We start from the raw sequence: 144,179 nt of genomic DNA, 5'->3' as shown, positions 1-144,179 counted from the left end.
TGTGGAATTCTGCTAATAACCGCTAACCTATTTTGGTCATTTCAGCTATTAAATTTTGTAGCGAAACCCAGGCAGCACCAGCCATCGGCACAATATTGGGGATTGATTGGAATTACTGGCCCACAAGTGGCCCAATGGTGCCAATGAGCTACCAATAATGCGCAGCCATGCTATAACATAAGCATTATTGGCCCAGTGAACATCACACATATCCGTTATTGGCATTCAACCGGCTAACAGCGGTCAATGATGCCCACGCATATTGAACCGCTTGCCAATATTGTATACACAATGAAACAACCTGGTCATTATTGGCCAACCAGCTACAATGGTCTGCCAATATCTTCCACACCATGACATAACCTGGTAAATATTGTCCGGTCAATAACAACGGCTTCTCAATATTGAATATATCTAGGTATACAGTGGTCAATGATGTCCATCCAAGTTTGGCGGCTTCCTAACATTGTAATATCTTGTTTCTACTGGTCGATATTGTGTAATGAGCCTTGATGGCTGGCCAGCATTGTACATATCATGGCATAGGTTGGGCAATAATGTTTTGCCAATATGGCTGTCTTGCCAACATTGAATATATATTGGCATGCATTAGTCAATATTGTTCTGATAGTCTTGGTGGCCTGCCAACAATGTATACAGATCGGCTTATAGTGGTCATAATTGTTTGATGGACTGTAATGGCTAACCAGCATTCGACATATCATGGCATCGCTTGGTTAATATTGTCCGGCCATTATGGTTGTCTTGATAACATTGAACATATCTTGGCATGCATGGGTCAATAATGCCCCACCAGCTTTGGTGGCATACCAACATTGCATATATCTTGGTTTATAGTGGTCAATATTGTCTAATGAGCTTTGATGGCTGGCCAGCATTGCACATATAATGGCATAAGTTGGTTAGTATTGTCCGGCCATTATGGTTGTCTTGCCAGCTATAAATATATCTTGGCATATATTGGTCAATACTGACCCGCCTGTCATGGCGGCCTGCCAACAATGTATACATATTGTGAGCCTTCCACGGATCTTTCATCTGTACATACCATATCTTCTTTCTTTTGTAAATACCATCGTCATCGTCGCGCGGCGCCAGCTCCAGCACGCGCCTGGGTTCACCATCAGATTAAAACGCTGACAGGGCGTACCTTGCCTTGCCGTCACGACTTTGGCGTCTCGACCTGGCCTTCTTTCACAAGTGGTGGAGGTGAAATTTGATCCCCTTGCTGCCTTGTGCCCTGCCTCTCGCTGGAGCTCCGTTCCGGTCGCCGTTTGGCAACAACCACCATCGTTATGTCAACCGAGAGCAGTTCCGACCCGGCCGGACCCTCTACATCGGCTACACCGCTGCCTCCCACTGTGCCCACTGTGCCCACACGACAACGCGACCCGCCGCTGTTCGCCGGTCGTCGCGACGAGGACGTGGATGACTGGCTTGACACTTATGAACGCTGCAGTGCCTACAACCGGTGGGATGACGCTTTAAAATTCCTCAACGTTTCCTTCTACCTGATTGAGGTCGCCAGGAATTGCTTTATCAACCGCGAGCCCCACACCACTAACTGGCCCACCTTCAAACAGCAGTTCCGCCAATACTTCGCGACCCGGCATTTCGGTCTGAGATCGCGAGGAACAAGCTCGCTTCCCGTCTTCAAGGTCCAGATGAGTCGTATGCGTCTTACATAGAAGCCATACTTGCACTTTGAAGGCGTATTAGTCCCACAATGCCTGAACCTGAACGCGTGCACCACGTCATGAAAGAAATCAATTCTGTGGCTTATAACACCCTACTTGCCCAGAATCCATTAAGTATTGATTCCATTATTACGACCTGTCAACGCCTCGAACAGCTGCAGTCCTCCCGATTGCAGCCCAGCTTCTCTACTGGCCCCCCTCTACAGACTTCTATCTACGAACCCTAATTCGAGCGATAATCCGCGAAGAGCTCCAAGCCTTGAGCCCTTTCTGCCGGCATGGATGTGATCACTCTTCTTCTAATGACGCCAGCCTCCGCACCATCATTAAAGAAGAACTGGCAACTATCACCCACCCTGTCGCACCTGACCCTCCTGCCCCTCGTACAGTGCCCACTTATGCTCACGTTGCTGCATCCCCTCCTCCTTTTGTTCCCCCCCCCCCACGACAAGCACCGCCCTACAACAACATCAACGCCGTGACGACGGCTCAGCCTACTCCGCCCTATTACGCACCTTGGCGCCCCTCACGGCCATTGTGCTACTACTGTGGAATCAGAGGACATATTTCCCGCTTCTGTCGTCGACGCATTCAGAACGAGCGGCGTGGTTACGACGCCTTCGAAAGTGACGTACCCTCATATTATCAGCGGCGATCTATTCCCAGCCCACCTCGTCGATCCTCTCCACCGCCAGTATCCTCGTCTGAACCAAGTGGCTCCCATGTATCCCGACGCCGGTCCCTTTCCCCATACCGCCACTCTGTTTCTCCACATCGACCAGCAACAACTGTTCCTGTCCGTCATTCGGAAAACTAAGCGATGCAGTTTCCGGAGGTGAAATTGCACTCTGCAAACTTACCAAAAGTCCTCATCGCCCGTAGAACATGATTTCCGTTTTAGCTGAAGGATTACCGGTCGAAGCTTTGATTGACATAGGGGCTGCAATTTCTGTTATTTGCGCTGATTTGTGCCACCGTTTGCGGAAAGTAACGACACCATATGACGGACCTGAACTTCGTGGAGCAAATGACGTCCCTCTACATCCTTCAGCAAAGTGTACAGTTCGAATTGTTATAGACGGCGTCCGCCACTATGTGCAGTTCGCTGTGCTTTCACCGTGTGCGCACCAGATGATTTTTGGTTGGGATTTTTTGTCGACCGCTTCAGCGTTAATTTCTTGTGGCGACCGTGTCATTCATGTCACAGACAGTGATTTTTCATCTGACATGTCTGAAGGACGTCATTCCCTTATTGCCGAAGTTGACACTGCATTGCCTCCACAGTGCGAAAAACTTGTTACCGTTGTTTCGGAACACATTACTGACGGGGATGTGCGTATCGCACCATCTCATCGTCATCTTGCACGTGGAATCGCCTTCCGATAAGTCTTGTACGATTCCGCAGCGGCTCAGCGATAGTAGCTGCCACGAACACATCCCGTGAATCCATCTTGCTGACTGAAGGAACTTCCCTGCCATGCATAGTGGATGCTCACCCTAAGTCCATGGTGGTGCTCACCGCCCCGCTACCTCAGCAACGTGATTCATCGCACGTCTCTCTTCCGATGCCGTCGAAGACAATCAGTCCGGAACTCACGCCGCACCAACGCAAAGAATTGCTGGAATTGCTTCAAGCCCATCAAGCCATTTTTGATGCCACTTCCCCTCCACTGGGACGGACTAGTGTTGCACACCACCGCATCATTACTGAAAGAAACTCGATCGTACGCCGACGACCTTATCGGGTTTCTCTCTCGGAACGAAAAGTAATCGAAGAAAATGTGAATGACATGCTCCGTCGCGATATTATTCGTCCATCAACAAGCCCATGGTCCTCCCCAGTAGTATTAGTTAAAAAAAAGGACGGATCGGTACGATTTTGATTAGATTATCGCGCACTAAACAAAATTACCCGTAAAGATGTCTACCCGATGCCGCGAATAGATGACGCCCTTGATTCTCTCCAAGGCGCCGAATATTTCTCGACCTTGGATCTCCGCTCAGGTTATTGGCAAATACCAATGAATGAGGGCGACAAAGAGAAAACCGCTTTCGCAATTGAGTTTAATGTTATGCCCTTCGGCCTGTGTAACGCACGAGCGACATTTGAAAGAATGATTGATACGGTTCTTCGTGGCCTAAAATGGAGAACATGTTTATGTTACTTGGACGACATTATCTTTTCGGCAACTTTTAACGACCATCTCACGCGCCTGAATGAAGTCCTGACGCGTCTTTCTTCAGCGGGCCTTCAGCTCAACACCAAGAAGTGCCACTTTGCACAGAAGGAAATTAAAATATTGGGACATCTGGTTAGCCGTGACGGCATTCGTCCAGACCCAGATAAAATCAGCGCGGTCTTGAACTTCCCTCGTCCGCAACCGACTGCACATTTGCGCAGTTTCCTTTGCCTGGCGTCATATTTCCGGCGTTTCATAAGGCATTTTGCAACTATTGCTGCGCCACTTTATGACCTACTTAAAGCGCGCAGCTCTTTCGTGTGGACTGAACAGTGCAACACTGCTTTTACCGACCTAAAGCACGCCCTCACATCAGATCCCGTTCTTGGCCACTTCAGCGACAGCGCTCCTACTATCCTGCACACTGATGCCAGCGGTCACGGTCTTGGCGCTGTCCTTCTGCAGCGCGATGCAACTTCGCGTGAGAAAGTCATTGTCTTCGCCAGTCGGACCTTGACTCCAGCTGAGAAAAACTACACCATTACCGAGCAGGAATGTCTTGCCGTCGTCTGGGCTGTTCAAAAGTTTCGTCCCTACCTCTATGGTCGGCACTTCACAGTTGTGACCGATCACCATGCTCTTTGCTGGTTGTCTTCACTGAAAAATTTGACAGGCCGACTTGGCCGCTAGATTCTATGCCTGCAAGAATACAATTTCGACGTCGTTTATAAATCGGGTCGCCAACACCAAGACGCCGACGCTCTTTCTCGCTGCCCACTTACGGAATCAGCCTGCTGTTTTTCTTTGCAACAAATTTCCACCTCTGACCACAGCCGACCATCTCTTCCCCCGACGCATATCTCAACAGTTTTTTTTGACGATTCTGAGCACAAACATGCACTCCGCTCGCAGCAATTAGCTGATGCCTACTGCCGGCCCATCATCGACCGCCTTATCGGCGCTTCGAACCCGCCCAATGCTAGGCTTCGCCGCCAGCTTCACAATTTCAAACTCGAAGATGGCATACTATGCCGCTACGTGTATTGCCCTGATGGAACTCGTTGGCTCCCAGTCGTGCCGCGCGCACTTCGCCCACGTATACTGGCGGCTTTCCACGATGACGCTACTGCAGGTCACCTTGGATTTCACAAAACATATGACCGCGTGAAAAGACGATTCTTTTGGCCTGGCCTATCTTCTACCGTAGCTAAATACGTCGCTTCCTGCCATCTGTGCCAACGTCGCAAGCGGCCGACTTCTTCGCCCGCTGGCCTCCTACAGCCTCTTCCATGCCCCGCCACGCCATTCGAAGTACTCGGCATCGACTTATATGGGGGTAACCAGTGGATTATAACAGCTGTTGACCACCTTACACGCTACGCTGAGACAGCCCCTGTACCGACTGGTTCTGCCGAAGAGGTAGCTAATTTTTTTTGCGATCAATTGTCCTGCGTCATGGCGCTCCTCGGGTGCTTCTAAGTGACCGCGGGACGGCCTTCTTATCGACTGTCGTTGCCGAAGTTCTTCATGCGTCATCCACTCTTCATAAGACAACCTCAAGCTACCATCCCCAGACTAACGGTCTGACTGAGCGATTTCATCGCACTCTATCCGATATGATATCCATGTACATCACACCGGATCACCGAAATTGGGACACTATTCTACCATTCGTCACATTCGCCTATAATACAGCAGTGCAGCGGACTACCGGTTACTCTCCGTTTTCCCTCGTTTTGGCCGTCCTCCCACTACAATGCTCGACACTTCCTTCTTCTCTACGCCCGACTACTCCTCATCAGTACCAGCCCAGTTATTATCCCGTGTGGCCAAATGCCGTCATCTTACCCGCCTCAACACAGAAGCGCGCCAGGAAGACCGCAAGAGTCGCTACGATTCTACGCATCGTGCGGTCTCTTTTCGTCCCGGTGACGACGTCCTGCTTTACATACCACTGCGCGCCCCGGGCCTTAGTGATAAATTTCAGCGTCGCTATCTTGGTCCCTACAAGATCATAAACCAAACTTCCCCCGTGAACTACCAAGTCACACCTGTTGATCCCCCAGACGATCGACGCCACCGTGGAACTGAAATTGTTGATGTCTCCCGTTTGAAGCCGTTTGTGTGCCGCGGTGCATCGGTTGGTTAGGAGCGGCCAGGCTGGCCGCTTCCGACTCCCCAAGAAGATTGTGGGAGCCTTCCACGGATCTTCTTTCACTTGTACGTACCATAATCTTCTTCTTTCTTTTGTACATACCATCGTGATCGCCCCGCGGCGCCGGCTCCAGCACGCGCCTGGGTTCACCATCAGATTAAAACGCTGACACGGCGTACCTTGCCTTGCCGTCACGACTTTGGCGTCTCGACCTGGCCTTCTTTCACAATATTGCATTTTATTGTTCAATATTGTTCGATGGACTGGGATGGCTAGCCAGCATTGCACCCTAATGGCATAGGTTGGGTAATAATGTTCTGCCATCTGGATGGCTTGTCAACATGGAATATATTGTTACGGTGCGCAATATCTAGATGACGACGACGCACTGGTGTGGTGGTTGTGAAGAAGAAGACGCTCAAGCTAAGCTGGGTTTGTGCTGGTGGTGTGAGCTTCTGAGAGTTATCTGGCTTTTACCGCTGTGTAAGTTTTCCTTAACATTTGGTGGAGGATTGCTGGCCGTTGATCCCACCTTGATCGACTTTCTACAGTCCTGGCCGTTTTTCGCCGCGCCGGTCTTCAACTGAACGCCAAAAAATGCAGCTTCGGTAGGCGCCAAATCAAAGTCCTGGGTCATTTGGTTGATGCAAATGGTGTACAGCCCGACCCTGACAAGGTTCGAGCCGTGCGCGAGTTCCCCACCCCACGTAGCTCAAGTGATGTGCGAAGCTTCCTTGGCCTTTGCTCCTATTTCCGCCGCTTCATTCGGAACTTCGCAGACATCGCTCGTCCGCTTACCTCTCTTCTGAAGAAAAACGTACCTTTCACATGGGGCTCTGACCAAACATATGCCTTCACGACGCTTATTTCCGCCCTCACTACACCACCTGCTTTGGCGCACTTCGATCCTTCTGCACCTACCGAACTGCGCACCGGCGCTAGCGGCCATGGTATTGGTGCGGTCCTTGCCCAATCCCAGCATGGGTCCTCCCGCGTCATTGCTTATGCCAGCCGCCTGCTTTCGTCCTCTGAGCGCAATTATTCAATTACAGAGCGGGAATGCCTTGCACTTGTTTGGGCGCTGACCAAATTTCGCCCTTATTTGTTTGGGCGGTCCTTCTGTGTAGTGACAGACCATCATGCTTTGTGTTGGCTGTCCTCACTTAAGGACCCCACTGGCCGTTTAGGTCGCTGGGCCTTGCGAATACAAGAGTACGAGTTTACTGTGGTATACAAGCCCGCCATCCCGTAGATCCTCCCGATTTGTCCGACCATACTGCTGACGACTACATTTTGTCCATCTCGGACTTTATAAATATCGCTTCCGAACAGCGTCGGGATCCTGCCCTGCAACCAATTATAGACCAGCTGCGCGACAACCCTGACTCTTCCGCCAGCATGTTTGTGCTCCATAACGAGACATTATACAGACGCAACATGCGTCCAGATGGCGCGGACCTTTTACTGGTTGTTCCGGCTCATCTGCGCTCTACTGTCCTCGCCCAACTTCACGACGCCCCTACAGCAGGACACTTGGGAGTATCACGCACGTACGACCGTGTGCGACGACGATTTTTCTGGGCTGGTCTCTACCGCTCTGTCCGTCGCTACGTCGCCGCTTGTGAGCTATGTCAGCGCCGTAAGACACCATCGCTTCAACCTAGTGGGCCCCTGCAACCAATCTCAGTGCCGACTGAATCGTTTTCTCGTATGGGCCTCGATCTTCTTGGGCCTTTTCCGACCTCGACGTCTGGAAACAAATGGATTGCTGTGGCGACTGATTATACTACCCGGTATGCTATAACCAGGGCCATCCCCACCAGCTGCGCCTCCGACGTTGCTGACTTTCTTTTGCATGACGTAATCTTGATTCATGGCGCTCCGCGTCAACTGCTCACAGATCGTGGCCGCTGTTTCCTTTCTAAAGTTGTTCATGACCTTCTCCGCTCATGCGCTACTCGTCACCAATTCACCACGGCCTACCATCCGCAAACGAACGGTCTTACTGAGCGCCTTAATCGCACACTGACCGACATGCTATCTATGTATGTGTCCGATCACCATCGTGACTGGGAAATCTCCTTACCTTTCGTCACGTTCGCCTATAACTCCTCACGCCATGATACCGCCGGATACTCTCCCTTTTATCTACTTTTCGGCCGCAACCCTTTACTCCCCTTCGACACCTTGCTGCCTCTTGACAACTCTTCTTGTAGTTACGCTTCGGACTCCATCGCCCGCGCTGATGCCGCCCGCCACATTGCTTGAGACCGGCTTGGCGCGTCTCAGTGCTCACAAAAGCGTCGTTATGACCTACATCACCGAGACGTCCACTACTCTCCTGGTTCCCTCGTGCTTCTTTGGCTCCCGGCCCGTCGTGTGGGGATGTGCGAGAAACTTCTGCCTCGTTACGTAGGTCCTTACTGCGTCCTGCGACAAGTCACCGATGTGACTTATGAGATCGCCCCTCTACAGCCCAAGTATCCTTCCACAACCCCTCATCCAGAAATTGTGCACGTCGCCCGTCTGAAACAGTACTATTCAAGTTCTCCTGTGTAGACAGCACCGGGACGGTGCTTCTCCCGCGCGGGGAATACTGTTACGGTGCGCAATATCTAGATGACGACGACGCACTGGTGTGGTGGTTGTGAAGAAGACGACGCTCAAGCTAAGCTGGGTTTGTGCTGTTGGTGTGAGCTTCTGAGAGTTATCTGGCTTTTACCGCTGTGCAAGTTTCCCTTAACAATATCTTGACATAGATTAGCCAATATTGTCACATCAGAATTGGTGGCATCCCAATATTGTGTATATCGTGGTTTCTAGTAGTCAATATTGTCTAACGAGCTTTGATGGCTGGTCATCATTGCACATTTCAGGCTGCGGCGGCGCTAAAAAAACAGTAGAAGCAGCTCTTCTTGGGATACATGCACATTTTTCAATGTGCATGTATCCCAATATGACAGTGTTCTGGGGCTAATTTCGTCCCAACTAAATTTTTCGCTGGCCTGGACATCAGTTAACGTTCGACTGTAGAAGATATTTATATGCTATACGTAATTTCGACTACCATATATATAATGTTTTTTGGGATTAATGTACAGATTGTCTTAAAATTGTTTGACTGAGCTGACCACACAAAATGCACCGAAGCACCCATCACGGAAAATGTAGGATATATTTTTCTTAATATATTTTCCTTGATTTACTAATTGTTGCGGATGACCTGCGATTATATTTGACGATTTTGGTAGATCACTTTTTTATTTTCGATTTTAGCCACCATTAATTGTTATGTAAAATTCTGCATATAATATCTTCGACACAATTCCTGCAGACTAGAGGGCCGGATGTCGATCACGCGTGGACGTAGCTAACACAGATAGTGTTCCAAACTTTAGCCAAGAGTTGAAAAAATTCTGACAGCGCGTGGAATCTACACTGCAGAAATTTGAGAAGACGAAATTAACGATGCTGCACACGGTGCATCACGTAGCTTTATCGTTATCAACTAAACGCAGCTTCATTACCATTGATACTGTCATCATTGTCATTACCACTAATTGCGGCGTCATTCTCGTCGCTATCATCACGGTAGAAAAGGAGAATTATTTATGCTGCTTGTTTCTCGATCCAGGGTTTAGCGCAGTTGGTTAAAGCACTAGCTAGGCTAGGAGTCCGATTCCCGGTGGAGACGATTTGGTTTTCTGATCTCGCCAAACCAGGATGATTGAAAGTGATAGACACATCAGTGCGCAGATCCTGAACACATCTCGGCAACAACTCTCGCGCATGGAATTTCGTTCCATGGGCCTATATACGCATACGAGTGTACAAGCATACGCACACGCTCGAGCACACATCTGACAAGCAAACCTTTAATAGATGCGTGTCCACGAAAAAAACTCCTGCGCAGTCAAGAAACGCAAGGTATACTCATATGCAAAGAACGCAACAGAACGTGTGGGTTGCTTGAACAAACACCAGTGGCTACGTTTTTATAGTAAACGCAGAAACGATCAAATATATCCAGTGAATCCACATTCTATAAACGTCTATGATTGGAAACACGCACGTGTAGCATCATTATTTCCGCCTTTTTTTACGCGTTACAAAGAAACCCTACATATGTTCAAGCGATAGCAGAGGTGGGAGAGATCGATCGTGGTAGCCAATCGAACACTCACTGCATGATTCGCCATTACGCTAGCTGATTCCGGCATTCAGCATCAGCACCGACTATACCACGCCTCAGTACCAGCTGTTCTTATAGATAGATATGTTGGGCTGCTTTCAAGGCTTTCGAGTTCTAATATCTACTAAACACAAATTTGCATCTTATTCCTGTACTCTTTAGCGCTCTGCTGTGGGCTTCAGCAACAGACAGATAAAGACTGAACGACTTTGGCCATCGTTGTAGCAGCGCATAAAATATTTCAGCTGAAAGAAAAAATACAAGCAACATATATTCTACGCTATGTCTAGCTAATTCACTTGACAGAAAAGAAATCTTAACTGTACTGGAATGGTTCGTATTCTAATGCGATGTAAATCGCACACTGCCGAAACGTTGTGTGCATGTGGAAGATAATAAAAAAATATCTACAGCGCTACATGTGGCAAGGCAAACGAAAAAAAATAAAAATTTAAAACAATTACCTACAGTGCAATGAATGCGCGCTCATGTGTCGCCAGCATATATGGTAACAAAATTGAAATTGCATAATAACGATTTATTTTTATTTTTGTTCAAAAGCTGCAATACATGGCTCATAATGATGCATTTGTCTACAGCTTTTGACAGCGTTCTCCTAAGCACTGATCAGAAACTATTCTTCAGGCATTCTAAGCCTTATTATCCAACCATATAATCACCGCACCGAAGGCGTTTCCCTCCAGAGAACTAAACAATTCTATCCCATCGTGTCAACCAGGTAGCTAATGGCAATTCATATATATTAAAAGTAATGCGAGTGCGTTATTTAGACAGTTTTGGGGCATTTTCAGAGAACACCACTCTCGAAGAATTTAGCACATGATTCAGAATTAGGTTTTCTCTCTGTAATATTCTGCCGCTTTCACAAGCGCAGCTTCCGCAGGCTGAAAGATGATTTTACCGCGCAAGTTTCTGAGGACTACACCTTGTCCCAAGTTCGTAGATATAGTTTAAATGTTGACCCTTGCTTTCTTTCTATTCTTTCTTTACTGCCAATTTAGTTCTTCAGATCTTAGCTCATCAAGTATTTTGTATTTCTTGCTGCTTTATATGCCCACGCTTAGTTCTATGCGAACTTTTTCTTGCTCTACATGTTGACCTGATTTGAAAAAAAAATTAATAACATGGGAACTTTAACCTTGAAGTACCCGTAGTTAAGGTAGTTTTCGCTTTTCTTTTCCTTAATAGGAATACAGCAAGTATACGGGCTTCTGCATCGCTCAGTTGCGCGTGATGACGTTTCAAGAGCACTCCGTCATGAACCTGTGTGCCGTCTTTAGTAAAACAATTATGTCCATTTGTTCGAACCGAGAACGATTCCGTGAAAACTGAAGATTGTTTTACGTATGTGATTATTACTGAAACACATAGGTAACGCATTTTTGCGTTACCTATGTTTGCATTTTGCATTACCGCATTTTGTATTAACAAAAGAAATGTAGCGAAATTATCGTGCCACTGAAAACTTTACCCAGCCAACAGTCGAGGCGACCAAAGAGCTACGAACGCACTTCTCGTTGTTTTAGCGAAGCCGAGGGCAAAACTGTGCGCATTCCTCCCCACAAGCTTGGCGCCAAGAACATATGGTTTCCATTCTCTCGTCCTTTCGTCGCCTCTCCGCCCGAGGGCCTTGACTAAAGCAATTTTCCAAAACGCTTTCAACTTCACATCTTGTAGCCTTTTCTCCCCGTGAAGCACTCATCGCGGAAGGGCAGCGACTTTCACTGCCCTTTCTTTCTTCCCGGCAAGACATGCGTTGCTCACAATGCCCCCCCCCCCCACCCCCACTGTACTCCCCCGCACTCTTCCTTTCCTTCCCGCCAACTTCTTCTTCTAGGATCTGTGGGATATTTTTGAGGATGGGGGGGGGGGGGGCGGTATAACCGAACGCGGGTTATACCGGCCTAATGTCGCGGCGGCACTCTTGGCGTCTGGGGGAAGGGGAGATGGGACGTGGGGAAGGGTGGGGGGAGCCAACTTTCTTGGCCGGCAGCCTTCTGGGCTCGCGCGGTTCTACGGGACCTCTTTCATTTCTCTCACCGCCTTTCGAGCTTTATGCCTCATCTTTCGACAGATCTCAAGCAAAAGAGAGAGAGAGAGAGAAAGAGAGAGAGAGAGTGAAAACACAACGACCCTTCTGCCCCCTTCCAACCGTGCCTCGAAACTCGAGGCTGATTCAGAGGCGTCCGGCCGGCCACAATCCCCACCCGCTCGAGCTGCTCGAGCTCCCGTAGCTTTGGACAGCAGAACCGAAAAACCAAGCATTGTGAAAGTTCCAATTCGTTTTAATGACCATGCCTGAAAGAGGATATCTGTGAGTACCACCAGCATTTTAAGTTGTTTGTTCATAACTGACCTTTCTGAGATTATTTCTTGCTTTGTCTCGTCGTAAGATCGTTACTTTTTCTTATCAGGTTAATAAAGCATCAGATCACTGGGATGTACTTCGCGTGGTAATATTCATTTTGGATTGTTGCAACTGAGATCTGGGAATCTGCGCTAGCCGTACGGTAATATACCTTTTTTTTGCATGATTTGGTGCTGTGTGTTGTCCGCCTGGATCACCATGTCAATAACCGATATGCTTACGAGAACAGAAAGCCATTTATTTCGACCGCACCGCGCCAGTCAATTCTGAACTGTATTTTCAGCGCACCAGAGTTTATGCATACAAAATATTGTATGCATAAACTCTGGTCACAAAGACAAAATTTACGGCGCAGAGGTGGCCAATTTGTATTGCAAAAGAAAAATGTGGCCCTGTAAAACATGATGCGTGTTTTGTGTGATTTTCAGGTTACAACATTATCGCGCGTGTTGTGTGTCTGAAGTGATCAATTTCTTTTACATACTTTATTCAAAACTCATGGTTAAGCTTTCTGGAACATGATTGTTAGTTGCGAGCGAAAATTTAATATTGTAATTTGCCGTTATGAATGCGCGTTTGGAATGGTCTAAACGACGTGTAGCTTATTCACGTGTTTGATCTTTGTCCTGCGCTAATCCCGAGTGGTAGAAGTGTCATAAAATACCCAGCAGGTGCAGTTTTACTATCAATTGTAGAAAACTAAAAGCGTCCGGAAAGAAGATCTGCCGACGCACTTATTCTTACTGCTAAATTTGCTAAATAATGGAAAAAAAAGTTTTCGTTCAAAAATGCTCGTATCCACAATTATAGATTGTTATATCGCGCAGAAAAAAGGGGCTTCCCTGGAACACGACACTTTTCCTTCTACGTGCAAGAGCTTCTACTATCCGCGCGAAGAACTCTATGAAAAAAAATTCTGAAAAGGGGATTCTTATTTACAGTTGCTACCATATTCTTATACTTCACCATACGTACAAACTTGTTCCCACAACAAACGTGATGCTAAGCTATGGATTTCTTTATTTTTGAATTTGAGTATATCATATAAACCCCAAAGCATCTGTGTCGTACGATGTTTTGGCTGCAGCTTTGACAAATTTTAAAATGTTCTGTTTGCAGTAATGATGCGATGTACACTAATTTTAGCAGCCGCGGTCGGAGTGCGACTGCCATTTTTTGCGTCTCTTTTTTCTTTTGTACTTTCTTTTAGTTCTTGCGGCAATCTATGCTAACGAAAACTATTCAAAGGAAAGCTATTGATTTGAAGCATGCTGTTATGACGACGTCTTTCGTCTACAGGTGTTCGATCACAAAGGCACTACAAGCAGAAGGGGGCGAGCACTGACTACTGTGTAACGAATAGATAACAGCAAATACATTTTGTTTTATGTTTCCAGCGTCAACAACACATCCACATGGGAAGCCGTGCACTGCCAGATGTCGCAACCAATATAACCAAGTTAATATGGCCGGCCTCACCGAGTATGCATCTTATTTCAACCTGAGTAAACCAGACAAGAAAGTGGTTTGAAGGCCAACAGGTGGTGCTTTATTTTGCATTTTAATCCACGGTCTAGCTGTACTTCCACTTTCCAAAAGTTTTCTCTCATAATGGGATTTATGAATGTTGCTTTTATTTCCGGGTGCCATCTGCGAAAGGAAATACATTGTTATGCACGCTGCTCACGTCCATATCTTTAAAGGCTGCTGGGAGCTGCTGCCCCTACAACCTACCACAAAAGAAGCTGCGATGAACTCAGCGCCTTCCTCGAACCTGGGACCTGAGAACACCTTGCCAAGGGATGCAAAAACAGGAGGAGCACTGAAGTCTAAGAGTTCTGCCTAAATATTTCCTCGCCCTGTAACCCATGCACACCTAATAAATCACCATGCAATGTACCTTTCAGCTGTATTATTTTCTGTGCATGGATATTCTCAGCATGCTTTATTTAAATAAAAAGCTACATTAAAAATATCAACACTGCATAAGTATGGGATGGCTTTGTAGTTGCCTATTAGCCATAGCACGAAATAGCAACTAGCCATATTACTAATTATTGAAACATTCAGCACTATAATGTGTCGGATTGCCAATTGCTCTGGCTGGATGCCAATAATGCAAAAACACTGGGTAAGATTGGATTGGCAATATTGGGTAACCGATAAATCTGGCTGGATGCCAGTTGTGAATATCCAGTGAATAAGCATAGATACAAGATATTGGATTCCCAGTGAGCTTGGCGGGATAGCCGTGATATAACAACCAGTGAGTGAGCTTGGGTGGAAGATATTGAGTAGTCATTGAGTGCTATTGAATGCCAAGAAACAAGGTAGTATGCCAATACTTGGTTTGATAGGAGAGCCAATCAAATTGGTTGGCATATATCTTGGCTCTTTGTGCGCCCCAATCAGACGCCAATATAGACCAATATTGGGACTAATATCCCATTATTGGACCAGTGGCGGTCCACTGATGGCGTGCTGCTTGGGAAGCTACACTGCGGTAGGTTTTCAAGCCGTCGGCATGGCATCGTGGCACCGTGCAAGGCTAAGACGATGACGAAGAAGAAGAAGAAGGAGATGGAGAAGAAGAAGAGGAAGGATTAGAAAAACAAGAAGAAAAAGAGGAACTAAAAGAAGTAGAAGAAGAATAAAAAAAGAAGTAGAAAAAGAAGGAGCAGAAGAAGGAAAAAAAGAAGAAAACGATTGTGAAGTGAAAGAAGAATACAGATAACCCGGTAGCTGCTAGAGGCGAACGACAACTGCGAGTGTCTAGGACAGAAGGTTCGTTCGAAAGTTATGACAGCGTTGCGTCCCGGAGATGGACGTAGAGACGATGCCATACCACTTCTAAACCCGAATGAGAATGGTCAACGACGAGAGTCAAGGGGTGCCCTATGGCATAAATATAGCTGAAATCATAGTGTAAACTACTATGCACAAAAGCGATGTCTTTATTTTGAAGCATGACCTAAGCGTAGCCATGCAGATTGCTTTCACGTAACTCCAGGTTTAACCACAAGCTAAATGGAAGCTATTTTTTAATTTTTACATATGCGTCATATTTTTGCTTTTCAGCTGTTAATCTTTTATTCGCTTTTTGCTGATTTGTACCGCAGGTTCATTCTCCCGACCACTGGTTTCTCCAAACCTTAGGGCCTCAAGGAGAGGGGCCCGGATGGATGCCATCGCATTCGAGTAGGTATAAGATGTTCAGTTGTTTCTACAGATTTACCGCACCTTGCACTTGTCTACTCCTCCCCACTAAATTTCTTTTTTGCTTTTTAAGGTACCCAGATCTAACTTCAATAAGCAGGGTACTGCCCCCTAAGTTATCAAAGAAATGTTCCTTCCTGATTTGCCTTTTGTAGTCTCGATATATTTGTACACTCTTTTTTTCATAGGATTCATCCAATGGTTACCTTCTGTGCTACTTACCTCCTGTTTACCGCCCTTTAGTTACCCGCCTTTGTGCTCTGCATACTTACGGTTTAGTTCCCCAGTTATTTTCTCCATATGGAGTCAACGCTCTTTAGGTGCAGGTATTTGAATACGCTAGCTGCCCACCTGTTACTGTCCTTTTTCGTCAGGCGTTCCTTATTTTACTCTGAGCCTCCTGCGCTTCGAAAGATGCCCAGCCCATATAACCCTGTGGTCCTGCCGCATACACCTAGTGATAATCGTCCAACACCTGTCTGATTAATTTCTAATCTCGACTGTAAACCTCTGCCTTTAGGCTCAAAACCGCATTTCCGAAAGTAAGGCCTGACACCAAAACTCCTTTCCAAATACTCTGTGTATCTCACGGCTTCGTATATATACGACTTGATTGGTTGAACCATTAAAAATTATCAGACCCGACTTAACTGCGCTAAACCTGAAACCTAGAGCGCCCCTTTCGCCTCCGCAATACTTAACTAGAGTTTGCAATTCTTTCTGACTCTCTGATAGCAGCACAATATCGTGTGCCATACATTAAACATGAGAGGCGCTGCTCTACGACTTTTCCGCCTAGCCTATATGAGAGGTTAAACTCCAGATTACTCACTTGTACCCTCCTTTCCTAATTTATCATATAAAACATTTTCAGTAGCAGTTATAGAGGAAAACTTTATCTTAATTATTTTCATACCTCGAGAGTTTTCGTACTTGTTATCCTTCCCATGTAATTTCTACTCCATTATGCATGCCTCCTGCAGCAAACCTCATCTTCTAGTATTTTCCACAAGAGTTTTCTGTTTACGTTGTCGTTTAGAAAGGCTACGCCCCAGCTACTAAGCACGAACAGGCTATCATCGCCTACCATTTCTAAAGCCGTTCTGAAGTTCTCCGAGTATCTTCTTACTTGCTACTCATGACAGCGTCTTACATTTTACGGCTTGCATTGCCAGCCAGTATAGAGCAGATGTTATCGTAACCTGTCTGTATGATTTAATTTGCAATCTATTTCCTTTCGCTTTACAAAAAAATTCCTTTTACTCTGCCGCCACTTGTCCAGAATTTGCTTATTTTTTATGACAGTTTCCAAATCTTTTAACAGCGCGCTTCCTTGCTTCTTGGAAAAAGTGAATTGATCAGCTTATTTGGAATTTCGTCAGTCCCTGTGGTTTAGGTCTGTTTTCTTCCACCTTTGTCCAGTTCAGATTGGTCAGTTCAAAATAGCTTTCTACCTCGTGGCCCTGCGTTGCTGCTTCATGTGGGGGAAATATCCCAATGTCACTCCTAAATTCCTTAGTTATAACTCCCTCTAAACATTTTACCTCGATATCTGAAATCCGTTACTGCTTTCTCTGATTACGTTTACCTAGCTCTGAAATTTTATTGATTGGTGAACTGCTTTATTTTACTTTGGACGAAGGCTTGTACACCCATTTTTTTTTTGTCGATACGATTCCCATTTTCAGTCTATTTCCTCCTGAGATACCTGTACTTTCTTTGCCTCCCGGTGTTCTCTTTAAGCTACCCGTCGTTGTTCGATGGCTTCTCTAACTTCCTTATTCAACCAGCTCCGTGGCTTCCTCTTTCCATTCCAGCATTTTGCTACTTTAACCTCCTTAATTTTCTTATTCGACCCGCCGTGGTGGTGAAGCGTTTGGGCACTCGACTTCTGTGCACAAAGATGCGGGATCGAATCCCGGCCTAGGCGGCAGCTTTTCGATGGAGGCGAAAAGCAAGGCGCCCGTGTGCTGTGCGATGCCAGTGCACGTTAAAAAACCCCAGGTGGTCGAAATTTCCGGAGTCCTCCACTTCGGCCTCTCTCTAGACTGAGTAACTTCGGGACGTTAAACCTTTTAAACCAAACTTTCCATACTTGTGAGTTTGCTATTAATTATATGAGAAATTAGGCAGTAGTAAAGGGTCGTCTGCGTGTTACGAAATTCCCGCGTGAATTGTCCTTCATATTAGCTTTTGTGTTTTGTGTACAATAATTAGGCTTTGTGTTGCACTGAAGTCTAGCATTAGCTTTTCGTTGCCATCAGTGTATTCATCCAGATCCTCAATGTGGCCATCGAAGTCTCCCATTAGTATAATATTGATACGTGGCAAAGGACAATATTGTCAAGGGACGACGACGACAAAGTGCTGTGCTCGCTTGTAGAACGTGGAGGACGAAAAAGTGTGTGTGATTCGTGCTGGGCGCCGCTGACCTGGAGTTGTTCGTCATGCCAGCTACTCCTTTGTAAATATCTGTAAATACATTCGTGTATCTATGTTACAATATTGAGGGAGGTGCTGAGTAGTCTACAGTAAGCACGAAACTCCACATCGGTCTTCGACTTCCTGGCTCTTTAGCCATGCCCAGCGACGAAGCCGCACCATCGGCGTCCCTCACTCGGGCTTTCATCATTGCCCCCCCGCGTGATCCCGGAAGCTTCAATGGATCGGACGGTGCTGATGTGGAGGACTGGCTCGCTATGTACGAGCGCGTGGGAGTACACAACAGGTGGGAGCTGACTATGAAGTGGGCTAACGTCATTGTTTACCTGACGGACACTGCAAGGGTATGGTTCGAGACCCACGAGGAGGAACTAACCAGTTGGGACCTCTGGAAGCGGAAACTTTCTGACTTATTCGGTAAGCCAATCGGATGTCACCTAGCCGCGCAGAAGGATCTCGCGCGCCTAATCCGATCGTCCACACAATCGTATGTCATACATACAAGACATTTTAGATCTTTGTATAAAAGTAGACCCCGCCATGTCAGAGAGTGGCAAAGTTGGTCATGTAGTAAAAAGAGTAGAATCGCGCCTTCAACTTGCTGGTGTACAAGAACTGCGAAACGGTTGACATGACCTTAAATGAATGCCGCCAGTTTGAAGAAGCGAAAAGCCGCCGTATTTCTTCAGTTCACGCGGCTGCCGAACACGGTTGCGACGTCGTCCTGAATGGAATCGACCCCACCATGCCTAGATGAGTGGCGAACACCTGACAACCGCCTTATCTGCCTTAACTGCTCCCGAGTCAGTCACATCTCTCGTCACTGCCGAACTCGTCCACCATCGACCTACCGCCGCTTTCGGATTATGTTTAGCTCCGCCGCTCTTCATCGCCCTCTGAACAGCAGTTCTCAAGCGCCGACACTCAGACTCTGCCCATCAACCGTCCATCGCCGCCCTACCGCCGTCGCTCTCCGTTGCCCCGATCTCGTCGCCCGTCATCTCCTGACCCGTATGCTCAATGTCGTTGGGAAAACTGAGCGCCGCAGCGTCTGGAGGTAATGCTGCTCTGACGACCCGACCCGAAAACCCCCCAATTCTCCAGGCCCGACGGAACATGCTTAGCGTCGACGTGGACGGGATCACTTTTACAGCTCTGATCGACACGGGAGCGAACGTCTCCGTTATAAATTCCTGTCTCCGCCATCGCCTAAGGAAAGTGCTCACTCCTGGCCCCTCAGCTGTTGTCCGTGTCGCTTATGGTGGCACTTCTGCTGCCGTCGGAGTGTGTACAGCTCGTGTGTCAATCGCCGGCCATCATACTTCTGTTCTCTTAACTGTCCTTGTACACTGCCCTCATGACCCAATCCTCGGCCTTGACTTTCTCTCGGAACATTGTGCCCTCATTATTGCGCCACAAGTGTTGTTCAGCTCGACCTACCTTTTACAGAGGAGTGGCCGGATGCAGTTGTGCACCGCCTATGTACTATCAAATTTCTCCGCCTGGACCCCGAAACCGCAAGCTATGTATCGTTCTTGTCCGTCCCACCAGTCCCCGATGGCAAGTTGTCACGAAATCGGCGCACATATTCATCAAGCCGGCACGGCGCGAGGCCCGCGCGGCATCGCATGGAAAGCTTGAGAAACGCCTCCTTCCCCGCGCGAGAGAGCGCGTAGCTTTGTACGCGTCGCCGCCGCCCTCTTTCCCATCACCCGGCGATCACGCGGACTCATCAGTCTGGAATACGCCAGAAAGTTCCAGAATTTTCTACGGGTCGTGGCCAATGGCGACGCGCGGCTCGACGGGAGGAGAAGGGAGCGCTCTAACCAGCAAAACTAAGTGTGTGCGCGCGCTAGCTTTTGCGCGGGTTAACAGACAGACGCGGCGCGCCCTATTTAAAGAGACCGCACCCCTTGTGTAGTCAGTCAGTCATCAGTCAGTGGTTGCGACGTGTTCGCCAGTGCTTCGACTGGACTCCCGGGGATCACCCGCTGCTGGCGAACCCACGGACCTGCGAGGGAGCGGCGCTCGTCTTGCATGGCGGCCACATCGTGACTCTCGAGGCGTCGGACTGCAACAGTGCCCGGTGAACAATTTGGTGTTTGTTTGTATCTCTCTCGTGTTTCATCTGTGTTGTAAAGCCTCTATGTTATTGAATACCTCTGTAATTGCATGCTTAGCGTTTGTTATTCTGTGAACCTCTCGTCTGTGCATTTCAAGTGATCTTGTGTATTCCTTTGTATCGTCTCTTGGTGTGCATAAATTGTGTTTTGTTTGCTACTTCTCACTCCAATCCTTACTCTGGTGTGAACCGGCGACAGCTGGGCACCAAACGGCCACCCCCTTCTGTCACTACAAGGTAGTTGAATTTCGGCTGAGCTTGCCACGCAGATCGAGGGCATCTCCTTTGCGACCGGAACAGCTACCCCCCCTCACTCTAAGGGTGTCTGGGAGTGTGCGCACCGTTAAGGGCGCATCGTTAATAATACTCCCTAATTATTAACGGATGACAATTATTCTGGAGTTCGCGACAGAACGTTTGGTGCACGCAAGCTCAGAGGACGGAGAACGAGTTTGAAGAGTTTACGAAGAGGTCGTAAACTGTGTAGCAGCAGAGCGATAGAGAGAGGTACCGCGCTGAAGCGGTTCTGAAGGTTCCTTGAGTATTGCTAAGTATTAGCATTAGACAGTTCAGATTGAAGATGAATCTCCAGGAGATTATTGCATTGGGCCTAGAGAAAGGTCTTAAAGGAGCTGAACTGCGAGAATGGGTTTACCGAAAAGAAAGGGAGGTTCTAGAACAGGCTAAGAAGGAAAGAGAAGAGGCTGAGAAAGAAATAGAGAGGCAAAGGGAAGAACGAGAGAGAGAATGGCAAAGGAAAGAAGCAGAGGCTAAGGGACAAGAAGAAGAAAGAGAAAAAGAATGACTCAGGAAGAGAGCCGAAAGAGAAAAAGAATGGCTCAGGAAACAAGCCGAAAAAGAAAGAAAATGGCAGAGGAAACAAGCAGAGGCAAAGAAACAAGAAGAAGAAAGGGAAAAAGAATGGCTCAGGAAGCAGGCAGAAAAAGAACTCTTAAAAGAGAGAGAGAGAGAGAGAAAAAACTTTTAATGAGCATAATCATCAGTAAAAATTCGCAGGAGCTGGGTGGTCGGTGCCCCTAGTCCAGGGCTCCGCTGGCAGCAGCTGACTTGCGGACTAGCTGGATAATCCAGGCTTGCTGGTCCAGGTTGTCGCTGGTCAGGGCCGCCTCCCACTGCTCGTGTGTCGGGCATGGCACTATTAACGTTGGGTCAGGTTTGCCCTGGCATTCCCAAGAGATGTGATAGAGTGTGGGGCTCGCACCGCACCAAGGACAGTAACTCGTGTATTTTGTAGGGCTTAACTTATTTAAGATTTGAAGATTAGAAAATGTGTTTGTATTTTTTTCCAGTCTATAGCGTCCGAGGAAGGAAGTTGTTTGTGTGGTGGTGAGAAAATTCTTCTTTCTAACCGTAGGTGTTCCAGCCTGTCGCCGTAGGGTCCTAGGAGAGGGGTGAGGTAGGGATGGGGATCCGCCCGGTTTGTGAGAGCTCGGGCTAGATCATTCGCTACCTCATTTCCTTCTAGGCCTTCGTGTCCAGGTGTCCATGTAATTGTGTGCGTCTGGGAGATGGAACGTAATATTGCACACGCTCTTTTGTGAGGTTTTCCGACCAGGTAGTCCCTGCAGGCTGGTTGGGAGTCCCTCACTACGTGTGATAACTTCTTTTGGTTGTCTTGTGTTTCTATGGTGACGGCTATTGCCAGTGATTCCGCTTCCGCAGGATCCTTGGCATAGATCGAAGCCTGAATAATTGGCCTCTTCTTGTGGTCAACTGCAGGTATTGTGAACTTGCCAGGTTCGCCGTAAGCCCCTATGTCCACGTAGACAACTTCCGCGTCTTTAGACAATTGTTTTTGCAATGATTTCACTCTGGCTTTCCTTCGACCCTTCTGTAACTCATGGTGCATGTGCTTTATTATCGGGTTCACATAGATGTTATTTCTTGTGGATGTCGGAATTTGAGATTTGATCTCAGAAGTTCTTAGTGCCTGCCATAGCCCTAGTTTTGACAGGATTTCCCTACCCGCCTGCGTTGTTGTTAGGCGTTGTTTCTGACTCTCTAGAACCGCCTCCTTGAGCTTCTCGAAGTTGTTGTGCACTCCCAGTGCCCAAAGACGTTCCGTTGATGTTGTTGGCGGGAGGTTTAGGGCCGTTTTATAGGCTCCTCTTATGATAGTGTCAATGGCCCTTTTATCAGTCAATCTAATTTCGTGATATGGGAGCCCGTAGGTAATCCTGCTAACGACTAGGGCTTGTACAAGGCGGAGGGTGTCCTCCTCTCTCATCCCTTTCCGGTGCCAGGTCACCCTTCTAATCATTCTGGAAATTTGGTTGACTGTGGTTTTGAGTGTTTTGATTGTATAATCCACTCTCAAATTGCTTTGCAACCACAGCCCCAAAACTCTGATCTTTTCCTTTTCTTGAATTGTCTGGTCTCCTAAAAAGAGCTGAATTTCTCCTGGGGACTTGTAATTTCTTCTGTGTAGCCTGATAAGTTGGGATTTTTCTGGGGAGCGTTGAAGACCGCTCTGCCCGGCAAATTCCTCGACTAGGTCTATAGCGGCTTGCAGAGCTTCTTTTTGCGCCAAGGATCCCTGAGTAGCCCAGATGGTGATGTCATCCGCGTATAAAGTGAAGCCAATATCAGTGCGGGTCAACAGTTTTTTTGCTAAATTTATCATTGCTATGTTAAATAGCATTGAAGAGATTATAGAACCCTGCGGTGTACCTTTGTTCGGCATGGGTACTTTTGGTGATCGGATCTCTCCAATTCCTATGGTGGCTGTGCGATCTGAGAGGAAAGCTCTCACGTATTCGAAGATTTTCTCCCCGCAGTTGATATTGTTTAATTCGTGCAATATGGTTTGGTGGCCATTGTTGTCGAATGCTCCTTTGAGATCTAGTGCCAGAATGAAATTTTCGCCTTTTCGGGGTATGGTGTTGATGACTTCTTCCCTAATCCGGAGGAAAGCATCTTGCGTGCAGAGTCCCTTGCGGAAGCCCAGCATGCACGAAGGAAATATGTTGTTTTCGTCGATGTAATTTTGGAGCCTGAGGTGGGCTATTTTTTCATAGAGTTTTCCCAGGCAAGAAGTCAGGGAGATAGGACGGAGACTCTCCACAGCCGGTGGCTTTCCAGCCTTTGGTATGGTGATGATATCCGCGTGTCTCCAAGCTGATGGGACCTGTCCCTTCTCCCACAGTTCTTCGTTGATGTACTTCGTTAGGTCTTTCAGATTTTCGGTGCTTGAGTTCCTAATCATAGCGTAGGTGACTGTCTCCTCCAGGGGCAGTGTTTCTTGTAAATGTACGGGCGGCTGAGTAGACCTCCGCCAGTGTTATGGGGGAGTCAAGGGACGGGTTTGGTTGACCCGCGTATGAAGTTTGGCAAGCCGGAGTAGGGTCTCCTATGTATTTCTTGTGCATGGCGGTGATCAACTCCGCATCTGTGCCCGCGTATTTATGGGCTATGGTGTGGAGGGTTCTTCTTGTGGCCGTTTTGGTTTTTGAGGTGTCTATCATGCTTCTTAATATTGACCATGCTTTAGCCGTGCTTAGGGCACCTTTCAGCGAATTGCAGAAATCTGCCCAGTTTTGCTTGGCGAGCTTTATAGCATACTCTTGTGCTTCAGCCGTAACCTGTGCTATCTTCATTTTAAGTTTTCTATTTAATTTTTGCATTTTGCACCGTTTTAATAGACTTTTTCGGGCTTCTCATAAATGTAGGAGATGTCTGTCTACTTCTGGGGTTTTTGTCGTTGTGTTGACGGTCTTGGTCGTTTTTGCATGAGCATCCTTCAGGCTTTGAACCCAATCTTCAATTGTTGTGATGCCGTCGTGTGGCGGTCTAATTTGTCTGAACTTATCCCAGTCTGTTATTTTAGTAGAGCCAATGTTCCTTTTCATACGGGTTGTCATTAGGGATAAGCTAAGGATTTTGTGATCGCTGCCGAGTGTTTCTTCTAGATTGGTCCAGGTGCAATGTCTTATGTTTTTGGTGAAAGCTAGGTCTGGGCAGGTGTCTCTGCTTACACTGTTTCCTACTCTAGTGGGGGACATGGTGTCCGTCATAAGACAGAGATCCAGCTGCTCAGCCGCTTCCAACAACTTGGTTCCCTTCGGGGTGTCCTTGTGGTAGCCCCATGCCGTATGTACAGCGTTTAGGCCCCCATAATAATAAGGGGGTTCGTTCACGCTATGCGTGTGCATTCCAGTAAAAGTGGCTTGAAATCTTCCTGCGTGTTGCTTGGAGGACTGTAAAGGTTTAGGACAAACACACTCTGCTTTCTTCTTTTTTGAGAGATGACCTCGATGAGAACTTGATTAATTTCACTGAAGGGAAGGTCGTGCGGTATGACTGTTAGTGTGGGGGCCACTAGTGTAGCTATTTTAGGTGCCGTGTCATGGGTGTGAGGTATCCTTTGAGGTATGTTGTGCATCCTGTTTCTTGGAGACAGATGACGTCCGGAGGTATGGGTTGATTTTGAATAAACATCTGCAGGGAGCTGCGTTTCCTCTTGAAGGAGCGACAATTCCACTGCCAGAGCTCTAGATGGTTTGGTTGCCGGTTAGGGGAGGCAGCCATCAGCGTTACTCGCCACTGACTCGCAGTCGCTGAGATCTGTCGTGCCAACGGACCTTCGGTGGGCTTTTAGTCGAGGGTCATCGGGGATTCCCGTGCGTTTTCGCACCCCCTGAGTTATTATTTGGATTTTCGAATTGAATTCTTCTTGAACTGCCGCAAATTGAGTTTGCGTGGCAATTTGTTGGTCTTGGAGTTGTTTGCTTAGTTGTGTCATGGTCTGCTGCATTTGATTAATCATTTGTTGCATTTGAGTAAGAATGCTTGGTGCGTTTTCTTGAGTGTGAAGTCCGAGAGTTTGCGTAAGCGGTTTCTGCCATTGCGTTTGGAGTACACTGACCTGTTGAGGTTCAGATGCGGAGGTGTTTACAGCATTTTGTACCGGTTGTGGCTGTATCGATACTATTGATGAGGGTTGGGGGGCAGTTTGCTTCTGACCCATTTGTAGGAGTTGTAGTTGTTGTTCCACCTTATTAAGGCGTTTCTGTTGTTCTGATAGTTTTATTTTCAGTTGTCTATTTTGCTCTTCGAGCCTAGTGCAATCCTGGCATGGACCATACCCGTTTAGAGCAGTGGGAGAGGCAACCTGAGCCCAGCTTACCCTTTTGCCGTCGTGCTCTAGCTTGTCTGGCGTCGCCCCTAACGCTTCTGGTGGTCCCTGCTGGTTGGGCCTAATCTGTTGTGTATTCTGTTGGGAATAGTAGGCTGTCAAGTCCCGTCCCTTGGATCTCGATCGGGACTGGGGTCTCTGTTTCTCTGCCAGCTGCTGTTCCTCCTCCTCCGATGAAAACCAGCGGCGCTCCATCGGCTTGATCTGCTGATCTCTCCGGCTGACGTGCTGCTTGGGGGGCTTCCGTTGCTGATTGTTATTGCTTTGTTTAGCTTTGTTGTTGTAACGTCCGATATGTGCCCTGAGGCGCTGCTTGCAGGCCTTGTCTCCCGTTGGGTTGTTTCACTGGCAGGCCACGCACTTGGCTTCACAGGTGTGGTTTTCCTCTGGTTAATGAAGGCCGCAGTTCCGACATACGTTGGCGTTGGGTGTTGGGCAGACATCCGCTCTGTGGCCTGCCTTGAGACAGTCTTGGCAGATCTGTTGGGTTGGTCGATATGGGTAACATGCCTTCTCTCCCCCGTAATAGGTGACGTGGCGGGGGAGAATGGGGCCTATGAATGTTAGCACTGCCGTGCGAGACTTTCCCAACATTCGTGCTTGAACGATCTCGACCCCTTGTGTGCGTAGTCGGATGTTTGATAGAAGCTCCCCTGATGGTGTGTTTGGATCCACTCCATGAATAACTCCTCTGATGACGTCCTCAGGCGCCGCCAGGTAGACGTTGACTTCGTAAGCCTTGTTTTCCAAGGTCAGACTCTTGATGTGCCGTATGGCATCCGCAGTCTCGTCGTAAGGAGTGCTGACTATGATGGTGTTCGATCCTGTGCGGGGTCTCACAATGAATTTGGAGAAGTCGCACAATACCGGGTTGTTGCAGGCAGCCACGATGGCTCTTGAGAACTGGGTAGGAGATATCCTTCTCAAAAAGCTGGCTGAAGTTCGGCTTTTGAAAGGTATTACCGAGTCTTCGGAGGTTGCCTTTCCTCATATTAGGAGGTACAGTGAAACAACCGATTCGCTGACAGCCACCGGTGCTGTAGAAACCAGCTCCAGCAGCCAGAATGAGGTTGCGGAACAGCATGTGCCTGCCACAGACATTTCAGAACAAGACTTTACTGGAACCAAAATTTCTCAGGAAAATGAGATTGTGCCCTCCGAGACGACAGGTTGCACAGACGCTGCAACGGCAGTTGTCGAGCCAGAAGGCTCATGCATGTGCTCTTCGCCTCAAGAGGAAGGTCATAATTCTAGCTCCACGTCAGATTGCACCATGCCTGAGTGCCTGAGTGACCTAGAGGAAGAGCTGTCAAATCACAGCGAGCCCGAAAGCTCAGATAGAGCTGAAACTGAAGACAGCATTCTTTCATGAATTCAAGAACAGGATGTAACCAAAAGTGAGGAGAATGAGCTCCAGTTGCAAATGAGCTCTGCTTCAAGAAGGTACGTCTGAAGGTCGTAAAGAAAAGAAAGAAAATGAAAAGGATTGAGGGAGAACAAAGTTCTCAAAAAGACGTTCCTTTCAGACAAAAATGTTCTGATTATGCGGGAAAAACTGGATCAAACGTTCCTCGCCCAATGGTGCGAATAAAAGTGGAAACAAAAAGAAACAAAACCGAACCTGCCAAGTCAGGCAAAGTCGACAGGGAAATGTCCCATAGAAACCGAAGAAAGAAGCGGCTGAACGACTGGACGCGCAAGCGCATGGAGAGCCGCCCCGACCCAGAAAGAATGAGATGGCCTGCTCGAAGCGCCGCTAGGCAAGGTAGAGTTAGTTCTGGCCAAGCTTCCGATCGGGAAGCAGAACTCAAGAGTAGAGGGAGGAGCGAGATAAAATCGCGGATGAGAAACATAATTAAAACCAGAAAAAGAGCCAGGACACGCGTAAGAAAGAAGCACCAGTGCTTCGCAAGAAAGAGAACTGGCGCGCTAGGTAGTTTGAGAAGAGATCACTTGTTCGAAGGAAGAGCCACAAGCCGCTTTTGGAAATACAGGCGAAAGCACGCCCTGGGTTTGTGCGCTTCACATTTGAATAACTGTGTGTTTCTGTGTTGTTGATTCCTATGTGTACCTGACGACAGTGTGGTGCTATGTTTGTGAACATCATGGCATTGATGTGTGAATTTTGTAATGTGTTGTTGCAATTTCTGAAATTTGTGCTATGTGCGTGACGTGGACATTTGCCCCTTATAATTTGTGAGCGCATGCATGTGCGCCCGATGTTCGTGGGTCTTGTGAATATTGTGGAACAATGTTCTTTAAGGGAGGGGCAGTGTCACGAAATCGGCGCACATTTTCATCAAGCCGGCACGGCGCGAGGCCCGTGCGGCGTCGCATGGAAAGCTCGAGACAAGCCTCCTTCCCCGCGCGAGAGAGCGCGTAGCTTTGTACGCGTCGCCGCCGCCCTCTTCCCCATCACCCGGCGATCACGCGGACTCATCAGTCTGGAATACGCCAGAATGTTCCAGAATTTTCTACGGGTCGTGGCCAATGACGACGCGCGGCTCGAAGGGAGGAGAAGGGAGCGTTCTAACCAGCGAAACTAAGTGTGTGTGTGCGCTAGCTTTGGCGCGGGTTAACAGACAGACGCGGTGCGCCCTATTTAAAGAGACCGCGCCGCTTGTGTAGTCAGTCAGTCATCAGTCAGTGGTTGCGGCGTGTTCGCCAGTGCTTCTACTGGACTCCCGGGGATCACCCGCTGTTGGCAAACACACTGACCTGCGAGGTAGCGGCGCTCGCCTTGCATGGCGGCCACATCGTGACTCTCGAGGCGTCGGACTGCAACAGTGCCCGGTGAACAATTTGGTGTTTGTTTGTATCTCTCTCGTGTTTCATCTGTGTTGTAAAGCCTCTATGTTATTGAATACCTCCGCAATTTCATAGTCAGAGAATAAAAACCAGCCAAGGGACGAGGACGAAGAAAGACGATGTACACACGGAAGCTGGAACTAACAACTGTGCTTTATTGAAATAATAACATTTCCCAAGAAACCTTGCAAGGCATGCGCAGCTCGACGTCCAACAACCAGCATAAAAGTGACAAACAAAAAGCAACGCTTCGGAGATAGCCAAGATACTAGGGTCTTTGAGATAAATAACTTATTTCTTTCTGCATCAGCGAAATGGATGCTGTGCTAATACAATTATCTCCTTGCATACTTATGTGATACGCTTCAAGAACTTCGCGCTCTACCTTACTCTCGCCCCTAACAAGAAATGTGACATTTGAAAACAGCGGATAACGACCGCAATCCCTACAATGGCGAGACAAAGTTTTTGCTCCACTGATGTGTGACAAGGAGTTGTGATGCTCTCGCAGCCTATCATTAATACACCGGCCAGATTGGCCGATGTAAACTTTTTCGCATGTTAGAGGGATCTTATAAATAACACGTGTGGTACAAGGAATATAACAATCATCATGTCGCGTCGAGCAAACAGGGGCCTTAGATCTGCCATGAGCAACACGAGAACAAAGACTTGATAGCTTGCAAGGAGCAGAGAAGACAACTTTACGCCTTGCCTCGCCGCAACTTTTTTGATATTATGGGAAAGTCCATGCACGTACGGCATCACCTCAAGATTCCTCCATTCAGCTTCAGTAAGCTTGGGCACTTTTTCATTGCCCCTCTTAACTCTTTGTAGCAGTGATTCTGCCACAGCATTCAGAAGTGCATTTGGGAATCCTGCGGCCAGCAGCCGGCCAACCTGGTTGTCAAAGCTATTTTTTATATGGTGGTGGCAACTTTTCTTTAGAGCACTGCGAAAGCAATTCATAACAATACCTCTCTTAACGACTTTAGAGTGAGCGGAGGAGTACGGTAACAACGCTTTCTTGCTTCTCGGTAAAAAACAGCAGCAGATATGCCCATCGTCAAGAAAAGTTAGTTGAAGTTCTAAAAATCTTAATTTTGGTCATTGGGTAGTTCGTACGTAAAACAAAGGGTGTTAGTGCAAGCCTTAAAGGCCTTCAAGACGTCGTTCACAACCTCATGAAAAGAGTCATTCGGTGGAAGTTTTAAAATAACCAAAAAATCATCAACATATCTAAAAATTTTGCACACGCATTTGTCAAGAAGAGAGCCTGATAGTAAGTTGTCAAACTTTGCTAAAAAGATGTGGCACAGTACAGGAGCTACACTAGGCCCAATACAAATTCCCTTTTTCTGGATAAACAGGGCGCCCCTGGAAGCCAATAAGTTGGATTATTTGGCTCAGAGAGGGAAGGCTAGCAAAGGAAAACACCTGCAAATTTTTTTTCTCGGCAAAAACCCACAAGATAGACTGCCCTTTCCGAACCATTGTAACAGAAGCTGATACTTGGCAGAAGTCACTGGGCGAGTACTTATAGCGACATCTCCAGTCCTTCGCGGTACAGGATCCTTTCAACGTTGTGAACGCGGCTTAAGTGGTTCAGGTGCTCGGCAACGGCTTACCTGGAGCCAACTGCGGCTTCTCTATTGATATCGAAGACCTGTTTTATAGCATCCCTCATGACGAAATTTTTGTTGCAGTGCGTGAACTAATTTAACAGAACGGTGTGATCGCCTTTCAAAATGCATGTGGTGTCTCGGTGGACGTGTTTTTGGAACTGCTGACCGTCTACCTTTCATCCACCGTTGTAGTTTTTAAGGGCGCTCTGTTTATCCAGAAAAAGGGAATTTGTATTGGGGCTAGTGTAGCTCCTGTACTGTGCCACATCTTTTTAGCAAAGTTTGACAGCTTACTATCAGGCTTTCTTCTTGACAAACGCGTGTGCAAAATTTTTAGATATGTTGATGATTTTTTGGTTATTTTAAAACTTCCACCGAAAGACTCTTTTCATGATGTTGTGAACGACGTCTTGAAGGCCTTTAAGGCTTGCACTAACGCCCTTTGCTTTACGTACGAACTACCCAATGACCAAAAGTTAAGATTTTTAGAACTTCAACTAACTTTTCTTGACGATGGGCATATCTGCTGGTGTTTTTTACCGAGAAGCAAGAAAGCGTTGTTACCGTACTCCTCCGCTCACTCTAAAATCGTTAAGAGAGGTATTGTTATGAATTGCTTTCGCAGTGCTCTAGAGAAAAGTTGCCACCACCAAATAAAGAGTAGCTTTTACAACCAGGTTGGCCGGCTGCTGGCCGCAGGATTCCCAAATGCACTTCTGAATGCTGTGGCAGAATCGCTGCTACAAAGAGTTAAGAGAGGCAATGAAAAAGTGCCCAAGCTTACTGAAGCTGAATGGAGGAATCTTGAGGTGATGCCGTACGTGCATGGACTTTCCCATAATATCAAAAAAGTTGCTGCGAGGCAAGGCGTTAAAGTAGTCTTCTCTGCTCCTTGCAAGCTATCAAGTCTTTGTTCTCGTGTTGCTCATGGCAGATCTAAGGCCCCTGTATGCTCGACGCGACATGATGATTATTATATTCCTTGTGCCACACGTGTTATTTATAAGATCCCTCTAACATGCGAAAAAGTTTACATCGGCCAAACTGGCCGGTGTATTAATGATAGGCTGCGAGAGCATCACAACTCTTTGTCACACATCAGTGGAGCTAAAACTTTGTCTCGCCATTGTAGGGATTGCGGTTGTTATTCGCTGTTTTTAAATGTCACATTTCTTGGTAGGGGCAAGAGTAAGGTAGAGCGCGAAGTTCTTGAAGCGGTTCACATAAGTATGCAAGGAGATAATTGTATTAGCACATCATCCATTTCGTTGATGCAGAAAGAAATAAGTTATTTATCTCAAAGACCCTAGTATCTTGGCTATCTCCGAAGCGTTGCTTTTTGTTTGTCACTTTTATGCTGGTTGTTGGACGTCGAGCTGCGCATGCCTTGCAAGGTTTCTTGGGAAATGTTATTATTTCAATAAAGCACAGTTGTTAGTTCCAGCTTCCGTGTGTACATCGTCTTTCTTTGTCCTCGTCCCTTGGCTGGTTTTTATTCTCTGACTATGTACCAACTGACCCAGATTTCAACCCTCCTGTAATTGCATGCTTAGCGTTTGTTATTCTGTGAACCTCTCGTCTGTGCATTTCAAGTGATCTTGTGTATTCCTTTGTATCGTCTCTTGCTGTGCATAAATTGTGTTTTGTTTGTTACTTCTGACTCCGATCCTTACTCTGGTTTGAACCGGCGACAGCTGGGCACCAAACGGCCACCCCCTTCTGTCACTACAAGGTAGTTGAATTCAGGCTGAGCTTGCCACGCAGGTCGAGGGCATCTCCTTTGCGACCGGAATAGCTACCCTCACTCACTATAAGGGTGTCTGGGAGTGTGCGCACCGTTAAGGGCGCATCGTTAATTATACTCCCTAATTATTAACGGGTGACACCAGTACATCATTACTCCAGCCCTTGATGTGCCGATCTCGCGCGGAACGTTGCCCTTGCGCATACAGTGGTCATTAGGTCAATCAAGTGTCCCTTCCGTTCCTCAACTTTGAATCGCACATTCAGACTCTTCCCCAAAGTAAGCCTTTCGCCACGCTGTTCCCTGCTTCTGAATGCGTTGTATCAGCTGTTACAGGTTGTGTAACCCCTCGGCGAACCACCACGTGTCAGACATCACACCATCTGAAGAATACACAAAGATGATTGCTCCTCACATTTTACCAGCGCAAATTCACGGTCTCAGATGTCGTCTTTCCTCTTTTCGCGACATCTTTGATTTTGATAACCGCCCTTTGGCTCGGACCGCTGTGGTTAAGCATGGTATAAATTCCGGTACCGCCGCTCCCATCACAGACGTCCGTCTTAGTGTCCAGTACAGAACGAAACATCAATCAGCTGGAGGTGAACACGATGCTTACTAAAGAAATCATAGAACCCTTAGGGTTCTATGATTGCAGGGCCTTACCAGTTGTCCTTGGTAAAACGAAGGAGGGCAGTTGGCACTTCTGCGTTGATTACCAGCACCTCAACAGTATCACGAAAAAGAACTTGTATCCTCTCCCAAGAATCGATGACGCTTTAGATTGCCTTCACGGAGTCAACGTTTTCTCTTCCATCGACCTTCGATCTGAGTATTGGCAATTGCTGTCGACGACAAAGACCCTGAAAAGATCGCATTTGTCACACCGGATGGCTTATACCAGTTTAAAGTCATGCTGTTCGGTCTCTGCAATGCTCCAGCTACCTTCGAGCGAATGATGGACTCCTTGCTCCGAGGCTTTAAATGGACTAAATGCCTTTGTTACCCCGACAACGTTGTAGTTTTTTCCTCCACATTTTCCGTGCACCTCGAAAGACTGACGAGCATTCTTTCCGTTTTCCGTAAAGTCGGGTTGTAGCTCAGCTCGTCAAAATGCCGATTCGGACGCCGCCAATTCACAATCCTTGGGCATCTTGTCGATGCTTCTGGTGACCGTCTAGATCCTGCTAAACTTCAAGCTGTCAAGGACTTTCCTCTACCTCGATCTTCAATGGATGTGCGAAGCGTTGTCGGCTTGTGCTCCTATTTCCGACGTTTCATCAAAAATGTTGCTGCCATCGCCCTTCCCCTCACCGATCTCCTTAAGAAAGACACCCCTTTTATCTGGGGCCCTGCTCAAGATAACTCATTTTCTTCAGTGATTCATTTGCTCACCTCTGTGACGTAATGCAGTCATGTACACGCGCCTAGCCGGACAGAAGCTGGCCTCATAACCGCTCGCCTTCTTGAATAAAGCGTCATTCATGCACCATGCCTCGTCGTGTCTACATGGTGTCAGAAGTGGCCGGTTAGCGACCGCGCAACGCAACCGGGCAACGTAACCGACGGCAGAAGCGCGGCAGTCCGGGAGGCCCGAGTAATTGCATCGGACTAGAGCCATGACAGACGCCGAGCAGCATCGCCCCCAGCCTGCTGCCCCGGTCACTTCGCTGCTGCCACCACCGAGGGCCCTGGATACAGCGGGAGATGTCTGGCACTGCTGGAAAGCATGGAGGCAAGAGTTCGAGTTCTTCTCAACTGCAACCTACCTGGACCAACAACCGAAAGAGGTACAGGCAGCCACTTTTCTTATCAATATAGAAGAAGATGCACGCAAAACGTACAGCAAATTCGTATTTGATGCTGGAGAGGATAAAAGCGGCATTGCTGTACTGAAGCGAAAGTTTGAAGCGTTCTACGAACCAGCACTAAACCGAGCTTACCACGAGTTTCGATTGGAAAACGTGACCAGAAGAAGGACGAACATTTTAACGATTGGTTAACTGAGCCGTGTACTAGCAAAAAGCAGTGAGTTCGTTGAGCTGGAAGAGCGCATGCTAAGAAGCAGAATATGTCTGGGAATGAGAGACAAGAAGCTTCAAGAAATGCGTCTTTCAGAAAATGCTTCTTTAGCTAAAACTGTTGACATGTGTCGAGCTCGGGAACACGGCAAATAGCAAAGTGAAGAAATATGCTCCAGCAAGAACCGTCAAGTGGAAGTCAATGCAGTCTTCCAAATGAAAAGTCGCCGTAACAAATGCGCTCGTGTTCACAACAGGGAAACATGCCCTGCAAAGGGACGCCCGTGCTTAAAATGTGGCAAAAGAAATCATTTTTGCAGCTCCGTGCAAAACGAAGAGCACTAACCTCTGCATGAGAGCGAAACGTGGCGTCACTAGAAACGAATTCAGACGGGCAGATAATTTCTGGTTGGAAACTTTATCGCAAAACAGCAAGGAAGACGACCGCTGGAGTGCAATCGTGAAAATAGAAGAAACGCCTATTGTCTGCAAGATTGACACAGGCGCCAATGGCTCGGTTATATCACGCAGCCACTGCAGAAGATAACTCAAAAGCAACCCGAAAACTGCGCTGTCGTGCTGAACACTTTTTAGCTTTCAGAAAAAAGCAACGAAACGTAGTCACCTTCATGTGACCAAACCCGAGGGAACATTTGAAACGGAATTCTTCGTAATGGAAGACTACGTATCCGTGACTCTTAGCGGCTCAGTTGCCGAGAAGCTCGGCTTGGTTCGCCGAATTGCTTCACTGTAGCACCAAGATATGTACGACGTAGTCAAGCCGTATGAAGACGTCTTCTCCGGATTAGGCGAGCTCAAGGGTGTCGTCTACCACCTGAAGCTCAAGCAAGGTTCCCAAGGAGTGGTTAAAGCAGCACGCCGGATTCTGTTCGCAGTTGAGGACAGAGTAAAGGCGGAAGTGGACCGCATGGAAGCAGCCGGAGTAGTTTCCAAGGTGACCGAGCCAACCGAGTGGTCCAGCCACATGGTTACCGTCATAAATAACGACAAGGTACGCATATGTCTCGATCCATCTGATTTGAACAAAGCGCTGCTGAGGGAACATTATCCTATGCCAACGCTAGAAGACATTGCACCGTCTCTGGGGGGAGCACAATACTTTTCGACTTTGGATGCCACTACGGGATTTCGGCAGATAAAACTGGACGAGGAAAGCTCTAAAATTTGCACAATGAGCACTCCGTACGGTTGTTACAGATTCCTGCGTATGCCTTTGGGTACTTCTTCGGCTCCAGAAATATTTCAGCGCGCCATGCACAAAGTACTAGAAGGTCTCACTGGCACAGCAGTCGTAATGGACGAAATTCTAGTCTGGGGTCGAACTAAAGAAGAGCATGACGCAGATCTTGTCAATGTGCTGACAAGATGTCAAGAGTACAACTTGAAACTGAACAAAAAAAGTGTAATTTCTTGCAGGAATCAGTCAAGCACCGAGGCCCACGTGCCTAGTTCTGCAAGGAATACACTGACAGAATTCATCTATGAATACTCCGCGGGTGTTTGGCTCCTCTTTGAAGAAGATGGTCTGCTTCTCTCATCTCTACCCTCATCCCCTTTTCTACAAATCCCTTCCAGTACATGATATTCAAGGGTAGAACTGGTCAAAAGGCCAACTACTGTTTCTTTTACTCTTTCCAAAATAGCCTCAAGTAAAACCTCAAATGACAGTAGTGAAGCATGGTCTTCAAATCCAGTTACATTAAAATTTACACTACCAATCCCTTTCAGAAACATTCAATGCACAGTATCATAATTGCTCACAAAATACTTCAAATTTATTTTCACTTCAGTATTAAGATCACTATGTGAGCATGTTTTAAAACAACCACCATTCTAAAAATGTAAACGAAATGGAAGTGGCCTTAAAACCTCAGCTATGAAAAACCGTCTGTTGCTATGGGCAGGAAAATTAGTTTAAACTATTACATGCACAGTGTACGGTTGTAAAAGCACTGCGGAACTGCTACTAGGATGCTGAGACAATACATGCAGCAAAAGATAAAAATAGTAAAAGAAAGGCTATTAACAATTATCGGTTGGTTGGTTTGTGGAGTTTAACGTCCCAAAGCGACTTAGGCTATGAGAGACGCCGTAGTGGAGGACTCCAGAAATTTCGACCACCTGGGGTTCTTTAATGTGCAGTCACACCGTACAGCACACGGGAGCCTTGCTTTCCGCCTCCATCGAAATGCTGCCGCCGAGGCCGGGATTCGAACCCGCGTCCTTGCTAACAGTAGTCGAGCGCCGTAACCACAGCGCCACCCCGGCGGGGTACTAATTCAATAATTATCGCTTTGAGTATTCACTGCTGGGTTATTATGAAATGCTCACTGGAGATTGCAGCGCAGTTGTAACATGTACGAGACGAGAAGAACCCAAACACAAGTACTGATTAACAACTGTATTTTATATTGCCATGAACCAGATTATATAGGCACTAGGTCTAAAACAACAAAACGAAGACCCAACACATCACTTTTCGCATCCATGCAATGATTATCGCCTTTGTGCACCGTCCTTCAATCTTTCATCTTATCATTAGCATCCAGAAACGAGATTTATTTTTCGTTAATGGTTACTCACACATTTATTTGCACGTTTGAGATTGACAGAGCTTCTATTATCACCTTTGTGGTGGTGTCCCGATACTTGCGAATAATAGCTGTTCTGTCAAGGGCAGCTTTCGCTGTGGCTACAATATAAGACGGATTACCCTGAGGCTCTGTTCCTTAGATTTCTTTTATGTTCTTGCAATATGTTCTGTTCAAGCACCTCCCTGTCTGGCCTGTGTAGATGTTGCCGCACGATAGGGAAACTGAATACATCACACCATTTTCACGATCTATGAGACGTGGACGGTGCCTTGTCACGCAGTCGGGTTACATTCAGGGTCGGATTTTCACAATTTTGCACAACTGATGCAGTTTTCTTGTGGGCCGAGAAAAAATGTCAACCCTCGCTCTATTTCCTAATACGGTATCGCAGCTACCTTTCTTTGACATTGTTAAGTGGTGGTCCCCTTTCGCGATTGTTTAAGTATGCTCTACGTAATAGTAATTAGGAGATGAGCTGTATATCCGGCTTGCTCCAGACGATGCACTCGCCACTGAAAGGCTTTTTTATGGTTCCCACAACTTTTCAAGACCGCTGACGAAGCATGACTTCACAATGGCTGTCTTTACTAGCTTCGAACGAGCTTGCATACGAGCACATTAAAGGACTGGTTTGTTACCCCTCCGCTCAAAGGCCCAGCACACGTGTTGAGAGCCGAAGTACAATCCCAAATTTACGAACCTAATGTGGCTATTGGCTAGGTACTCCTGAGTCACCGTCAATGGCCGAAGACAATATGAAGCATTTCTAAAGCTTCAGACACTCATGGTTTCGCACAACCATTGTTGTCACTGACGGTAACGAGCATCAACAAGCCTAAAAATGTTTTCTCTTCGAAACGTAGCTCATCAGTCCTGTATCTTGCGGTCCCGGACAGTAAGGCATTATGCCGCTCAATGTGAGCGCGACACAAAAACCAATGTAAGTCCCCGTTTCGTTGAGAAACAATGTTATCTTCGAAGTGTGGAAAGCTGGAATTCAGGCAAGTCCTAAGCAGCTCCTGAATAACGACAACGGTTGTGTCAACACAAAAGTGTCCGAATATTTATCATTGGTTGCATTGTCTTCTATCATTGATGGTGGCTCACGAGCGCCAGGATAATGGCCACATTAGGCATTTCAATTTGCGATTGTACTTCAGCTCTCAACACGTGTTCTGGGCCTGTGAGCTGAAGGGTAACAAACTAGCCCTCCCGTACGCCACAGCTCGCCCGAGGCTAGTAAAGAGAGCCATTGTGAAGTCGTGCTTCGTCAGCGCTCTTGAAAACTCACGTGGGCACCATAAAGAAGATTTCCACAGGCAATTGCGTCGTCTGGACCAAGCCGGATGTCTAGCTCATCCCCTAATTGCTGTTGCGGACAGCATACTTAAACTGCGAAAGAGGCCCACCACCTAAGAATGTCGAAGAAAGGTAGCTGCCATACCATGCTTATATAGTTTCATACAAATTGAAAAAGATAAATAGAGTGGTCGTAGATATTTTCCTCTCGGCCCTAAAGGAACTGCATCAGTTGTGCAAAGGTGTGAATTCCGACACCGCATATGAGCCTGACTGCGTGACGAGGCACCATCCGCGTCTCGTAGATTTCAAAAAAGATTTAGTGTATTTATTTTCCTGCCGTGAAGCAACTCCTGTACAGCCAAAACAGGGAGGTGCCTGAACAGAAGACTGCAAGAGCGTGAAAAAAATCTAAGGCACCCAAACTCAGGGGAACATGCCTTATATTGTAGCCAGTGCGAGCTGCCCCCCTGCCCTAGAAAAAACAGCAGTTCTTCGCGTGTCGGAACACCACCACAATGGTGATAGTAATTGCTCTGGTGATCTAAAATGCACAGATAAATGCGTAAGTAACCCCTCTGCTCGCATTGGTGAAAAAGAAATGTCATTTCTGAATGCAAATGATAAGATGAAAGATTGCAGGAATGAGAAACAAAAGCGATAATCATGCTATGGATGTATGAAGTGATGCGTTGGTTTCTCGTTTTCTTGTTTTGGACCTAGTGCCTATATAATCTGGTTGACAGCAATAAAATACAGTCGCTAGTCAGCGCTGTATTTGCGTTCTTCTTGTCTTATACCTGTTACTACAGCGCTGCAATTACAGTCTGCACGACCAACTCATCTGTCACCATGTGTTAAATAAAACGCTGGTTAGAATTAGCAGGCAACTCTCTTGATTACACCAGAATGATGGTAAAATTCACCCTTAGCCAAAGGGAATGGAGACAAAGAGCCTTCTATTCAGCCCGATGCCTGCCCATATGCAAAATATAGTGAACAAATAAGAGTGAAATACATTTACACCAGCTTACCAGAAACAATCATGACTGCCATTCTGCGCTCGTCTTAAGCAGGACGCAGCCGTCACCAAAATGCCTGCATAGATATAAAAATAATGTGAGGCAATAACAGAAATAATTAATGCACATGAATTGGTTTCTTTCTTTCGTTCTTTTATACCTCATGTAAACAGAAATGAAGCCTCGGTACAGGTGAACTACTGTCTAATATGAAAGTTTGTGTACAAAGTACTCATCTCTGCTCTATCTGTAACCAGGAGGATGCCTGCACACATGAAAAAGAACGCGAGGTGATAACAGAAAGCTTATTAATACATATTTTAGAAAAAATGTAGGACTGCTGCTGTAATCGTCCAATATATATGTTTCAGCATGAATTGTGCAACTTGTGCACACGACGACTGTGCTGCCTTATAGTAAATCATTGTCGGGCATCTATCCATCGCCTGAAAAACTGCAAGTCCCAAATCAAATAAAAATAAACAGCGAAAAAGTCAAAATGAACATCACACTTAATAATGAGCCCTTTTGCGGACCGTGAGACTGGGCAACTTGCATGCATTTCAAGAAAGTGATGTTTTGCGGACCAGTCCACAGGAAGATGCTAAAAAGCATTCGGTATCAGAGGTAGGCCGGGTCTCGACTATTGCTAACCATAAGCATATAAACTGCCCGCTGATCGTAACTGTAACATGAGACCAGCACCTTTGCTGGCACCATGTTTAACTGGCTGGCAGGTCTCCAAGGAATGCAGTATTTTTATTTTATTTTAATTTTATATTCGGCAATTGTTTTCATATTCGTTTTAAGTCTGGTATAGTTTGCATTTCTTTCATTTATTATTCCGTCAGTTTAGTGCCAAGGAGTAGTTTATTATTACTACTTCTGATTTGGTCTCCTTATATTCCAACACCTGCACTGAAAGTCTAGACTGTGATTGGAGAATTCTTAAATAAATAAAAATAAATTATCTGGGCATTCCAGACATTGATGAACACTGTGAATAGGCTTACCCTGAACATGAAGGCTGGGCATTACAAATCACTATCAAATAGACAGATGAGTAAGAAATTATGATCCACAAAAAAAAGTACCAGTTCATTGTGGAGGTCAAATATGTTGGGGCCGCTTTTGAGCCAAGCCATAACTGCAGAATGTAGGTCCATGTCTTACGCCGAATACATATTGATAGTTTTTCCAAACAGTATCTACAAAAGACACAATGTAGCAATATAAGCTGTAACATACTTCGATATTTCATTAAGACAGGCAAGAAAAATACGTGAGAAACCAGTCAAGATATTCTCGGGAACATACCAATGCCATGGTGAAAATCAAAATTCAGAAGGACTCTTATCAACTCTGACCTCTCCTTTTGACAAACATCTTTCATCATGCAAAATATAAACTATATACAGTTATCATGAATTGCTAAGTCTGCTTTTTCAACTCTGCTGCGCTCTGTGTAAGCCCACTATTGTAAGCCCACTATATGTAAGCCCACTATTCACCTTCACTGCCCAAATGACTGAAATAAAGCAGTACTATGGAATGCAACAAGAGTAACAGAACTGCAGTGACAAAAAATTTCAGTGAAAAGAAAAATGCATAGAAGCGATTAAATTGGCTTTCGTTTTCTTTCCACAGCTGCTTAGCCTCGCCTTACTTAAGAGGGAGTTCTAGACCGCAAAAGCTTTTGCGCTGACTGCGAATGAGACTTGTGTTTTCAACTTCGTACACAACGGCAGCGACTGATGAAAAAGCGCGGCTCACAACGTTCCCCACATGACGCTAAGTGTACACGTGTCAAACTGAAAGTATGGAATAAGTTTACTCACACTTAGAAACAAAGGTCCGCAGGAGCTAGGAATGGCACCCACACTCGCCTCCACCCTACAGCAAAGCGCAGTTTGGTTGCAGAACTTTTACTCACGATGACCGCACTGAAACAAAAGAACTCGGCGACACGGCTGAAGCGCTGGAACCAAATGAAACAGCGCGCGAAATCGGTAAAGACTACGCAGAGGCAGTCACGCGAGCGTCGGCCAGCTACAGCTAAAACGGTACTGAAATCACATATACGACGGAGTAACGAAGCCACAGAAAACACAAATGGTCCCGTATTCACAGTATGTATGACCAAACGGTTTCAACGATTTCAACGATTCAAAGCATGTTTGAAAGCACGAGACTGGCTGCGGTTGGCTTCGGCTGTAGTCAAAGTTTAGAGCAGCACAGCCATCCACCTAGTGGTGAGCAGCAGAGCTCTTGGATATCAGTAGTTAAAGCTATTCAAAAGATTAGTTATAATACCAGCGGGCATAGCAATTTATAAAATGGTATTACCTTGTTAACACACTTATATTTATTTATTTCGATGATTTGTAACTACTCACTCGCGTCTTTTCATTAGGCCTACACGAAAAGCTGATGGCAGCTGAAGCCAACCGCAGCCAGTCGCGCATTTCGCTTAATACGCGTTGAAAGAACTGCTTCTTTTTAAAAACCATGTGCGCATGTTGCACGTTTGGTCGTACTGTGATTGCGGAACAATTTGCATTGTTTGTGCCTTCATTAGTCTGCCATTTGTGTGATTTTTGTACATTAGCTACAGTGAACCAGCCTGTGTTTCTTAGTGCCAGAAACCTTGACTGGTGCTGGCGGACCTCTGTCACACGGGCAAGTCCTAATTCCCTAGAACTTCTTTTCCATAAAGGATCACGAAAGGCGTCCAGCCCCAATGGAGTTGCCGTGTCACACGGCTGAGAACGAGCTTCTAAGAAACGCCGTCGAGGTCCATTAGGCGCTGTTCGTTTTGTGTATGCATATAAAATAATCAAGTTAACAACATGTAAAATAATTTTAGCAGCTTTTTTTTCGACCGCTTGAAATAAATTTAAAATATAAATGCATTCTTCATTCATGTGAAACGAATGCGCTGTATACTTATACTAGCATAACGGGTTTGCCCCATTATGCTGGCCACAATGTGTTTACAAAATTCTTGCGTGTTGTGTGTATGCTCGGATATTTGCGTGTTAATATTTTCCATACTTTGTGTTGTACTACAGTATTAAAATTAGTTATAAACGCAATAATAATGCATATGCGTGTGTGTGTGTTTTTTTTTTACCTGCACAGAAATTCACGAGGAACCAGTGTACTCCCTTTACATGCTCGAGGGAGATGATTGTAACTCCTTACGCTAGGAACTTAAACTTCCTTTTCCAAAGGACTGCCGTGGGACACGGGCATATCTCCATTGAGATAAAGACTACCTTGGCTGAAGGGAGTTAAGAGTTCGGCCGTGCCCGTGTGACAGCAGTATAAGCCCTGCATATGCGTTCGTGGCACGATGCGTGGATTAAAATGAGAAGTACATTTTTGAACAATATTTTTCTAATATCTAGCATGGGCGAAGTGCGACTGACGGCGTTCGGTTGCGCCGAAGTCGGAGTCATGCTTTTCGCGCCGTGTCCAATGCACGTGCATAGCACCAAGAGCGGATTCATGTGATATATTGCAAATTTAATGCATTCGTCACCTGCGGTGCCACCTGTTTCAATCGACTGTAAAATATCTAGCGCACATCTTAGAATGTTCTCGAAAGGGTCGTTTTGTAGAAAGTTACTAATACACTCCTTCTGTCGATATCTACGAGACATTCGAACACAAAAGAAAACATTTGCAGCCGTTTGGAGCTGTTCCGAGATTTCTTCTAGGCGTTTGGTGGGTTACGGGCGATGAAGAAGATGCGGGCATTGGCGAGGGCGCGTGATTCCGTTCTGCCATCCGTGATACCGTATGTGCCATCAAATTAGAGGAGAACAACAACAACAACAACAACGATGGATGGATGGATGAACGGACGGAATATAGGAGCTTCCTCTTTGAAACGGGGTGGTAGTAGTTGCTATGACGCTCATTTTTCTCCCTATATCTTAATTATTGTTTTAGATTGGCTAAATATACCATCATTCTATTTATTGAAGTTTTGTTTCTACATAAATAACAATATGTCACTTTTCTGCTTTTAAGCCACCAATCTTACAAGCGTTTTTTGCTAGCTTCCACCGTAAGGTTTATGTACTCGCCCACTATCTCTAAACCCCAGGGCTTCAGGAACAGTGATTGCGCCTGCATCAACTTCCGGATGGATATCATTACATTCGAGTATAATATGGTCAATTGTTTCACTTGAGTTACCACATACAACACATGCGTCATCTCCATTGTTAACTTTCGTTTTGTAGCTGCGTGTTCTAAGTCACCCTGATCTAGCTTCAAAGAGTAGGGCACTACCTCTTAAGTTATCAAAGAAAGCTTCATTCCTGATCTGCCTTTTCCACTTTCGGTACAATTCCACACATTGGGTCTTTTCCATCGAATGTATTAAATTTTTACCTTTTGTGTTTTTCACCTGTTGCTTAACGCTCTTTATTTCTGCATCCGTGTAACCAGCATACTTACTGGTTAGTTTCCTAGCTCTTTTCCTCCATTGTGAGTCAATGCTTTTTAGGTATAGATATTTAAATACTTTAGCTGCCCATCTGTTACTGTCAAATTTTCACGTGTTCCTCATACAATATTTTACTCTGAGCTTCCCGTACTTCGAACGATGCCCATCCCACATCTCCCTCTACCGCCGTCTTTGTGGTTTTTCTGTGGGCACCTACTTCTAATCGTCCGAGGGCTCTCCGATTTATTTCTAATGCCGACTGTACCTCTGATTTTAAGCACAAAACCGCATTTTTGAAAGTAAACCCCGGCACTATAGTTCCTTTCTAATTACCCCACAAAACCTCATACTTGTTGTATCCCCACAATGCCCCATGCTTCATTATCCCGGCATTTCTTCGCTCTTTTGCATTAAGTGAATGCTCATGCTTTTCACTGTATGTTAATCCTTCGTTTACCCATACCCCGAGATATTTATATTCTGCTACTCTGGGTATTTCATAGCCTTGTATTTTATGTCCCTGATCAGTTAAGCCGTTGAAAATCATCAGACCCGACTTAAATGCGCTAAAACGGAAGCCTAGAGCGTCCCCTTCGTCGCCGCAAGACTTAGAGTCTGCAAGTCTTCCTGACTCTCAGCTAGCAGCACAATATCGTCTGCATACATTAAAAACGGAGGCGCTGCTCTACCACCTTTCCACCTAATCCATCATCATCATCATCATCATCATCATCAGCCTGACTATACCCACTGCAGGGCGAAGGCCTCTCCCATATTTCTCCACTTAACCCGGTTCTGTGCTAGCTGCATCCACGACCCCTGCGACCTTCTTAACCTCATCCGCCCACCTAACTTTCTGCCGCACCCTGCTACGCTTTCCTTCCCTTGGAATCCAGTTTGTTACCATAAGTGACCATCGGTTATCCTCTCTTCGCACTACATGTCCTGCCCATTCCCATTGCTTCTTAATTTCCACTAGTATGTCGGTAACCTGAGTTATTTCTCTGACCCACTCTGCACGCTTGCTATCTCTTAATGTTACCCCTACCATTTCTCGTTCCATAGCCCTCTGGGTTGTCCTCAACTTATGTAGAACTCTCTTCGTTAGTCTCCACGTTTCAGACGTTTCAGGTAAAGAAGAAATTGGGCATAGGCAAAAACCAGATGTATGCGATAAGGGACAATGAGGGCAATGTCATCACGAATATGGACAAGATAGTCAAAGTAGCCGAGGAGGTCTATACAGATCTCTACAGTAGCCAAAGTAGTCAGGGCCGTAAGGAGATTGACGGTAGGGAAAAACAGTCAGACGGTCCACCAGTTACGAAGGACGAGGTCAAGAAAAAATTAGAAACTATGAAAAGGGGAAAGCAACTGGAGAAGATCAGATAACTACAGATTTGCTGAAGGACGGAGGGGATATCGTGTTAGAAAAGCTGGCCACCCTGTATACGCAGTGCCTGGTGTCATGGACGGTACCGGAACCATGGAAGAATGCAAACATTATCCGCATTCATAGGAAAGGGGACTCTAAGGACCTTAAAAATTACAGACCAATCAGCTTACTGTCTGTTACGTATAAGGTATTTACTAAGGTAATCGCTAATAAAATCAGGACAACCTTAGACTGTAATGAAGCAAAGGATCAAGCAGGTTTTCGGAAACGGTACTCTACTGTCGATCATATCCATACCATCAATCAGGTGATAGAAAAATGCTCGGAATATAACCAGCCCTTATACATAGCATTCATTGATTACGAAAACGAATTTGACTCAGTTGAAACCTCGGCGGTGATACAGGCATTGCGAAATCAGGGGGTAGACGAGCCGTACGTGAAAGTGCTGGAAAATATATATGGTGGATGCACAGCAACCATTGTTTTGCATAAAAAAAGTAACAAAATTCCCATAAAGAAAGGTGTTACGCAAGGAGACACGATCTCCCCAGTACTATTCACAGCTTGCTTGGAGGAAGTATTCAGAGACTTGAAATGGGAGCAGTTAAAGATAAGGGTAGATGGAGAATACCTCAGTAATCTGCGATTTGCTAATGACATTGCCTTGCTAAGCAATTCTGGGGATGAACTGAAAATAATGATTGGTGACCTAGACAGGAAACGTAGAAGGGTAGGCTTGAAAATCAATATGCAGAAGACTAAGGTAATGTTCAACGGCCTCGGAAAGGAACAGCAGTTTACATTAGGTAGCGAAGTAATGGTAGTAGTAGGCGAATATGTCTACTTAGGACAGGTAGTAACTGCAGATCCGGACCATGAAAAGGAAATAACAAGACCTAATCCATATGACAGGTTAATACCTAGGTTACGTTCTTGTATCCTCCGTTCCAGGTTTATCATATAAAGCATGAATAGCAGCGGTGAGAGAGCGCAACCTTGTCTTAATCCTTTGCATACCTTGACAGCTTCCGTGCTTCTTATCCCTTCGCATGTAATTTTTACTTTGTTATCCCTGTATATTTCCTGTAGGAACTCTGTTATCTCATAACCGATACCTTCTTCTTTTAATATGTTCTACAGGAGTTCCCTGCTTACGTTGTCGTACGTCCCGTTTATGTCAAGGAAGGCCAAATACAAAGGTCTATTTTCCACTCTAGATATTTGGATGCATTGGGTAAGCACGAACAGGTTATCATCTAAGCTCCTACCATTTGTAAAGGCGTTCTGTAGTTTCCGAGTTTCTTGTTACTTTCTACCCATGCTTGCACCTTTAATTTCACCGCCTGCATGGCCAATCTGTACATAACAGATGTTATGTTAATCGGCCTGTAGGATTTTATGTGCATCCTATCTCCTTTCCCTTTATCAATCAAATTCGTTTTACTCTGCCGCCAGTTGTCCGGAATTTGCTTATTCGTTATGACAGTTTCCAGAGAAGGCAGCAGAGCAGATAACAACACAAAAAATAAGAAGCACACACAAACACAAGGACAACCTTGACCTTGTATTTGTGTGTGACCAACTAGCTCAACGTTAGACTCAATTATTGTTTCCAAAGCTTTTAACAATTGTTTTCATACTTCTTGGACCAAGTTCATTAATCAGCTTGATCAGACTTCCATCTATTCCTGTATACGTGGTTTTAGGAATATTTTTTTCTGCCTTTTTCCAGAATGGATTGGTGAGTTCTAAGCTGCTTTCTATTCTGCTATCTTGTGTTGCTTCCTGATTTTCGGAGATTACCCTATGGTCGGTCCTAAATGACTCGGCGATAGCTAGTGTAATGTAGTTCACTGCGTTGTCTTCCTTTAAACAATTCCCTCATTATCTTGAATCCGGTCCTGCTTTCTTTGATTCTTTTTACCTAGCCAGTGTATATGGTTCCAGACTTTTCTTGGTCCGCCTCTAGTGGCATCATGTTTGTTTGCCATCCAGTGATCGGTGGACTGCTTTATTTTACTATGGACGAAGGCCTGTACATCAAGTTTCGTTTGTCGATATGATTTCCATTTTTGGTCGATTTCCTCTTGAGATACATATGTTTTCTTTGCCTCTCGGTGTTCCCTTGAAGCGGCCCGTCGTTTTTCAATGACTGACCTGATTTCCTTATTTCACCAGCTCCGTGGCTTCCTCTTTCTATTCCAGCGGTTGCTACTTTAACCTCCTAAATCTTCCTCCTTATGAGTTGTTCTAACTGTTCATAATCGCAGTCTTCTATGGGGCTTTTCTCTATTGCTTCCTCTATGTCTGCTGCTATCTGCGCTATTTGATCGTCGTTTAATTTTGCGTTTACTTTTTGATAGGGTTTTTGATAGGACCCTTTGAGCAGCGTCACCTAACGACAGATAGCGGAAATATTGTAAAAAGGTATAAGAGTGCATTTAAAGTTCTTTCATCTTTATTTTAAATCGCAACGTTACATTAAGCTACCCAGATCTCGCCTGGGTTGTGTTCCCCTGTAGTTTGCATTATGTGACGTTTTTAATTCTTAATAGCCGCAAAATCAGCCGTCAACAGAGCCACAAAGTGATGGCATGACAACGGTAACACTATTCAATTACTTCTCCTTAATAATTTTCTGCCTTCATTGAGTGTATGCTACCTTTAGGATGCTTTCAGAGACACCTCTCGGCAACAATCGCCGTTTAACCAGCTGAGAGGCAACCAGTGAGGAGAAAGAAGTTGCGGGACACTACTGTTGAGGACACGGAATTACGCTGCGTGGGCAGGCGCGCTCGCGCTAGGTAAGCCATCCTTCCTTAAACGTCATTCACCATCACCATCGGTCATGCTCCTTCTCCTTTCTTCATCGGCTTGCGGCCCGTAACAATATCGGCATCAGATCCGAACTGGTTATTATTTATTTATTTTGAACACACTGCAGGCTGAGCGCCCAAGCAGGAGTGGCATACATTTGCATAAAATTCAAAAAAGCAAAGCAAAAAATTCAGTGGGCATGGCGGACCTGCCGCGAGCACGATGCTTACCAAGCCACTTTTCTACCTTATGCAGGGTCTTGCACTCTGCATCACCAGCTTCCCATCGCTGTATGGCGCACTCTCTAGTGATGGCTTCCTGCACGTGTGCCAGCCCGTCGCTATCAACTCAACTGCATCGCAATCAGAACTGCAGCATGACGTCCCCCATCTGCTGCCGCCTACAATCCCAGCAACTGTGACGTCATCAACACCTTCGCGTATAAAAGAATCGCTGCACTGCTTCCAGTTCAGTGGGCACGGCGGACCTGCCGCTAGCGCAATGCTTACCAAGCCACTTTTCTACCTTATGCACGTTAGTCGTTATTCCTACTGTAAAAGCGACTTTCGTGCTTTGGTGGTTCTGCCGTGCCCAGGCCAGTGCTGCAAAATTCATACGATTGTTATCTTGTCCTTAAGCTTCTTGTCTGTACAGACGTTGAACTAAACCCGGGACCGACCAATGCCGAATTACTGCAGAAAATTCTTGATGGACAACTGAAATTGCATGCAGAAGTTAAGGAATTGAGGACAAAAACTGAGACCATGATTGAAGACAATAAAGTTCGCTTTCAAGAAATTGAGAGCCACATATCTGACTTTAAAGCAAAAACAGATAAACTCGATGAGCTTGACAATCTTAGAATGTGCGAAAGTACATTCACTTTCCAAACGCGTAAACTCACAGATCTTGAAGACAGGGGCAGGCGTTCTAATGTAGTTGTCCATGGTGTTAAAGAAGAACCGGATGAAACAGAAGAAGTCCTAAAACGCAAGGTCATTGGCGAAGTATTTAGCAATAAACTAGGTTTGAAATGTGAATCCGTTGGTAGGAATTCACAGACTTAGCAAGGGGAGCGACAAAAGACCCGTAATAGTTTTCTTCCAGGACTACAATGAAAAGATGGCAGTCTTCAAAATCGTCAGCAAACTCAAAGGAACAGACATTTGTGTTCAGAATGATTACAGTCATAAGACGCTGAAAACGCGAAAACTGTTGTGGGAGAGCTCAAAATTTGATAGGGACAATGGAAAAAAAGTTACTCTCATTCATGACAAACTGCGCATTGACGGTGATCTCTTTGTATGGGATGACGTGCAGAACGACCGCAAGCTAATAAGAAAAAGCAAAATAACTTACCCCTACTTGCTTCATGACTTTCCCATGAAACATGCATCAGAATACTTAATTTTAACGCCCGCAACATCGTAAACAAGACTGTTCAGCTTGAATCTGTGCTTCTTTCTTACAACCCGCATGTAGTTGTCATTTCCGAGACATGGCTTAGCAGTGAATAAACGATGACCTTCTAATCCCACCAAACTATAAGATATACCGCTTGGATAGGGAGACTAAGGGAGGTGGGATAGGTGTTATTGTGAAAACCGACATTGAAGTCACTATTTTGCAGAAAATTGCATGCATTGAAACTCTGTGCCTATTCGGACATGTTTTTGTACTGTTTGCAGTGTACAGGCCGCCAGAATCGACTCCCGATTTTTCTTTCAGCTTAAAACGCATATGGAAAAATTCAGCAACCAGAAACTTATGGTGGCCGGGGATTTTAATCTTCCCGATCTTGATTGGAGTCGCTTACAATCGGGCTTCGTTTCTGACGGCTCTTCTGGTATAATCTTTATTATCATGTTTTACCACAAGCTACTCCAAGTTGTGCAAGAACCAACACGTGTTACTGCTTCTTCATACTCGGTTGTTTTTATTCCCCGTCTTATAAATAACTACAATGTTTTAGTTGATCCGGGGATTTCTGATCACCAGATTGTTTCAGTCACTTCTTCCTTACATGGTACTCGACCCAATCACGCTTCTGTGCTAAAAGCTGTGAAAGATTACGCTCATGCCGATGACGTAAGAAAAATAGATTACCTAGATTCTCATCTCGAAAACGTCTCTGGTAATGACATTAACGCGTTATGGAACAAGTTCAAAAATGTATGCTTCGTTTGCCTTGAGAGCTTCGTTCCTAACAAAGTAAAAAAGACTGCTAAACGTAATCCATGGATGACTAGGGACATAATACATTTGAAAAGGAAAGCGAAATGGGCAAGAAAAAATCGTACAGCTTCACATGACTTTATCCAAATTCGTCGCGCCCTTTCAAATGCCATTCAGTCAGCCAAACATTTTTATTTTACCACTACCTTTCCTAATTTTATCAAATCAGGTCCTAATAAATTTTGGAACTTTGTTAGTGAGCGTAAGAAACCTATTGAGCACATTTCACATGAAGATACCTTAATAACAGATCCTGAGGCTATTGCATCACATTTCAACCGCCACTTCAGCAGTGTCTTTTCTATCTCTGAACCCTTTGTGAACACACCTTGTGACGCTCTTGACACTAACATTATTTCATATGAGGGCATTGTTAATATGATGTTAAGGGTTAAAGTAAAATCATCCCCAGGACCAGATGGTATTCCAAATGCATTTCTCCAGCGCTGGGCAGAGCAATTAGCAAGGTACATTGTATTAATCTTTCAGCTTTCAATCAGATCGTCCTCTCTTCCAGGTGACTGGAAGATAGCGCGCGTAGTGCCTTTGTTTAAAAAAGGCAACCCACTCTCAGTATCTGATTACCGCCCTATTTCATTGGTATAATCAACCTGTAAAATGCTTGAACGCAAAGTGAGTACTCACCCCATCTCTGACTTCCTAAATAACCCCAATAATCTATCTCCATTCCAGGATGGCTTCAGAAGGGGGTTTTCAACGACGACACAGTTAACAACAGTTGTTCATTTTTTCGCTTCTGTTCTCGACAGAGGTGGACAAATAGACACTATATTTTTGGACTTCAGCAAAGCTTTTGATCATATTCCGCATGACAAACTTATTTTCAAATTAAAGGAGCTTGAACTTCCCAGTTTCCTCATTGCCTGGATCTCCGCCTACTTAACCAACCGTTCTCAGTACGTACACATAAATGGTTCAGACTCTGACTGCCTTCCAGTCACTTCCAGTGTTCCGCTAGGTAGTGTTCTTGGGCCACTCCTCTTCCTGATATTTTGCAACGATATAGTTCATGTGGCCCACGATGCCGTAAAAATTCGTCTCTTCGCCGATGACTGCGTTATCTTTAATGAAATTGTGACACCCGAAGACCAGCACGCACTTAATGTCGAACTAATCAATGTACTAGAATGGTGCCAGGAGTGGGGCATGCTCCTAAACTCAGAAAAATCTGTCTTGCTTAGCATAACCAGGAAAAAATACCCGTTTCAGTACACTTACTCTGTCCAGGACCGCAGTTTAACCGAAGTGAAGGAATATAAATATCTCGGCGTTACACTAAATAACTGCCTCAGCTGGAACACACACATTCTTAACATCTCCTCATCAGCCTTTCGTAAACTTTGCCTGCTCAGACACAAGCTTAAGGATGCTCCCGCTCATGTTAAACTTCTCGAATACACAACAATCATTTAGGCCTAGGCTTGAATATGCTTGCACAGTATGGGACCCCCATACGATGTGCATTCTAGATGCTCTTGAAAATCTTCAGAGATGGGCAGTGCGTTTTACTTATTCCAAATACGGTCGCGCCGATTCGGTATCTGAATTAATAGCAGAGAATGGTATTGTCACTCTCCAAGCAAGAAGAAAATTCCTCCGTCCTAAATTTTTATTTCTTTTACTTAATAACAAACTTGCACTTGATCCTAGCCCTTACGTTTGCCCTCTTACCACTAGGCAGACACGCCACTCTCATGCCTTCTCTTTAGCACCTCACTTTGCAAGGACTAACTTATACAAATTGTCCTTTTTCCCTAATACAATTGCAGATTGGAATAGTTTGCCTGTTTCTTCCCTCCAGTCTTTAGATATGCTTGAATTAATTATGTAATGACTTATGAAATATTGCCTTCTGTCAGTTCTTGGGTGTCGGTTTTGATTGTGTCAGTTTTTTTTTACTGTTGTTGTGCTTATATTTTATGTGCACTAATAACCGCTTCAACTGGTCTACTCGATGTTGATATCGATATTGATATTGACTGATATTGTGAGCACTGTGTGGCGCTTCATCTTCCACATTGCTGAACGTGCTGCTTCCTCTTCATCCTGCTCCCTCTTGTATATACCCATCTTCATCGCGGAGTGTGGTTGACTGCAGTGTGCGACCAAGGCTTCAGGTCTGCGATAAAACCTGATCCCCCAAGTCCGACCTTCGCGTTACCTTACACGTGGTGGAGGTGCGCCTTGATTTTCCAGCTGCTTCGTCACCTGCATCCACCTGGTGCTCCGTTCTGGCCGCCGTTCGACGCCGACCACCATCGTCATGGCCCAAGAGGGCCACTCCGCTGTTCTGGTGGCTACCAACTCGACCCCAGCTCCTCTTGCCACTTGGACTGTCAGTAGCCGTCAACGCGACCCGTAGATGTTCGCCGGTCTCCGCGGCGACGACGCAGATGACTGGCTCGACAGCTACGACCGGGTCAGTGCTTTCAACCGCTGAGACGATTCTCTTAAACGAATTAATGTGTCCTTTTATTTGACGGATGTGGCCACAACGTGGTTCCTGAATTATGAATCGACGATTCCGGACTGGGCTACCTTTAAACAAAAGTTATGCCAGATTTTCGGCGCTCCTACTGTTCGCACGGAGTCTGCCAAAAAGAAGCTAGAAGCCCGCCTTCAGCGGTCCAATGAGACCTATACCTCTTACATAGAAGATGTTCTTGCACTTTGTCGGCGCATAAATGACACCATGCCAGAAGCCGAGCGGGTTCGGCACGTCCTTAAATGCATTGGGCCAGTCGCCTATAGCGCCCTGGCCGTGCAGAACCCTACCACGATCGACGCCATCATATCGACTTGTCAACGATTTGACGAACTACATCAATACGCCTGCAGCCTGATCCCACTTCATTTGGTTTCACTGCCGACGCTGACCTCTGTGCGCTTATTCGCGGATTAATTCGTGAAGACCTCTCGGCTCAAGGTAATTTGTGCCGCCCTGCATCCGAGCCACATCCTTCAAGTGCCGGCCTGCGTAGCATTGTCAAAGAAGAGCTGGCCTCAATGATCTCCCCCCCCCCCCAACACCGGTCGCTCCTACCATCTGTCAGGTGCCAACGTACGCCCAGGTCACGTCCTTTCCGCCTGCAGTTAGAGCGCCTACGCCACCGGCGCCTACCACTGCTCATGTCGCCGCATTGGCACCACCTGCCACTGCGCCGACATACTACCCCACCTGGCGCCCAGCCCACACTGTTTGTTATTACTGCGGGTCGCAGGATCCAGAATGAACGCCGTGGCTACGACTCATTTGAAGCAGACTACCATCCTCGCTTCTCCGGCTCTAACCACCGTTCATTCCCTGATTATCCCCGACGTTCATCACCCCCGCCAGAAAGCCCCGCTCCGCCAGGTGGTTACAGGCCTTCAAGACGCCGTTCTCCTTCGCCTTTTCGCCGCTCAACCTCGCCTCTCCGCCAAGCTTCTCTGACGACCCCCCGTCTATCGGAACACTGACCACTGCAGTTTTAGGAGGGAAAACTGCATTCTTCGGCCATCCCAAAAATCCTCCGGAACGTCCCTGGAATATTATTTTAGTTTGGGTTGAAGGATTATCTGTTGAGGCTTTGTTTGACACGGGCACCGCTGTTTCTGTGATACACACTGACTTGTGCTCCCGCTTGCGAAAAGTGGACCTGAACTCCGCGGAGCTAATGGTGCAATAATTCGGCCTTTTGCTAAGTGTACTGTGCGAGGTTTTGTTGACGGTGTCCGCACCATGTACAATTTGCGGTGATTTCACCGTGCGCTCACCCAATTATTTTAGGCTGGGATTTTCTGTCAGCCGCATCAGCCAGCATTTCGTATCGTGACAGGGTCATTTACATGAACGAGAGCGATCCGTCTTCTGAACCTCCCGAGCCCCGTCATCGACTGCTTGCCGCTACTGACTCAGTGTTGCCCTCTGGAGGCGAACAACTTGTCGCGCTTTCTTCTACTGACATTGACAACGCAGATGTGCTAATCGTGCCTTCTTATCGCCATCTAACCCGTGGAATCGCGCTACCACCATGTCTTGTTCGGTTTGAGCATGGCACAGCGTTTGTCGCTGCTTCGAACACTTCTCCGGAGCCCATTGCGCTGACTAAAGGGACATGTTTTCCTTGTGCCCTGGACCCGATGTCCCTCACCCTTACCTCCCCCTCTTCCTCACCAGCAGCTTCTTCCGATGCTTCTCTCTGTGTTTTCCTTGGCACCATCAATCCTGACCTTCCTGCGACTCACCGCCAAGCTTTGCAGGAATTACTTCGAAAACACCAAGCCTCCTTTGATGTCACTTCTCCGACCTCGGGCCGAACTTCTTCTGCACAGCACCGCATTATTACAGAAGGTACTTCTATTGTTAGCCGCCGCCCTTACCGTGTTTCCTTATCAGAACGTAAAATCATAGAAGATAATGTGAATGATATGCTCTGACGAGACATTATTCGGCCCTCAGCTAGCCCCTGGTCATCTCCGGTCGTCTTGGTAAAAAAAAAATGATGGGTCCGTGCGTTTTTGCGTCGATTACCGCACACTTAACAAAGTCACTCGCAAAGATGTTTACCCTATTCCACGAATTGACGACTCCCTCGACTGTATTCAGGGCGCCGAATATTTCTCCGCGTTGGATTTGCGTTCCGGTTACAGGCAGATTCCGATGCACGAAGCCGACAAAGAAAAAACCGAATTCGCTACTCCCGACGGGCTTTACGAATTCAACGTTATGCCTTTTGGACTTTGTAATGCCCCCGATACGTTGGAGCGCATGATTGACACTGTTTTTAGAAGACTTAAGTGGAAAACATGTTCGTGCTACCTGGACGACATAGTTTTCTCTGCGACTTTTTCTGATCATTTATGCCGCTTGATCAACTATTAACGTGCCTGGCATCCGCCGGTCTGAACACAAAAAAGTGTAATTTCGCCAAGAAAAAAATCAAGGTCCTGGACCACCTCGTCAGCCGCGATAGCATTCGGCCCGACCCTGACAAGCTTGCTGCAGTTTTGAACTTTGCACGCACTCAGCGGACTAAGGATCTACGCAGTTTCCTTGGCCTATCTTCATACTTTCGCCGTTTCATTCGCAATTTTGCTACCACTGCTGTACCGCTTCACCACCTCCTTACCGACCGTACTACTTTCAATTGGTCCGAAGAATGCGAAAAAGCTTTTTGAACCCTGAAAAATGCCCTCACTTCGGACCCTGTTCTCGCTCACTTCGACGACACTGCTGCTACCATTCTCTACACCGATGCCAGCAGCCTCGGTATCGGCGCCGTACTTCTGCAACGTGATACCGCTTCTCGGGAAAAGGTAATTGCGTTTGCCAGTCGAACTCTTACGCCAGCGGAACGCAACTACACCATTATTGAGCAAGAGTGCCTCGCCGTCGTTTGGGCAGTTCAGAAATTCCACCCCTACCTCTACGGCCGCCATTTCACTATCGTTACCGATCACCACGCTCTGTGTTGGTTATCAACCCTTAAAAATTTGACTGGACGCCTGGGCCGTTGGATTCTGCGTTTGCAGGAATACCACTTCGATGTCACATACAAATCGGGTCGCAAACACCGAGATGCCGATGCTCTTTCCCGTTGCCCGCTCCAAAAATCACCACCTAGTGCTTCATCGCGCCTTCCTGCGTGCACCCTCGACGTCCCAATTTCGTCCAGAGATCACCTGTGCTACTCCTGCCGCTGCTCCAGATCGCTACGCCATTATTTCACCGCAGCGAGCAGATCCCTACTGTCTTTCCCTAATCGACCTTCTCACCGGTGCTTCTCACCCTCCTACCGCTAGGATGCGCAAGCAACTCCAAAAGTTCAAACTTGACAACGGCGTGCTCTCCCGTTATATTTATTGCTCTGAAGGCACCCGTTGGGTCCCCGTTATTCTGAGAGCGCTTCGCACCCGTATACTGGTGGCTTTCCACGATGATGCTACAGCCGGTCACTTAGGCTTTCATAAAACTTACCACCGCGTGAAAACCTGTTTCTTCTAGCCAGGCCTCGCCTAAAGCGTGGCAAAATGCGTCGCCTCTTGTCTGCCATGCCAGTGCCGCAAATGGCCGACTTCTCCTCCTGCTGGCCTACTACAGACGCTACCTTGCCCTGCTACTCCTTTCGCCGTTGTTGGCATAGAATTATACGGGCCACTTCCATTGTCTGCACGAGGTAATCGCTGGATCGTCACCGCCGTCGACCACCTAACCCGCTACGCTGAGACCGCTGCCTTGCCTAATAGCTCAGCACATGAGGTCGCGAACCTTCTTCTTGGAATCGCTTGTACTGCGCCATGGGGCCCCTCAAGTGCTTCTCAGCGATCGTGGACGGACATTTCTGTCGACGATTGTAGCCGAAGTTCTTGAGGCCTACACCACACATCACACATTGACCTCCAGCTATCACCCGCAGACCAATGGGTTGACTGAGCGGTTCCACTGCACGCTTTCTGACATGTTGTCTATGTAGGTCGACCAGTACCACCGAAACTGGGACGTATTACTTCCTTTTGTTACGTTCGCCTACAATACGGCTGTACAGCGGACCCCAGGTTACACCCCGTTTTTCCTCGTTTACGGCCGTTCTCCCGCTACCTTTCTTGATGCCTCTTTCCTTTCTAGACATGCCAGTTCCTCATCCTCTCTTCCTGACCATTTCCTCTCCCGAGTAGCCAAATCTCGCCGGCTTGCTCGCGTCAACACAAAAGCTAGCCAGGAAGACCGCAAGTGCCGCTACGATGCAACCCATCGCCAAGTTTCGTTCCGTCCCGGCGACGAGGTGTTACTTTGGACCCCATTACGCACTCCTGGCCTTTGTGACAAGTTCCAGCACCGTTACATTGGTCCTTACACAGTTCTTGCAAAAACTTCCCCGGTCAAATATCGCATCTCCCCTGTTTACCCTCCTCCAGACAGTCGTTACCGTGGCACTGAAGTTGTCCACGTTTCACGCATGAAGACTTTTATTCGGCGCATTCCTGCGGACTAATGGCGGCCAGGCTGGCCGCTTCAACTGCGCGGGCGAAATAGTGTGAGCACTGTGTGGTGCTTCATCGTCCACACGGCTGAACGTGCTGCTTCATCTTCATCCTGCTCCCTCTTGTAGATACCCATCATCATCGCGGAGTGTGGTTGACTGCAGTGTGCGACCAAGGCTTCAGGTCTGCGATAAAACCTGATCCCCCAAGTCCGACCTTCGCGTTACCTTACAATATTTTTACGTGAAGACGCAGCTTTTTGTTGCGCAAGATGGTGTCCTTTACCGCCGTAACTTTCATAATGACGGTTCTCTCCTTCTGTTGGTGATTCCCAAGCAGCTCCGCTGCTCTGTTATTGAAGAACTCTACGACTTGCCCCCATCTGGCCTCCTCGGTGTGTCTCGCAATTACGACTGAGTAGGCGTCGTTTTTTTTTCTCCAATATTGACGTGCCCGTGAAACCGTTTTATTCTGTTGGGCTCGATCTTCTTGGCCCGTTCCCGACGTCACGGTCAGGTAACAAATGAATTGTAGTGGCAACCGATTATGCGACACGCTGAGCCATCACGCAAGCTTTACCCACTAGCTGCGCTATGGATGTCGCTCACTTTATTTTACACAGTGTCATTCTGAATCACGACGCTCCTCGCTAATAAATCACCTACCGCGGTCGCTACTTTTTGTCCCGAACTATCGAACACATGCTGCGTTCATGTTCTACGAAGAATAAGCTCGCGACCGCGTGTCATGTCCAGGCCATCGGCCTTACCGAGCGCTTCAACCACACACTAACGGACATGTTATCAATGTATACACCACCTGATCACCACGACTGGGACCTCGCGCTGCCATATGTGGCATTTGCCTACAATTATTCGAAGCATGACACGATGGGTTATTCACCCTTCTTCCTGCTCTTCGGCAGGAACTCCGCTTTAACTTTGAACATGCTGGTCCCGCCTGCTGGCCTGGCCGCCCCATAACCATCTACGCACGTGACGCCATTGCTGAAGATACTGAAGCGCGCTTCAAAGTCTGCTTATGATCGGCGGCATCGCCACGTATCCTATGACCCTGGGTCCTCGGTGCCCAGGACCTCGGTGCCCAGGACGCTCTATTGGCCTCTCGGAGAAACTTTTGTCCCCCTACAGTGATCCTTATCGTGTGGTGCGCCAAGTCCCTGATGCGGCGTGTGAACTTGCCCCCCTTATTTTGTGCCCGCGTCCTTCTCTCGCCACGCTACTGACAAATTGTACATGCTTCCCGCCTGGAACCATACGAACGCATGCCTTCTTTGCTAGTTTGACGACGGGACGGCGCTTACACCGCAGGGGGCATGTCACGGGAAGACAGGGACGAAGTGGTTCCTGCCCTTTTCTCGCGGAATGCAGATAGAACGACGAAGTGGGACTGGTTCCGTGGTGCTGTTCGCTGCTATGCCAGTTATAGCTGTTTTGTAAATATACTGTAAATATTACTATAGTCTTGTCACAATATCTTCCCTGGTAAATTTAACGAGATCATTGTGTTCGTGCCGGCATTTGTCTCATGCGGTACCCAGATAGACTGCCTACATTTGCCGGAAATTGTTCCTGACACCAAGATATGTTCATTGCAGGATTACTTTCAGTTCAGTTCAGGCGTTCAGTCGTGTCCGCCTCTTCGTGACCCTATGGACCATGTCACGCCACGCTTTCCGGTCTCTCACTATCTTCTTAACATCACATAGCTTCATCTACAATGCCTCGAGAATGCCATCTAACCATCGCGTTCGCTGCCTACCCCTTCTCCGGCGACCCTCAACCTTTCCCAACATCAAATCTTTCTCCAGCGACTCCTCTCTTCTCAGAAGATGACCAAAGTAGCTGAGCTTTAACTTTAGAATTTGACCCTCCATTGAGCAGTCAGGGTTTATGGTCGACAATATCGACTGATTTGATCTTCTGGCAGTCCAAGGAACTCTTAAGAGTCTTCGGCAGCACCACAATTCAAACGCGTCAATTCTTCGGCGGTCAGCCTTTTTCACAGTCCAACTCTCGCATCCATACATCACAACTGGAAAGACCATAGCACGGGTTATACGGATCTTGGTTGGCAGACTAATGTCTCTGCTCTTTACTAGGCGGTCAAGAATAACCATTGCTCTCTTTCCCAGAAGCAGGCGTCTCCTAATTTCATGGCTGCAGTCTCCTTTCGAGGTAATCTTGGCGCCCAAGAACAGAAAATCTGTTACAGCTTCCACTTCTTGTCCATTGATGCTCCAGGACTTGACAGGGCAAGACGCCATGATCTTCGTTTTTTAATGTTCAGTTTAATCCCAAACTTCTCACTCTCTTTTTGTACGCGCATCAGAAGTCTCTTGAGTTCTACTTCACTTTCTGCCATTAAAGTGGTATCATCCGCATATCTAAGGTTGTTGATACGTTTTCCAGCAATCTTCACTCCAGCTGAAGACTCGTCCAGACCGGCCTTCCTCATGATGCACTCTGCATATAGGTTAAATAGGCAGGGCGACAGTATGCAGCCTTGCCTCACCCTTTCTCAATCGGAAACCAATCAGTAAGACCATGCCCAGTTCTGACTGTGGCCTCTTGCCCTTCATAAAGGTTCCTGAGGAGACAGATGAGGTGAATTGGAACTCCCATCTCTCGGAGAGCTTGCCACAATCTGCTGTGATCTACGCAGTCAAACGGTTTCGCATAATCAATAAAGCAGAAGTAAATGGGTTTCTGGAACTCTCTTGCTTTTTCCATGATCCAGCGAAGGTTGGCAATTTGGTCTCTAGTTCCTCTGCCCTTGCGAAACCCAGCTTGCACGTCCGGAAGCTCCCGATCCACATACTGCTGCAGCCTACCTTGCAGGATTTTTAACATCACCTTGCTAGCATGCGAAATAAGCGCGATCGTGCGGTAGTTGGAACAATCTTTGGCACTGCGTTTCTTTGGAATGGGGATGTAAACTGACCTCCTCCAATCCTGTGGCCACTGCAGGGTTGTCCAAATCTTTTGACATAATGTATGCAGTGTGTTAACAGCGTCGTGGTTGAGGTTTTGAAGCAACTCAGCTGGAATACCATCAATTCCGCTAGCTTTGCTCTTAGCAAGGCTGGCTAAGGCCCCTTCAACTTCACTCTTCAGGATGCCTGGCTCGAGATCAGTAATCACAACCGTCCTATGTTGGGTTTGCACATCCGGGTCCTTCTTGTACAGTTCTTCTGTGTATTCCTGCCACCTCTTCTTTATCTCTGAGGCTTCAGTGAGGTCCTTGCCTTGTTTGTCCTTTATCACGCCCAGCTCAGCACAGAAGCTTCCTTTGATATCTTTGATTGTCTTATACAGAGCTCTTGTGTTCCTTAATTGGCTGTTGTCCTCAACTGCTTGACACTGTATGTTCAGGAAGGCATTCTTATCTCTCCTTGCTATTTTCTGAAAATCCGTATTGAGAACCTTGTATCTTTCTCTTTCCGCCATACCTTTTGCCATCCTCCTTTCCTCAGCTATTTGCAAAGCCTCCTCAGATAACCAGTTTGCTTTTTTGCATTTCTTTTGCTTTGGAACTACCTTAGTAGCAACTTCTTGTATTATATCACGAACATCAGTCCACATCTCTTCGGGCTCTTTGTCTTCTAGATCTAATTCTTGAAATCGATTCTTCACTTCCACATCATATTCTAATGGAATCTGATCCAGATCATACCTGAAAGGACTTCTAGTTTTCTGCGTTTTCCTCAATCGAAGCTTAATTTTGGCAACAAGAAGCTGATGATCGGTGCCACAATCGGCCCCAGGCCTTGTTTTTACTGCTTGTATAGCGCTTCTCCATCTCTGCCGGCAAATAATATAATCGATCTGATTCCTGTACAGACCGTCCGGTGAAATCCATGTGTACAGGCGCCTCTTGTGCTGTTGAAAATGAGTATTCGCTATGGTCAGGTTGTTTTCTTGACAGAACTCTACTAGCCTCTGCCCAGCTTCATTTGGCTCACCAAGACCGAACTTGCCTGTAATTCCGTATATTTCTTCACTCCCGACCTTAGCATTCCAGTCTCCTATGAGAAAAACGACGTCTAATGATGGGGTGCGGTCTAAAAGGCATTGCAGGTCCGCATGAAATCTCTCAACGTCAGCTTCTTCAGCAGCAGTGGTCGGTGCATAGACTTGGATAACTGTTATGTTGAAAGGGTGACCTTGGATCCGAAGTGAAATCATTCGGTCGTTTTTGGGGTTGTACCCTAGCACTGCTTTGCCTGTTTACTATGAGAGCGACCCCATTCCTTCTCTTGGATTCGTGCCCACAATAAAATACATAATGGTCGCCGGAGTTAAATTCTCCCATTCCGGTCCACTTGAGCTCGCTGATACCCAAGATATCAATGTTCAATCTGTCCATTTCTCGCTTGACGATATCCAGTTTACCTTGCGTCATAGATCTTACATTCCATGTTGCTATGTGATATATCTCCTTGCAACATTGGACTTTCCGGTCGCTTCCCGACACATCCACAACTGAGCGTCCTTTTGGCTTTAGCCCAGCCGCTTCATTCGTCCTGGAGCTACTAGGAATCGCCCTTTGTTCATCCCCAGTAACATGTGGGACGCCTTCCAACCTGGGGGTCTCATCTTCCGGCGCCATATCGATAATGGTATTGTGACTGGCCATAGGGTTTTCTTGGCAGGAAATACTGGAGTGGGTTGCCATTACCTTCTCCAGTGAATCACATTTTGTCAGAACTCTCTGCCGTGACCTGTCTATCTTGTGTGGCCCTACACAGCAGAGCTCACGACTTCATCTAGTTTCGCAAGCCCCTCCACTACGACAAGGCAGTGATCCATGAAGGGGAGGATTACTTTATTCGTTGCCAATATGTTTCTTGGTGTATCACATACCTTCACCTCCTCCCCTTTTCTCCGTTGTTCTGTTGCACTCTTCCCAGACGTAGCTATCAATATATGGTGCGTCGCGTAAACACCCGCCCCCCCTTTTGGAGGCCTCCGCCGGGCTCGGGCAGTGGTGACAAGGCCGTAGACACCAAAAGAAGACACAAGCTTGATGGTACTGAAAAACTCTTTATAAGCTGACTTTCGCCAGCAAAAAAAAATCTAAGCAACTCGGCGGCGGCGATAGCAATTGTGCTCGTCGATCGTCGAACAAAAAAATGCCCGTCGCATTCGTCAGCGGTCAATTTAAAGGCTGCTCAGAACAATCTAGATAACGTCTCAAACTGCTATAGCAGTACAACCTGGAACATTGCAGAAACATACGCGAGTGATCGGAATCTTCGAGACAGATCTTGGCGCATCGTTCGCGACAAAGAAAATGATAACGCGTCGTATCGCGACAACGAGCATGAACAAACACTGTATACAGAATTGATAAGTGTGCCAGAATAACACTGATAAGGCCGCATGCCAGCGGCTGTCGAACAGGAACAAATAAAGATTTAAGCAGTTCGCGGCAAATATACGGTGCGCAGCTGAAACAATGCGTCGCTTTTCCGCGCAATCCATGTTCATTTTCATGTTCTTATGACCTCCGAAGACAACTCACAAAAAAAAATTGGATGCAGGCTGCGCCTTCTCGAATACGGTTCCGCAAGAAATGGTTTCGGGCCGAAGAGTCACAAATCCAGAGTTTGTATAAAACACTGGCTTATTCCTTGTCAACAAAAAGCACTTAGGCACGATACATCGGTATACACTACAGTGGAGCATGTATAGGGCTCCGCTCCGCCGTCCATATTAGCCAGGACGCAACGTGCCGCTTGCTGAAAGTATGACCGCGTCCCAGCTCGCACTGCGTCGGAATTCCTTGTTTTTGGCTTTCCACCGTCCTTATCAAGGCTCACTCTCAAGCCAAGCACATGTCACGCCCCGCGCTACCTCCGCGCGTACCAAGACGGAGTGGAGGGACCGCGCGGGTTCAAAAGGCCTTGAGGGGCTCATCAACGTCAGCGTCGGCAGCAATTATATACCGCAAGAGTAGTCGATCCGCTGCTTCTGGGTAGCTGTCAGAGTTGCCTGTCGGTACCATGCTGGGCTTGCTCAGACACTGAAGTATTTGGATGCACTGGTAATCAGTGCACTGGGCTTCCTGGAGCTGCTGCCGAGCGGATAATGTGCCCCAGACGTCTGCGGGCGCTGGCAAAGTCAGGACTGCGGCTGTCGGCTCACCTTCTCCGGGAAGTGAGGCTCTGCTACTTTGTTAATGTTCCCTTATTGTATTTCACCCTTAATGGTATTTTTGAAGAGCGACAGCCAGCGGTCCAGACGGCTGGCTGGGTTTTGCAACTTTAGCAAAGATGACAGCACCTGGTGATCTGTCCGAATGGTGAATTCGGCCCCATGCAAATACATGTCAAATTTATTTTGTGGAAGCACTAACGCTAGCCACGCTGTAGTTGCGGTCCGGCCCCGTGTGGGTGTGACTCGCAAACATCAAAGGGCAAAACTTCCCTCGATGATCCTGAAGCAATACCAATTATGCAGTACTCACTTGCGTCGTTTGCACCGTAAATATCAGATTGAGGTCGGGAAGCCATAGGCGTGTCGTATTCGTGATGGCTGCAGACAATGCTTGAAATGATCCCTCCTCAGTGTTCGTCCAGGCCCAACGGGCATTTTTTCGAAGGAGCTGATATTCGGCGAAGGTCGGGATGAAGTATCGGCAGAATCCCACCACGCCCAAAAAGCACCGGAGGCTCTTGACGTCTGATGGCGGTGGGAACTTCAGTATGGCCTGGAGTTTTTCTTGATCTGGACGCACTGCGCCTTGTTCCACAACGTATCCAAGGAGGTTGATTCTGCTTGCCACCAGCTGCACCTTGCTAGGGTAACGGTTATGCCTGTGTTCATTATTCGCTGAAAGACATTGGATAGGTGAACGTGATGTTCTTGGCTATCCGAGAACACTACTACATCATCTATGTAGGCCATAGCGTAGCTAAACTTAGCGTCTCCATGTACAATATCCATCACTTGCTGAAAAGTCGAGGTAAATTACACAAACCAAAGGACAGCTGTACAAATTCGTACAGTCCTCGATGGCAAGTAAATGCAGTTTTTTTTTTCAATGTCGTGATGGTCAATCGGGACTTGCAGAAAACCTCTGCTACAGTCGAGAGTAGTGAAAAACTTTGCCGATCGAAGTGAATGCATGACCGATTCGACTGATGGAAAGAGGTAGGAGTCTCGAACTGCTGCAGCGTTCAGTCGCCGATAATCGACGCACAGTCGTGCTGTGCCATCTTAAAGGGACAGTGTCCAGGGAAGGACTTTTTAAGCAAAAGAGCCCAGTGCTTCGATCAGGTGCCGAAGATAGTCTGTGCAAAATGCTACAGCGATACGCGCACCGCAAAGCAGCAAAAATATAAATCAAAGCTCTCTCATCCTTCCCTTCGGGAAACCAGCTTCCCCGTTCTCTACGAGCCGCAAGGCTGACGTCGGAGTTGCAAACGATGTCCATTGGTCTGTCTCGCTGACTGACTGGTGAAGGATGGGCGTACACCCCTAATTTTGTCCACCGCTCACTGCGTGCTTTTCCCTCGCCACGGCCGGACTGAATGCAGCGGCGCGCGCTCCCTCGCCAGTGTTTTTTTTTTTTTTTCCGCGCACGCAGAGTACCACCGGGGAATTGGTCTTTCGGAGGCAAGACGTCCGGACAGGATAGTGAAAAACCTTTGCGAGGGAACAGAAGGAGAGAAACATGATAGAATCGGGTGAGTGCGGTGACTGTAACTTCGTTATTAATTACTCTTTTCAAAAAGTTTGCGGCCTTGCGTTCTGGCGGCGAAGTTTCAAAGTCACTGGGGAAGAAAATATTTTCGACCGGAGGGTGGACAGTGGGCCTTTAAGCGCGAGAACAGGGAATGCCAGGGACGTTTTGAGGGTATCACAGCACTGGTGGCCAGCATTTCGTCGAGGGCACCATCCAAAAATCGTTCGCTTGTGGACGCTCAAGGGCCTTGGGTTGAATCGTATCGGACGGGCACCGCCAGTGCCAGTCCTGTGAGTCAGAACATTGGCCTAGCCCCCGTGAACATTCCTCTCGATTCTGCATCTGTGTCCTCTCGATTCTGCATCTTTATGCTGGCGACCCCCTGAAGGGCTTCAAAACTGTGAGAAAACACTTCCAGTGGCGGTGGACGAAGGGTTGTCTGTGGAAAGCAACTGTGACTGCAAAGCACGTGTTTAGCCTGCGAACATAATTGCTGCAATATTCATGTCATACTCGTAAGCCCTGTTATAAAGGTCTATCACGATTCTCGCCTTGGCTTCGAAGTTACGATCAAATACGACTAGGCAGAAAAGTCCGGGAAGGTGTAGCAGGCGCTGTCTGATCTTTCGTCCATTGATTGTGACTTAAACGGGCTGCTGAGGTTGCGGGCGCTACATGATCTGATGCCATATGAAGATTAGTGTTTACACTCCGCAACTGTAGGCGTTTTGTATCACAGGGGGTTTTGACTCGATCGCCGAAAATGAAACCGCAGAGCTTGTGTCAAAAGCGGGGGCACTTCTACTCCAGAGCCATTCACCGCAACCAGCGTCGCAGCGGCGCATTTCAACTTGTACTGGGCTTGCAGACATTGAAGATAACTTCAGTTTTTTCCCCATTACAACGAGATGTGGACCGTTTGTTTTGGAGCTCTTTTGGTAATGCGTTAGCTCACACATTGATCTGCGCCGGATGGGTGGTTCTCGTCTCTGCTTCGCCGGCAGTCGTTCGCAGTTGTGCTTGGTGACAGCAGGATGGTGCGACGACAAAATAACCTGTTTCCTGCAGTTGTTCCAGACCTAGTAGTCCCGCAGTTGAGGGCAGGTGGCGTAGACCTGTGCTGTACGTTTGCCCAGCAACACGTTGCACTCAGAACTCCGTCAGCAGAAGGGGGCGGACAAGTTGAACCCACAACTCCGTTAGCAGGAGGGGGCGGACGACAAGTTGCATCCGAGAATCCCTTAGCGGGATGGGGCGAACGAAATTTTGCCTCCACAACTCCGACAGCGGGAGGGGGCGGACGAAACTTTGCATCCACCACCGCGTGGCAGTCGGTAGGTGTGTTTGAATCGCCGCTGTCTACACCTCCAGGTTCCTGGGGAACCTACTGAGGCTACAGGAAGCACACGAGTGATAAGAGCGCTGTCCCAAGTTGCCATTGCCATCTGATAGTCAATTTCGTGAATGAAATTGCAAGCAGATTTTCTTGTCGGCATATATCGTTTCAAATCTCGGTACGGCCAAATTCTGCTGCCGCTGATTATCGCGATACAAGCGAGTGGGAGCTATTAATGCGCCTGTTACACGGGTACGTTAACTGCCGTTAAGGAAAACGGCAGTTGGCCTTAACGGCCGTTAGGCGGAGTTACATGGCAGCGCGAGCGCCGTTGGAAATACAACGGCGATTGACACCAACGAAGGTGGCCGGTCTCTGCTCCGCCGCCGTTTCTATCCGTTTCGTCGTGAAATAGGCAAGATGGCAGCCACCAGCAGCAACGTGTCTCCGCTGCAGGCGAGCGCTCCGGCGCAAAAACGCTTTGCCTGGACAGCGTCACTGACGCATTTAATTACAAACTTGTGGCAAGATCACCTTCTGCGAGCGCAGAAACACACTGCTCCCGTGTACGCAAGGGTGATGGCGCTGGAAACATGGAAAGTGCCGTGTGAGCGCAGCCACCACCGTTCCGTTCTCACGGCCGTTACGGCGTTCAACTGACGCTCAACTGAACGGCCGTTTAAAACGCCCTTGTAACACGGGTATAAAAAATCATCGCTCCCTTCCCAATATTTCTCTGAAATGTGCCTTAGATTGAAATAGCTGGGTCAGTAGGTCACGCATTCCGCTATCGAAGTCCGACGGCTATTTTGTCTGTCTCCTAATTGTTCTTGCACAAAATCCGCATGTGTGGGAGGCTGTATTGCAACTGTCAATTTTGTGCTTACGCACGGTACGTTGAATAATTTCGACATGGCGACGCATCAAACCTCATAGATCAAGAACTGCGAAACTCGCGGGGCAAACCAAAGCTCAGGAGAGTAGCTGCTGGGCTACTTGGTTCACATTGCGTAGAAAGGAAACCAGCGAGAATGGACGCAGGACAAAAGCAAAGAAGGCACACACCACAACGCTGCACTGACAACTGATTTACACCGATACAAAAATGCTCATTTAAAATAATTCCCTGCGCGCAAAACCTACAGCCAACGCACTTCGCGCACCACTTAAAGAAATGGCATTTATGAAGATGAAAACGCACTCCTTTTCGGTGAAAATCACGGACGGATCACTGACGCACTTCTGCTTATTCTTGTTGGTCAAAAAAACCTTCTTGTATCTCACGCTCACGTTTATACGTCCCCCGACCGATAATGCTAGCGTGTGAAAACTTGGGCAATATTTGCAGTCCTAGACATACAAGGCTAAATTGCTTCCTGTTCCAGTACCCAACGTTGTTTGGTGTTGCCTCAGGCGCTTATTCAAGCATGTTCCGGTTTGGCCTATGTATATTTTTCCGCATGACATTCGGAATGAATAAACGACACCCACAGCGCATGTAGAGAACATAGTCTGGCTCTTTGTTTTCAAACACAAGATTTGGGCGCACAAACCGGACTGTTTACGGGGAGAAGAAAGTACTACCATATGACACCGAACTTCTGAGCTACTTTTTTCAGCCCATGTGAAGTCTTGTGGAAGTAAGGGACGACTTCTATATTTCGTTTTCAACTTGTACTGGGCTTGAGGTTAGAGTTGTAGTTATGATTTTAGTACCATTATTTTCTGACTATTCAGGTCTCATGTGGACGTGAACCGTCGCGTTTAGCATTGATTGCGATCTCTTCAGAGAGCACAATGAAGATAACTTCAGTTTTTCCCCCAAGGATTCCCCTGCCGCCAGCAAAACCGAGGGAGGACACCTAAAACATTTTAGCTGTTCAACCTGCTCTACCAGACTTTGCTGCATCACATGAGGACAACTATTTAAGGCTTTTAAAAAACAAGTCTGTAATGCAGCACTTCACTAATTTAGAATGTGCTGATTCATACGTCAAAAGCGTCTTTTTAGATCTGGGCGCATATTTCCAGTACACGTGTCAGTTGGGTATAAAATGTCAATCCTAAATCAAGGAACTTAATGGCCTTGTTAGAAGGAATCACATTTGTAAAAACCAAGTTCTTATAACAAATGCTAAGAAACATTTAAAATCTGGTGTGCCACAAGAGTAAGCTGGTCAGTTGTGGGTAAGTTCAATCTAACCAAAAATCGTCAACATATTGTCACTTAGTGGTGACAAGGTCGATGGCACAGGGCACTGAAGAAACTAGTAGGCTGACTTGCGCCCGCAAAAGAACTAAGCGATTCGGTGGCAGCGATAGAAACAATCTTGCTCGGTGGTCATCGAACAAAACATGCCTGTTTCCCTTGTCAACACTGAATTTAAAGGCGGCGGGGAAAGATCTAGATAAAGCAGCAAACAGTACTAACATAGTCTGGAACATTGTAGAAACACACGCTAGCGGCCGGAATATTCGACATACGCCCTGGCGCATATTTCGCGGCAAATAAAATGATAAAGCGTCGTCTGGCGACAACGAGCATGAACAAACCCAGAATTCAGAATGAATAAGCGGGCTAGAACCACAATGATAATGCTGCATGCCAGCGGCTGTCGAATTAAATAAAGATTTAAATAGTTCGCGGCAATATCTAAAAACCATGAATATTGGCGGTAGATATGGTACAAACAACATCCTTTTTGATACATTTTTTTTGTATTGTCGCAGATTTCCACTGATACACGTTGTAACGTCGTCTGCACAAGAAAACGAAGAAAAAGAGCCTGTCATTGTGCCACACCCCAGCTTCTCGTAATCGGGACCAGGGATCGGTGATCTGCTTGGCAGCGGTACCATCCACTGACCGAGGATAAAAAGCGGCCACCATGAGGATCACATTGGCGGCAGCAGTGGTCACGACGATATCCTTTTTGATTCATTATTTGTACTGTCACAAGTTGGTGCTCACCCTTTTTTATTTTTCTTCGTATGCCTAACTTTAGTCAACTGCTTGACTGCTGCTGCTGCCGAGAGTGTTTCGATACCTGATGATGTTGAATGTCCGGAATGCCAGTCAGTGGTGGAAGATCAAAATGGCGTTTCCTGCAGCCTATGCCTCACTGTGTTCCACGCAGGTAAATGTGCAGGCGTCTCTGAAGCGGCACGGAAGTAAAAAAGAAGACTATCGAAAAGCTTGGAGACGTCCTAATAATAGGGGGCCAAAACCCAATACGTAACGGCTTGAGAACGCAGATTCAGAACCAAATCTACAGAGCATGTGGAATATGCTGCTAGCTATGGACGAAAAAATGGAAGTGTTAATGCCACTGAAACATACTGTCGATGATGTGGAAAAAGCTGTGCAATTCATGTCTGATCAGATGACTGGTTTGCTTGAACGTGTAGAAAACAACGAGCAAGAAATAACCGAAATCAAGAAAAGAATTGGAAGGCTAGGGTAAAGGGAATGCACTGAATCACTCCTAACTCAGCTAATGAGTTGGAATGGCGGTATAGGCTCGCCAACCTGCAGTTTCATGGGATTCCCCAAACTGAAAAAGAGGACCTTGTAGGAAAAATTAATGCCATTGCAGCTGACGCAGCTCCCGCCACTATCCTGTGATGAAGTGGACGCCATACATCGCCTGCCTTCAAAACCATATACGATTCCTGCTATTATCTGCCGATTCACAAAGCACAAAACCTGGATATGTGGCGGGTAAACAGGAAAAAGAAGGAAAACCTTATGTCAGTAAGACGTGTTGGCAATGTTCAAGCTACTTCCGCACTGGACTTTGACAAGTCGTTGCCATCTAATGCAAAACATTTGACTGCCCCTGTAATAAAAGGGCACCTTGAAGATTATCTATTACAGTATCCACGGCACGTAGCTATTTTCACAGATGCCTCACAACGGAATGAAAAAGCAGTAATAGGGATTTATTCCCAAGCACTCGATTGGAATTTTTCTGTACGGATCCCTGATTACACCAATATTTACTGCTGAGTTGCTTGCAATTGGTTTGGCCCTTCAAAAAGTTCCCGGTAACGTTACTCACGTAATCATACTCTCCGAGTGCCTGTCAGTCTTAGCAGCCCGAAAATGCGTCTTTTGAAACAAACCCTGATATTTTCCTTCCGTTACATTCACAGGAAGTACGTTTTCAGTGGGTTCCGGGACACCTAGGCATCGCTTCTAATATAATGGCGGATTATTTACCAAATTCAGCTCTCAATGGGGCCTGTTGTAGATGTTGTACCGAATATTATTTTGCTAAAGATATCCCGTTTTGAACGGTTTCAAACGTTGAACTCCTTGCGCCATGAGCCACTCCTTGCGGCTACGGATTTTAACCATTTAAATTTCAACTGAAATGTCCGATGTTAACCTCGAGGCAATGTGAGGTCTCCATGACGCTCATGCATTGTAGAATTCCTTGCGTCAATCTTTATTTATGTCGCTCTGGTTACCGGCGTCGAATCTTTGTGCATCATTTGATCATGTGGAAACAATTGAACATTACATCCTCTCCAGCCGCATGTATGCTACTCACAGAAGAAAATATTTAGAAATACCTCTTGCTCGCCTAGGACTGCCATTTACAGTTCCTGTCCTCCTCTCCTTTGGTGCCACCGTCAAAGGGTATGCCCTAAAACCGGTGTGTGAGTTACTTCACAATAATATTGCTACTGGAAGATTGGTGTGTTAGCGCTGATTTGTCTGTATTGTACTCTTTTTCGTTTTATCATTATTGTATTATTTTACAACTTTAATCCTTTTTCGTTGTTTTCTATTACTATCGCCTCAAAATTCTAAATCATTTTAGCAACACCAACTCTTAATTATTAGGTTATCTATCATGCAGTCAAATCGACATTATCAATTATATTATGTCACCTGCGATGAATTCTGGCCATTCCCCCACTGTGGGTATGTTTCATTGTAACGAAGGAGAAGAAGAAGAAGAAGAAGAAGAAGAAGAAGAAGAAGAAGAAGAAGAAGAAGAAGAAGAAAAGGAACCGCGACCTGCTAAAACATGCAAAAGAATAGACAAAACAACACGACTTCAAATATGCCTGGCACCAAAATGGCAAAGTACTGGTGAGGAAATCTGATCCAGCGATAGCCATGTTACTTACTTAGGTGCCAAGGCCAAGGGGAATAATGCACTTTGTGCACCGTAAATGAACCCGCCTCCTTTCCTTTTCAGCCAAACAAAGACTCAGTTCTTCATGCCACCTACTCTAAACACTGTGTCGGCACAGAAAAAGAAAAACATGTCCTTTTTTCACGTTAATGCTAAAGCAATGCGTAACAAAGGTGACTAGTTTGAATCATTCCTTTCTGAAGTTAACTTTTGTTCAACATAGTGATGGCGACTGAAACGTGGTATCAAAGCAGTGAAGAAGCCTTAGAATTGTCAAACTATAACACATATGTGCGAATTGCGTTCATAAACGAGGTGGGGGCGTTATGACAGCGATAGACGGAAATATCGAATACAGTGTTCTTACCGATTTCACTGCCACTCATGATGACTATGACATACTCTTTTAGCAAAATGGCGAAAAAGTTTTTTCTGTATTGTACCACCTTCCAAAAAGCAACTTCTTGAATTTTGTCTGCTTCCTTGACGAATACCTCCAATGGGTCACAGAGAACAATCTTAACGCTTTCTTAGGGGCGATATGAACATAGAGTTTCTTTCACATTCAGCTAATAAACTCGAGGTAGAGTCAATACTGCAGTGCAACGACTTTATTAGCGTCATAAATGTCCCCACGCGATTACAAGCAGCGACCGCAATCGATGTCTTTTTTACTAACTCCTCAGCTGATGGTCTGACGACCGGAGTAATAAATGGCCACATAAGCGACCATCTTCCAATATGCATGACTATTGAGAGTGTATCTTGTCCTAAAAATTGTATGTTTCCATTTACCACCTTTCTACGTATCAATCATAACACAAAGAATCCCTTTAGGGCAGCGTTATCAAATGGTAACTGGATTACTGTGCTAAACAAAGAGGACCCAGAAGAGGCTTACAATACTTTTATTGCCATACTTAAATCTATTTATGGACAATGCTTTCCTCTTTCAACATTCAAAAAACGCGGCAGAACTCGCAAACCACAATAATTACTTTTTCTTCTAATAGCGTGAACTGATTTGATTCGCGGGTTGTTTCCAGCGCTTTCTTGTCTCCAACCAATGGTAACAAAATTGAAAATTGTGTCCTGCCTTTATAAAACAGCAAGTCGCCTGACATTGATGACCTCAAAACTTAGCCAGTCAAACATGTACTTGATGTAATCAGTCCAGTGTCGAAATATATATTTACTGCTGTATTGAACATGCAGTATTTTCTAAGAGAATGCAGGTGGAGACAAGAATAATCTGTCGAATTACCGTCCTATATCTATTTCACGTGTTTTCTCAAAGTGTTTTGAAAAGATTTGTTCAACAGATATTAAGTTTTTGTGAGAAATACAACATATTGGCGCCCAGTAAGCATGGCATTACTGCATTGCTAAAACAAAAATAGCTAATTTTAGAATATTTTGTGCACAAACTTCTAACTCTTGGCATAATCATTGATTTTTCAAAAGCATTCGATCGCATCAATCACAAAATAATGTTGGCCAAACTCGAACACTATGGTTTCCGCGGACAGTTCCTTCATATATTACAGTAAGTTCTCGATCACAACAAGTAAAAATAAACAATGACTTATCAGATATCAAGAACGCGGTTTCTGGTGTTCCGCAAGGTAGTATCTTGGGACCATTGCTGTTTCCTTTTACGTCAATGACGCTGTCTCTATCAGTAATCTACCAACATTTGTCAGTTCTGCTGACGACACCAGTTTATTTTTAAGAGCTTCCCAATTGGTAGATCTTGAGAAACAAGCCTCCAAAATGCCTACAGTCACTTCTCAAACTCATATTTTAAACATAAACACTGAAAGAACGAAAGCTATGCTGTTCGGGCCTCGAAACAAGTTCACTAACATGTCACCACTTTGTTTAAATATAGGTGCGTCACGCATCCAAACGGTTTTGACGGAAAAAGCTTAGGCGTTATGTTCAACGAGAATTGAGTTAGAATGATCACGATGATATGTTGGTGAACAAGCTGTCGAAGGTTGTCGGCACCTTGCGTCGATTTAAATATTTCATGCCGAAGCGTATTAGGAAAATATTGTAGAATGCATTGTTTCCGCTGTTAAGTATTTCTTTTTGGTGTGGGTACGATGTCTTTTACCAATATTAAACGATTATACCTCCTTCCAAAGAAAGCAGTTCGAAATGTTATGAATGCTCCCCGACTTGGACACATTGAACCAATTTTCAATTAACTTCGAATTGTCCGCTTGACACAATTATACGAAACTTTACTCTAGCGGCGGTATGAAACCGGTGTTTTCAAAAACAACTGCCTGATGATAAAGCTGTCAAAATTGCAACGCAAAAAGTCAATATACGCTACACGAACGACACACAAATGGCTTGTAACTAAGATCCGAACAAATTATGATCACCAAATGCTGAGCTATACTCTCCCGAACCAACTAAATAAACAGTCTGAGCTAATTTCGAGATAATAAAAAAAAAACGGTTGTTCATGTTTGTCCTTTTTTAAAAATTTGCATTATGCTATGCACCACTGCAATGCCTCTGTAGGGTTTATCGGCCTCGCCAAGCCTTTCCACTGGCTTTTTGCCGGTGCTCCCAACATGCTAAAGATGTTAAATAAACATTATTCTCATTCCTATTCTTATTCTTATTCCTTACTACACGTGTCTTGAAGAGAGACCTGCAGCATCGAGTCATATTTTGCTACGGTGTTGCACAGCACTGGCGCGACACAGGAACCAATACAAATTCCTCGTTCTTGCACAATATATTTATCTTCATGCTATGCAATTGTAAAATTGTAGAAGAACACTTTAAAAGTTCTAGGAATGATTCCAAAGTGAGGCCACACTTATTCTGGAAGGAAATTATCTCAAATCTTTCAATTATTTCGCGCACAGAAATAAAAAGTTCGTCATGGGGCAAATAATAAAACAAGTCTAAAATGTCTCCCGAAAAGGGTGCATTAGCACATGGAAAACCGCCATTGAGGCACGCCACCAGGCTCATTGAGCCCTGCACAACAAAAGGATCCGCAGGCACCAGACCATGACATGAATGCTGCAGGTAGTTTGAAATCACTTTTTGCCTCGAATCTTCTTCCGCGAGGCTTATGTGTTTTTGCTGTGAAAAACAGACCCAGATATCTTCAAGGAGGTCACAAAGGAGGACTTAGAGAGACTCGGCACCACAAATGGCGACCATTGACTACAGTATCTCAGGGCTGCAGAGCCATTCCTTGAGCATGATGGTGAAATTCTGGGTGAATACGTGGAGGAGCCTGTCAGCCTTGAGCTACTACCGTTCAAGAAAGGAGTTTCTGATTTAGCATTGGACAGTATAATCAACGATCTCAATAGTGTTCCCAGCAGAACCTTTCAGAACGACTGCGAACCGTTTTCAGTGTCCAGTGATTGCTACTCACCTCAGAACGGAAGTAATCTGCTGCGTTTCCTGTTGTGTCTGCACCAAGTAGCACACATTACAAAAGATCACGACATATACGTCTTTATTCAGACGCTGTCTGAATAACGATTGATGACCTAGACAGGAAAAGTAGAAAGGTAGGCTTGAAAATCAATATGCAGAAGACTAAGGTAATGTTCAACAGCCTTGGGAAGGAACAGCAGTTTACATTAGGTAGCGAAATACTGGAAATAGTAGGCGAATATGTCTACTTAGGACAGGTAGTAACCGCAGATCCGGACCATGAAAAGGAAATAAGAAGAATAAGATTGGGATGGAGCGCATTTGGCAAGCACTCGCAGATTATGACTAGCAGCTTATCGGTATTGCTCATGAGGAAGGTATACAACAGTTGCATCTTACCTGTACTCACCTATGGGGCTGAAACATGGAGGCTAACCAAGAGAGTTCTACTTAAGTTGAGGACAACCCAGAGGGCTATGGAACGAAAAATGGTAGGGGTAACATTAAGAGATAGAAAGCGTGCAGAGTGAGTCAGAGAAATAACTCAAGTTACCGACATTCTAGTAGAAATTAAGAAGAAATGGACATGGGCAGGACATGTAGTGCGAAGAGAGGATAACCGAAGGTCGCTGAGGGTAACAAACTGGATTCCAAGGGAAGGGAAGCGTAGCAGGGGGCGGCAGAAAGTAAGGTGGGCGGATGAGATTAAGAAGTTCGCAGGGGTCAAGTGGATGCAGCTAGCACAGAACCGGTTTAAGTGGAGAAATATGGGAGAGGCCTGCGCCCTGCAGTGGGTATAATCAGGCTGATGATGATGATGATGTCTGACACACGAAGAACAACCAAGACAAAGTGCATCTGCTTTTATAGCCGCTGCACTTTATCTTCCCTCCCTTTCCCTCCAACATTCCCTCCCCTATACAGTGTTCGCCGATAGCGATCTGGGGCCCTTGTCTTACGAGTGCTACGACGGAGGGGTGGTTGCGGATCAGGCTGTGATGCAGGCACCGAGCCCGATTGAAGAAATTCTGGTGCTGAAGTGTTTGTTGCCTTCGGTTGTTGCCGTGTCATTTGAGGTGCGCAACTTCATACCCTCGGGCGGAGTCATGTACAGCTGGATGCTCGGATCACCTGCGGCCGCGATGGTAGGGTTGTTAGACGACACCTTGCGCTGAAGTATACGCGGTCGGAGGTCATTAACATGAACGTATTGTTCTTGGTTCACCCGTGAGAACCAAGTACGTGCAGGCGCTCAACCGCCTGCGGATTATTCCTGCTATCCATTTTTCATCAAAAGGTCGGAGACCCTTTCACCGAACTCGGCCATCCTCCTTGAACTCTCTTCAAGATCCGCGGGTTCGGTTTGCAGACTGCTTCATTCGATCCAATTTGCTTCTCATTCTTTTCTCAATGTCAGGGTGCAGTAGGCTCAGTCGGGTTCGAGACGACCACGACAGGAATCTCTGTGCTGGTCCTCTGTGGTCCCCGTTGAGGTGTTCCTGCATCTGAACAAAAACTGATCAATATGGTGCTGCATAGACATCGTCTCCCCATTCTGGTGCTCGTCCTCGATCTGCTTGCAGAGTTCTCTTTTCACTGTGTGCACACAGCGCTGCGCACTGCCATTTGAAGCAGGATGATAAGAGATTTACTGTGCCGAACGCCATGAAGTTCTCAACATATGGAGAAGAAAACTGTGGGCCGTTGTCGCTCACTACCTCTCCTGGTAACCCATATGCGGCAGTTTTTGGTTTTTTGCAGTCTTTTCACTGGTCGTCGGGCTCATCACAAACACTTGCACCCACTTAGAATGCGTGTCAACAAGCGCTAGAAACCACTATCCTTCACGATGCGCAAAGTCCAGGTGCTCTTTTCCCACCTACGCGGGGGCCAACCCCACGATGAAAAGGCTTATTGCCACATGCCAGTTATCGCCGCGTTTTGCGAATACTGGCATGTGACACACACTTTCACCGTTTGTTGCATGTCCTGAGTTAATCTCGGCCACCACACGTGGCTTCGCGACAGCATTTTCATTCGGGTCATTCCCGGGTGGCCTTTGTGTAACATTGGCAGCACTTGTGCAAGCAAGCACACTGGCACTACTACGCAGTTTCCCCATGTTACATAATCTTGGTCGATAGAAAGTTCGTGGGGGTGAACAAAATACGGTGTTAGAAGATTGTCTGTGATGCTCGAAGGCCAACCGGTGTATGTATAATAGAGCACCTTTGCTAAAACCTCATTCTTGCGCGCTTCTAATTTTATTTCCTTAGCAGAGAGAGGTACTTCATCAAGTGTAGAAAAAAATTTGCTCTGTAAAGTTCGTCCGCTTGGGTTGTCAATGGCCGCCACAACAGTGCGTCAGCGTTTGAAATCTCTCTAGACTTCCGATAAACCCACCGGTAGTTGTAGGCTGCCAGCAACAACGCCCATCGCTGAACATGGGCGGCTGACATAGCGGAAATCGACTTTTCATGCCCTAAAAGACCTACTGAGGGCTGATGATCCCTGTAAGTGAAAAACTTCCGCCCGAACAAATACTTGTGAAATAAAATTAGTCCGAACACAAGGACCATTGTCTGTTTTTCGATGTGGGCGTCGCCTTGTTCTGTTTTGCTGAGTGTCTTCGACGTGGCCTCTCGACAGAACCTATCTTGTGGAACAGACCGGCTCTTACGTCGTACGCAGATGCGTCACAAACTAGACCATAACTCCTTTGAGGGTCGTAGTACGTTAGTATGGAGTTCTGCGTAAGCCACTTTTTTGTTTTCTGAAAAGTGATTTCTGCTGCAGCTGTTCATTTCTATCTCGCGTTATTACTGAGTAGCTCATACAGTGGTTTCAGTTCTGTTGAAAGGTTTGTAAGAAACGTTCCTTAAAAATTTATGAGCCCCAGGTATGCTCGGAGTTCATGTTTGTCCCTGGGGCTTGGTGCTTCCTTGATAGCCTGTACTTTCTCGTGCAAAGGACGTATTCCCTAACCGTTGATCACATCACCCAGTTACATCACTGAGGTGTGAAAGAACTTGCATTTGTCTTTTTTTTTTCAGTTTCATTCCTCTTTTTGTAAACCTTATTAGCACACTTTCGATCTTCAGATAGCATTCTTCCAACGTTTTTGCGGCTATAAAAACATCAAGATAGCAGGACACTCCGTCTAACTCGCTGAGAACATCATCCATTACTGCCTGAAAAATGAATGGCGCACTTATTATTCCGTACGGAAGACATGTGTATTTAAACAAGCCGACATGCTTGTTTACCATTATAAGCGCCTGGGAATCCGGGTGCAATCTTAGCGGTTGGTAGGCTGTTGAAAGATCAAGCACCGTGGAATACGTGCAGCCATGTAATGTTGCAAATGTGTCCTTAATTACCGGCAACGGATAATAGTCTGTTATAAGCCACGGACGTACAGTCACTTTGTAATCTCCACATATTCTTACTTTTCCGCCTGCTTTGGGAACGACTACTAAGGAGTCGCCCACTCACTGCGTTCGACTCGAACTAGCACTCCTGATTGTACCAAGGACTGCAACTCATTTGCTGCGGTTTCGTGGAGCACGGAGGGAATATGGCGGTGCTCAGAGAACACAGGAGTACTAGCGCCTTTAAACGGGAGCTTTACCGGAACGCTGTCGATTAATCCTAGTGCGGGCTCAAATACTTCCGAGTATTTTTCCACAAGGCCTGCTACCTTGTACACACTGATTCCACAGACTCTCGTCCAGTCTAATTTCAAAGCTTCCAGCCCGTCGGGGCCCAACGGTAAAGTTTCACACCTTTGTGAAATGCGCACAACGATAAGAGGCAGAGTAACCGTTTAACCATGTGCTCGAGCGGACATCTAACTTCCATATAATTTTTAAAGGCATGGCCCCGCAAGTTTTCAGTTTTAGTGCGCAGAGCTAGGGCTTACTCTTTCTGGAAACACTTTCTGGAAAAATATAAACAGACGTACCTGTATCAGTTTGCATTGTAACATTTCTACCCCCACAAGAACATTCACAGTCTAGCTACGGTGACTATTATAACAAGAAAACACACTATGCAGTAAGAGGCAGTCCTCACCGTTCATAACTGCTTCTTGGTCTGCACTTTCCCCCACAGTTCGCATCCGTGCTAGACAGACCCTGGTTCGGTGCCCTGTCCGCTTGCAGATACGGCAGCGGTATTTCCGGAACGGGCAGGTAGCCTCAACGTGGGCGTTTTCGCAACGGGGACAACCACGAGCTTCACGTCTTTGCTCCGCAGGTTCTGCTAGCATTGTCTTTGTGTCTCGTGCTCCCGGTCGGGCTTTCAAGTGCCTCGTATAAGCGCGTTCACTTCCTCCTCTTCGTTAGAGGCAGGTTGAAATTTTCTTGTCTCTGTGCGGGCTTGTTAAATGCTTTTGGCAAAGTCGTAGGCAGCTGCAAACTACAGCGTGCTTTTCTTTAGGAGCTCTGCTTACGTAACGTGGACCATCAGACCAGCTACAAAACTGTGCCACAATTATTTATCAAAGAATTGTCCAAAATCGCAGGTCGCCGCTAGCCCTTTCAATTCCACAGCGAACATTGCCATTGTCTCGTTTAAATGCTGGCTTCGGCAGTTAAAACGAAACCGCTCTGCTATTATCATTTGTTTTGGAGAGTAGTGCTCCTTTAGCACCTTCACCAAGCGATCGTGGTCTCTCTCTTCTGGCTTCTTCGGAGGTAGCAAATTTTTGAGCGTCCGATAAGTCTTCTTCCCCATGGCGGTCACAAACGTCGCTACATTCAAGTCGTTGCTCACCTTGTTAGCTTGCAGGTAACGTTGAAAGCGTTCAATGTACGACTCGAAATCTTCGTCCTGGTCTTCGGCAAACTGGTCGCACTGGCCGAGCGTAGCCATGCTGCCATCCGGCGTCCAGGTGCTCGCACTACCAAACTGTCCTACTTCAATTGCAGGCTGGATCTTATCCTTGTCGCCACTATTGTGTCTTCACCAAGTCGCACACATTACAAGAGAGCACGACATATACCTGGGTTTATTCAGACGCTGTCTGGCACAGGAAGGACAACCAAGATAAGGGCAGCTGCTTTTATAGCCGCTATCACCTGACCCGTGACGTCACACAAGCATGCTGTGTGAGCAATTACACAACGTTTTCAAATAGACTTTCTTCTGCACGAACCAGAGAGGCCGCATGCATCTCCACTGAGATGCGATGAAACTAGAGAGAGGTCTTTAAAAGGAACCGACACTCCCCCCTCCCTCCTCTCTCAATTGTGAGCGCAGCTGTCGAGCGGTTCGCTCGACGCCGAACTGCATACGAAAGCACTTTACCAAAAGCCTGCAGAACGTTTTTCGCACGTTCAGCGGCAATGTAGGCGAGAATAACAGCCGTTCTGCACCGTTTCACGGTGAAGAACTGCCCGAATCGCCTGCCAAAACATTCTATGGCTCCAGATTTGCTCGAAACGTGGAAGCGTTGGCCTTCCTTCGGAGGAACTCCCATGACTCTCTCAAGGCCATCGACAAAACATGGAGCCTTCAAAATGCAGAAGAGATGGCAGCCGCGCCGGCCTCATCCCTGCACATGTGCATAAAGCATGAACTCGCTGCTGAGGGCTAGGAACCTGTGCTAGGAACCTTACACTGAGAAGACTGGCTTTAGTGGCATACCACCGGGTCCGGTACAGCGCTACTCCGAAGAACTGCAGAGGTACATAGCTGAGACAGCCGAGGCCTTGGATCATATTCGCATCACCGAGTTGGGTCGCATGCGGAAACAAGGGGTTCCCAACGTTTTCCTGTAAAAACTGAAGTTGTCTTCAAAGGCCGTAAGTCCAGTACGAGTCGAAAGAATGCACCCCTTCTGTAATGTTCTGTAAACAGTAGCTCAGAAGTTCGGTATCAATATGGAATTTTACCTTAAAACTTAGACCGATCAGCTTACTATCTGTTACATATAAGGTATTTACCGAAGTCATCGCTAATAGAATCAGGACAACCTAAGACTGCAATCAAGCAATCAGGTTTTCGGAAACGGTACTCTACTATCGATCATATACACACCATCAATCAGGTGATAGAAAAATGCTCGGAATATAACCAGCCCTTATACATAGCATTCATTGATTACGAAAAAGCATTTGACTCAGTTGACACATCGGCGGTGATGCAGGCATTGCAAAATCAGGGGGTAGACGAGCCGGACGTGAAAGTGCTGGAAGGTATATATAAGGGCTCCACAGCAACCATAGTTCTGCGTAAAGAAGGTAACAAATTTCCCATAAAGAAATGTCCCCAGTACTATTCACAGCTTGCTTAAAGGAAGTATTCAGAGACTTGGAATGGGAGCAGTTAGGGATAAGGGTAGATGGAGAACGCCTCAGTAATCTGCGATTTGATGATGACATTGCGTTGCTAAGTAACTTGAGGGATGAACTGCAAATAATAATTGATGGCCTAGACAGAAAAAGTAGAAAGATAGGCTTGAAAATCAATATGCAGAAGACTAACGTATTGCTCAACAGCCTCGGGAAGGAACAGCAGTTTAAGTTAGGTAGCGAAGCACTGGAAGTAGTGGGCGAATATGTCTACTTAGGACAGGTAGTAACCGCAGATCCGGGCCATGAAAAGGAAATAAAAAAAAAATAATATTGGGATGGAGCGCATTTGGCAAGCACTCGCTGATTATGATTAGCAGCTTACCGGTATCGCTCAAGAGGAAAATATACAACAGTTGAATCTCACCTGTACTCACCTATGGGGCTAAAGCGTGGAAGCTAACAAAGACGGTTCTAATTAAGTTGAGGACAACGCAGAGGGCTATGGAACAAAAAATAGGGGTAACATTAAGAGATAGGAAGCGTGCAGAATGGGTCAGAGAAATAACTCAAGTTACTGACATTCTAGTGGAAATTAAGAAGAAGAAATGGGCATGGGCAGGACATATAGTGCGAATAGAGGATAACCGATGGTCGCTTAGGGTATACCAATCTGGATTCCAAGGGAAGGAAAGCGTAGCAGGGGGCGGCAGAAAGTTAGGTGGGCGGATGAGGTTAAGAAGTTCGTAAGGGTCAAGTGGATGCAGCTAGCACAGAACCGGGTTGATTGGAGAAATATGGGAGAGGCCTTCGCCTTCATCAAACCTTTCCGCTGCCCACATTAACGCCAGCGCTTCCTTTTCGATCTGGAAGTATCGTTGCTCGGTTTTAGTGAGCGAACGTGAAGCGAATGCAACTGGTCTACGTTGCCCGTCTTTTTGCTTTTGAAACAAAACTGCTCCCAGACCGAAAGACGATGCGTAAGCTGAAAGAGTGGTTTGTAGCGAAGCGTCGTACAAAGCCATGCATTGCGCTGAACAAATGAGCTCTTTGAGTTCTTGGAACGCTTTTTCCTGATTGCTGTCCCAGACCCAGTCCCTATCCTTGTGCAAAAGAACATGCATGGAAGCAGTCACTTGGGCTAAATGTGGCAGGAAGCGGCCCAAATGATTCGCCATACCCAAAATGCTTCTAAGGTCAGTAACGTTTCTGGGTGCTCTCAAATCTTTGATAGCACTGACCTTCCCTAGATCAGGATGAATGCCTTCTTCATTAAAAATGTGACCCAAAAACCGCACTTGCCTAACCCCGAATAAGCATATCTCTTTGTTTGTCTCATCTGCCCTTGCAAGGCGTGTGACCACGTTACTTAAGCGCTCGTCGTGTTGAGCTTTGCTTTCGCCAAACACTAGGACATCGCCCATAACATTAACGACCCCCGGCAGGCCACCTAGTATCTCAGACATTCTATTTTGGAAGTACTCCGGAGCGGAGGTAATTCCAAAGGGTAGTCGCGTGAAAGAGTATCTACCGAAGGATGTTCAGAACGTGTAATATGGAAGAGACATCTGGTCGAGTTGATATGGTGACATGATAGAAAAACAGCGCGACAGACGTGGACGGTGGGGAAGTGCCCGTCCTCTTTGTTCTTCACCTCCGTCTACGTCTGCTGCGCTGTTTTTCTTTCAGAACGTGGTTAGCTCTTCTGAGTCTTTACTGAGTCGCACCTGGTGGAAGCCTGAGTTGGCATCGAGCTTTAAAAACCATTTCGCTCCTGACAGTGACCCTAGAGCTTGATCCACAGTTGGTAACGTAAATCGCTCTCGAACTACGCATTTGTTCAATTTAGTGAGGTCTACGCAAACTCTCAGGTCTCCTGAAGGCTTCACTACCGGAACTGTTCCGGCGCACCATTCGGTGGGGCCATCCGCTTTTCTGATTATGCCTAAACGCTCCATTTTATCTATTTCGCGCTTCAAGGACTGCCTCAGGGGAATTGGTACCCTGCGTGGAGCGCTAATGGCATGCGGAATAGCGCCAGCTTGTAGCCTGATGGTGTACTGCCCTGGCATCGTACCTAGACGGCGGAACATTTCTGGAATACGAGTCTCGTACTGCAGGTTTCCTGACTCGACCGCGACTGCAAATTTCAGGATACCTAAGACTTCAAGTGCAGGTAATCCTAGAAGGACGTCGCGTAACGGACTGACAACGTAGCATGTTTGATACACTGTTTTCTCTTTCCATGCGATCTCTGCTACGAATTTGCCTAGTACGGTGAGCTTACTGCCTCCTGCACCTTGCAAGATTTCATCAGTTTTTACCAGTCGAGACGGTAATCCCGGAAACGTTGATGGTAATACTGACATTTCAGCACCTGAATCAACCTTTGCAAAAATGGGCACAGAGTTTATGCACATCTGAACAAATCGCGCTTTTCTGCATGCATCTATTGATCCCACGAAAGTCTCTCCAGTTTCCAGGTTGGCCGCTGAAACGCGTACCTTTCGTTGAGCGGAAGCCGTTGCTTTCTTCATGCAGGCCTTTGGGAAATGTCCCTTCTTGCCACAGTGGAGGCACTTGGCAGCTCTGGCTGGGCACACTGTCCTGGGGTGGGCGTCGCCACTGCCGAAAGGGCACCGCACCTTCGGCGTTCGTTGCCCATGCTGCGGGTGCACTTGCAGACGTCCCTTGTGCCTCTGGTGAACCACCGCGTCCACCTTGGGGTCCTGGTCACAATTTTCCGATGACTGCTGGCTGTGTTGTCCTCGTAGAGTACTTTGCTGCTGTTGGACGCTTTCCTTTAAGCGAGCCTTCGACAGCGCCGAAGCCAGCGTGAGCTGAGAATCCATTTGCAAAGCTTCCGAGAGCTTTGCGTCGCAGAGCCCGACAACCAGTCTGTCCCGGATCATCCGTTCTTTTAGTTCACCGTAGTCACAACGTTCCGCCAAGCCGTGTAGCGCAGTGACGAACTGGTCTACCGACTCTCCTGGCATTTGTACACGTGTGTGAAAACAGGCGCTTTCGTACACGATGTTGCTCTCTTTTACAAAGTGCCCGTCGAACTTTTTCTTTAGGGTTGCATAGTTCTTGGCGTCTTCGTCAGATAGTGAAAACGTCCTGAATATGTCACGAGCTTGCCTCCCCCATTGTGTACAACAGCGCGCGTACCTGAGCCTCCCCGGAGCATTCGTTGAGTCCCATTGCATATCGGAAGTCGTCGAAATGTTCGATCCACGCTGGTCACTCTGACGTGCGGTCAAAGTCCAGCGGTGGCGGTTGCTGCAGTCCATGCAGCCGCATTGAAGGCGTCTTCGACATCGTGGATGGAAGGTGCCGCGCTCAGTAGGAAGATTCTTGACCATCTGACATCATGTCGTGTTAGTCCAGGCAGGGGGGCGTAGCCGCACACGCGCCGAAGCGCTGTCCGAGAAAGCAGTCCAGACACCGCGCTCCCATGCGACGAAAATGACCCACCGTTTATTATCGCACTCCGCTTTTATACACTTGCGCTGCAGATCCACTATCACAGTCGCAGGTGCCAGTGGCTGCTGACGTGGCGCGCCAAGCCGAAACAGATGATAACTGACAAGGAAGGTGGGTTCATGGTGCTTCCCTTTTTGAAGACAAAAGTGGCCGAAGCTATACATAACTTGAGAATCAAGTTCAAGTTGCGTCCGACCCGACCATTCCATAGAGCTAGGCGGCAGGTCATGCGATGCATTACGTCCGCGTCTTACTGTGCACATATCGCTTTGCTTTGATAAGCGCCTGTATCTGACGCAGTGCTGCTTTGGGGGCGGTGGCCGTGTTGGGGTTGGGGGTGGATCACCCTGTACATCTGTTTAATCTGTACACTAGTGAATAATCAGCATGTCTGGGGGAATTTTGCACGTTTCAAATTTTTTTTTGTAGTAGGTGACCCTAAAACCGGCATATTTTTAAACCCAGTAATTGCATTTATCCAGCGTATTAATTTTATGTACCTTGTAGTATGTATTTTCTTTTTTTTTTACATCCATCATTCTCCTGTAGTAATTCTGTTACATGCCGATGCCACTGCTTTGTGTAATACTCTGTAAGGGTTCTCCGAGCCCCGTCAAGCTGTAAAAGCAGATTTTTCCCAGGAGATCCCTCCAGTTCTACTAGTGAAATAAATAAATAAAGAAAAAGTATTGAGAATCAAGTTCGTAAGTGCCATCAAGACGTCCTGCGTGTGTCTTTCACAGGAAAGACACATATGCCTGGTAACACTTTTAGGGTGATCGTCACGGAAGAAGGTTCGTTGCAAAAGGAATTTCAAGCTACCTGCAGCATTCCTTCGAGGGTCTGGTATCTGCGGATCCTTTTGTTGTGCAGGGCTCAATGAGACTGGCGGAATGCCTCAATCGCGGTTTTCCCGGTGCTAATGCAGCCTTTTTGGTATACATTGTGGGCTTGTTTATTCTGTGCCACATGACGAACTTTTTATTGCTGTACGTGCTCGAATTGATTGAAAGATCTGGGACATTTTCCTTCCAGAATAAATGTGGCATCACTTTGGAATCCTTCCTCGAACTTTTAAAAGTGCACCTGAATTCTATGATTACAAGGCATGAAGACAATTATGTTGTTCAAAAACGAGGAATTTGCATTGGTTCCTGTGCCACACCAGTGCTGTGGAACATCGTTTAGCAAAATATGACTGGATGCTACAAGGCTCTCTTCAAGAGACGTGATGTAAGGGTTTTTAGTTACGCTGAAGATTTTTTGGTAATATTGAACTTACCCAAAACCAAATTTCCTAGATACGAACAGTTGGAATGCTGCGCAGTGCGAAGTGGGCCAAAACGATCGTCGATCTGGCGTGAGTTGATCGCAAAGCGACCGCAGCGCCCCTCTTCCCCGCTGCGGTAGATGAGTGAGGCCATAGAGCTAATACACAGGGGGAAATGTTAAATATTACTAACCCTTTCTTTTCAGCAAGGCAACGAAAAATAAAACGAGCCGGGATTTTCTAAACACACCTTTGTACGCACGAAACGCCACCCCTTTGCAGACGTATCTCAAGCAAGCAGGTAGCAGACGACCCGCTTGAGCCGCGTGTGCAACCTCCTTGCTTCAGACGCGTCAGTAGACGTGGGTTGTTTTCATGTGCATAGAAAAGTGTGTTAAAGTACAAACGCAATTTCATTATCCGTTGCATTGCTAATTGAAGAGGGTTAGTAGTATTTTAAAATTTCCGCCTGCGTACTAGCTCTATGCCCTAACCCATCTACCGCAGCGGGGGAGAGGGGCACTGCGGTCGCTTTGCGAATAATGAAGGCGAGCGCTCGCTCGCCTTCGCCTCCCTCCGGCGTTGGCTCGCCCTGTCGCGACCTTCAGTCCTCCTGTGCTCCGGTGATTACCGGCGCAATTCCCCGGCCCTTCGTGGCCCATCTTCGCTTGTCTCATCCAGCCCTCCAGCGGAAGCGGAGCCCGGATCCGTCTCCAAGCCCAGCCCCCGACCCTTGGGCGTGCGAGTGTGTCCAGTGCTGCGGGGGATGCCAGGTCTCGCCCTGCCAGCACGCCCTCCTCTCTTGAGGAGCTTCCCAGTCGGCCCCCTTTGTCCTTGTATTTCACCTGCGGCGCACCGGCGTCGCCCGCGCTCAAGGCGAGCCCCAGTGCTGGTCCGAACTCGCGGCTCTCCGCCTAGGCTACCTGCTGTTCCTTCGGGGGTGCAGTCCTGCTGGCCCATGCCAGTTTCCCGCGGACCGCAAGGTTCGGGGGCCTCGACGCATCCAGCGTCACCTGCCGCTTCTGCGGCCCTCCCTGCTGCTTCGGCAGCAGCCCCGTGAACCTCGTGCTCTCGGGCCTCGACGCGCCTCCCTACCCGGCGGTTCCTACAGCCTCCCCTGCAGCGCCTCTGCTTCGGCTGAGGTACCACTGCGGTCCCTTCCGCTGCCTCCAGGATTTATCCAGAGAGAGTGCCCCGTGTGCTTCTTGCTCACGGTCCTCGGAGCGCCATCTTCCCAGATGACCCTTACCAGCCGCGCCGCTGCCAAGGCAGCGGTTTCCCAGCGTCCACTCCAACTGCCACCCGGACTTACCGACGTGACAGTGTACTGCGGTTCTTCTGCAGTCATCCCGGCATCTTGATCTTTAATCGGACCAGGACGCTTGTCGAGCAGCATGCTGCTCGCACCTAAGCCGACCCTGCACTGGGCTCGGACTTGCCGGACGTGGTTGCGCTTGTGTTGTGTGTGTTACCCGCGGGGCACCCAGGATAGCCCTCTGTGCTCTGTGGTCCTCCTCGTGGTGCTCCTGTGCTTCGGCTCCTCCGACTCTGCGGACATTTGCTCGCGCGTCCTCCCCCCTTCCCTCCCAACCGTCCCCTACCCATTCCCCTGGATATCAAGAGTGCCGCCGCTCGCTCAGGCTGGCATACGTCGTTTCCAGTAACCCATCTCCCCTCATCATAGTTACCACCACCACCACCCGCACCGGAGATTGTTTGGGCCCACTTCACAGCGCAGCGTGCCATCTAGTTTACAACTATCCCTAAGGCCGTTGCCCAAAATGACCAGGTTACCCTTGTGGCAGACCAGATTTTAAATGTTTTTGGCACATGCTCTAAGAACTCGGTTTGTAGAAATTAGATCCTTTCTGACAAGACCATTATGTTCCTTGGTTTAGAATTGACTACTTTTACTCAATCGACACGTGTGCTGGAAATATGCGCCCAAATATAATTGGCACATTCTAAGTTAGTGAAGCACAGCTTTGGAAACTTGAGATTTTTGGATGCCTTAAAGAAGAGTTGCCTTGATATGATGCAGCAAAGTCTGGCAGAGCAGATTGAATGGCTAAAATGTTTTGCGTTTCCTCCCTGTGTTTTGCTGGCGGTGGGGGAATCATTGGAGGGAGAAAGCTGAAGTTATCTTCAGGCTGCAACCCAGTGCAAGTCAAAAGAAGAAAGATGTCCATTACTCCACAAGACGGTCCATCGGTTGTGCTCACACATTTGTGTGTGCGCTGGGAATTATTTTAAAATGAGCATTTCTTTATCGGTATAATTGAGTTGTAAGTCCAGCGTTGGGGTGCGTGCCTTCTTTGCTCTTGTCCTGCGTCTATTTTCGCTGGTTTGTTTTCTACGCAAACCAAAGCTCGAGCAGGAATCATGTTGGGCGCCAGATGAAGGCTCCGCATTCTAGAAAAACGGGTCCGCGAGAAATGTCTCGGCTGACCGAGTCACAAATCCACAGTTTGTATAAAAAAACACAAGCTTATTCCGGTTCAGCAAAACAGCACTTGGGAACGATACAACATCGAAAGACACTGCAGAGCGAAGCATACATTGGATGCTTGCGGCAGCGCTATGCCAGGATTACAAAAAGAGGAGAGACTCTGTTGGGTCCAGCGGTGGCGTAGCGGTAGAACATCCGCCTCGCATGCAAGAGGACCGGGGTTCAAATCCCGGTGCCGCGCAATTCTCCTCCGGATGACAAAAAAAAAAAAAAATCCGCGTGTCGATGGAATTGCATATACAGGTTTGGGGTGCGACCTGATGCCGGTGAACACCTCCGGCAACGCACTCCCTCACCAGAACAGGAGTTGGCCACCCTGGTGCAGTAATTGGCCACAACCTCCTATGATAAGCTCCATAAAACCTCGGCCCTCAGTCACCAGCGGCTGCGGAACAACTGACCACGGCGGCGGTCAGACCTGTGACGCAGCAGGGGGTGCTAAGAAAGCCTGGCTCCGCTGGACAGGCCGCCATTGGAAACTGACCCTGGCAACGTTTAATGCTAGAACCCTAGCTAGTGAAGCTAGTTTAGCAGTGCTGTTAGAGGAACTAGAGGGCATGAAATGGGATGTCATAGGGCTTAGTGAGGTTAGGAGGCCGAATGAGGCATATACTGTACTGAAGGATGGGCATGTACTGTGTTATCGAGGTTTACCAGAGAGGCGACAACTAGGAGTAGGTTTCCTTGTCAATAAGTATATAGCGGGTAATATAGATGAATTCTATAGTATTAATGAGAGGGTTGCAGGCATCGTAATTAGGCTTAATAAGCGGTATAAACTGAAGGTTGTACAGGCCTATGCACCTACATGCAGTTATGATGACCAGGCAGTTGAAAGCTTCTATGAAGATGTAGAATCGGCAATGCGAAAAGTAAAGACGCAGTATACTGTACTAATGGGCGACTTCAATGCCAAGGTAGGGAAAAAACAGGCAGGAGGCAAGGCTGTAGGTGACTATGGCATTGGTTCTAGGAATAGCAGGGGGGAGTTACTAGTTGAGTTTGCAGAGTGCAATAACTTACGAATCATGAATACCTTCTTCAGCAAACGGAAGAACCGAAAATGGACATGGAAAAGTCCTAACGGAGAGACTAAAAATGAAATCGACTTCATAATGTGTTCAACCCCCGCCATTGTGCAGGATGTAGAGGTAATCGGGAAAGTTCGATGTAGTGACCACAGGATGGTGAGGTCCCGAATTAGCCTAAATCTGAAGAAGGAACGCAATAGATTAGTAAGAAAGAAACCCATCAACGAATTAGCGGTGAGGGGGAGGGCAGAGGAGTTCAGGATCTCGCTACAGAATAGGTATTCAGCTCTAACTGAGTATGGCGACATTACCCTAGAGGCAAGGAACAATAATTTCAGAGATATCATTACTGAGTGCGCGGTAGAAGTAGGCGGTAGGATAGTTAGAGAGGATACCGGTAAGCTGTCTAAGGAGACGAAATATTTTATTAAGAAACGGCAGAGTATGAAAGCTTCCAATCCAACAGACCAGATCGAATTCGCCGAGATATCAAAGCTAATCAATAAGCGCAAGGTGGCCGATATAAGGAAGTATAACATGGAGAAAATTGAGCATGCTGTAAAGAACGGGGCAAGCCTTAAAGCGGTAAAGAAGAAATTGGGCATAGGCAAAAACCAGATGTATGCGATAAGGGACAAGGCGGACAACGTCATCACTAATATGGACAAGATAGTCAAAGTAGCCGAGGAGTTCTATACAGATCTCTACAGTAGCCAAAGTAGTCAGGACCGTAATGAGATTGGCGGTAGGGAAAAACAGTCAGACGTTCCACCAGTGACGAAGGACGAGGTCAAGAAAGCACTAGAAACTATGAAAAGGGGGGGGAATCAGCTGGAGAGGATCAGATAACTACAGATTTGCTGAAGGACGGGGGGGATATCGTGCTAGAAAAACTGGCCACCCTGTATACGCAGTGCCTGGTGTCATCGACGGTACCGGAAGCATGGAAGAATGCAAACATTATCCTCATTCACAAGAAAGGGGACTCTAAGGACCTTAAAAATTACAGACCAATCAGCTTACTGTCTGTTACGTATAAGGTATTTACTAAGGTAATCGCTAATAGAATCAGGACAACCTTAGACTGCAATCAAGCAAAGGATCAAGCAGGGTTTCGGAAACGGTACTCTACTATCGATCATATCCATACCATCAATCAGGTGATAGAAAAATGCGCGGAATATAACCAGCCCTTATACATAGCATTCATTGATTACGAAAAAGCATTTGACTCAGTTGAAACCTCGGCGGTGATGCAGGCATTGCGAAATCAGGGGGTAGACGAGCCGTACGTGAAAGTGCTGGAAGATATATATAGTGGCTGCACAGCAACCATAGTTCTGCATAAAGAAAGTAACAAAATTCCCATAAAGAAAGGTGTTAGGCAAGGAGACACAATCTCCCCAGTACTATTCACAGCTTGTTTAGAAGAAGTATTCAGACACTTGGAATGGGAGCAGTTAGGGATAAGGCTAGATGGAGAATACCTCAGTAATCTGCGATTTGCTGATGACATTGCCTTGCTAAGCAACTCGGGAGATGAACTGCAAATAATGATTGATGACCTAGACAGGAAAAGTAGAAAGGTAGGCTTGAAAATCAATATGCAGAAGACTAAGGTAATGTTCAACAGCCTCGGGAAGGAACAGGAGTTTACATTAGGTAGCGAAATACTGGAAGTAGTAGGCGAATATATCTACTTAGGACAGGTAGTAACCGCAGATCCGGACCATGAAAAGGAAATAACAAGAAGAATAAGATTGGGATGGAGCGCATTTGGCAAGCACTCGCAGATTATGACTAGCAGCTTACCGGTATCGCTCAAGAGGAAAGTATACAACAGTTGCATCTTGCCTGTACTCACCTATGGGGCTGAAACGTGGAGGCTAACCAAGAGAGTTCTATTTAAGTTGAGGACAACCCAGAGGGCTATGGAACGAAAAATGGTAGGGGTAACATTAAGAGATAGAAAGCGTGCAGAGTGGGTCAGAGAAATAACTCAAGTTAACGACATTCTAGTGCAAATTAAGAAGAAGAAATGGACATGGGCAGGACATGTAGTGCGAAGAGAGGATAACCGATGGTCGCTGAGGGTAACAAACTGGATTCCAAGGGAAGGAAAGCGTAGCAGGGGGCGGCAGAAAGTTAGGTGGGCGGATGAGATTAAGAAGTTCGCAGGGGTCAAGTGGATGCAGCTAGCACAGAACCGGGTTAAGTGGAGAGATATGGGAGAGGCCTTCGCCCTGCAGTGGGTATAATCAGGCTGATGATGATGATGATGATGACTTTGTTTTTACACGGCGCGGCAAGGCAGAACAAATTAGGGCGCCAATAGGGGGATGCGGCACGGCAAAATCGCTCCTAGCGGCACCAGAGACATTGATTCGCGCGTGGCAACAACTCGCGCAAACAGCCTAACCCTTCTGTCTTCATCAGGGCTCCGCTCGGCTGTCCGTGTTCAGCCAGGATGCATCGTGTCGCGTGCTGACAGCATGGCCGCGCCCCTGCCATGCGCCAGCCGCGCTGCCTCGCCCGTTTTTGGCTTTCCGCCGTCCTTATCAAAGCTCTCTCTCAAGCCAAGCATTTGTCACACCCCGCCATAAGCACACGCACAGTTGCGGTAATTCCGCACGCACCAAGACGGAGTGGAAGGAGCGCGCGTAGTTCAAAAGGCCAAGAGGGACCCTGGGAACCCCGGAACATGGTGAGGTGCCGCCGGATACCCACCAATTTTCAATGGGTACAAGCTATGACCCGGCCAGGTGCTCTGCTCTTCTGGGGTGAAACGCTTGAGAAAGGTGTCATTGAACAAAACCGTTAGGACCACATATGGGCTTCTGCCGAACGAGGCGAACTTATGGTTGTTCGATAGCGGAACTAATCACTCTCCCATTGGTGCAACGTTTTCAAAATGAATCACCGCTAACCCGCGCAATGATCAGAGTGAGCGCATGCGTTATGTTCCATAGCGCAGCGCTTGTGCCTGCCCCTGGTCTTCTCGCTACGCCGTGTGGAGCATAACTCATAAAGAAAATTGATGTGTCTATGCTGCATTGTGATTGCTGTAAAAAGACCAATACGATGCTTCTTTTTTTTCAATATTTAAAAAAGCATATAACCTGGCGAGGGAGGATCTACCAATATACCATTTGTTATGGTGCGTGCATACAATGCGTAAAAAAATGCGTTGAAATCCCTTTCCAAAACGTAACATTTCTGGGTATGCGCCAGTGCCTCATTCTGTATCGCTAACCTAGCTCTGCTGTGTGGGAGCTTTAGAGTGCTGGTTACGTCATGTTAGCCGCCGGAATGACCTTGGGTGTTAGTAGCCATGTGGAGTTTCTCTCTGGCGGCGTTGTTTTATTCAGGGACTCTTTTCAGACACGAATTCCGAGAAGAGCAGTGCGAGACGCATAGCACAGCCGCTATGAGTCACCCCTCAAAGGTACTCACGTCGTGCTCCTTGCCCCGTAGCGTTTCTCGAAATTCACCTGGACTAAAGGAAGTGCCACCATTTTATGTTATTTTTTTTAAGGCGTCATTATTCATAATGGTGTTGCCTGGAAGCGTGAGCTTCATCACGTACGCCTTTTCTGTATTTAGCTGCAAATAGAGGTATCAGTGCCCCGATGTTGCCCCCAGTGCGGAGGTCAAATTACACGAGTAGCGCGATATCAACTTTGCTTAAAGTAATATACGCTCCAAAGTTTTACTCACGCGCTTTCTTCTATGAAACGAAACGTTAGAATTGCGCACATAGATCACACGTTGTATTCGGTTACGAAAAAAAAAAAACGTTTAGAACTGAATTTCTTCTTCCTAATGCTCTGACTTTGCTTTCAATCACCGAGCGATCAATGTTGCATCAGACGTGACTTTAGGTCGCGCAGGCATGAACAAACGTGTAATATAATTGTTAATATGGTAAAACATTTAAGGGCATGCATCAGTAAATTTATAATAAAGAAGTAATTGCACTCACAGGTGTATATTCAAGCGCAGCCCTACGGCAAGAAAGAAATGCTCACGCTCATTTGTATTCCTGGAAAGACATTTCTCTTTCGCACTATATGTGTGAATACACCGCGTGGATCCAACTTTCCCAGTTGTCCGACTCATCATGAGGAGGTAAAATTGTCGAGGACCCACGTGTGCGTAGCGCTGACTGCTGAGGCCAAATCCTCCTGGACATCGCAGACTATACTCCCCGTACATGTCCTTTCTATCGCACTCCCTCTGCGGAGGCGGTGGTAGATATTTTCCTAGCAACTTGCCCTTGGACTTCGGATGGCACTCAAACTACATATTGGCAGCCACGGTTACAATCCTAGCCGACCCATCCTAGCCGACCCAAGGGCCACCCTATTGCAAAGACCAACGCGGGGCACAAAATACAGCCAGGCCTCGAACAACCTTCCACGGTCGTACAGAGCACTGACGTCACGTACAGTTTGGCGAACGACAGGGTTGGGGTCGTGAGTGACGTATAACGCTATCATGTTCGCTATCACGTATCCTGCCATTAAAAGCTAAGCTTAAATGTTCACCCATCCTCCCTCTCCCGGCCTTCATTCAGTTGCACGGTCACAAGAATATCAGGTAGAGGCGAAAATAAAGATAGAAGATAAAAAAAAAAGCAGGCCGAATAAGTGGATTCGAACTGGCGTTTTTCGTATTCAAAATATTTCAGGATTGCACCGCCTAAGCGCTTCATGGCTAAAGCCTTTCCTCTTTATTCCCTTCTTCCTCTTCTGGCTGCCTCTTCACTTCTTCCTCTATCTTGCGTGTTTGTGTAGGCATTATAATTTCATTGCTTTCTTTTCTTTGGCTTTGTCGTCAGAACCAATTGCGACGTCTCGCTGACACATTTCATGGAATCTCGCTGACGCGAAATATTCACCATGAACCTGGAAAGACCTCCGCCCTAAAAATGCAGCGCTATTACATCGTGCCAGTGAACGTGATTGTAAAGTAGCGAGTTTAATTTTGCTCTCATTAGTTATCATAAAATTTCTCCGATTTGCTGCTAGTGGTCGCTGCTGAACCGAAAGTTGTGAAATTACGCTGTTTTTTATTTATTTACGTGAACAATAAAGGAGAGGTTGGTGCCGCATAGCGGCTCCGGTTACTCCTTTTCACCCAATTTAGAAGAACCACCTTGTCAGACAATAGACAGATTTACATATTATATACACTTATAAATAGCATTATACAAACGCAAATAGTGCACAGCATATAAAGCAAAGTCAAGGGTCAGGAGAAGCAACACTAATGGGCGATGCAAACTCTCTAAATCTGTGCAAATGTATAGTTCACAGAAAAGTACATACTATTGCCGCATGTTATCGTACTGGCGCCGCCATGTGGCGAGCTCGGGAGACTGGCACGCGCTAGTCTTCTTCGCTCTCTGTGCTCGCCCGCCAGTCAGTTCCGTGCCTGATCTTGCCGGTGCTTTTACTTAGTCCTAGTAAACCTGCTGAACCAGTTTCACTGGCTTCTGTGACATTTTTGGTGGAGGTGCTGGGTGCATCCCATGTACGAAGAGCCTCTGGCTGCCCCCTACGCCCATCTACACACCGTGGACACGACACCTGTGCACAAGGCGAGCCGTCGCTTGAGAGGCTTAGCACCTGAGTGTGGTCCTCTTGTTTCCCCACCGCGAACCACGATGACTACAGCGGCAATTCAGACCACTCAGCTTCCTGTGAGTGCCCAACAGCTGATCTGCCATACTCCACGTATGCCCACGCCGTTTCATGGCGACAAGTTCGAAGACGTTGAGGACTGGCTGATCAGCTACGACCGGGTCGCTGTGTTTAATGCGTGGGACGAGGAGCGAAAATTGCACAATGTTTATTTCGCACTAGAAGACGCCGCCAAGATGTGGTTCGAAAACCATGAGGCTACCATTTCCATCTGGCAGGATTTCCGGCGGCAGCTGCTCGCAACATTCGGCAACGATGCAAGAAAAGAGATGGCCGAACTCGCTCTACAGTCCCGAGCACAGCGGCCTAATGAAAGCGTCGCTATGTTTGTGGAAGAAATGACTCGCCTTTTCAACCGAGCGGATCCGTCCATGTCGGAGGCAAAGAAGGTGCGCTACCTTATGCAAGGCGTCAAGGAGCAGCTGTTCGTTGGCCTTGTACGTGACCCTCCACGTACTGTTGCTGATTTTACGAAAGAAGCAACAAGCATCGAGCGTGCCTTGAATCAGCGATTTGTACATTTTGATCGCTCAGCAAACATCGCTGCCATAGACTTCCGCTTGCCAATGGCCGGAAACGATAGGGAAGCCCTTCGCGAACTTATCCGAAGCATCGTGCGCGAAGAGCTGCAAAAGCTGCCCTCTCTCGAACAACATCCACGTGTTGGGGGCATCTCGGATATTGTGCGCGAAGAGCTCCGCCAAGCAGTACCATCAGTACCGTCGCCCCAGCCGCCTGCGCCACAGATCATGACGTACAGCGACGTGTTGCGTACCCCTGCGCCTGAACCATTGGCACCCTGCAACCCTGCTGCTCCCGCTCGTCCTCCACCCCAATATCCAGTTTCGACTGGTGTGCCTGAAGCTCGACCACCCGTTCGCAAAGCACACGCGTGGCGCACGCCGAACAATCTGCCTTTGTGCTTTCACTGCGGCGAAGCCGGTCACGTTCCGCGCCACTGCCCGTACCGTCGGATGGGCTTGCGCGGATTTTCCCCGGATGCCCCTCGGCCGCGCTATGGCGAACGACCTCGGGACATCGACCAATACCTCAGCGACCACGTCCCACCTGCGTCCCTCCAGCGACGCCAGTCCAGGTCACCACCGCCGAGACAGTTTTCCACCAGCCGCCGTTCTTTTCTCAGGTAGTCCCCAAGTCCGCACCGGGAAAACTGAAGACGGCGACCCTCGGGGGTAGGGCCGCCGTTGATGGACACTACGACCAACATCCTCCGCTCACCGATTCGATCACACAGACCGACCTCCGACCCTTCGCTCCGACGAACAATCCGACCACTTTTCGACGATCGCCGAAGCTTTCCTCCGACGCCCCCAATCGACGCACCGCACGACCAACGAGTCCGACGACCTCCCGACGATCACAGAAACTTACCTTCGACTCCGTAATTCGACGCAACGAACGACCCGTCAGCCCGACGATCCCTGACACGCCGCACTTTGTCGACGGTGAGCTGCATTCCGCCGAGATACCGATCGTCGTTGATAACCACAACACGACTGCCCTTGTAGATACCGGCGCTGATTTTTGCGTTATGAGTCATGGCCTTGCTACCATTCTGCGAAAAGTCCTGACTCCTTGGCACGGAGCCCCGATAAGGACAGCCGGAGGGCATGTGGTAACGCCACTCGGAGTGTGCACCGCTCGCGTCGAGATTCACCACGTAACTTTCTCGTGTTGCTTTGCTGTGCTAGCAGAGTGCTCCAAGGACCTGATTCTCGGCCTTGATTTTCTTAGAGAAAACGACGCAGTCATCGACCTCCGTGACTTCATGGTGACTTTCTCCACTCAACGCGCAATTTCCGACGAGTACAGACAGCACAGCGACGACTACACAGACAGGCCAAATTTCCGAGTATGCGACGACCATGTCACTCTACCTTCACGCACCAGCTTGTTTGTTACAGTGCAGTGCGACAACCCCCCCGCCTTGCAAGGCCTCGCGGAAACGAACGTGAATTTATTGTTGAGCCTACAAGTCTGCGCCGCTCGGGGGATCTTTGCCTTGAGAAATAAACGAACTGAACTACTTTTAACGAACTTTAGTGCCGAATACCGCCATTTACCACAAGGTACAGCTATCGCTTATTTTGACGAAGTCAGTGCGCCATCCGCCCATTGCGCCCTTTCGCTGGCCAACGAGAACCCTCCCGAGAGCACTGGACATACTGTTCAAACTGACGTGAACCCAGCTTTGTCTCTTACCCAGAAACGCCGCCTTCAAGCAATTCTGGACACTTACCGTGACTGCTTTGCCGTCACTTCCAAAGTGAAACAGACGTCAGTAACCAAACATCGAATTATAGTTGATCCCACCGAGCGCCCTATCCGCCAACACCCCTACCGAGTATCGCCGAAAGAACGAGAGGCTATTCGGGCGCAAGTTGATGAAATGCTCCGCAATGATGTGATCCAGCCGTCCACAAGTCCATGGGCCTCACCAGTTGTGCTGGTCGCTAAAAAGGACGGAGCACTCAGATTCTGCGTCGACTATAGGAGGCTTAACAAAATTACGAAAAAGGACGTCTATCCATTGCCTCGAATCGATGACTCGTTCGACCGACTTCGCCACGCCCGATACTTTTCATCGCACGATCTACGCAGTGGGTACTGGCAGATCGAAGTCGATGAACGTGATCGAGACAAAACCGCATTCATTACTCCTGAAGGACTGTACGAATTTAAGGTGCTTCCCTTCTGTTTGTGTTCCGCTCCCGCAACCTTTCAAAGAATGATGGACACTGTCCTAGCCCGCCTGAAATGGCAGACGTGCCTCGTCTACCTTGACGACGTGGTCATTTTCTCTGCGACCTACGAAGAGCACCTCAAATGATTGACGGCCGTGCTAAATGCCATCCGCGGGGCCGGACTCTCACTAAAACCAGAAAAATGCCACTTTGCATTCCAACAGCTCAAGTTCCTGGGTCACGTCGTGAGTGCTGAAGGAATTAGCCCTGATCCAGAGAAGACGGCTGCCGTAGCTGCTTTCCCGACCCCCACTGATAAAAGTTCCGTGCGTCGGTTTTTGGGCCTCTGTGCATATTACAGGAGATTTGTGCACGACTTCTCCCGAATAGCTAACCATTGACTCGTCTAACAAAAGACGACCAGCCTTTCATCTGGGCCGACGAGCAGCAAAGGGCCTTCGAGGAGCTTCGCAAGCGCCTTCAAACAACGCCCGTACTTGGCCACTTCGACGAGGAGGCCGACACAGAATTGCATACCGACGCCAGTAACGTTGGCCTCGGTGCAGTTCTCGTTCAGTGGCAAGAAGGCGTTGAGCGGGTGATTGCTTACGCCAGCCGCACCCTGTCTCGTTCCGAAGCGAATTATTCTACGACCGAAAAGGAGTGCCTTGCAGTTGTGTGGGCGGTAACAAAATTTCGGCCGTATTTGTATGGTCGGCCGTTTAGAGTGGTCAGCGACAACCACTCACTCTGTTGTTTAGCGAACCTTAAAGATCCTTCAGGCAGGTTAGCCCGCTGGAGCCTCCGCTTACAGGAGTTCGACGTCACTATTGTGTACAAGTCCGGCAAGAAACACAGTGACGCTGACTGCCTATCCCGAGACCCTATGCCGTGTTCTTCAAGTGAAACAGATGACTCCGTCTTTCTCGGCGCTCTCTCGACGCCAGATCTCGCTCAACAGCAGCGAGACGACACCGAACTGCGGCCCCTCATTGATTACCTCGAAGGAACCGCCTCATCGACGCCTCGCCTTTTCACGCGTGGCCTGTCGTCGTTCTGCTTGCGTGACGGCGTCCTCTACAAGAAAAACTACGCTTCCACAGACATTCAGTATCTGCTGGTTGTCCCAACGCCACTCCGTACCGACGTTTTGCAGGCATGCCACGACGAGCTTTCTGCCGGACATCTCGGTTTTGCGCGCACCTTGGCACGAGTACGACAAAAGTACTACTGGCCGAAGCTTGCCGCTATGATTCAGCGCTATGTTAGGACGTGCCGTGATTGCCAACGTCGGAAGATACCACCTGTCAAGTCGGCCGGTCTGCTGCAGCCTACTGTTCCTCCGCGAGTACCTTTTCACCAAGTCGGTATGGACTTGCTCGGGCCATTTCCTACGTCATCATTGGGCAACAGGTACATTATAGTTGCCACAGATTATCTGACCCGCTATTGTGAGACGAAAGCTCTTCCCAGCGGCACGTCTACTGATATTGCGAACTTTTTCATCTTTAATCTGGTCCTTCGTCACGGTGCCCCTGCGATCGTTTTAACTGACAGAGGCACGGCATTTACTTCAGCTCTAACCCAGGAAGTGATGCGGCTCAGTGGCACTTGTCATCGCAGAACAACAGCTTACCACCCTCAGACGAATGGCCTTACTGAGCGACTCAATAAGACGATCGTCGATATGGTTTCTATGTACGTCGACGAATATCATAAGAACTGGGACCAGATACTACCGTATGCAACATTTGCGTATAACACCGCAGTCCAGGAAACGACCCGCTTTACACCGTTTCGTTTGGTGTACGGTCGCGAAGCTGTCACCATGCTGGATGCAATGCTAGTGCCAGATGTTGCCCACCCATCGATTGCCGGTGCCGACCAATTCGCCCAGCATGCCGAGGCCGCTCGCCAGCTGGCTAGACTGAGAGTCCGGACACAGCAAGTTAAAATTGCTCGACGATATAACCTTCGTCACAGGGAGGTAATTTATAACCCTGGCGATCAGGTTTGGGTGTGGACACCTGTTCGCCAGCGGGGTCGCTCCGAGAAGCTTCTGCGGCGCTACTTCGGCCCGTACGAAGTACAACGCAAACTCAGCGACGTCACCTACGAAGTGACCCCGCAAGGAACTGTTCGCTCATCCCGACGGCAAGCACAATCGGAAGTCGTACATGTCGCTAGGATGAAGCCCTTCTACTCCCGCTAGGTCAAGCTACATGCCTTTTTTTTTTCTTTGCTTCCTTTAACTGCTTGATGTGAACGCGCATCCTCGCCGACTACGGTTGTCCTCGACCTCGCCACTCGGCATCGGAACGATGCCTTTTCCACCGGGAGGGGCAATGCCGCAATGTTATCTTACTGGCGCCGCCATGTGGCGAGCTCGGGAGACTGGCACGCACTCGTCTTCTTCGCTCTCTGTGCTCGCCCGCCAGTCGGTTCCGTGCCTTATCTCGCCGGTGCTTTTACTTAGTCCTAGCAAGCCTGCTGAACCAGTTTCACTGGCTTCTGTGACACTACAATATGCATAACAGGCATGAATTAACAAAGTGAATAACAAAGCTATTGAATCACTCACTAGCAGTAAAACAAAAAGTCATAATAACATTGCAGGTGCAAACATAGAATAAGCGAATAACAATGGCATTAATACATTCACTCATACAAACGGAGGAACTATAACAGTGACGGCCTAACGTCTACTAAATCAGTATTTCCCAAGGATGACACTCTCCTACAGGAATGTTACAAATGCCACAAGTGCTCGCTTATGCAGTGCACGCATCTCGTCTATGAAATTTATACAACTGGTTACTGCTTAACCGGAAACACTGTGGAGCTGTACCGTTAACAGAACGGCTGCACGCTTCTCGCCCAGGCCGATGGCGACGGAGATTGCAAGTTTTCTTCGACGTAAAGAGCAGCGTTCAAATTTCGCATTACCCACTATCGTTATCGTCGGTTTGTTTCCCTTTCCCTTCAAACCGATAACTCCTATCTGTAAGCTACGTAACCGAAAAGTCTGTGCTCGCCACCGCAGGACACAGAGACCGGCGTCTCATGACCACACCTTTCTTCCTTGCTATCACGCGAGCACGCATATAAGTTCGTTATGTGTGCAGAGGTGAAAGTGCATGAAGATACGGTCATGCAGTACGCGGAGCAGCGGCTAGGACAGGGCTTGTGTAAAACTGCATACGAATGCGTTATACGCGTCATTAGCATGTCCAACCCCTCGCGTGCGATCTTCACGGCTTTCCGAGGCGCGTGTGGAGATATGCGCGCTTGATTGAGAGCCTAGGCCTTTCCCTCTCACTGGCGATTACGTTTTCGTGGCACTAAGCTGCACAGTCGGTAAATTTTAGACTGATTTTTGATAATACCTACAGTTATTTCGGCCGTCTTCTGATTCCCGGTCAAGGAGCGATAAAGGCTTTCTGAGCCCGGCCAAATACACATTCAATTGGCTGCTTAGCGTTCTCACGAACGTGTGTGCATCGAGGAAAAAAAAACTTTTTCTGGTTTCCGGGACACACCTTACGTTTACATAGCGACATTTTACGCCGTCTTGGTTTGAGTCTCCTTGGATGCCTCAGGACTGGTGCACAGCGGAGGCGGAGTCCTTACTCGAATGCTTCACCGGTAGTCAGAATTGCCTTTGGCATTCCTTCAAGACTGACGCAAGCACAGTGGAAGCACTTCGTGTGTGCACCGGGCCAATTCTTTAACTAGCTTACGCGATAGGCGCATTTTCTGTGCCTCTGAGCCCCACGACGGAGCAAAGAGAACCTTTATATTAAAAGACGGGGAAATAGAATCCAGAACCATGTGATTGGGAGATGCCTCGTTAATTGAAGGTGCTGGGTTCGATTTCTCCACTCCGGAAATAAACCGAATTTTTTTACAGCTCCCTTTCGTTCATTTCTTTTTTCTTTTTTTTGGATGTTGAATCCTAGTGAGAAGTACGGCAGCAATACGCGAGGGTTCCACCATTTTCCTACATTTTACTTGCTCTTTGTTCCACCGAGATTTTCCGCTTGCGGGCAACGACGCCGACGATGACAGTAAATAATTACCTTAAACAAGAGGCTTGTAACGGCGCCGTGTTAAAAAGCAGAATAATTAGATGAGAGCGAGGTGCTTGGGACGAAACGAAACTCCTCGAAGAGAATGAAGAAATAGCTGCAATTAAGCCGCGTCTGCATAAAACCGGCGGTGTGTAGGCGGCACCCATCAGTAGGATGTTAACTGAGTAAAATATTCTACTTGGCCGCTTCGCTGGAATAGCAACAATTTCAGGCCTGGCTGCACCCCTTGACAAGCTTCAGGTTACGCATAATAAGGTTACATTAAGGAGCCTTGCTTCCAAGGAATAACGCTAGTGACGGCATACAAATGACGGCGACGAGAGAACTTGACGCAGGTTACGGGCTCTATACGCCTAGGCGTTTCACAATCACTTGCATGAATGTGGTCTATTGCTAGTGTGGTGCCTGCAAATGAAGAAGATAATCTAAACGCACTTTGAATCGGTTCTTGGCACTACTCCAGCGCGCAACACACTTCCCGTTGGCTGTGCGACGCTCCGGCCACGTATTAAAGGGCGCTTATAATTACTCGTTCATGAATGCAGAGCTAACGCAGCCTTTATCAGCATCAGTGAACCTAACGCCGAAAGGACGCTCGCGAAAATCACAAAAGTGCTTTCTCGTTGCGTTGGTTTACTTGCTCGGATGTATTACTTCGCGCTTTCGTTATTATTTTTTTTTCTTCAACGCAGCCGTCGCACATGATATCCCTGCTGCCCGCCACACTCTCTTTGAACGTTTCGCCTTGTAAAGAGCAGTCCCACTGGAGGAGCCATGTCCAGTTCCCCCGTCACTGCTCAATGCATCAGCGGTACGACACCTGACAGCTGACTCTTTGACAGCTCCTGACACGGGCTCATTCCGGTTCATTTACTAGAATAAGTGTGACACTACGAAACTGCGTTTGTGTAAAAAAAACAACAAAAAAGCGCTCTCTGCTTTCTGATAATGACAAAAAAAGAATGAGAACCTCAGCGGCGAACTTTTCCGCATAATGCTGCTGGGACAACCACTTTTATAGCAGGCTTGACAAAAAAGTCCGTCACTAATTTGTAAAATTTGAATCATATATATATATATATATATATATATTGTTCCGGACTTCTTCTCAAACAGAGCACGGAGGAAGAAAGAAGGAAGATGAAGAAGTAGTGTGCGCGCCCGTTCGACCTTTGTCTTGTGGCACTTGTGTCGTCCCCGCTAACCGTGTGTACCCAGCGTACTGAACCGACTAGAACGTCTCGGTCGCGATGCTAAGGGCGTAACATTGTGGTGGAGAAGCCGGGTACCGATCCCTGGCGCTATAGACAGAACCGACACAACTGGAGCCTCGCCGGAGTCGTCGCCTTGCGGGCCTCGAACCGCAAACCAGCGCCATGCAATCGGCCAATGACCTGCAAGCAGCCCGTGGTGACGCGGTGATCCAGGCTGAAGACCGTCCTGCGGGCGCAGCGAACAGTTCGCATCCCTATCGGGAGCCCCGGACTTTCGCGGGAGCGGCAGGCGAGGACGTTGACGAGTGGTTGACCCACTACCAACGGGTGAGCCGCTACAATCGATGGGACGCCGCCGCTAAGCTCGCAAACGTGGTTTTCTTCCTGACCCATACCGCTCTTGTTTGGTTCGGAAACCACGAAGACTCTCTTACCACCTGGGACCGTTTCGTTACTGAATTGCGGCAGTGCTTCGGCGACTGTCTTGCACGAAGGAAGCGAGCTGAACACACGCTTACGCACAGAGCTCAGCTACCTGGAGAAACGTGTACAACTTACATAGAGGAGGTCCTGAAACTATGCAAAACAGCAAGCGCTAATATGACCGAGGAATATAAAGTAGGACATCTTCTAAAGGGCATCGCAGATGATGTTTATAATTTTCTAATTGCCAAAGGTGACCTGAACGCCGTCTGTGATGTAATTCGGCATGTTCGCACATTCGAGACATTGAAGACTCGTCGCATAACGCCAAAATTTGGGCGGCTCGCCAATGTTCCATCTGTGGCGAGCATTGAAGACAACTTCATGGACTTGTCGTCGACGATCCGGCAAATAGTTCGCGAGGAACTGCAGCGGTTTGAGCCCCCTGTACGGTCTCCGTCATCTTTGCCCACTGACGTTGTCGGCTCTCAAGGGCCTACCTCCTTGCTCCCTTCGATGCCCGCTGTGAATTCTATCAATACGGCACACGCGGACGTTTACTCCAACAGCCCGACGCCAAGGTTCGACAGCCCTGGTCACCCGCCTCGCTACGACTCGCGCCCGACTAACTTCTTGTCGCACTATGATCAGCACTATGAGTACCATCCTCAACCACCACCTGCTCGCTATTTCCGGCGTCCAACCCGAAGACCTGAAGATGAGTTTCGCTACCCAATGCACCCTGTCTCCTCGGAGCCCTCCATGGGACAAGTTTTTCGTCGCACAGCTCCCGTGTGCCGACGCTGCGGCATTGAGGGGCACATAGCTCGATACTGCCGCAGCCGCCCACTCACCCGTTACGATCGGCCCGTCCAAAATGCTCCGCCACGTAACCGTTTCTACGACTCTAATTGGCAATGGCCCCCATCTTCGTATGAATATACCCAGACCAATGGACCGCGCAACCACTCTCCTGCTTCCGAACGAAGTGTCTCACCACCACCTGCCTCTTCTGCGCGCCGCTTTCCGTCACCACGACCACGACGGCGGTCGGCATCGCCTTTGCCGGAAAACTAGTCAGCGCGGCCGCTGGAGGTCAGGCCGCTGGAGACTGTGCGCTGCCTCAAGAAATTCCTCCATCTGTTGTTATGTTAAAGAACATGGTCTATGTGCTTGTGGATGGTGTGGCGACAATGGCTTTAGTGGATACCGGGGCAACCATTTCAATAATGAGTTTATCGTTTAAGAAGCGGTTAGGACGCAAAGTTATGTTTGTTTGGGACAGAAATGTGAATTTTCATGGCGCGGGTGGTGAAGTGTTGTGTCCCCTAGGAATGTGTAGTGCTTCAGTGTCCCTGGGTGGAACGGTATTCGCAGCGGAGTTTGCAGTGCTTTCGCGATGTACGCATGACATAATTCTAGGTATTGACTTTTTGAGAATGTGTGGCGCTACGGTCGACTGCCGCTCTGGGGAACTCTGCGTCGATGGTTCCCTTCCTTCTGGACTCTTAGAGAAGCCACACGTTCGTGAGGATGTGTTCTGTGTAACACAGGATACCAATGTGCCAGCCTTGTCTATGGTGTGCGTCCCAGTTTTGTGCCCCAGCCGTGCTTCCGACACCTTCGACGCTACAGTGGCACCGCTTCATTCTAACTGTGCAAAGAAATACATTCTGGTTCCTCATTGCCTACTGTCGGTGGTCAAGGGCTGCTCACGGCTGTGGGCCATTAATTGTTCTTCGCAACCAGTAGTTTTGCCTGTGAATATAAAGATTGCGACCTGTAGTCAAGACGACGCCCCGTCGGTGGCTTTGGTTACTGATGCACCTGGCGAAAGTGCTGCCGCTCCAGCCCCTGACTCGCAACTACATCGGATGATCAGCCGCTCTCTAACCAGGGACCAGCGTGATGCTTTGGAGGCCTTACTGGTGAAGTATTCTTCCATATTTGATTTTTCCGAGCCTAGCGGCTCACGGTGCATTCCCGTGACACGTACCCCTCTGCAATGCTCCTGCAACTTTCGAGAGATTTATGGACGCTATCCTACGGGGACTAAAATGGCAAATATGTATGTGCTACCTCGATGATGTCATTTTTGGCCGGACATTCGAGGAGCACAACGAACGCCTCGCTCTCGTGCTTGACTGCTTCAAAAACGCCGGTCTAGTACTTAATTCGAAGAAGTGTCGCTTCGGTGAGCGTCAGATTTTGGTACTAGGACACCTCGTCGATCGTGAAGGCGTCAGACCTGACCCTCAAAAGACCGCGGCCGTTGCATCGTTTCCAACACCTCAGAACGTGAAGGAACTCCGAAGTTTCCTAGGACTGTGCTCATATTTCCGACGTTTCATTCCCCGTTTTGCTGACATTGCTAACCCGCTTACGTGCCTTCTCCACAAAGACGCTCCCTTCGAGTGGACATCAGAGTGTGACTCTTCTTTTTGCCAGCTCAAGTTTTTACTAACGTCACATCCGATTCTCTGGCATTTCAACCCTTCTGCTCCAACGGAACTGCACACGGACGCCAGTGGTGTGGGCATTGGTGCTGTGCTGATTCAGCGTTACGGTGACAAGGAACATGTTATTGCTTACGCCAGTCGTTCCTTAAGCAAACCTGAACGCAATTACACAATTACTGAGCAAGAATGCCTCGCGGTAGTTTTCGCCGTTCAGCGGTTTCGCTGTTATCTATACGGGCGGCCCTTCACAGTGGTCACTTATCATCATTCCCTGTGCTGGCTGATAAACCTCCGTGACCCATCTGGCCGTCTTGCACGGTGGGCAATTCGTTTACAAGAGTTTGATTATACAGTTTCGTACAAGAGTGGACGCCGGCACGCTGACGCGGACTGTCTCTCACGTTTACCGCTTCCCACAACGGAATGTGACGCCGACAATTTTGATCATTACATCGCTGCGGTTCTGCCTCCATTCCCCGATACCAGTACGTTCCGCACTGAGCAGAGGAAAGATGAGAATCTCCAACCATTCTTTACCGCTGCAAGGGACCCTACAGCTTCCAGTCTCTATTGTATACGGAGTGGTCTTTTGTACAAGAAGGACTATTCTCCCACTGGTCTCCGCTACCTTCTGGTGGTGCCCGCCAGCCTACGCTCCTCTGTTTTGCGCGTTATGCACGACGACCCCACTTCTGGACACCTGGGATCTGCGCGGACACTCTATCGCATCCAAGAACGTTTCTACTGGCCCCGGATGCGTGAAACCACTGAGAAGTATGTGGCTAGCTGTGCTCAATGTGCGAGTCACAAACGCCCCGCTGGCACTCTTCCTGGTCTTCTTCATCCAGTGACGCCTCCAAGATCCCCTTTTGAGAAAGTCGGGGTAGACCTCTTGGGACCCTTTCCTAAGTCTCATTCCTGCAACCGCTGGATCGTCATCTGCACTGATTACCACACTCGTTACTGTGAGACGGCAGCCCTTCCATCGGCTACTGCACACCAAGTCTCCCTCTTCTACTGCACTTTGGTATACTGCGCCATGGGCCTCCCCGAGTGTTGATCAGCGACCGAGGGCGTCAGTTCACCGCTGATGTTGTCGAAGAACTCCTTCGTTTGTGCCAAACGCATTTCCGACATGCTACCCCGTATCATCCGCAAACAAATGGGTTGACCGAGCGAACCAACCGGACACTCACCAACATGCTTTCAATGTACGTCGCCGCCGACCACAAGGACTGGGACACTGTGCTACCATTTATAACATACGCATACAACACCGCCCAACAGGAAACAACAAGTTACAGTCCATTCTTTCTCCTCTATGCCCGGTCTCCTCGACACATCCTCGACACCATGCTCCCGTTCTCCACAGATGACGAACCTGAGATTGCTGAGATCCTGTGCCGGGCTGAAGAAGCCCGCCGGATAGCCCGCCTAAGAACTCTCGCCTCACAAAAGCGCTCGAAATCCCGCTACGACGACCACCATCGCCACGTCACCTACCTCCCTGGAGATATGGTCTGGCTTTGGCGTCCACTAAGGAAGCGTGGCTTAAGTCAGAAACTGCTCGCGCATTATATCGGTCCCTATGTTATCCTCGAGGCAATTAGTGACCTCACCTATCGGATTGCGCGCCTTACCAAAAGTGGCCGACGTTCTTCACGAACTGAGCTTGCCCACGTCGCGCGTCTGAAACCCTGTCATCCTCGTGCTGACGATTAACTCGCCCGGAGGGCTTCGCCTGCGACGGGGGAAGTGTTACGGACTTCTCAAACAGAGCACGGAGGAAGAAAGAAGGAAGAGGAAGAAGTAGTGTGCGCGCCCGTTCGACCTTTGTCTTGTGGCACTTGTGTCGTCCCCGCTAGCCGTGTGTACCCAGCGTACTGAACCGACTAGAACGTCTCGGTCGCGACGCTAAGGGCGTAACAATATATATATACATACATATGTATATATATAAGAGGAAGGTGAATTAATATTATGAGTTAAAAGGTAGCATTCCATTATTTAATCGCACTTTGCAGAGGCGAAAATGGTTACCTAGTTGGAAGGATGCGAATGAAATCTCAATTTGACAGTTGAAAACAAAAGGGGAAATATATTCGTTCGTATTGGCTTGCCTGAACTGTGATATGTTTTGCACATGCGCCGTTGCCTGGGGTGTTCTTACGAGCGCGTAAGGACCATGCATTGCAGACTTCCCTTATTTTATCCTTCAGGTCTCGCGGTGGGTAAGCTGCTGTGCTGTATACATTGACTTTTGTGCATCCTATGGCTGGTCAATTCACGATGGCCAGTCGTCCTGCCCCGGAAAAGCGGCGCCGGGGCAGGACCGAAACTTGTCGCTGATATATGTGGGGCCTGTTCACTGACCCTGGCGAGTAGTTGATCTGAAATGAAGTCATGCTATTGAAAGGAAACTGATGATGACCGTGTGACCGTTTGAAACGGCATAGAACTCGCGAAACTCGATTACCTCTCTCTCCGTCTCTTTCGTACTGTGGCCAGAAACCTAGTGTGATGAAACATAGCGAAGCAGCCTTGGCTTTGGCTGCAGTGTAGTGGTAGGTTACCCTATTCAGTGTTACGTCATGCTTAAAGGCACGATCATTGATGCATTTCCCCATTTTTACTACATACACTTTAGCGCACGTACCTCATACACAATATCGGCATTACATTGTGTCTACATCGTTTGCTGCGTGATCTTAGATGTTATTTCAACTCGTTTTCGGTTAACCTTGCGGCATAATTTGGCCAGCTTGTAAGGCTATAAGAAGACGAAGTTTACCCGTTTCTAGAAACTCCCTTTTTCAAATTATGTGAAATACCATGACAGTAAGAAATCACCTGTAGAGCTTACTTTTCCTCGTCGCACTTACTATGGGGCAATTTCTGGCACTTGAAGGTTCACTTATCTTGGGGGTGGATGTTTTTTCTAGTGCAGGTTTCAAGTGAAAAGTAATTATGCATCGATTTAGCAGCTCGGAATGGACGCTATAATGCGACTAAAGGGCCTTGTTTGAGTGCGTATTTTGTATTTACGTGTGCACTGTAACCGAGATATTGTTGTCTAAGAAACACTGACTGCCTTTTATTCCAGGTCGAGTGGCTACGGTTCATGCATGAGTGAGAAGTCGTGATCGACTCCAGTTCCTTTATCTGCAGCTTATGTTTTTCAAGTTTGAGTATGTATTGGGCCCATCAGCTGCACTCAAAGAAGCCCCTTTAGTCCAAATATAGTGCTCATTCCGAGATTCTAAAGCGTGGCATAGCTACCGTTTGCTTTAAATCTGCACTTGAAAAAACATGCACGCACAGGGTAAGTAAACTTCCACTTCCAGGTTGATAGAAATTTATCTGTAGGTTTTCCAGCTTATTTGGTTTTCAGCATTTCTGAAAGCTTTCTACAAAAAAAAAAGAAACAAAATTGGGTCATAGTAAGTGTCACAAAGAAAAGAAACCTTTGCAGGTGATTTCTTACTTCGATGGTATTCCACAAAATTTGACAAAGGTGGCTTCCAGACAAGGGTTCTCATAGCCCTGCAAGCTGGCAAAATTATGTCGGATTGTGACCAAAATGAGTTAAAGTAGACTGTAAGATGAAGCACCAAATGGTGTACACACAATGCACCGCCAATATTGTATATGAGATACTCTTGACATGCCCCCGCCGGTGCGGTGGTTACGGCGCTCGACTACTGTGCCCAAGGTCGCAGGATCGAATCCCGGTTTCGGCGGCAGCTTTTCAATGGAGGCGAAAAGCGCGACGCCCGTGTTCTGTGCGATGTCGGTGCACGTTAAAGAACCCCAGGAGGTCGAAATTTCCGGAATCCTCTACTACAGCGTCTATCATAGTCTGAGCAGCTTTGGGACTTTGGGAAAAACCAAACCTTGACGTGCAGTAAAGTGTATGTAGGGCAAACGGGGAAATGTATCAATGAGCGCTCCTGTAAATACAACGTGTCACAGAAGAGCTAGACTAGAGGCAACCTACCACTACACTGTAGCCAATACGAAAACTGCCTTTCCTTGTTCCATCAAACTAGGTTTCTGGCCAAAGCGTGGGATAGACGGAGAGAGAGGCAATCGAGGCCATTTTCTTTGATCCAAGAAAAGACAACTTCCTATTCACTTATCTGAAAAGAGCCGTCCTCTATAGATGGTATGCACCTAGCCTCTTATCCATGTCAGTGCATTTTGCTTCATAATGCTTTTATAATTTTTACGTGGCTATTGTGTTGTTTTGGCGCCTTTTCACTGTTCTTAGTTTTAGTATGCATTCATGTTCCTTGATGCGCTTTAAACAGTCTTTAATTCATTCTCACCTTCTTTTTTCTTGTTGTTTTCCTTATTTTTGTTCACGCTGTTTTCATGTTATCATCCATATCTTTCAGCCGTTGTGAATACGCCTTTATCAACGTTTGACACGTGTTGATACGTCTTCCTTTCATTCGTTTGTTTTCTTATTGGTTCACGTACTGACTTGCAGCCTTCTTCCCGGTATCAGCGGATATAGAAGCGCACTTGTATAAACACTTTTAAGGCGAAAGCCTTTAATGGCTCATGCTGTCGAGGACAAAATGTATCCCGCTTTTGCAGCGTTCTGATTGGCCGAGGCCGGATGACGTCACAGAGGTATTCACCAGTCGCAGAGCACCACTACAGTATGCGCAAATGCGTGCCCTATATGGCCATATGGCAATCAGTGATAATTTTGTAACCAATTACGAATATATAATTTCAAATTGCTGACTATTCAAGTAATTAATTAATTATTGATATTTTAATTGTTTAATAAAACCTACTTAACTATTAGTAATTAGTTAATTGACTACTAACTGGAGCCAGCTGCGTAGCAAGATGCGGCACTCGGGCTTTCGCCTTCCACTACGTTAGTCGCCAAAGTCCCTCGTATTTTTTGTTATTAAAGATGGATGCTGCGTTTCTGTCATATCCTGGTTCCTCTTCTATCTTTTGCTGTAATCATCCTTTAAGAGCACAGGACTTCTTTAGTATCATGCACCACTATCTCGTCAGAACATTTCACTTCTGTGAGCATTTCCGAGGTTTATGCTTAACGGTAAAATTTGATTTACTCTCGCTTCGGCTTTGGATAAATGTCCAACAATTGCCGCAACCGCCATCGTCAATGTTTTTCTCAGCATCGCAGTGATTTCTGCATCCGCGTATGTCGTACTTTTGAGCTCTGGCCATGCACAACTGCCAAGAAGGCTGCGATGCCAACACGTGTGCCGGGCAACCAAAATATGCTCTCCACAGCTAACTGAACGCCGAAGTGTTCTAACAGCGCCTCGGTGCAACTGGATGGCAAATAGAAGAGTGATGTTCATCCTCTGTCAGATGCTGATGCCTAGAGAACATGCAAAGAGCCGTGGCTGCCGGCTCTGACTTTCACGCAGTGCTGTCTTGCTAACAAGCCGTTCACGGTCGACGCTACAGACTGTAAAACAATCGAAGGGTTCGAGAGACAACTCGTCCGACTTTACACGATGTTCGGCGCCGGCGCCTGCGGCACAGAAACAACAGCAGTCGGCAGAGCGCGTCGGGCTCTCCAGCCGTGACGTCGAACGCTCCGGGGTTGACCGGGAAGGCACTACGAAGCAGCGTGGTCGCCGACGGGCACGTGAGAGTATACGCAAGAGAGATCCCGACAGACCTGGCTTTCTGCTGGCTCACGCGTGGCAACGTCTCACATTAACCTGGCAAGTGCGCGCGTCGTGATGGGGAATGTAGTAATAATAGCTCGCGCCGTCACTCGTGATGTCTAATGACCGTGCGAACGGGCAGCGTGATCCACTGCACACGTCTGGCGTCATCGGGTGTGGTGCGAAGAGCGCGACATCGTCAGAAACGCGGCTGCTTTTGAAGGGAGAAATGCCACGTGCTTGCTTTGAAAACGAGCGCTTGACAACCGAAGGCGACGCGACGCGCTTCCGCTTACTCGGCGTGGCGAGCTCACGCTGCCAAGGGCGCCTGCTCGTACCGCTCGCTGCTACTTCTAGCTCGTCTCCCTGTTGTGTTCCTCGATGCCATCACGTCCGCGACACGCAGTATTTGACGTAGGCCTAACAAATCGCGCGCGGCGCTCCAATTCGCAATGAATAAAACATTTAATCCACGCGGGCCCTCCGAACACGCTTTGGCTTCTTTTTAAGACAATGATCGGGCGGCATCACAGATGGGTGCTGCTACGCGAAGCGAGCACTTATCTACGCCGCAGGGCAGTAAAACAATACAGAGAAACGTGCAAAAATAGACCTAATCTTCACTAGTTCTGACGTTCTGTCGTAAATGTCAGAATTTTCTGTAGTCTGTAATACTCACCACTAGTACTGGGTACTTTTCTGTACTCTATATTTCCATGGCTTGTAATCCAGTAGTACCCTTTGTTGTAACTATAAAAATTTTCATGTTAGTACAAAAGCTCCGTTTGTCACAATAGGTTAACAGTCAGAAACACAAAAATATTCTGTCATGGCAACAGAACATTTTCCGCAGTTATTTTTTCTTACGGGGCACAACATAAAACCGACTCCTCCTCGTCGCTGTTTTCGACAGCATCGCTGCGCAGGATCGTCCAGTAGCCAGGGCGACACCTGCGCTGGAACGTCGAGTACCGGCTGCGGCTTGTGTCTTCCGCGTTGCCGCTCTTATGGTGCACCCGAAATTCTGAGAGACCATCAGCGATGCAGTGCCTGTCATCGCTTAGGGGTTGCCATTGCAGAATGTTATTCGAAATGATTAAGGCGAAAGCATTTTATGGCTCATGGCTCACCAGCGTGTCTGTGCGTGCGTCCACGAGAAGGGTTCCAGTTCTTCGTGAGATTCCGCGGGATACTGCGGGACTCCACTTGTCATTCATCCTGATGATATCATCAGAAAAACAAAAACTCTGTCTCCACCGAGAACCGAACCTCCATCCCACGGATCCCCAGCCGAGTGCTTTAACCAACTGCGCAGCGCCCGGGATCGTGAAACGCGCATCATAAATCTGCTTGTTTACCATGAGGATTCTGGGAGTGACAAATACTGTACCTTCCTTTTCCTGTAAAACAATTATAGAACCCCGGTAAACTTTGATACGTTCAACGTAACCGTGGTTATGGTCGACAAGGGAGCGTGAGATGTACCGTGTGCAGCAGCAACGCTCAGGCTTTCTCCCCTGCAGGTTCTGTAACGCTCTCTGAACGTGTTTTCTTCTTCGACGACGAGGGCTTTTACGCCGCCACAGATATTCTTTAAAGGTGTTGCTTTCGTACTCTGCCCTAAAGCAACACCTTCAACACACGCGTGAACGGATCGGAAGTCTTCCGAGCACGGGTGCAAGCAGACGCAGTTGCGTATCAATGAATATGCAGAGCTTTGCGTTATGAAGACAATATTGAAAAGAGCTGCTCGGCGATTCTCTTCCTTCCGTGCTAGCGCTGCCTCCTCTTCTTTGGAATGCGGCCGGCGTCGCTTCAAGCTCAATCCCCCCCAATCCTGGATGGTTAGTCAATACAATAACACACACATATATATATATATATATATATATATATATATATATATATATATATATATATATATATATATATATATATATATATATATATATATATATATAAACTTAAAGTAAGTGACACACGGTGGAAAAAAACAACACTTTATTCCGACGTTTCGGCCGGGGTCCGGCCTTTGTCAAGGAATCTTTACATTCCTTGACAAAGGCCGGACCCCGGCCGAAACGTCGGAATTAAGTGTTGTTTTTTTCCACCGTGTGTCACCTACTTTAAGTTTATGCCCTACCGGACCCATTCGAGCATCAACCCCCTCCCTATATATATATATATATATATACATATAGAGAGAGATAAAATGGGGGGCGGGGAATACTAAATAACAGGGGTCCGATATGTCGATGCAAGAAAGGAGCTGCGCTATCGAGACGAGGACGAAGAAGAGACGCCCACAAACACAGACTGGCAACTTTGCAACTTGGTAAAGTTGTTATTCTGCGGTTGTTTGTGTTTTACCTCTCTTTCGCCCTTCCTGTGAATCAGTTATTCACAACTGCTCACTGAGGGCTGAAATCGGCTTGTGACGCGTGGTAAATGTAAGAAAATTTCGGAAGCTGCGAGTGCCACTATTCTGGCGATGCTTCTGTATGCAGTACTCCAGAATCCGGGCGGGGAACTATGCAAGAATTTAAATCGGCTGTTTAGAACTGGAAGCGTGGCAGTGTTCTGCTGAGAACTCCTCCATCTGCTGCCTGCGAGAAATAAAAGACGAATCGGTTCGAATATTTTTCGCACGAATTGCCTATATTTCCAGTGTAAGCGCGACGACCATCTCTCACACGCTGTAGCTGCGTGTGCATTGCCTTTGCGCAACGGTGTACCTGAACCGACCGTAAAAGTTTCGAGCGCGTGTTGCGAATGCAGAGGCACTTGGCCTAGCACTGATGCGTCAGAAGTTTCGTAATTAGCGTAGGCTACATCGCGCTTGCCACAAGCTCCTGCAGAACAGCGATGGCGTGACGTTAATACGTGCGTAAGACATCTATGCCAGAACGGCTATTTACGTCCGCGTGCCGCGGCAGGCGCGCTGAAGTTTCCTTTAAAGCTCGCAGTCCTGATCTTCGATTAGTGCTCACTAAATTGTATCATTCTTTATACTTGCCTCTACCCTGCACTGCTCGAAGTGAGCGTATGCAAATAAGAGCTGGTTATGGCTAGCCCACGGCTCTCTTTTATGTGTAGCCGACAAGCTTTCCTGGTTGAGAGAACCTCACAGCATCGGTGGGCGTTAATAGGGGCAGTAGAAACCAGCTTCGAAAACGTAAGGTACGTTTGCCGTGTGCAGTAACCCGGCGCCATCATTCCTTTTTGTCGCGGGTCGGTTGCGCAAAATCCCAACTACGCCCAGGATAAGTTCGCATTGGGTTTGCCTTTTCCTTGCGTGTATGGCCCTTATTAGGCTTATATCCGGCTTCAAGAATTGAGTCACGTTCGTCTCCACGTACTTTATTAAAGGAACCAGCTGAAATGAGAACAAACTGCGAAAATACTACGCAGATTTTCCTTCAGCAAAACGATAAACGAAATAAAGATGTTATCTCGATTCACCCTTAGCTTTGGCACATCACCGTTCTAAGAACATACGAATTACTCCCCTCTTGCCGACGGTATCCGTCTCAAGTTTCCTGAGCAGCTGGGCTGTTCATAGGCTCGAACAGTTACTGTCATTATGATATTACACCTTCCGGGCTTTCGTTTTGCTTACTGGTGGAACAGCTACATAAGAACACGGTCTGCTTACCTTTTTCTTTTTCAGTAGCCCATTAATGTATGTATGTTTTCTTTCCGCTTGTCGGCATAAATCTGCATGTACATGAAACGGTCGTTCGCCAAGAATCATAACAAGCCCAACTGCTCCAAGAGCAGAACAAAGGCCGCTTGCATCGCCTAAGCTTAGAACGGCTAGGTTATCCGCGAAGGTTGCTCACCCCCTGCTGTGCTTGCAATCGCCAGGAATCCATTCGGTTGTCTTCAACGACCATAGTCTACTTTGCATTCTCTTCACATGCCTATTCCCTGTTTATTCATCTTGATTTCCATGAAATTTCAAATAACTCAGGTTTGTTCTCTGGACTATTCCAGTCCTTTCACCAATTATTTTCCTTTCTATAGACTTCTGTGGTGCCCAAAATTTAAGCTGAAATCTTATTCTTAGCCTCCACGTTTCTGAACAATATATGTGAGGGGCCTTCAGGCGCAGCCTCTGTATACATTTCTTTTGAAAGATACTAGCTAACCGTCAGGTCACACTCGCGGATATATTCTATTACTCTAGCTCTTTCAAATTTGTGGTCGCGCTGTGCATTCACTACTTGCCATGAGCAGATATATTGCCCTACCACATCCACTGCCTGCCTCTCTATCAAAGCTAAAGCCTCTGATCCAGGGGCTTTAATCGAAACTGCTTTTCCCTTGCTACAATGTCGAACATTGCTTTGCTTTTCTGTATGCAAATTTTTAGAGCTACCGTTCTGCTCTGCTTCTCTATATTTTTACAAGTCATTGGTGACAATTTTCAGTTCTTGTCCATAGCAATCAGCCAGGCAATGTCATCAGCAGATACTAAAGTAGTCTTCGTTGACTTTCATGGTCTCCAACGCTTCCCAATACAGATCTGTAACCCCTTTTGTAAATACGTGGGCGGAAAAAATGAATAGAATAATCGTCTCTCAATGCTTGGCACTTTCGTAATGATATATCTTAATGCGACAGTGTTTAAGCCCCTCGGCTCAAATTCCAAAATAATTGAAAGGAGGGAGACTTAGGCTCCGCCTTAAAGAGTAAATGACGAGACAGCTTTAACAGCTCCTTTCCGCGGCTCCCTTTGTAGATTCTAGTTCGCATTCACTCACTTTACAACTAACTTATTCAGTAATCAATTATTATTTACCTGCCACACATAGTGTTTGGAAAATACCAGGCAACACAGTTATAAAGCGCCGCTTAACCTAGCCAAAGAAACGCACCTGAGTAGCTTGTAGGGGTATAGAAGGTCTGACGCGGAATTCAGGGGTCCGGGAGGGTTCGATTCCCTTCACCCTCCAATCCAGGAGCCTGATTTGGCCGCTTCTGTCATCTTGTCACATGGTCACGTGACTTACGTCGCACAACGATCAGTGAACGACCTGACATGTAATCTATCATCTGCCGGTAAATGTTTGTTCGCAACGCCAATACCGACGTCGGATTTTCTGGAGTAGCGGGCCTTTAACGCTACTGCGTTGGCATCAAAATTTTTGTTTCGCATATTAGGTCACCAAAATAGGAGCTGGGAATCAGGTAACGCTTTTGCTATTATTGAGGGCTTGCCAATCTCACTGCCCGTTCTCTCAACTATGGGTTAGAGAAAGCGGAAAAAGAAAAATCAATTCGTGTAAAGGGTCTCTAACTCCAACCTCCTCAATGTCTTCTGCACTCGAGCGCTGATGAAAATTTGCCAAAGAAGTAAAACTTGGCCCCGCACTGCGCCCTGTCTCGGCATCGCCGGAACGAGCGCCGCGTAGGCTAGCTGTGTGGATTTCTGTTCTGCGCGTCCACATTGCAACGCGGCATACCCTTCACCCCTCTCGCTCCGTACCGTCCTCCTCTCCCACTTTCAATCTTCCGAAGCCGACCTGCTACCTTTTGAGCCGCATCGCTCTTCGAAGCTTTTCATTTTCGCTTTCTTTTGTGCATTCCTTCGCTGTCGTCTTAGCTTTCTGTTCTCACGGTATTGCTGCCCTCGAGGTACTTGGCGCAGCACCACCCTCAGGTCACGCTTTCTTCGGCTCTTGTCATGGGCGCCTCCTTCCACTTTACTGCGCTTCGGGTTCTTCACGTTATATTTGCGGCTGCTCCTGCCCACCACTGAGCCACCCATTCCTTCTCACTCTCTCCCATTTCACTCTCACTCACTTGTTGCATTAAGCGACCTAAAAAGTTCATTGTGAGGAACCGTTATAATCTAGTTCACTTTAGAACCATGCCTTAAAATTACCACTATCGATTTTTCAGGTATCTGCCACCTGATCAGCTTGAAAACCGAGCCTTCTGGTATTAGAATACTCTCCCTTCGGCTTCCTGTCGTGAAACCAGCCTCAGGTTACGCATTATTTCGCCCACGTGATAACCAATCCTCTTTCCACAGTAGCCACCCCTTGGCTTGTTTAAGGTTTCTGGTTCCTCGGCTCACGAAATACTCCACAAGCCACCAAGTCCTCCACTTAACTTAATTGACGGTGGTTGGTGAATTGTAAGGAACAAGAAAGCAGAAGCGACAAGGTGAAGAGGAGCGTTAGGCGCACAAACCGCAGGAAGGGCAGGACACAAGCAAGGCGACAACACGGGGCGGCACTGGCTACTCGAATGAACCAGTTGTTAGTACCGCCCCGTGTTGTCGCCTTGCTTGTGTCCTGCCCTTCCTGCGGTTTGTGCGCCTAACGCTCCTCTGTGATTTCCCAGTTCGTGTTGCTGCCTCTTTCCCGGCCTCTGCATCTGTGTGCCCCTTGGACGTGCGCTGTTCTGGAGGCTGCTACTTCGGGACTGCCGTTTTGAAGTTGGCGCCTTTTTTCACGGAACAAGAAGCTTCTTTACCATTCGTGGCATCCCTGGGCGACAGCGGTGACACATCTTTGCCTTATCGGCTTCGTGTATTGTGGGCGTTTTTTGCTCGCATTTGGCAGCAGCGGCAGCTCGTGTGACGGACCTCGCCTAACGCTCCTCTGTGATTTCCCAGGTTGGTCACTTTTCTTATACTTTCAGTCCAAACCTGCCGCTGCTGCCAAAAAATAAAAATTCTTGTTGATGCATTGCTGCTTTTACCGGTCTAGTTTTTGACATGTCCCGCTGTTGCGCGTGTAGAGGAGTGCTGTCTGAAGAGCACTCACAACTGACATGCTGCGCGTGTGACTTTTCCTTCCACTCGGGCGCTTGCTCGGGTGTGACTGACGAAACCCTCAAGGGGAAACGAGAATCGTTTAGAAAAACATGGAAGTGTGGGTCTTGCAGACCGAATACAAGTAATGGCGCTATCACAGGGAAAGCCGACCAGGCAAAAGTTAATATCCCTCCCCGTAGGGGCACCTTGTGTAATGAGGTGTTGGTGCTTGGCGCCACCACGGACCCTGAGCCCCCATACCGAAGCTGTAATCCGTAACGTGGCGATAGGTTGAAATGTTGAGGGAGGAAACCGTGAACGGTGGCAGTCGAGGTCGTGGTCAAGCCTCGGCCGACGGGCTCCCCACCTGTCTACCAGGTGTGGGGCTCCGGGACCTTCCTCTGCATATAAGGGTGAAACAGAGGCGACAGAATATATGGAACCCTTAGACCACCCATAATGCATGGAAAAACATTCATAAAAAAAACTTGATCGACCTTCGAAAAGGAGTCGCACCGAAGTGACACAAAAAATCACGACACCAACTGAGAACTTCCCAAAGTTTCTTGTCCTGCGCTCATTATCACAGTCTAAACCTGTAAATGAGCTATATCAGTTTTTCTGATAGCCAGCTCGCTGAAGGCCATCATTGGGGCTAACTATAAAGCGAAAAATCTAGGATCAGGTGACTTGCTAATAGAGGTATCAGACAAAATCCAGTCTGATAAACTCCTCTTAAAAAAGACATTTGCTCACCTTGACGTTCAGGTATCGCTCCACCGCAGTCTTAACAGCTGCCAAGGAGTGGTCTCTGAGCGAGACCTCTTAAATGAAACGGAATCAGATCTCCTTGAGGGCCTACAGAACCAAGGTGTAACAGCAGTACGAAGAATAACAATCAGGCGAAAGAATGAAGAAATAAAAACAAAACATATTGTTCTCACTTTCAACCGGAGCACACTTCCTGAATTCATCAATGTGGAATTCATCCGATGCAAAGTTAGCCCGTACATACCAAGCCCCCGCAGGTGCTTCAAAAGTGTCAGCGGTACGGGCATGGTAGCCAGACATGCCGAGGACGCCTTACCTGTGCAAAATGCAGTGCACATGACCATGCAACTGGTAATTGCAATGCAACTGACTTCAAATGTGTGAACTGTGAGGGCACACACCCTACATACTCACGGTCTTGTGTGGCCTTTCAGGCCGAAAAGGAAGTGATCAATCTGAAAGTAACCGAGAATATATCATACGGTGAGGCGCGGAAGAAACATAAAGTTCTCTCCTCTGCTCCCTATGCTGACGCAGCCCGTAGAGGGGCCAGGCCGCGTCTAGTAACGGTGGGCACGCAGTGTAATGCTGCTGACGTGCTCCCACCACGGCTCCTAACTAAGCAGCCACCGGCTGCCCCAATCTTTGCAATCCCGGAGGTCATTTTCTCCCAGACGTCCGGGACACCAAAGACATCTGAGAGGAACTTAGTTCCTCTGGAAAAACCTACTGCCTCCATGCCTTCCCCAGAGGCGATGGAGGTTAGCGTGGACTCCACAGCGTCAGTGGCGCCTAGGGAGTCCGCCAATGAGAGGCGGTGCCTGCCGGACCGCTCCAAATTGAAAAAGCATAAGCCAGTTAAGCCACCTGATAAAGGCGGCGAGTCTTAAACCCACTGTCTCATCCACATCCCGCACTTACAAAAATGGCTACTGAGAGTATCGTTTATTGGAACTGTCGGGGACTACTAAATAATCTGGATGATGCATATGAAATCCTTGCCGAGCACCAACCAAACATATTTTGTCTGCAAGAAACCCACTTAAAACCAGCAGACACAAGTTTCCTAAAGCATTATCACGTATTCAGGAAGGATAGGCAAGGCAGCACTCGCCGCTCTGGCGGTGTTGCCATTGTAACTCAAAAATCAATCCCATGCCAAAGCATCTCGCTTAACACAGACCTAGAGGCAGTAGCAATACGAGCCTTAATTTTTGGTAAAATAACATCAGTGTGTTCTCTGTACATTCCTCCAGATTATAGGTTATGTAGCGAAAGTTTTGAAAAGCTGATTGATCAACTTCCGGAACCATGGCTGCTGGCCGGAGACTTTAATACACACCATCCATTATGGGGATGTACAAGAACGGACTCCCGAGGTATGCTAATCAAAAAATTCTTATTGTCTTCTGGATCATGCCTACTTCACACAAAAGAGTCAACATACTTCAACATACTACATAACACATACACATCCATAGATTTAGTTGGCTCACCAATGCTCTTAGCAGCTACAGAGTGGGTTGTAATTAACAATCTATATGGAAGTGACCATTTTCCGATCTCTGTAAAGTATGCAGGTAATAAAAATGAAAATGCATCTAATCCTAGAAAGTTTAAAGAATATGCAGCCAACTGGAAGATGTTCAGGGAACACTCATCATTGGCCTGTTCACCAGTTACTGACTTAGGCGTTGATGAAACTCAACGCTTGATCACGCTGCACATCATAGAGGAAGCAGAAAAATACATTCCACAGACGTCAAGTAAGCCACGAAATAAACGATGACCCTGGTGGAATGCAGAATGTAAGACTGCTCGTGAAACTCAAAACAGGGCATGGTCGAAACTACGCCGATACCCCACAGCCGAAAACATAATAGCCTTTAAGCGTGCAAAGGCAAATGGCAGGCGTATTCGACGCATCTCCAAGCGAGAAAGCTGGTCATCATTCCTTTCTTCTGTGAATTCTTACTCTGATGCACACCAACTACACAACAGGATAAGAGCACTCAAAGGATATAGCACAACCCCAACGCCCCTTGTCAGCACCAGTGGTAACTCTCTTGAACATCAAGCAGACACACTAGGGCAACACTTTGAATACATATTCAGCTCAGCACACTATACATATTCCTTTTTACGGCACAAGGCAAGATAGGAGAGGAAGCACATACATGATAAAAGACCATCCTCAGGAGGATACAATAGCCCATTCACCATGCAGGAGCTGAAGATTGCACTAGACACATGTGGTAACACAGCTCCAGGTCCTGACAGGATCACATATGGAATGCTCAGGCATCTGCATGTGAACACTTTTGAAACCCTACTCATCCTGTATAATAAAGTATGGGCCACACGATGCTTTCCTAAAGCATGGAAGGAAGCGATCATCATCCCAATATTAAAACCCGGAAAAGAACCCACACTTGCTGCTAGTTATCGGCCTATCGCACTAACCAGCTGTCTATGCAAGCTTTTTGAGAAAATGGTAAATCGTCGCCTTCTCGATTTCCTTGAATACAATGGTCTTCTTCATCAAAACCAAGCTGGTTTTAGAGCTGGGCGGTCAACAGCTGATCCGCACATTGCCTTTGAGTCTCATGCAAGGGATGCTTTTGTACATAAACAACATTGTTTATCTGACTTTTTCGATCTTGAAAAAGCATATGATACCACTTGGCGCTATGGTATCATCCGCGACCTCTTCTCTCTTGGCATCACAGGGAACATGTTGAATACAATTCGAAGTTACTTGTCCGAACGGACCTTCAAAGTTCGTGTTGGCAATGCATATTCAAAGCAGTACATTCAGGAAAATGGTGTCCTTCAAGGTGGTGTTCTCAGTTGTACACTGTTTGTAGTCAAAATGAACTCTTTAAAAAGCGTGCTGCCAAAAACTCTTTCTTGTTCTGTATATGTTGATGACGTCCAGATAAGCTTCAAATCTTGCAACTTGGCCATCTGTGAACGACAGATTCAGTTAGGTGTAAACAAATTGTCCAGGTGGGCTGATGACAATGGGTTTAAATTTAACTCTGAAAAGAGTGTTTGTGTACTTTTCTCTAAGCAGCGTGGCATCAGGCCTGACCGCAACATTACACTGAATGGTCACAGCCTTGCCTTTAAAAAGGAACATAAATTTCTTGGCGTAGTTGTTGACGAAAAACTTTCATTCATTCGCCACATAAAACAGTTGCGACTGAAGTGTCTCAAAACAATGAATTTGCTAAACATTCTCTCTCACCGGTCATGGGGCACAGACCGCGACTGTCTTCTGAACCTTCTGAATAGTGTAGTTCTATCACGCTCGATGGTCTATGGGTCAGCATCATCCTCTGCGCTAAAATTGCTCGATCCCGTGCACCACCTCGGCCTTCGCCTCGCTACGGGCGCTTTTCGAACTAGCCCAATTGCTAGCCTCTATGTCGAGGCGAACCGATGGTCACTGCAATGAAGGAGACAATTTACTTCTCTAACTTATGCTATGAAGGTACTATGCCAACTGGACCACTTGGCAAAACTGGCACAGCACTTTTCTAAAAAAAACCATGTCTAACACCACCATATCCAATCAGAGTTGCCACTCATATTGAAAATCTGGACGTTCCAGTTACCAGTCTTCATACAACTACTATAAAAAACTTAATTCCTACTTGGGAAATGCACAATGTTAATTGTGACCTGTCGTTTCTTGATGTGGGGAAACATGCATCCCCTATTGCCATACAGCAGCACTTCATGTCACTTCAGGAGAAGTACACTAGTGATGAATATTACACTGATGCTTCGAAGTCTGCTCAAGTCTCCTGTGCAGCACTTGGACCACAGTTTTCACAGTCAAAAACATTGAACAGACATACTAGTATATTTACCGCTGAATGCCATGGTAGCTGTGAGACACATTATAGAAAATAAAATATAGACATCGATCATCTATACAGACTCCCTCAGTGTTTTAACGTCTCTATCCTTTTGGAAGCGGCATAATAAGAACCTAGTCCTGAATTCCCTCTATAACACCCTTATGTCTGCCTATAAACTAGAACTTAAATTTACACTGTGTTGGGTGCCAGGCCACCGCTGTATACCACGTAACGAGGCAGCTGATAGGCTTGCTGCATCAGCTGCCCTTCAATACACTACAGACATTGATAACATATCATATCAGGACCTCAATCCACACATCAAAAACATGATTCGAAAACAATGGCAAGAGGAATGGGACGCAGCTACAGAAAGTAAACTACACACTATAAAGCCAAGGATAGGCAGGTACACCACAGAAAAACAAGACATATTTAAAGAAGTGACCCTGTGCAGGCTGAGAATTAGTCACACATACACAACACATACATATCTTTTAACCAACTCTCCTGCACCACACTGCTCGAGATGTGATGATCGGCTTACTGTCATTCATGTTTTAATCATATGTGCACAACTGGAACAAGGAAGAAGACGTCATTTTCCCTCCCTGTTCACTCATCAAATACCTGCACACCCATCCATTTTTATTGGCGACAACCCAATGTTTCCTTTAAAACAGGTGCTTAAATTTTTATCACAAGTAGGCTTTTTACGTGGAATTCCTTATCGACGTGGGTCTCAGCCCGCTCCTCCTTGAAATGACGGATGAGATCTTTTAAAACATCTACTTATACATTGCACATCTATTATATATTGCAAATAAATTTTAGGCCCTATACACCATTGTTTTTAGCGATATTACAGAGCGAATACATTTTTAGGCCCTATACACCACTGTTTTTTATCCCTTCATGAAACATCACAACTATTCCATTACATAAACTTGAGTACACCGTTAACCTTGAGTTTGGCGCTCTATGGCCTGAGTCGCCCTTGCGCCATTAAAATCCATCATCATCATCATCATCACCAAGTTAATATCCCTACAATTCTGTTAGACAAAAACAGAAAGCTTAGCTCTCTCATTTGCCTCCCTGAAAAAGTGGACGGAATCGAAAAGGCAATTGACTTGCTTTCGGGTGAGTTCGACAAGTTTAAAGAACGACTCGATGCCCAAGAGAAGGAAACAAAATAGCTCAAAGTTCGAGTTACAGTGCTGGAAAGCAACTCTCCTGGGTCTGATTTGACCGAGATCAATTCTAGTGTCAATGACCTGGAATGGCGTAGTCGGCGTTTAAACCTACAATTTCATGTTGTTACTCAGAGCGAACAGGCAGACCTACTGGCTAAAATTAATGAAGTGGGGGCCGAGGTTTCCCTTGAACCACTGCTGCAACAGGATGTCATGACCATGCATAGACTGCCCGCGAAAAAGGACAGAACTCCCATCATTCTTGTCCGATTTTCTCGTCAGGAGCTAAGGGACAAATGGTTCGCCAAAAGGAACGCCTTCCGTGATGTAGACAGCTCTGTCTTTGTCAAAGAGAACATGACCAAGTATTCGCGAGACCTCCTTGGAATCGTGAAAGGGCAGGCGAAACGATTTGGCTTCAAATTTGCTTGGCATGTCAATGGCAAAATATTGGTTAGAAGGAAGGAAGGGGACTCCGCCTTTGCCATTCGGTCAGAGAGTGACCTTGCTCTGCTAGCCCAATAACTCGCCATAAAATGAAAACTAAATATGGATTATCACGAATTACTACTTCCTCATAAAGTAAACGGTTGCCTCGACCTAAATAATTTCTCTGCCTTACATATTAATGTCCAGTCTCTGCGTAACAAGTTTTATGACTTCTCATATTTTGTTGACAGTCTGCAGCACAATTTTGATGCAATTCTGCTAACTGAAACGTCGGCCGTATGCGATGCTGACTTGGTGAAACTGCCCGGCTATGATCCTTGTTTCCTGAATCGCCCTTCTCGTGGAGGGGGTGTTGCCATTTACGTAAAGAACAGTGGCCTTCATAGCGAAGTATTACCTAAGTTCTCTATAATGACTCCTGACTGTGAAATGCTCGCGCTGAAGACTGCGGACAATGGTGTCTGTCGTTTACAGGCCGCCGTCAGGTGACCCAGATAAGTTCTTAACACATGTCGACAAATTTTTTGATTTTGCCGCTGAAGTCCAATTCTCTACTATTATTGGTGGTGACCTCAACATTAATACACTTGCACCTTCTAGTATAAATTGCCATTTGAATCACACAATTGCTTCCAATGGTTTTACAAATCTTACCACTACACCCACAAGGATACGTCAATCAGTACAATTGACCTTTTTATAGTAGACATTGTCTCCCCCGTCATTTCTGCTGGTACTATAGCTTGTTACCTTAGTGACCACTGTGCCATTTTCGTATCCGTGCCACATGGCTGCTCACCAAGTTACACACAACCAAATAGTTTTGCTCATCAATGTATAACTGATGTGGCACTTGCCCGATTTCGCGAATCTGTACGCGTTGCAGATTGGAACTGTGTTTTTGCTTGTTCTTCCGTTGATGAAACTTATGAGCTCTTTTTAAGTACTTTGAAAGACATTTACAATAAGTGTTTTCCCTGGAAAACAAAGAAATCAAACACGAAACTCCGTAAACCTTGGGTGACTTCAACACACGTCAAAATGATGAATCATAAGTCTAGGCTCTTCAAACGCTTTATGTCCACTCGGAACCCTGATCACCTTACAGCTTTCACCGCAACAAGTTAGCCAACGAACTGCGAAGATCTAAATATGCCTATCAATCGCGTATCCTCACTAGTAGGGAAGGTCCGAAAACATTCTGGAAACTTTTAAATGAATCGTTTCTAAACAAGAATAAAAATACGCACTTAGGTCAGCTTGAGATCGATGGCTTGTCCTATTCCCGCTCTTTGCTGGCAGAAAAATTCAATGACTTCTTCACAAGCTTTAGACCGAGTGGTTCCCCGGTCGAAGCACTTCGGTATCTTGAAAATACAGGTTTAGAGACTTTTGCTTTTCATTTAACCACCAGCGAGGAAGTTTTTAGAGTTATAATGAACCTAAAGGCTACAAGTCGCCGATTTCGATGGCTTCCAAATTAAACCAGTTAAATTTGTTTCGGATCTCTTAGCACCATGCTTAAGCTACATCTTTAACTTGTCGCTCACATCAGGAATTTTTCCTGCACGAATGAAATATGCAAAAGTAACTGTTATTTTCAAAGGAGGCGATAGAAACAAGATGACAAACTATAGGCCAATTTCTATTCTCCCTGTTTTTTCAAAGGCTCTTGAAAAAGTAATGTTGAAGAGAATCGATGGGTTCTTTTCCAAACATGCCTTAATAAATGCCAGTCAGTTTGGATTTAGAAAGGGCAAGTCTACGGAATCAGCTTTACTCTTGCAAAAGGAAATTATTTCAAATAATATCGAAGCTAAAAGTTTGACCCTTGGTATTTTCATCGACTTTACCAAAGCTTTCGACCTTCTTAATCATGGAATAGTACTCTGTAAACTTGAAAGCTATGGTGTCCGTGGTCTTTCCCTCCAACTCTTTCTTTCTTATTTAAAAATGCGCCAGCATGTTGTTTCGGTCGATAATCATAAGTCTAGCTCCCTTCCCATTGAATGTGGTGTCCCGCAAGGTAGCCTTCTTTGACAGTTCCTCTTTAATGTATATGCTAACGAACTTCCGAGCATAGCTTATCATACAAGTTGTATTCAGTTAGCTGACGACACAAGTTTTTTTCTTAGGGGATCTTCTGCCGATGAACTAATCAATAGTGAAAATCTGGTTCTTTGTGCTCTCCACAAATGGTCCACAGCTAATGGATTGGTAGTTAACTCTAACAAGACCAAAGCCGTCTTTTTTCGTCCCCTTAGCCAGGACATTACAGTAAACAGTACTCTGCATCTAGAAAATAACATTATTGAAATTGTAGACAAGTTCAAATCACTCGGTGTTGTATTCGACTCTCGCATAAGGTGGTCTGACCATATGATGTATATTCAAAGCAAGCTCACTAGATCTGTTGGTTTCCTCTCGAGACTGCGCAACGAATTTTCCCCAAAGCATAAGCTCCTTTCATATCACGCTTTAATTCAATCTCACATAAACTACTGTCACCTCGTTTGGTGTACAATATCCAAAACAAATCTAAACATCATACTCGGTCTCCAAAAGAAGGCAATTAGACTGATCGCTGGTGCATGCTACGCTGCCCATACAGAAACATTATTTCCGAAATATAGGATTCATCGTGTGCATGCCATGTTTGGGTATCGTCTACTTCACTGCCTTAAATTGTCACCTCAATGCTTAACTGACTTCTTGAAGAATATATCTGGACTTAAGCCATACGAGAAACCCTTTCACACCAGAAGTAAACAAATATGGGACGTTCCTCGAACGAGGACGTTATACGGTAACCAGAGCCTTCGTTTTACTTTACCATGCATATTAAATCATTATAGCATACACAACCCAAACATATTTACCGCGTCAATTAAGGACTTTAAGCTATATTTTATCAATTCCACACTGTCTCTCTGTACTTTCCGTTCCTTGCCTTAAACATTATTACAAGAATAATCACTTCATTTTCATTACGTTTTGCCATATTTCGTGCATACTGTTACACTATTGTGGGTCGTTAATTTGCTGTGCTGTTTTTTAACTTGCTGTTTCATTTGTATATATGTGCTCTTTCTGTGCTTCATAATTTTCATGTTATATATGTATATCTTCGCCTTAACGTCACACGTCCTGTTGCTCTGCTATTACTGGGCCTCGGGCATCTTTCAAACTATCGCTGTAGCTTTTCGCCCGAGGCCCATTTCCTGTATATTACTGGAAATAATTTTTTTTTTCAATTCTATTACCTTTTCACTCTCCCATTCATGTGAGAAGAGCACCTCCGTCACTCCACCTGTTAGCCATGGCACCTTGGTCTACTACAAGCTGTCGCGACTAGCAAGTTGCGGTTGCACCAACAGCTATAGGGAACCCAAGCTCAAGTTTCGATGGATGGATGGAATATAGGAGCGTCCCCTTTGAAACGGGGTAGTAGCAGTAGCTATCATGCTCATTTTTCTCTATATATCTTAATTATTGATTTAGAATTGTTAACTAAACCATCATTCTATTTATTAAATTTTGCTCCTACAGTACTAACATTATGTCACTTCTCTGCTTTTAAGCCACCGATCTTCCAGCCGTTTTTTGCTAGTTTCCACCGCCGGTTTATTCACCCGGCCACTGTTATCTCTAAAGCCCAGAGCTTCAGGAACAGTGATTGCGCCTGCACTAACTTCCGGATAGATACCATTACATTCGAGTATAATATGGTCAATTGTTTCACTGGAGTTTCCACATACAGCACATGCGTCATCTCCATTGTTAAACTTCTTTTTGTAGCTGCGTGTTCTAAGGTACCCTGATCTCGCTTCAAAAAGTAGGGCACTGCCTCTGGAGTTATCAAAGAAATCTTCCTTCCTGATCTGCATTTTCCACTTTCGGTATAATTCCACACTCTGTTTTTTTTTTCATCGAATTTATCCAATTTTTACTTTCTGTGTTTTTCACCTGCTGCTTAATGCTCTTTATTTCTCCGTCCTTGTTACTAACATACTTACTAGTTTCCTAGTTCTTTTCCTCCATTGTGAGTCAACGCTTTTTAGGTACAGGTATTTAAATACCTCAGCTGCCCATCTGTTACTGTCCAATTTCCCCAGGCGTTCCTCATACAATATTTTACTCTGAGCTTCCCGTACTTCGAAATATGCCCAGCCCATATCTCCCTGTACCGCCTCATTTGTAGTTTTGCCGTGGGCACCTAGTGCTAATCGTCCAACGGATCTCTGATTTGTTTCTAATGTCGACTGTACCTCTGATTTTAGGCACAAAACCGCATTTCCGAAAGTAAGTCCGGGCACCATAATTCCTTTCCAAATACCCCTCAATACCTCATACCTATTGAATCCCCACAATGCCTTATGCTTCATTATCCCGGCATTCCTTCGCCCTTTGGCCTTAAGTGATTGCTCATGCTTTCCAATGTATGCCAATCCTTCGTTTATCCATACCCCCAAATATTTATGTTCTGCTACTCTAGGTATTTCAAGGCCTTGAATTTTAAGACCCTGATCAGTTGAGCCGTTGAAAATCATCACAGCCGAATTAACTGCGCTGAAACTGAAGCCTAGAGCGTCCCCTTCGTCTCCGCAATACTTAACTAGAGTTTGCAATTCTTCCAGACTCTCAGCTAGCAGCACAATATCGTCTGCATACATCAAACCGGGGAGGCGCTGCTCTACCGCCTTTCCACCTAATCTGTATGACAGGTTAAAACCTAGGTTACTGTCTTGTATCCTCCGTTCCAGGTTTATCATATAAAGCATGAACAGCACCGGTGATACAGGACAGCCTTGTCTTAATCCTTTGCATACTTTGACATACTCCGTACTTCTTTTCCCTTCCCACGTAATTTCTACTTTGTTATCCCGGTATATTTCCTGTAGGAACTCTATTATCTCATAACCGCTACCTTCTTCTTTTAATATGTTCCACAGGAGTTCCCTGCTTACGTTGTCGTACGCCCCGTTTATGTCCAGGAAGGCCAAATACCAAGGTCTATTTTCCAATCTAGATATTTCGATGCATTGGGTAAGCACGAACAGGCAATCATCTAAGCGCCTACCATTTCTAAAGCCGTTCTGAAGTTCTCCGAGTATCTTGTTACTTTCAACCCATGTTTGCACCTTTAATTTCACCGCCTGCATGGCTAACCTGTACATTACAGATGTTATAGTAATCGGCCTGTAGGATTTTATGTGCATCCTTTCTCCATTCCCTTTATAAATCAAATTCATTTTACTCTGCCGCCAGCTGTCCGGAATTTGCTTATTCGCTATGACTGTTTCCGAAGCTTTTAACAACGTTTCCTTACTTTTTGGACCGAGTTCATTAATCAGCTTGATCGGAATTCCATCTATTCCTGTAGCTGTGTTTTTAGGAATATTTTTTTCTGCCTTTTTCCAGTTTAGATTGGTCAGTGCTAAGGTGCTTTGTATTCTGCTACCTTGCGCTGCTTCCTGATTTGCGGAGATTACCCTATCGTCGTTCTTAAATGACTTGGCTATAACTGATGTAATGTAGTTCACTGCGTTGTCCCCCTTTAAACAATTTCCCTCGTTATCTTGAATCCGATCTTGCTTTCTTTGATTCTTCTTCCCTAGCCAGCTTATATGGTTCCAGAATTTTCTTGCTCCGCCTCTAGAGGCATCGTGTATATCAGCCATCCAGCGATCGGTGGACTGTCTTATTTTACTTTGGACGAGGGCCTGCACTTGAAGTTTCTTTTGTCGATATGATTCCCATTTTTGGTCGATTTCCTCCTGAGAAGCCTGTGCTTTCTTTGCCATTCGGTGATCCCTTGAAGCAGCCCGTCGTTGTTCAATAGCTTCCCTGATTTCCTTATTCCACCAGCTCCGTGGCTTCCTCTTTCCATTCCAGCGGTTTGCTGCTTTAACCTCCTTAATTTTACTCCTTATGAGTAGTTCTACCTGTTCATAATCCCAGTCTTCCATGGGGCTTTTCTCTATTGCTTCCTCTATGTCTGCTGCTATCTGCGCTATTTGATCGTCGTTTAATTTGCGTTTACGTTTTGTCTAAGTTCCATTTCTCTTTTCATCAAGGGCCCCATCTGCAGACTAATAAGTCTATGATCACTTCCCAGACTACACTCCCCTTCTTCGTCTATTTCCATTTTTGTGACCTTGCTATAAATTTCCTGCGACATTAGACAATAGTCAATGGTCGTCTGCCTGTTGCGGAATTCCCACGTGATTTGGCCTTCACATTTTGTTTCTCTATTTACTTTAACTAGATCGTGTCGCTCGCAGAAATCTAGCATTAGCTTCCCGTTACAATCCGTGTATCCATCCAGATCGTCGATGTGGCCGTTCATGTCCCCCAGCAGAATAATATTGGCCCCGTTTCCAAACTGGCTTATATCGTAACTGAGACATTCAACAAGATCCCTGTTTTCTTGCCTGCATTGATGTCCTGTTCCTGAATAAACTGCCCCTAGCCATGTCCTTATGCCGGCAATGGTTCCTGAAACCCAGATATGTTCTTTACAAGATGATTTAATTCTTTGCCAATTTGTTCCCTGGTGTATCAACATACCTACCACTCCACCCTTTTTTTCCGTTCTCGTTCTGTTGCACCCTTCTCAGACGTAGCCTTCTATAAACGGCGGATCTTCTAGATCCCTGAGATGAGTCTCGCTAAGAGCGTACACACCTATTTTGTCATCCTTCAACTGCTGTTCTATCTCTAGCCATTTCGCTCTTTTTCTACCTCCTTGCATGTTTATGTAGCTGATCCTAGTGTTAAATTTCTTTTTTGTACTTTTCTTTCTCGACCTACTCTTTGCCTTTCTTGGGGGCTCAGCCTCCATTATTACACTTTCTTCTGCTTCACTTCTAACTACCTCTGTGCGCGGAGTCCTCGCGACCCCCTAAAAAAGCTACAGCCCTGCCTGCCAAGCGCCAGCCGATCTCTGCTCCCACCCTTCTGTTAAAATGAATGCCATCTCGCTGAAAAGCCCTACCAAAACCTGCTTTATGTACCTCCCTGTTTACCTCAACCACTTCGAAACGCTTCTCCAGGCTTAACTTTCTTATGTCCTGGTTAACTGTCACCACGTCCTTTTCCATCTTTCCGTTCAATCCTAGCACCTCTGGTACTGTGCATACAACTATCTGCGTCTGCTGTGCTATCTCCCTGATCTCGTCAACTCCCTTAGCTAAACTTTCCACCACTCCTGCAGCGTCACCATTGAGGACATCGTATAGACCCGCGGCTACTATTACCATACTGCGCTCTGCGGAATCCTTCAACAGCCTATTTTTACTCTCTTTTAGTACATCCCTCATTGTTCTCCCTGGGAAGGCTCCAACCAACACTCTCTTATCACCCCTTACACGTTCCAAGATATCTCGCTTGCACCTGTTCATGTTAGAATCTCCGGCGATAAGCACCTGGGCCTTCTCTCTCCCTCTCCCAACTGTTGGCTCCTGCTTTCGGTTATCTGTGTCCTTATCTCTGGGATTTTCATTCTTCCTTACTTCTTCCTTTTTTTCCGGCGTCTTATCTGCTTCTAAATAACTCCGACGGTTCGGATCCGCCTGACCTACTTTGCTTATGCCTTCCATGCCAGTGCTGGCCCCAGCCACGTGGCCCGCATTGGAATGTTCGTCCTTGTTGGTTCCAAGGACAAAGTCGGCCCCTTTCTTTTCAATCTGAGTAAGCTGTCCAAGCAGTTTCTGATTTTCCGTCCTTAGCAAACGTACTTCATGTTCTAAATCCCCCACACGAGACACTAAACTGCCCCTTTCTTGATCAAATCTATCTAGACGTGCATTCAGTACGCAACATCGACACAAAAAGTCGCTGCCTTCCGCTTCACCTACAGAATCAAAACGCGTTTCTTTGAGATTAACCTGCGCCTCACACTGAGTACACCTTACCTTCTTTTGATTTACCATCTTAAGCGCTCATCGACTGAACTATAACTGTTACGAATTCTTAGAATATACAAATTGCCAAAAGAAGACACAAGAAACGACTAGCAAACACGCGTTAAAAACCAAATCTGCGACTTCCAATAGCCTAGAAAGAAAAATATATATTTAAACAAGATAGCTAAACAATGAACGCCAAGAAAACCTAGCTGCCGGCACGAAAAACCAGGCCGCTAGGACCAAGAGCTAAAATCTATTCTTTAGGCTGCACCTAACCTAACTAGCTGAAAAAGAAATAAGGTAATAAAAGAAAGAACTCATCTATTTGACGCTTCGGAAGCTCCCGCTGTCGCCAGTCCGTCCGTTTCCGGTAGCCACGTGCAATCGGAAGAGCGATGGAACACGCGTCCGCACCACACGGCTGTCAACTGTCAACTTTGCGACGCCAGCGCCGCATTCCTGGCGTGGTGGCGAAATGTGAAACGATGGGGCTTCGCCGGAGCAGACGCTCCGCTAGCTTCCTGTGCACGCGCGGCCATCGCGTTGCGCCTGGCGGTTATTTGGCGATACAAAAACGCTTCCGCGGATGGAAAACGGATGTACTAAGTAGCCTTGTGTCATGGGAAGCCACAATAGTAGGCGAAGCACCAAAAGGCGAGGCTCACGTGTAAAACTTTGCAGATTCCTTTGGAAGCGTGTCCGCAAGACCTGTTTTCCTACCACATGACAGCGTTCTGAGAAGTCTCGCGTTCTTTGTGGAAACGAAAAGAGCCAATTTCCCCTTTCTTGGTAAGCTCAGAAATGTTGACAGTTAACAAAGACGGCTTGAAAAGGCATCAAAAAAGTACAGTGGTTTAACACCATGCATAAAAAGGGAAGAGAATGGAAGATTATCCTGCTCTTCGCTCCCCGCGTGTCTAGCTTCGCCGATTTTCTGTGCTCTCTCCCTGCTTTGTGAGTGCTCTGAAAGCAACCAAATCAAAAGATGCGTCGTCCGCGATCGAGATTGATGTGTGAATGTGCCCTAAGTGTCCACAGCTGCCTTTTCATTTATAGATTGACCAAGAAAATATCTAGGAACGAGGCCTTTTTTTTTTTCGGGGGTGGGGACGGCGTTGGAAAACATGCCTCGCTGAGGCGTTTTTACAGATTTTCGTAAATTGGCCAATAAGTGAACCAATTGTTGTTGTTATTATTATTATTATTATTATTATTAATTTTATTAATAATAATAATAATAATAATAATAATAATAATAATAATAATAATAATAATAATAATAATAATAATAATAATATTATTATTATTATTATTATTATTATTATTATTATTATTATTATTATTATTATTATTATTATTATTATTATTATTATTAACGAAGATATGTCGGAAGTGCAGTACAAAAGTGATTCTAGGTATGGCTCGACTGACACTACTCGCAGGGAGCACCCCATTCGCGTCACAGGGTTCGTGAGTGCAAACCAAATATTATCATAAATGAAGCACAACCATTTAATAAGACCCGATATAAAACACTATGTAGTACAAGCTTGGATTTCACCTGCCTTCCGAGCCAGAGAGCCGGTTACGTCGCGTGCAGCCCACGGAGCATGCATGTGCTTATGAGATTGGTAGCGTTCTTGTCTTTGAAGAAACACCTCCTTCGGAGTGTATACTTATTCTTCTACTCCAAGATTTCTTTGGTAATGCCGCAATAATAAAAAACAAATCCATATATAGATCGCATGCTACAGGCCAAAACGATGGTCAACGATAGGGCCACTTTATTTGACAGTACCGATGATACTTACATCATCATCATCAGCCTGATTATACCCACTGCAGGGCGAAGGCCTCTCCTATATTTCTCCACTTAACCAGGTTCTGTGCTAGCTGCATCCACTTGACCCCTGCGAACTTCTTAATCCCATCCGCCCACCTAACTTTCTGCCGCCCCCTGCTACGCTTTCCTTCCCTTGGAATCCAGATTGTTACCCTAAGCGACCATCCGTTATCCTCTCTTCGCACTACATGTCTTGCCCATGTCCATTTCTTCTTAATTTCCACTAGAATGTCGGTAACTTGAGTTATTTCTCTGACCCACTCTGCACGCTTTCTATCTCTTAATGTTACCCCTACCATTTTTCGTTCCATAGCCCTCTGGGTTGTCCTCAACTTAAGTAGAACTCTCTTGGTTAGCCTCCACGTTTCAGCTCCATATGTGAGTACAGGCAAGATGCAACTGTTGTCTTCTTTCCTCTTGAGCGATACCGGTAAGCTGCTAGTCATAATCTGCGAGTGCTTGCCAAATGCGCTGCATTCCAATCTTATTGTTCTTGTTATTTCCTTTTCATGGTCCGGATCTGCGGTTACTACCTCTCCTAAGTAGGCATATTCGCCTACTACTTCCAGTATTTCGCTACCTAATGTAAACTGCTGTTCCTTCCCGAGGCTGTTGAACATTACCTTAGTCTTCTGCATATTGAATTTTAAGCCTACCTTTCTACGTTTTCTGTCTAGGTCATCAATCATTATTTGCAGTTCATCCCCCGAGTTGCTTAGCAAGGCAATGTCATCAGCAAATCGGAAATTACTGAGGTATTCTCCATCTACCCTTATCCCTAACTGCTCCCATTCCAAGTCTCTGAATACTTCCTCTAAACAAGCTGTGAATAGTACTGGGGAGATTGTGTCTCCTTGCCTAACACCTTTCTTTATGGGAATTTTGTTACTTTCTTTATGCAGAACTATGGTCGCTGTGCAGCCACTATATATATCTTCCAGCACTTTCACGTACGGCTCATCTACCCCCTGATTTCGCAACGCCTGCATCACCGCCGAGGTTTCAACTGAGTCAAATGCTTTTTCGTAATCAATGAATGCTATGTATAAGGGCTGGTTATATTCCGAGCATTTTTCTATCACCTGGTTGATGGTATGGATATGATCGATAGTAGAGTACCGTTTCCGAAACCCTGTTTGATCCTTTGCTTGATTGAAGTCTAAGGTTGTCCTGATTCTATTAGCGATTACCTTAGTAAATACCTTATACGTAACAGACAGTAAGCTGATTGGTCTGTAAATTTTAAGGTCCTTAGAGTCCCGTTTCTTATGAATGACGATAATGTTTGCATTCTTCCATGGTTCCGGTACCGTCGACGACACCAGGCACTGCGTATACAAGGTGGCCAGTTTTTCTAGCACGATATCCCCCCCGTCCTTCTGCAAATCTGTAGTTATCTGATCCTCTCCAGCGGATTTCCCCCTTTTCATAGTTTCTAGTGCTTTCTTGACCTCGTCCTTCGTCACTGGTGGAACGTCTGACTGTTTTCCCTACCGCCAATCTCATTACGGTCCTGACTACTTTGGCTACTGTAGAGATCTGTATAGAACTCCTCGGCTACTTTGACTATCTTGTCCATATTAGTGATGACGTTGCCCGCCTTGTTCCTTATCGCATACATCTGGTTTTTGCCTATGCCCAATTTCTTCTTTACCGCTTTAAGGCTTCCCCCGTTCTTTACAGCATGCTCAATTTTCTCCATGTTATACTTCCTTATATCGGCCACCTTGCGCTTATTGATTATCTTTGATAGCTCGGCCAATTCGATCTGGTGTGCTGGATTGGAAGCTTTCATACTCTGGCGTTTCTTAATCAAATCTTTCATCTCCTTAGACAGCTTACCGGTATCCTCTCTGACTGTCCTACCGCCTACTTCTACCGCGTACTCAGTAATGATATCTCTGAAATTATTGTTCCTTGCCTCTAGGGTAAATGTCGCCATCCTCAGTTAGAGCTGAGGATGGCGATGATACTTTAGCAATATTTAAACATATTGTATACGACGAGATGCACTTCCAACGTTTTTGCTACCGTGGGACGCATTCGCAACCAATATTTACTCTTCCCCGTCTGTTGTCTGCTCTACAGTACAGACGTGAATAAAACGTTACCCGCCTATAATTAAGTATCCTTCATGAAAATACGCGTCAGGCTGCCCAATCAAGACGGAATGCAGGTGGCATATCGCAGTGCGCCTGCGGGGGCGCGTCAAGGCGCGTGCTCGTGCGAGAGAAAGCGCACGGCGCACGCTGTGAAGGCAGCTAGCTGAGCCGTCAGCGTCCAGTGTGCGCCCGCGCAACAAAGCAGCGCGAGACGTCTGCACGTGCGCTGAAGCGAGCGAGCGAAAGGAGAAAACTTGCACGGGATGCCTAGGTGGAGCCGCCGCGCGTGTATCCCCAGTTTCTATTTTTCTGTCAGAGATGGCGCTCGCTCTCAGGAGCAGCAGCGCCGCTCGACGGTGCTTTGGAAGCCTATTGCGCCGATTACTTCGTAGACGGCGCGTAATCCATCAACGGGCTTCTGAGAGCCGCGCTCTCAAATTTCCCCTAATGCCTCCAATGAGAGCGAAATTGTACTCAACTGTTGAAGCTTTTCATGGCGTTTCTCTCGACGCCGAACAATTGGCGTCAGCTACTGTAAATTTTTCTCCGATCTCTACCAGGTGACGTCAGTGATCGGAACATTAGAGGAAAGTATCTGGTTACCAGCTCTGCCTTCACATACTCAGTCCAGTTCAGTTAGGTTCAGTCGTTCAGTCGTGTCCGACTCTTCGTGACCCTATGGACCATATCACGCCATGCTTTCCGGTCTCTCACTATCTTCCTACAACCACATAACTTCATCTGCAACGCCTCGAGGATGCCATCTAACCATCGCGTTCGCTGCGTAAACCCCTTTTCCGGTAACCCTCAACCTTTCCCAACATCAAATCTTTCTCCAGCGACTCCTCTCTTCTCATCAGATGACCAAAGCTCCTGAGCTTTAACTTTAGAATTTGACAATCCAATTAGCAGTCAGGGTTTACTGCCGACAATATCGATTAATTTGATCTTCTGGCCGTCCAAGGAACTCTCAAGAGTCTCCGCCTGCACTACAATTCAAACGCGTCAATTCTTCGGCGGTCAGCCTTCTTCACAGTCCAACTCTCGCATCCATACATCACAACTGGAAAGACCATATCACGAGTTATACGGATCTTGGTTGGCAGTGTAATGTCTCTGCTTTTTACTAGGTGATCAAGGCTAGCCATGTCTCTCTTTTCCAGAAGCAGGAGTCTCCTAATTTCATGGCTGCAGTCTCCTTCCCGGGTAATCTTAGAGGCCAAGAAGAGAAAATCTGACACAGCTTCCACTTCTTGTCCCTTGATGCTCCAGGACCTGATAGGGCAAGACGCCATGATCTTTTTTTTAATGTTCAGTTTAAACCCAAACTTCTCACTCTCTTCTTGGACGCGCATCAGAAGGCCGTTGAGTTCCACTTCACTTTCTGCCATTAAAGTGGTATCGTCCGCATATCTGAGGTTGTTGATACGTTTTCCAGCAATCTTCACTCCAGCTGAAGACGCATCCATACTGGCCTTCCTCATGATGCACTAAGCATATAGGTTAAATAGGCAGGGCGACAGTATGCAGCCTTGTCGCACTCCTTTCTCAATCGGAAACCAATCAGTAAGACCATGCCCAGTTCTGACTGTGGCCTCTTGCCCTTCATAAAGGTTCCTGAGGAGACAGATGAGGTGAACTGGAACTCCCATCTCTTGGAGAGCTTGCCACAATCTGCTGTGATCTACGCAGTCAAACGCTTTCGCATAATCAATAAAGCAGAAGTAAATGGGTTTCTGGAACTCTCTTGCTTTTTTTATGATCCAGCGAAGGTTGGCAATGTGGTCTCTATTTCCTCTGCCCTTGCGAAACCCAGCTTGCACGTCCGGAAGCTCCCGATCCACATACTGCTGCAGCCTACCTTGGAGGATTTTCAACATCACCTTGCTAGCATGCGAAATAAGCGCGATCGTGCGGTAGTTGGAACAATCTTTGGCACTGCCTATCTTTGGAATAGGGATGTAAACTGACCTCCTCCAACTGACTAGCACTGCTTTGCCCATTCTTCTGTTTACTATGAGAGCGACCCCATTCCTTCTCCTGGATTCGTGCCCACAATAAAAGACATAATGCTCACCGGAATTAAATTCTCCCATTCCGGTTCACTTGAGCTCGCTGATACCCAACATATCAATGTTCAATCTGTCCCTTTCTCGCTTGACGACATCCAGTTTACCTTGCGTCATAGATCTTACATTCCATGTTGCTATGTGATATATCTCCTTGCAACATCGGACTTTCCGGTCGCTTCCCGACACATCCACAACTGAGCGTCCTTTTGGCTTTAGCCCTGCCGCTTCATTCGTCCTGGAGCTACTAGGTATCGCCCTGTGTTCATCCCCAGTAACATGTGGGACGCCTTCCAACCTGGGGGGCTCATCTTCCGGCGCCATATCATTAATACTATTGTGACTGGTCATAGGGTTTTCTTGGCAGTAGATACTGGAGTGGGTTGCCATTAACTTCTCCAGTGAATCACATTTTGTCAGAACTCACTGCCGTGACCTGTCTATCTTGGGTGGCCCTACACAGCAGAGGTCACGACTTCATCGACGCTTCACATACTAGCAATCATTAGTCGACGGGGTGCAAGGCCTGTCCGGCCGCAACGACTCCAGAACTATTTTTTGAAAGGTGTGGGTGCGATGGGCACAATTTTTAGTTGTTTTATTATTTTGTTATTTATATGAATATTATTGAAAATGTTTTTGTCCAATTTTGAGCTCTTCAGAGTGCATATCGTATTGCTTATAAACCCAAATTTAGTCAGCAGTGTCATAAAAATGCATTTGTGGGGAGTGATAAATTCCATTCAAAAGGTTTGATTTGTTTTTAGGGGTTTAACGTCTCAAAGAGACTCAGGCTATGAGAGACACCATATTGGAGGACTGTAGAAGTATCGACCACCTGGGGTTCTTTAACGTGAAATGGCATCGCACAGTGCACGGGCGCCTTGCTTTTCGCCTCCATGGAAAAGCGGCCACCGAGGCCGGGATCCGATCCCGCATCCTTGGGCCACAGCAGTCGAGCGCCGTACCCACTGCACCACTCCGCCACGGTCCATTCAAAAGCTTTAGAACATATTTTCATAATGGTCAGAACAGAGGTAGGGGAATAAAAAAAAAAGGCAAGAAAAAATGACATGACCTGACAAAAGCGGAACATGGATGATCGGTCAGGGTACTGAAACGAAATGCTGTACAACACGTTAGAAAGCCAATTAGTTCGGCCCACTGAACTTCCCAAAATTAACGCCCTGTAATTACAAGCGCTGTTTCAGAGGTCTGAGTGTGAGCAGTTGGAGGCTGCGCGGCCGCTTCGCCTGTGGAGAATTCAGGTAAAGAACTCCCCCGTTTCGGAGCCTCTGCTTAGACGTGCCCTCCCCTGCAGATGGTGCGAGTCTACGCCCATACCCGAGAGCGCTTGTCACATGGGCAGTTTTCAATCTCCTTCACGTCAGTTGCCATCGAACTTAAATAAGCCCCAGCCCCACATAGTGTTTTTCAATGAACGTTGTATTTAGTCGAAACCCACTCAGTGGATGTTTGCGAATGGCCACTAGATTGTTAAGGATATTTAGAATAGCTTCACACTCAGATGAGCAAACGAAGAAAAGAAAAGGAAGAAAATTATGTTATTTAGAAATATCAAACTACTCAAACTTGAAAAACTTTTATTCATTAGCCCAATCACTGCTGCGCTGACTGTTCGATTAAACAAGCGTATGCTAATTTCAATCTGCAACGCGCTTCTGCTTCTCTTCAGTTTTGGTCTGCTAGCACATAGGGCAGTCTAAGTTCAGTATTCTGGGACACTTTTGTAATTTTGGGCAACCGCGCATACCATCGTACACTGGTTGCACATATTGATGTGAACGGTCAGTCTGAACAGTGGTAATAAATTTGCCTTTGATGTTTCCTTTTTTTCTCACTCGCAGCGGGTAGTCAAGACTGCCGTAGAAAACCGATGGGCTGCGTTTTTGTAGAGGGCGAGATAATTGTGCATTATTGGAAGGTACAGTTTTGATCAGAAGTCCTGAAACCAAATAATTTTCATCTCAGCCGCAAAGAGGAGCCGTCACGCAACTACTAAAGGCCAAAAGTAATTTAAAATGCTAGGAAATTATCTCTCGGCACAGTAATAAACTGCATTATAGCATTTTACGGCCTTCTAGTTTTTGATGGCTCCGTGACAGCTTCATTTTGCGACTTAGGCAAAAATCCTTTGACTTCAGGATTTTTGACCAAGACTGTAAGTTTTGAGATTGTGTTGATATAAATGATCTCAGTTTTTGATGCGCACTAAAAGTATACCTCGGAAGTTTTCTCTCCATTTGAAAAAAATAAGTACCACTATATTAGAAAGTCAGCGAGGCGTTTTTTAATAACCGTTTTTAAAAAGGTACGTGATCCTGCCGAGGTTAGACATGAGGATATTTGGTTGTTATCATAAAGTTAAACAATATATGAAACTTTACATTGAAAGACTCCTTCACAGATAGTGTCTATATTTCTGTGTCTGTGTGCGGAAACACGAATCTTAGTGGCTGACCCTGACTGAAAATGCGGTCACTGAATACTCGTGCGCCTCTGTAGACTAATGGTATACAAATGAACTTATTCATCACAAATACAGTCTTCGCCGCCTCACCTATTTCATTTGTCAGCTGATCTATCGGCTTAGCCCCATCTGATGAACTTGCCTATATATAAAAAGTTGTGCATATTTTTAGGAGTAATTCCTTAAACCAGTCAATGAACGTTAAAACATTCTGCATCATTTGCTTTTGTATGGCATCTTTTCTTGCTTGTGTTTTGCATATTAATGCGATAGCCTGAAATGCCCCGTTCTCCGAAAAATTCCGAGAGCACTGCGAAATCTGCAGTGAAAAAATGCAAAAGCCTGAGCATTCCTACTGCACTGACCGATATTTCCCGGCCCTTCAGACGACCTCCTTGGTTCCGACAGACGGCGCTATCGGTGCCCATGCCTCCGCGCCGCAACATAAGCAGGTGAGCACCTGGGAAGGAGTTGCCTCCTCTCCTATCCCCTCCTTACCTTCCTTCCCTCTCGCGGTGCCGGCGTAGACGCCGACATCCGCAAACAAATCGAGCTGCTTAGGGCACAAAACGAGCGATTGCATCGCTAAAATTCAACATTTGGAAGCTAAACTCACAGCCGTGTCGAGTCCCCAAAGCTCAGATGCCATAGAGAGTGAGCCGGAGCAGCTGGCCACGTTCGCGGCAGCTATGGTCGCTATGGATGCGCGTCTCGCCTCCCAACTGCAAACATGGCGGAGGCCGCCATAGACAACGTCACAGCCAAATGCTCGTCAATGGTTCCTGGAACTGTCTCCAAATACATGCAGGATCATCACAGAACGAGCCGTCTGGCTGGGAACCTTAAAAACACACGAAGTCATACTGACCCATCTAAGTGAAACACACTGTGGCAGCAATACTTTCAATTATATAAGACAATTTCTTACAGACCAACAATCCTACATCAAAATACAAGACAAGGAGCACGGACCATTCATGCTCGGCACGCGGAGCACACCTCTGGGCGCAGTTCTCTCCCCGCTTCTGTTTTAACATTGCCATGACGCGTCTGCCGGCCCAGCTGGCTGAGGTCGAAGGCCTGCAGCACGCGCTCTACGCCGACGACATCACCCTTTCGACAACGCAGGGTAGTGTGGGCGACATTGAAACCTGCCTGCAAACAGCGGCGAGCATAGTGGACCGCTATGCCTGGCGCTGTGGTCTTCAATGTTCCCCACAGAAATCACGCTTTGTGCATTTCCGCCACTCTCCGAGATGCACTACACAAATCTCGCTCTCGAGAGGTCCCATTCATGAATCAAAAGAGATCTGAGTACCCGGACTCTTCATCCATCACCAAAGACGCCCTGACACAACACTAGCCAAGGTCCGCCAGGTGGAGGATGAAGTGGGCCGTATGGTCCACCGGGTGTCTAAAAAACGCATGGGGTTGCGAAGTAAGGATTCCTTGCGGCTGGAAAACGCCTTCGTAACCAGTCGTATCCGGTATTTGACTCCTTACTCCACTTGTGGAAGCGCGAGGAGGATACCCTCGAGGTGATCCTCCGAAAAATCATGAAACGTGCCCTTGACCTCCCAATATCCGCCTCCAACAGTCGGCTCATGACCCCAGGGGTGGTGAAAACTTTCAGGGAGCTTCGGGAAGCACATCTGATGAACCAATATACCCGCCTCGCACAGTGTCGGGTCGCCGCCTTTTTACCCGGCTGAACATTCAACAAAAACAGTTCACAGAGTAGAGGCTCCGCATCCCAGAACTCTGGAGACGCGCCCTCAGAGTGCGGCCTCTCCCTGCCAACATGTCGCGAGAAGACCATAATGGGCTGTGCCTGGCGCGGGCGGAAGCCATGGCCCGCCATTATGGCAACAAATCACATGTGTTCTACGTGGATGCCTCGGGTCCCCATCCGGGGGGCTGGTATACAGCCGCAGTCGTTCACAACGGGAACACAATCGATGGCCTTACATTCAAGGCCAAATCTATAACGCACGCTTAAGAGGTAGCCATTGCACTCGCCGCCTCAGACCACACTTCTAAATATATTGTCACGTAGCCGTTTAGGCCCGTAACCAGAAGGTTGGTCTTTAATGGGGGGGGGGGGGGGGGGGGGGGGGGGTTGATCTAGCAGGCACAGGAGAGCAGGTCCAGACCACCGAGAGACTGCAGCCAATTTCATCTTCTTCTAATCGAACGCCACGTGGCTACTTCTTCAAGTCCGCGCACGAGACTCTCGATGAGCAGCCGCCTAGCGGCTGCTGTTGCACACGCTACATTACTCCCGGGGGTAATGTAGCGTGTGCTCTCTAAAAAGAATAAACGTCAACTTGATGAATTCGAAGTCAGAAAGAAAACAAATAAAGCAAGAAACACGCGGTAGGCGGTGCGATAATTTTCTCGCGAAAAATACGGCTTCATGCACACGGCATGAACAACCTCGGGTTTCTGCTGGCGACGAGTAGAAGAAAAGCCGTCCGGAAGCACTTCGTACGTGACGTCACTCAGCTGAGGGAGCTCATTGTATGGGCGAAAGTACTGTTTCAGAAGTTTCTCGGATAGTCCACGACGTCGAATCGGAGTCCAGAGCCACACTCTGTCGCCCGGTTCGAAAGTAACTACACGGTGGCGGTAATCGTAACGCTGGGCGTCTCGACCTTACTGGTTCCGGATGCGTGCCCTTGCCAGCTGTCGTGCTTCTTCTGCGCCTTGAGCCCACTTCGAGGTCATGGCTGTCGTGGAGCAACATGGCTTCCAGCATTGTCGAAACTTCGCGGCCATACAATAAGGAGAACAGCGTCACTTGTATTGTTTCCTGCTGCGCCGTGTTGTACGCAAACGTGACGTATGGCAGGACGCCATCCCAAGACCGGTGTTCAACATCCACGTTCATGGACATCATGTCGGCGAGCGGTTTGTTCAGACGTTCTGTCAACCCATTAGTTTGTGGATGGTAGGCGGTTGACCTGCGATGGGTAGTGCCGCTCAGCTGCATGACAGATTTGAATCCAGTTGCTTAGCAGTGAAAGCAGTGCCTCGGTCCGTTATAACTGTCGGGGCGCCTCAGAACGATGCGTTCGATGAAAAATTTCGCTGCCTCGATTGCCGTACCGCGCTGGAGGGCCTTCGTTTCAGCGTTACGCGGGAGGTAATCAGTAGCGACAATTGTCCACATTTTCCCCGAATCACAATTTGGAAAAGGACCCAACAGATCCATGCCAACTTCTTCAAATGGGTATCTTGGCACTTGAACAGGATGCAGTAAATCGGCCGGTTTCACAGGTGGTGTTTTCCGTCGCTGGCAATCATGGCATGTTCGCACGTAATTTCGTACTGCGGGCGCAAGGTTTGGCCAGTGATCATCATCAGCAGCCTGACTATACCCACTGCAGGGAGAAGGACTCTCCCATATTTCTCCAATTAACCCGGTTTTGTGCTAGCTGCATTCACTTGACCCCTGCGAACTTCTTAACCTCATCCGCCCACCTAACTTTCTGCCGCCCCCTGCTACGCTTTCCTTCCCTTGGAATCCAGTTTGTTACCCTAAGCGACCATCGGTTATCCTCTCTTTGCACTACATGTCCTACATGTCCTGCACTACATGTCAAAGTCAGTAATAACTCTTCTTAATTTGGGCC

This window comes from Amblyomma maculatum, chromosome 1 (genome assembly GCF_055883805.1).
Source record: "Amblyomma maculatum isolate TAMU_Amacu chromosome 1, ASM5588380v1, whole genome shotgun sequence".
Lineage (NCBI taxonomy): Eukaryota > Metazoa > Arthropoda > Arachnida > Ixodida > Ixodidae > Amblyomma > Amblyomma maculatum.
The sequence above is the reverse complement of the archived record's forward strand: the minus strand, read 5'-3'. Positions refer to the sequence as shown.